At 51.5% G+C, this 139,869-nt stretch overlaps 11 protein-coding genes across 12 annotated transcripts; 7 read left to right on the top strand and 4 right to left on the bottom strand.

Moving 5' to 3' along the window:
• The first annotated feature begins 9,220 nt into the window (after positions 1-9,220).
• On the top strand, positions 9,221-15,961 carry LOC128267445 (orcokinin peptides type A-like). 2 transcript variants are annotated; one of them, XM_053004276.1, is made up of 3 exons: positions 9,221-9,597; positions 14,907-15,233; positions 15,312-15,961. In XM_053004276.1, the coding sequence occupies exons 1-3, from the start codon at positions 9,462-9,464 to the stop codon at positions 15,509-15,511; spliced, it is 663 nt and encodes a 220-aa protein (XP_052860236.1). In that variant the 5' UTR covers positions 9,221-9,461; the 3' UTR covers positions 15,512-15,961. The 2 variants fall into 2 exon arrangements, with proteins under 2 accessions (XP_052860236.1, XP_052860237.1); XM_053004277.1 differs by having other exon boundaries at positions 14,901-15,233.
• Positions 15,962-16,148: 187 nt separating this feature from the next.
• LOC128278483 (mediator of RNA polymerase II transcription subunit 1) lies at positions 16,149-23,547 on the bottom strand. Its single transcript, XM_053017214.1, has 4 exons — positions 23,260-23,547; positions 23,050-23,183; positions 18,928-22,976; positions 16,149-18,861 (listed from the first exon to the last, which is right to left on the bottom strand). Exons 1-4 carry the CDS (start codon positions 23,545-23,547, stop codon positions 16,964-16,966), a joined length of 6,369 nt encoding a protein of 2,122 aa, XP_052873174.1. The 3' UTR covers positions 16,149-16,963.
• A 1,501-nt stretch (positions 23,548-25,048) lies between these two features.
• On the top strand, positions 25,049-27,660 carry LOC128278303 (N-acetylglucosamine-1-phosphotransferase subunits alpha/beta). The gene is made up of 4 exons (XM_053017003.1): positions 25,049-25,342; positions 25,420-26,711; positions 26,776-26,977; positions 27,043-27,660. The coding sequence occupies exons 1-4, from the start codon at positions 25,184-25,186 to the stop codon at positions 27,565-27,567; spliced, it is 2,178 nt and encodes a 725-aa protein (XP_052872963.1). The 5' UTR covers positions 25,049-25,183; the 3' UTR covers positions 27,568-27,660.
• A 72-nt stretch (positions 27,661-27,732) lies between these two features.
• LOC128278481 (uncharacterized) lies at positions 27,733-29,861 on the bottom strand. The gene is made up of 5 exons (XM_053017212.1): positions 29,492-29,861; positions 29,183-29,422; positions 28,948-29,122; positions 28,090-28,883; positions 27,733-27,962 (listed from the first exon to the last, which is right to left on the bottom strand). Exons 1-5 carry the CDS (start codon positions 29,859-29,861, stop codon positions 27,799-27,801), a joined length of 1,743 nt encoding a protein of 580 aa, XP_052873172.1. The 3' UTR covers positions 27,733-27,798.
• Positions 29,862-31,391: 1,530 nt separating this feature from the next.
• LOC128277605 (mitochondrial import receptor subunit TOM20 homolog) lies at positions 31,392-33,419 on the bottom strand. The gene is made up of 4 exons (XM_053016086.1): positions 33,171-33,419; positions 32,843-32,924; positions 32,372-32,492; positions 31,392-32,308 (listed from the first exon to the last, which is right to left on the bottom strand). Exons 1-4 carry the CDS (start codon positions 33,292-33,294, stop codon positions 32,183-32,185), a joined length of 453 nt encoding a protein of 150 aa, XP_052872046.1. The 5' UTR covers positions 33,295-33,419; the 3' UTR covers positions 31,392-32,182.
• Positions 33,420-33,904: 485 nt separating this feature from the next.
• Positions 33,905-39,442, top strand: LOC128278480 (RING finger protein 17). The gene is made up of 4 exons (XM_053017211.1): positions 33,905-34,929; positions 35,284-35,867; positions 35,919-36,663; positions 36,727-39,442. The coding sequence occupies exons 1-4, from the start codon at positions 33,905-33,907 to the stop codon at positions 39,434-39,436; spliced, it is 5,064 nt and encodes a 1,687-aa protein (XP_052873171.1). The 3' UTR covers positions 39,437-39,442.
• A 15,612-nt stretch (positions 39,443-55,054) lies between these two features.
• LOC128268090 (enhancer of split malpha protein-like) lies at positions 55,055-55,612 on the top strand. The gene has a single exon (XM_053005105.1). It carries the CDS (start codon positions 55,055-55,057, stop codon positions 55,610-55,612), a length of 558 nt encoding a protein of 185 aa, XP_052861065.1.
• An 8,121-nt stretch (positions 55,613-63,733) lies between these two features.
• On the top strand, positions 63,734-65,158 carry LOC128277593 (enhancer of split mbeta protein-like). Its single transcript, XM_053016073.1, has one exon. It carries the CDS (start codon positions 63,755-63,757, stop codon positions 64,565-64,567), a length of 813 nt encoding a protein of 270 aa, XP_052872033.1. The 5' UTR covers positions 63,734-63,754; the 3' UTR covers positions 64,568-65,158.
• A 4,730-nt stretch (positions 65,159-69,888) lies between these two features.
• Positions 69,889-82,967, top strand: LOC128269126 (hemicentin-1). The gene is made up of 17 exons (XM_053006498.1): positions 69,889-70,016; positions 70,132-70,579; positions 73,943-74,266; positions 74,335-74,502; positions 74,580-74,738; positions 74,801-74,877; positions 74,950-75,048; positions 75,112-75,271; positions 75,340-75,630; positions 75,694-76,511; positions 76,573-76,702; positions 76,767-77,021; positions 77,082-77,342; positions 77,412-77,552; positions 80,492-80,586; positions 81,421-82,245; positions 82,311-82,967. The coding sequence occupies exons 2-17, from the start codon at positions 70,516-70,518 to the stop codon at positions 82,965-82,967; spliced, it is 4,524 nt and encodes a 1,507-aa protein (XP_052862458.1). The 5' UTR covers positions 69,889-70,016; positions 70,132-70,515.
• Positions 82,968-88,599: 5,632 nt separating this feature from the next.
• LOC128278479 (UNC93-like protein) lies at positions 88,600-90,420 on the top strand. The gene is made up of 6 exons (XM_053017210.1): positions 88,600-89,152; positions 89,223-89,463; positions 89,542-89,701; positions 89,768-90,038; positions 90,109-90,271; positions 90,333-90,420. The coding sequence occupies exons 1-6, from the start codon at positions 88,600-88,602 to the stop codon at positions 90,418-90,420; spliced, it is 1,476 nt and encodes a 491-aa protein (XP_052873170.1).
• A 931-nt stretch (positions 90,421-91,351) lies between these two features.
• LOC128278478 (POU domain, class 6, transcription factor 2) lies at positions 91,352-138,111 on the bottom strand. Its single transcript, XM_053017209.1, has 9 exons — positions 137,917-138,111; positions 97,881-98,190; positions 97,010-97,805; positions 95,384-95,892; positions 94,167-94,347; positions 93,563-93,619; positions 92,450-92,533; positions 92,114-92,262; positions 91,352-92,046 (listed from the first exon to the last, which is right to left on the bottom strand). Exons 1-9 carry the CDS (start codon positions 138,109-138,111, stop codon positions 91,910-91,912), a joined length of 2,418 nt encoding a protein of 805 aa, XP_052873169.1. The 3' UTR covers positions 91,352-91,909.
• Positions 138,112-139,869: the final 1,758 nt, after the last annotated feature.

Raw genomic sequence — 139,869 nt, 5'->3', positions numbered from 1 at the left:
ATAGACCAACCGGGGTCAATCGCGGTGAAGCACCCTTTTGCGCAGACGACGACGTCCTCTGCCCCCTCTCCTCTGCCAGACACCCGGTCCGAGTTCCGGAGTCCTCGCGGCAGGATTTACCCTCTTCGAGCGCTCGGCAAAATCGCGACGAAAAAAAAGGGAAAATAGAGCACTCCGTCTGAGAGTTTCCTTTTCCGGCTATCATCGCGTCGCATCGAACCCCGGGAGTCGGGGTTATTTTGAAAAACCCGGCGATGAAAAACAGCGAACCCTGGACAAGAAGATGGCACCCGGCCGTTTCTGGAGCACGGCGCAACGGCCATCTCGTGATAGGTGAACCTGGCTTGGCGAAGTAAATAAAATAGCAAATAATTAATAAGCCGCACAAATTGGATTAAAATGCACCGATGTTACTTGTTATTCCTGCTGGTTTGGTCCGTGAATGTCAATCTATCAACGGTTTTTGGATCGTGGCCATTGCCTTTTAAAAAAAAAAAAAAAAAGCAAAATTAGCGACTGTAAATCCCGTAAATGTATAATGAAGCCGAAATTTAAAAATAAAATTCGAAAAAAGTTCGAATAAAATCAACATCGAACCGGGACCGGCACGTGGCCCGGTTTGTTTTGCGTAGTAACGCGCGCCAAGAGAGCCAAACATCCCAAAAGTCACGCTTTCCCGCTCCAGTTCCGAGATTTTATCGATCGCTGGCTGGCAAAACGTTCGCAGAGTTTGGTTTCCCCTTCTTGGGTTTTTGCAAACACATTTTTGCGAACCATTGCGCCATCCGGTCCGTGTCGTTGGTCCGTGCGTTCTGCAGACTTCGGCCAAGGCTTAAGCATGCCGGTTGCTTGCCAGGGGACAAGTACCCTAGAAACGGCGAACGGCTACCCTCGGCTTCTGTTCGCCGGGCATTCCGGGCTCTGTCGCGCCGGCCCATTATATTAGTGCAGACATTAACACGGGCCGGCCTCCGGCCTTGCTCGGATGGGATGCGGTGGTTGATGAAAAACTAAAAAAGTGGTGCCACCGGAAATGTATGCAAATTTTCGCGACTCGCAACCCAGACATGGTCGCGGCCGCCGTACCGCTGACTGATCGGTGTTGTGGTGCGAATAATCATAGCGAGACGGAAGGAATGCTTTTCACACCGATGGGCTCGACGGGCGAAGTTTGATGTCGAGTCTTTTTATCAGTCCAATTATCAATAAAACTATCACGGGTTGGCAGTTTTTCGGTTGTGGATCGCAATTCTTGGGCAAAGAATCAAACGAGGATCCATTCTAAGCTTCAATGCAATAACTTAAGTAACTCTGCTGTTAAGCTCTTATTTATGGTCAACTAGGTCTGGTGACTTACGGCGAGATAGATAAATAAATAAATACAAGGATAAGGATACAAGCTTATTCACACCACAGAAATAGAGACAATTCCCAAAAACTAAACCTCATAAGGCTAAAATTTTTACACACCGTTCGAAGCATAGACTGAGCCAGGTTTGTTGATCTAAACAACACTCAAGTACCTTCCTGGGAAATAACAAAAGTATTGGCATGTATATTGGCATCGTCGAAGTGCCAAGTTTTGATTTTTGACAGAACTCCGGCTCCCTAACGTGGCGAGAACGCAATTGCGAAATTCAATAACGAAATAGCCCTAGCCCTAGCCAGACGGATTCCCCTTGCACCAGACAGTCAGACCTTCAACTTGGCCCCCGGCACGGTGAGGTGAGGGATGAGAGGCCGGAACACGGGCGTGCGGTATCGCTGTCCCAATGTCTGCCAACCATCGGAGCAAATCGGAACATGGCGCATTGTTGGGCTGGGCGTCCGGGCGACCACCACCCACCCCGGGGGGGCAGAACAGTCTGGCCTAGGCCTATGTAATGCAAACCCGGACACACACACACACTCACGCGAGCAGTCGAGCACGGTGGCCCCCGTTGAAAAGCGAAAAGCAGGGAAAGGAAAATCATCGGCACACGGGTTCCCAGTGGAAATGATAGTCCATTGCATTGGAAAAGTCGGATGGGGCGCGGCAACGAGAGACCGAGCCGTATAGGCCGTACCTAGGACCGAAAGTGAATCTGTCTGGCAGCTGCAGCACCGTGCCGTGCCCGGTCTGCAGGCCAGGTGCGCTTTCTGGAGCACACGGCTCGTGTAAAACCTGGAAGCGGCCCGAACGGACGGGAATACTATCATTATGTGGCTCAGTATGTTTCGCGGGTAGTGGTGAAGGCTGTGGTAAGGACGAGCGCCATTTTGAAATTCGGATCGGATGCAGGCTCCCCGGAATAGTTTCGTGGTTTGGTGGCCCCATCGAAAAAAGGAACCATTTTCCAAAGGACTTCAATAGATGAGTCGTTTGCGTTGATGCTGGTAAAAGACCAAAAATGATGGAAAGTATAATTTTTCAAAGATGTTTAAAATACTCTTGTTAAATCTACGCCCTTCAAGCAAATGTCACACAGTCGCCGTTTCTAGTTAATGGGACAAAATGGGATAGATTTCATTGGAAGCGGCGGAAATTCATTCGACTAACACGATATTTGAAATTGAATTTCCACGGCAGACGCGTAGTTTGGCGACTGGACCACCAGACGCGCACTGGTGCTGGTTCCCCAACATTAACCCCACAGCATAGGCTTAATGCTACGCGGGCGCGGACGCAATAACTTCCCGATCCATCCGCCGGCAAGCGAGACTTGTTTTTTTTCTTTCCAGAACCCGCGCCGTAGTTTCCAGTCTTGCGGCACTAACGCCACCGAAAGGCCCCGGGCCCCGAGCGATGCGAAAGCTTTTACTTTTGCCCATGCTCTAATGGCCACCGAATATCACGGAGGCACACACATACACGCCGCGGGAAAACGCAATACTCACACAAAGACCGCGGCTAGTTCCCGTAGGAAAGCGAACCCCAACCAGAGCGCGACTTCTGGCGCACACGGCAAGAATCGAACACCACGCCAAATCGGACCGGAGCATTCCGAATGTGTCTCGAATGTTTCGAACCCCAACATTCGAATGTTCTGTGTCTCTTTTCTTACTTTTGCACAATGCTTTTTAGATCTTGTGTTTATTGCTGATCAATTTTGTGTTCTTGTTTTTTCAAGTACTTTATTTTTATATATTTTCTTATTTTATAGTAACAATCCTTTGCATAAATTTGTTTGCTTTTGCTTCCAGATCTTAAAATACGTTGCCATTCATCGACGTTCGTTTGCATGCTTGTTGTTCTGTGTTTTAGCATATTTTGGGATAATCATTGCGCCTTTGCCATCGGTTTGAATAAAATAGTACCTTCGCCTAATTGGCCTTTGCCCTGGAGGGCTACCAGCACGTTACGCGTGTCCCCCGTCCGATACACCATCGCGCCGGGACATAATTTATGCTTCGGTCCGGCCCCGCGAACCCGGGGGTTCGGGCGGGCGGTGGGGACTCCAATTATGTGCAGTCAAAGCGCCAGAACCGCTTCGTCGGTTTCGTCGTTCGCCACCCGCTCAGCTTCTCGGCGTGTGTGTGTGTCTACTACGCCCCGGGGAGGCAGACGGCTCACTTCCACCTTCCGCCTTTCGTGGTGGCGTGGCGCAACCCCAGCCATTGACCAGCGCGCAGCGCAGCGCAGTGGGCCGCAGACACGGCCGACGGGAAATTGCACCGCCCGGCGACAGCCCGGCGAAACGTGGTTTCCCGTGCCACAAAAGTCTCGCCTCGCGGAAACAGGGAAAACGAGGACATCAACGAGGACCACGCGCGTCGTGCCCTGTGCCGAGTGCGCCGAGAGTGGGTCGCGCCAGTACATACGCTTCCGCAACATAAACAGCATAGCCCGCGCCCTATGTACTAGCGTTCGCCGACCTTGCAATCGCCGACGACGCGTCTGCGCAGTCCGGACCGTCTAGGAGTCTGGGTCGGGGTACCGGTAGCCCAGATTCACTGCCGGCGCACCGCAACCGAGCCGGACCCGGGGGTCCGGAGGACAGTGACGTCTCCCCTGGTGTGGATGGGGAGGAACGGAAATTGAAGGAAAGGCCGGATAGGCGGACGGGCGGACGGGTTGTTGCACTACTTTTATCCATCCCGGGCGTGCACTGCAAATGACTGGCACACACACACACACACACACACGCACAGTCGACATCGGGGTAACACAGGAAGCAGACCGACGCTTCCTGTTCCCGGGAAGTCTGCCGAGAAGCGGGTCCTTCCTAGTGGCGGTGGAAGGTGCAGGAATTATTTACCGTTCGGTGGGTTTCGGTGGCTTGAAATAACTGCCACCCGGCGACGGCTAAAGTGGAGCGCGCGTCCTGGCGCGTCCTGCGTTGTTTATGCTGCCTCCTGGCCGGATCGACGTGGCCGGGCCAGGTCGGGCGGTAGAAGACACTTTATCGACCCTCGGGACTCTCGTGGGGAGGGTTCTGCCCTCTGTCTGGAGGATGTGTCTGGAGTGTGTGTCGGCAACCCCCCCCCCCCCCCCCCTCTCCCCTCCCACACATACACACACGCACACATTGGCGGAGTTTAAAATAAGCCCGCACCAAGCGGCGGCTCATCCGTCGCGCCATCCGTTGCCATGGTGATTGGTCGCAGTTGGCCAGGGGCTCGGTACTGAAATATGTCAGACCGGCCGACGGGATGTAGCCGTCAAAGCCATCGATGTTGCCAGCGACAGGGCAGCCGGACAGGACCTTTTTGGGCCCCGTGCCAGACACTGTTGGCCCGCGAGGTTTTTGTTTTTCCCCGGCCCCGGAAAACCTTCTGCCCGGGAAGACTGGGGCCGTCTGTGTGTAGAGACGCCTGCTGGGTGCAGGCGACACCGGCGGGGGGCTGGGCGAACAGTAAATAGTCGTCGTTACGGTGCGGCGACTGAAAAACAACCCCTCGTGACACGTTAATTCTTCCGGGTGGACCATTTCCTGGGAGGGAAAGTGCTGTTGTTTGGCGTTTGCTTTTCGACGGCGTTTCTTCGGGTAATTTTTGGAAGTTGGAGTTTGCGAATTATTACCCCGAAGGCGTCCGGCGTCGCACATCTTCCATTGTTTGGTGCTGGGTAGTTGAAAGTGGCGAGGAATTCTCGGTTCCCGGCCATGCTTTGAAATTTGAACAAAATCACGGAACGTTGGTCGTATTTCGCTTTCTTTTCGACGGAAATTTGGCGACGCGCGTACCGAAAGTACTGCAGCACAGAGGACCGGAACCGGAAGTGGGTTGCGGTTCGTCTGGGACGTTCTGCACGCGACTTCTGGGCTGACTTCCCCGGGGTCTGGGTCTGGGTTTGGGTGGCAGCCTCGTCTATGTGTGCACGACACATGGCCGGTCGGTGCGATGATTATATAGCACAAGGTTTACGATCTGGTCCTGCAGCGGTAGTCCGCGTCGTCGCACGAAAAGTGTCCCCAGATCAGGCCCCGGTCAGCAGTGGCGGGTTATTCAAGGTTGCCGACACCGGTACGTCACTACCGGAAGTCCGGATTGGTGATGGATGAGCTTATGGAAGATATTAATGCGCACTCGATAAACTGTAACTGAAGAGAGACAATATGTACATAGTAATTAGTAACAACTGTTACCGGCGAAATGTGAAAGTTTGTCGCTGAATTCTCTATTATAAGTTTAATTAAATTAATTGCATAAATGTTTTTTGTATTACGATAATATTGCCAACATTTACCAAATAGTTTCATTTTACCTATTCGAAAGATAACCAAATCGGTCTTCTGAACGCAACGCTTTCTTGTAAAAGAAAGAAATCGAGCCGGAGCTAACGGACTATTTGAGGATTCAAATTTTCTCGAATTTTTTTCGAGCAAATGCCAAGGGAATATTTCCGCGATATATTTCAACGCGAGCAGTGAAATATATCTGAGCACCACCTGCGTGCAAGTTCTGTCGAAATGTTTCATCGCTTCTATACGGTGCGAGTGCGACAAGGAGAGCTACAAAATCAGAGCGAAAGGTCCGATGCAACGTGCGTTAAGGATTTTGAGGACAATTTAAATTACAGATACTTTGAGTTACTTGAGGCTCTAGCGTTAGAAGTTTTCAGAATAAATAGCATTAAATTTGCTCAACTCGTCCATAAGATTGATCTCCGCCTCCTCTTAATTATTGTAGTAATCTGTTACCAAGAAAATATTCCCAGAAATTATCCATTTCATCGTCATAGCACTGCTGCGTTAATTGAATGGGCTTAATCATAATTTTCCCCTTCGACAGCAATAAAACCCGGCAAGATGAAGTCAAAGTGTGACCAACGATTGATTTAGCGCCATTTTGTTTCTCAAACCACCCATTTATTACCATAGGAATCAATCCAATCGAATTCTGCGCCACATCCCGAGATGGAGCTCGTCAGGGCCAATGTCACCAACCCGGGAATAATTAACACTGCCCGAGAGACCACGCTGTTTAATGGGCTCCCTTAGTTGCGCGACTATTTGTGACACCCACTTTTCGGGAAGGAAATTAACTGATTTGTTTCCCTTTTTTGGCAGGCTTTCCTTGCCCGAAAGCCGAGGCAATCAATTTCCTTACGGTAGCCACTACGAAGCCATTAACCGCGTTGGAGCACATGTTCTTTCCTTGTTCAACGCACGGTGTATTTCGAAACGAGCGCCATTTCGGAGCGACAAATCATAATTTGGGTTCGAATACTTGTCGGGGAGTGATCGGAAGAAGCTGAAAGCAAAATGCCGGTGCAATGTTGGCGCCCAAAAATGTCGTCCCTAAAAAGGGCACCCGGGAAACGAAGCGCCGGCCCTCGAAGCACAAACAAAAATAGGTCCGAGGAATGTCGGGACGCTTAAGACGTAGAAAGCACCTGCCAAGGTTACGGTGTATACAATAAGATACAAGGAAGGAACAAGCGGACAGGTGACTTTCCTTCAGTGCGCACGGAAGGCGACGCGAAAACGTGTTGAAACCACCGTTCGGTGGGATTTTAAAATCAATTACAGTGGGACCTTGCGCAAATGATGGACCACCTAGATGGAGACCGACGCCAGCGCGTGTGTGAAATCGAATCCCAACACACCCTTGGAACCGGTGTCCAGTTTACGACCGAACCGTTGCATCCCTGTCGGCCTGACTACCGACCGGCCACCGAATGGTGTCCATTCTGGGGCCACCAATAATTAGCGCCACCCCCTGCCCTGCCCTGACCAACAAATGGGGCCGTAATCTACGAAACCGCAACCGATGTGCGCGACATTAGGCGACTTCTTGCCCGGGGTTTTATGGGTGCTTTTACATCGGCCACCAACACACGTCACGGAAGAGCGGGATTAATGGGTCGGCCCACAATAACCGGGCGGCGGACGGGACATTTTTAACGATCGCAAAAACATTCGCGCACCGGATGTTCCAGTACCGCGAGTGATTGGCCAATTGACACTTCACTTGCAGGGTGCCAGGGGAAGCCACTTGAGCCACCGGTGGAACACTTTCCCGTTGCCAGGCTTTATGACCCCGTTTCGATTTCCCGTACAGTACTTACGGTGCTCGAAGCCCCGAAGCCGGCTGGCTAATTGATAATTTAATGCACTGTGACAGGTTGGATAATTTCGCATCGGATGATGTTGGCTCCGGTGCCACGGGACACGGGAAACGCGGACTCTTTTCGGTGAAAAATTTACATACGTGGGCAGCCCGTACTGGATGGGTGTTTGTGGCCTTAATCCGTCCGTGTGTTATCGTTTCAAGGAGCGTAATATGAAGCGTCAACATCAAAGCGAAGTGCAGTGGCGGAGTGCATTAGAATCAACAACTCTGGACGTTCAGATGGAAAAGGCCTACGCAATCAGGCGAACACGATAATGGTTTTCATCCAAAAGCGGCCCAAGTTGCTTAAACAAATAACGAATGCTTAATCTAATTTAGTTTCCAATTGGTTGGAACTGCACTAAACGGTCTATTGGTCTACTGAATGATTTCTTTCTAATATGTAATACTAAAAGTTTCTCCTCAACAACAATCGACTCGAAAATAATTTTAAACCTCTGTGCTTGTGTCAGGCACTATAATAGGTACTTTTTTATGGTTGTCATTATTTTATTTCCAATCATCGGATCAATCTTCGCTCCAGCACTTTCGAATGCGCTCATCATCTGCCACTGCACTGATGTCACTGGCATAAAAACTGACGCTTCGACAAGGATACAGTTTCTCGACTTAACGAATACAACCCTTCCCTTCTTTCTGGTGCTCCCACTCTCAGTGTTTGGGTAATTTTAAAATGGAAATTCGTCTACCAAGCTTCACACGTCTCCTAATTGGATAAAGAAGGCAATTTTTCCGTGCCGTTCAAGAACAAAAAAAAACCTTCTCTCAACGTCCTGAGGCGGTGCATCGTATGCGCTTCATCAGTCAATTGCAGCCACTTGCTGTGCGATGCAATTTCGTTGCCAAACCAACCGACTGATCACGCAAACAAGGGTAACACTAATGATCCTGCGACCTCCTTGCGTCCTGTGTGGTTTTGTACATACACCAGACAACATGTCTGTGATAAGGGAAATACTTAATTGAAGTAATTGTTGCTTTCGACTCATCGACGGTAGTGAAGAGCCAAGTGTTTTATTCTTTTCAGACGAAAATCTATTGTTTAATCAAAGCATTGAATGTAACCTTTTTGAACGTTATCTCCTACTAATCATTCACAAGTAATAGTGTAACGTTACTAGAGAATAGTTCATCTCCGCTCTACTAAATTATTTGATTAAACCATTGCTGACGTCACGAACGCGCTTTATGTTCAATTTGCAGCCCGCAGACGGAAAATGCAAATTTTATGATCGTAAACACTCCGCGCGATTACCAAATTATGGCAGGTCCTGCAAAAAATTAAAACCCGAAATGATCCGAATGATGGAGTCCTCTTCAAAAAGTCCCCCAACGAAGCTTGATCACCATGGTGAGCTGCGGTGAGCTCAGCGCTCGTGAGAAGTGAGTTGCGCTTCGCTTACGATGTACAACCGACCGACCAACAGCCGATTATGGGACGACGACCACAATCGGGAGTCCCATCTGTTGCTTGCTGCTTCCGCTGGGAGATTGTGATGGCACGAAAAGGGCGTCGTGGGGTGGAACCCACAACGGAACGCACCAATTTGCCGACTACTCACGCGTGTGCAGCAACTGTTGCTGCTCACGTCTCACGGGCTGCTGCTGGATGTATATAAGCACCGGCCACGCACCGAGAAGCGCAACAATCGTACGCCAAGCAGCATCCGTTGAGCATCATCGACCGACAGCCGGCGGTAGACGAGACAGCGACAGTGTTGTTGGTTGAAGGATACTCTGCGTGATCGTTCGAAAACTTGTCCCAAGCGTTGGTCGCCTCGCCAAGCGTGAATTGTGTGTTTTGGTTCATCTCGACCCCCGCCCTCAGCGAAGTCCTTTCGGGGTTTCGAAAGGATTCCCAGTTTCCATCCGACAGCTCCGACAGTGTATTTGGTGTGGTCAGAATGGTCGTCAAGTTGCATCTCATCTGTGGCGTGTTCCTGTTCGCGTTCCTCAGCTGGGCCCACGGACAGCCGGTCAAGGATCAGGAGCTGGAGGAGGTGCTGTCGAAGCTACAGGACCTGAAGCGGCTAAACGATGGTAACAGATTATTACCATTATGCAATGTCTGTGTAGACTCCGTGCGTGTCTTAAAATCCTTCCGGAATTATTTGTAACTTTCTGTCTGTGTTTCTGTCAAGATAAGTGTTCGTGTACTGTGACCGTTTACTGGAACCGCGTGTTTGTGAACTGTTTTCTACGTGTGACCCGTTTTGTGTCCTGAAATGTTTATCTTTTCTTGTCCTTTTTACAAAATCGCCTGCGAGTCGTCTATACTATTTTATTAAAATGTTTTAAATTTGGGACAACCTGTGTGTGACCTTAGACCATTATTCCTACGGCATTACGCTGGAGTAATTGGCAACGGGTTGCTTGTCTCGTGCTTCTCCCCGAAGTAATTTCCGGAACTCCATCCACGGCCCATTGCGGTTGCATATACAGAGAAAAGGGCTCTTTTTTTAATCAAAATGGAACAATCATACATCAGCAACCTGTCCGCAACCGTGCCGGCCAGCTAGCACAGTTCCTCCTGCGGGGATACGCGACGCTGCCGTCCACAGCGTCGTAATCCATCATGGAGGCGCCTGGTGGCCGACGCCGACGGGGCACGCTGTCCGCTCAAGATGCAACACGTCGCAGTGCGTGCGACACAAATCCAAGCGATGGCCAGAGCGTGGATGTTTCATTAGAAAACAAACTGCTCGTACCAAACAACCTTACAAACAGCCAATGGGTTGATAACAGAGGTTGTTGATAGCGCACCCATTCGGTGGGTGCGCGGAATGCCGGTCTCTGCCGGTCTCTGCCGGTCACCGCCTTGCCGCCGGCCACCGAACGGTACATTTTAATTAAATTTGAAACAAATTCCTTGGCTTGCTCGCCATTAGGACGCTCATAACTGGGGCACGAGACCGATTCGTGCGAAGGACACGTGGAAATGATAAACACTTAACCGTAACGTGATGAAGCATTAGATATTTAAATTATTTTCATGCAACCACGCGGACGCTTTGCCGCCTCGTGAGAGCATAATTTCGTGGTGGCGCGGTACCGAGATAAACCCATTTGCCCACTACTTTTGCATGAACCGAACCGATGGCTACTAGTTTGTGCGGCACCTCGTACTAATGTTGTGGCGCCACAACGATAAAAAAATGCTTTTCAAAAACAACGAAAACGAAACGGGACCTAATATTTGTTTTCTGTACAGTAAACTTTAGCAAATTTACATGCAACCGTACGAAGGTGGTCATTTTAGTGAACGGCACCGCCAGGCAATGCTTACGGCCGGTTGGCATTTCAATTTTCCATTATTCTTTAATATTATTGCTAAATCTAATTCTGCTGGCACCCTTTTGCTTCGCACTTTAGTAAATTGGCGGTTACCGCACAGCATCGGTTCCGCCGTGTTCCACTTCCGTTGGGTAGGGGCCGGTGGACCGCCTCCAAGAAGGCAGCCCACCGGGGGCCTTAACGTAATTATGCAAAGGATACAATGAATTGTCTTCGCAGCCAGCAGCACGTGGACGCACCCGGCAGCCATCGGTACCGCGGGGCGCCGTTAAGATGCACAAGATAAAACGCGTCGGCCGGATGGAGGCGCCTGGTGGGGCTCAAAAATCATCCGGTTGCCTAATCACTCGGCGCGGTGCGTCCCCCGAACGCCATCAGTAGCATTGACATTCCATTCGCAATTTCCCGCTCCGGTTGCTAGCACTTCCGCTGGCGTGGATTCGATTCGGAAGCCCGTTTCCCATTGTTTGCTTTCGTCGGCGGCTCAACGGAAAAGATAACTGACTTTTTTCTCCCCGCCCGGTTCCGTTCTCTGTTTGACGCCAGCGCGAGAATCGAAGCTGTGTCTGGGCCGCCACCGTAACAAATCAAACAGCAAACGGTACCGTCATCGGTTGCGCGCTGGCCAAATGTTTGTCGAGCAATGTAATTGCTCCGCGCTCTGAGCATTCTGAAGCGAAAAGGACCGAAATGATACGCCCGAGATTTGCGGTCCAATGCTAAAATCTCACGCTACCCATTTTTGCATTGTTTTTGCCCTTGGGATTTTGCGGTTTGCATGTTTTTTTGGTCCTACAATTGAAAAAACCATTAAAGTGGTTCGCCAGAGTACTTGCTGGCGCTGGCGTAGAAGGTGAAGGTCCCGCGCGGAAGAATGCTGCGGGACGATGCTAAACGATGTCAGCACCACGTGCTCGGTCCGCCACTTCCGGTTGCGCCATGTTGCGTTGGCGTTCGCCAGCGTTCGATTTTTGCTCCGGCAGCCCCGGAATCGGAATGGCAAACTTAAAATTACATGAAAACATCATCAAGGCACGCAGCGGGATGTGCTGGTTAAGTCACACACACACACACACACACGATAGTGAGCCGCACAATGCGACAACAATCGTCCTGGCGCCTGGTCGTGTGGCTCTTCGGGTGTAACTGCCCTACCACAGCCGCACGGGCAGTAGCCTCGGGGCACTGTTTGCCGTTGAACTCGCTTGGAGAGCTCTGCATACGTGCCAGCAGAGGAGTGTTCTGAAGGCACCCCCCGCTCTCTCTCGAGTGGACACACTTTGGCGGTGAAAATGTGTGTCAATTCGCAGGACCGACCCAGTGGCAGGTTCATGCGTGTGTGCATGCGTTTGTCAGAACCTTCATCGGAAAGCCCATTGAGGAGCGTAAAAATCGCAAAACGAAAACACTCCTTCACCGGCCGTCGGCTAAAACTGCTCCGCCGATTGGGCAATATCCTTTTCGGTGCAAATCGAATTTCCACCGAGCGCTGCCACTCGCGATTGGGGCCACTATTGAGGCCAATTAGTGGCGCTTCTTCGTCACGAATTTCCATTAACACTGCGCGGTGCAGTTGCAACATTTTGCGCGATACACGATGGCCAATGAGCAAGTGCATCTATCGACGTTATCCTTTCGCGTAACTTCATCGCGGGCCCCGGGCTGAACGGGCCAACGGGTTTGTCAGGAAGTTTATCACAATTCACCGTTCACGCCGTAAAGATGAAGAAACTTTTCGATTCATAACTAAAAAAGTGGAAAGTTCCAACGGTGGAATTTATGTTTCTTTACCGGTCGCAATAAGAAGCAAGTTTGATACCTTGTTAGACGGAAGAGAGACTTGTTGGTCTCGGTAGAAAAGATGGAGATCAAGTTCGCTCCAAGCATAATGCCATTATGATCTTCAGTGTAATTCGGTTTCGTCAGCCCTCAGAGGAGGAGGGTGTATTTGTCGGAGCCGAAAAATGTGATTAATTTAGGCGCCCATCAACAACCGCGAGTAAAAAAAACATTTTATACATCAGGCTAATGCTTTTTCTGGCGAATTATTCAATGGCACAATGTTCCACAGCTCCATACAGCAGAGCACGAATATGTTGAATATTTGATGAGAATTTTTGCAATGTGATAGACTGTGAGACATATTCTCCATGATTGATTGTTGTCTGGCTGGTGAGACACACACATTATCTTCAAAATTTTAAATTTTAATTGATTAAAAACGACTCACCGTGCTCACAAGACCTTGAAACAGGAGAAGGCAAGGTTTTTGAGAGCAAGAAAACTTTATAAAAACCTACGATACTTTGGACCTCAGTCTACTGTGTTGGCAACTGTATGAAGTAACAGCTCGCTACGTCTATGGTCTTTTTCTTAATGCTATGATTGCTCAGATTAAACGTTCATCTTCTGTTCAGTTCAGTTAAACTCATCTATATTTTGGATGAATATTGATGATGAATTTCAATTAATATTTACCCTCAAAGTCGATGTAATTTTTTCACTAAACTTGATTTTCAAACTTTTGATATTTTTTACAATTATTAAGCAAAATCTCACAGAGTGGGCACAGTGGAACTATCCACCATTGACGATAAGCTGAGCAGAAGGGAGCCCAAATTTCGCACATCACGCAGCATGTTTACGATCGCGTAAAATAGACGAAACTTTTTTACTGCTAACGACCTAGGTGGGCCAGGCTCCACCGGTTTGTGTTTCCCATCAGCATCAGCGCCGTAGATCGTTTATGACTTTCGTGTACTTTGTCCCAGGATCTGTCGTCACCGTAGTAAAAAAGAGCTCAAATTACACCGCAGTAGCGGTGCATAGTGTGAAAAGAAACCCAACTGCCGGATCATCTCGAAAAGATGATGCGACGGCGGCCACATGATGCTCAATTATGCATCAGTTTGTTGGCTATTATTAGCCACCAAGTGGCCACCAAGGGAGAAAGAGAGCCCAGCGGCGAGCGCCTGTTAATTAGATCAAATCTTAATCAATCAGCAACCGTGAGAAGGTGTTAACTGTGTTGTTACCTGTCTGTGTCCGTCGTGTGTCCCCGTGTGATGTCTGTGTCCCCCGTGTCCGGCGGAAGCTGAAAGTCCACGTCCAGTCCACGTCATCGTTGTGACTCGTCCATTGTGAACCGTGCGTAATGGGATAATAATTTTGAGACCAAATTAATTTCGGACGGACGGTGGCTAATGGCGAAAATATTGTTGCTTCCTTTCTGGCCGCACGCCGGTTAGAGTACCTGTACTATAACCGTATCCTGCTGAACCAGGCCGTGGCCGGAGCGTACGATGGGTCGTTCTCCGGAATGCCGCGCATGGGCGGTGGCGGTTCGTTCGGTCGCAACCAGCGTTCCCTGGACTCGATCGGCGGCGGCAACCTCCTGAAACGCTCTCTGGACTCGATCGGTGGCGGGAATTTGCTGAAGAAATAAGATGACGGCGGCAACGAATGGGCGGAAGGAGAGTCTCGAGCGGACGCCTGCAACGTGCGGTAGGACAGTGCCTAGGGCCGTAAGCTGATCGAAGATCCGTGTGGGAATTATTGGCGAATGTGTGGGACGGAGTTTGTGGAAAAAACGCACAAAATGTTCAACGGCATTTCATACTTATTGTAACCTAACGTACAACCAACAGCTTCTCCATTGTAGGTACCTTAGCTTCGTGGATCGTTCATCCTTTCCCTGCTAAACATTATTTACCTCTGTGCGCGGTGTCTTGTGAAGCTAGGACCGCGAACTTGCGTGTGCAATCGGGCTCTTATATTCGGTTAAACATCTATTAGCATGGTGGCGTCTTGTCAGCCGTGCCAGCGACGCCCGCAAAGTCCCACAATGAGCACGGAGAAACGGAAGCCAACGGAAAAAAACGTATATCACAAACAATGTACAATAAAGTAAAACCTGAAAGCAAAAGTCTCGGCAGAGCAAAATGTAAAGCAAAGCAACAACCTTCCATTCCGAGGTGTTTCAATCCGAACATGCTGACTGGCAGGCCCGTCCGTGTGTACTAACTTTTCGTTAACCTCCATTCGGCAAGCGACAGGTTCGACCACGAAGCCCAATGAAGAGAAGGTGAGCGCGGTGGCTAGTCTGGAACAGCGGGCGGGTCAGCGGACAGTGGCGCCTTCGGTGGTAACCGGCTACAAGACGAAGCGCTCGCTCAACAACTCGGACCGCCGGACGCTACTCTACAACTACTATTCGCGCGGACTGGCCCCGATGTACGACAAGAGAAACTTTGATGAGATTGACCGCTTCGCACGCTTCAACGGCAAGCGCAACCTGGACTACGAACCGTCGTACGTGGGTGACCACGGCTACAACGGGCGGCTGAGCAAGCGCAACTTTGACGAGATCGATCGGTATAACGGTGAGTGTTCCCTAGCCCCCTAACCTGCTTCATCATTAGGTCCTATTCTCACCGTTTATCCAATCGTCTGCTCGGCAGGATTTAATTACCGTCTGAACGGTGACGAGGTGGCTACGATTGGCAAGCGGAACTTTGACGAGATCGACCGGTTCGGACGGTTCGCGTTCAACAAGCGCTACTTCCCGGAGGTGAACGAGCTGAGCGCGGCCGGCGGCGGCAACAGCCTCAAGCACGATCTCTCGGACGATATGGCCGTGATCAACGAGTACTCGCAGTAAGTGACCCTCTGCCGCCACGGTAGGCCGCACGTCACAGCGCAATCAATTGCCAGCAGCAGCACTATCCAACAAAAACACTACCCGAAGCACGGCGCGCGTACCACAGTGGTGGGAAGGAACAGGAACGGATCGGACTGGACTGGCGGGTTGACCGACCACGCTGACGATGACTGGGGAGCTTTCCGTGTACGTGTGTGTAGTACGTGTGTTTCAGATTAAAGACTTCTTGTGTGTGTGTGTGTATGTAACATTACAGCGTTAGTCTCTGACTTAAACTTAAACTTAGAAAACCCCAAAACCCAGATACCCAGCGACCCAGGAGTGATACGCGAGGGACACGGAACGTGGAGTAGAGGAGGTAGAGTTGGGCGGCGAATTTGCACTATAGCACAAAGGCAGAGAAAATGCAACTTTATTGAAATCAAAACGAATATTGAATAAACCAAATTGCCAACACGATGTTTCTGAAGCTCGAAGATCGATCGGATTGTGCGCCATTTTGTTTTCTCTCGGTTTGCTCAGCTCGTACTACGGGTTTAATTTTGACCTTTCTAGTTGAATTTGGCACCCGGCGCCGTTCTTTCCATTTTTTGTGTTTTGTCCCAAAGTAAGACCAACTGGTTTCGACTGATTTCAGTGTGCCCAGTGTGCTGTTCTTCAATCCACTGCGCGCCGTCAACTTTATTTGTAACTTGTCACGTTTCGCCCCATTTGCCTAAACTGTTCACGCACTATCGGTACTAAAAACTATGTCCTACTTTTCGGCCACTCCAACAAACAAACGGCACGCGGCAGCAACGGAGGCTCTTTAACATCCGGTACGAGCAAGAAGCAAAAACCACTGGACACTGGACCAGCGACCAAAATAGCGGGAAGCCCTCACACTAAAAAAAAACGCACGAACCAAATAAGGGGAAAGAAAACAGCGAGCGAAGAAATAATTCAAACCAAAACGGAACGTTTCCACAGTTCCGCTCTTGTAACGTGTGTATTTCGTGGAAACAGTAAAGAAATAAAAAATTAATAATGACCTATTCTCGGGGAGGCGGAGGCCTTCAGGACCGTTCAGCGTCCCTTTTAGCGGAAATATTTACAAATATCTCGTTCCGTCCCATCGAACTGCACCAGTTTTAAGGGGTTTGGTGAATGATCGAGACCTCCGCGCTGCCGCTATGCCGTGACACGCCACGCCGGAAGTCCCACTATGAACTGTACTGTATTTTTTTTTCGCCGTGTTCGGGAAGGGATGCACGAAACCATTAATTTGTCGCACACGATCATTGGATCACACACTAGCGTGTGTGTGTTGGTGTGTGTGTGTGTCATGTTGTCTACCAGGTTAACTACCGGGGTTACCCTCGTCTCTCGGGCCTAACACACCGCAGTGACCACCGCCGCCACCGTTTCAAGCGATCATCCACGTTGCGATCCTCGCTCGGTGCTGTCTGTCTGTCATTTGCTGCCAATGCCGATCAGTGCCTCGTCCATGAGGTCATCATCGATACCAAGGCCGCCACCACCTCCACCGGCATGCGTCGAGGAGGAGTTTGAGTGGGGTGACGCGAACGGTGGTAACGGAGACGGTGCCGGGGACTTTATGTGCACCGAGACGGACGCGGGCGAGGGATGACTTTTCAGTGCCGGTGATGTCCCGCCGCTTCCACCACCACCACCGCCGCTGGCGGCCACACCAAATGCGTGGTTAGCGTGGTGGTGATTCGACAGGTGATTCAGGTGATTCACAGCCCCAACGCCACTTTTCAGGGCGGCCATCAGTTGCTGGGTGGTGCTGGCGCCATCGAGCGAGATGGCTGCCACCGGCGAGTGACCTCCTCCCGGGCCGATCATCATCATCGCCGACGGGATACCGTCAGCCGCGCCGCCACCATCCTGCGATGAGTGCGAGTGGTTCGAGATGGTGCTGCTGGGGCGCGACGGTGGGCGCATCAGGGTGCCAAGCAGATCGCCGGTTCCATCGTTCGAAGCACCGCCCGAGACGGGCGACGGAAACGGCGGTAGCACCACCATCGAGCCGGGCGCCGTCGTGGTTGTGGGGGTGCCGGGTGCCGACCCCGACCGTACACCGGCCAGCATTCCGGGCGAGGCACGGTCGGCCGGGAACATGCTTCCGTCGGAGCTGTTCGATTTGTGGCTCATCGAGCAGAGCGGCCCGCTGCCGGCGTTCGTTAGCACGCCGCTGCCGATGCTATTGCTTGCCGCCGTGTCATTACCAAACATTTTCTGCACAATGTTTGGCAAAAGGGGATGGAGCGGAGACACACTGCCGCCGCCAACGCCATCGGCAGTGCCAGATTTGGCGGGCGCTTTCGATGCGCCCAGTAAATCGGACAGTAGCCGGGCGCTCGCAACGGTTGCAGCGGGCGGTTGGCAACCATTTCCGCCGTCGTTACTGCCACCGGAAGGTGACGGTGAAAAGTTCCGCAACGGACCACCACAAGTACCGGCGCTACCCGGAGAAGGTACCAGCGGTTGCTGCTGTTGCTGCTGCTGCTGCTGCTTCTGCTTCTGCCGGTTTCCCGACGACGCCACCGTGTCCTTCGTCCCCTTGGTGCTCGCTCGCTCATCGTTGGCTCCATCGGACTGTGTGGCGTTTGCTCGGGCGGACAGTTTCGGTATCTGGAACTTGGTGTCGAGTGATTTGGCGAACCCATCGAGACTGCCCATCGAACCGGTGCCGCTCGTTTGGTAACCGAGCATTTTCATGATCGATATCGGGTTCACCAGCGCACCGGGCGCAGCACCGTGGCCGGCGGACGCAGCGAGAGACCCGAGCGAGGAAGCGAGCGCGGTCGAGGATTTGCTCGAACCCAGCCGACCGACGGAGGTTTTCTCTTTCACCGTCGATGAGTACGACGATGAAGGGTTGCCCGGGTTGGAGGACGACTTTGGGGAGCTAACCTTCGACGAGGCCTTCAGCGCACCGGAAGTGCCAGTGAGCGAACCGAAAGAGTTGGACTTTTGAAACGGTGCCTTCGCCGAGGAGCTGGCGTAGTGAGGGCTGCTGCCGTGTCCGCCTTTCGTGGACGCTGAGAAGGCCCCGCTGAAGGAGGTGGTGCTGCTGTGGTTCTGCTGCAACGATTGTTGTTGCTGTTTCGACGAAATTGGACCACTGGAAACGCCGGGTTTGAGTCCGGATTTACTACTGCTGGTGGCGCTGCTTTTGCTGGAACCAGCCGAGCTCGAGCTTTTCGAGCCCTTCTTGTTCTGGATCGTCAGCTTGATGCCGTCCGAGCTCGGCTTCACCATGTACTCGGAGGACGCTTTTCCCGCCGACTGCCCAGCGGACGCCAGCGATGCGCCACCGTGGGTCATGGATGTTGATTGTGAGGCTAAAAGCGGAGTGAGCGAAACCATTTTATGCTATGACTTCAGCGGTTGAACAACCCGAAACTCACCAGAACTAATCCCAAGAGAGGCACAGTTGGTAAGAGAGGCCGACGAGGATGACGCCGCCGCGGAGAGGAGTCCACTTGCCTTCGAGCCGTCCTTCAGGGTGATTGCTCCACCGCCGGGACCACTGAGTGCTCCGAAGCTTCCAATATTGACGCTCGTGCTTCCGCCGGTGCCCGTGCCACCTCCGCCACCCGCCAGTGACGACGTTGGTTGCGTCTGCTGTGTAATGGTCATCTCGGGCAACACGAGCACGGCCGCTCCGTCGTCGTCGGCGGACTGGGCCGACTTTAGCTTGTCGATCACGGCGCTCAACGTGCCACCACCCGTGTGTTGTTGCTGCTGCTGTTGCTGTTGCTGCTGTTGTTGGTACAGTTTGCTACGATGTTTGGCCGCCTGTATTGCTTGCAGCATAGTGGCCGCTGCAATCGATCCCGTACCGAGCCCGAGACTCGCGGCTAGCCCTCCGCCGCCGGGTGCATTCGTGGGACTTCCGGTCAGATCGATGGTCGGAGTTGTGGCCGGTGAACCACCGCCCAGGATGCCGCCGTCTGCACCGGGGCTGGCCATCGAGATCGAAAGATCGAGTTGCTTCAACTGCTTCAACGCGGCACTTTTCGATCGCCCCGAAGCTGCCCCACTAGCCGTGTTGGTGGTGGCCCCAAACGATGAAGAGCTGGCCAGGGAAGAAAACTGAAGCGCTGCCGTCGTTTTCTTTTCCTTCTCCCGTTCCTTGGATGAACTACTGGAGCCCGCGAGACCCGAAGCGATCGGATCGCCACTGGACGACGATTTCGACGAACCCGGTGAGCTTCCGGTGGCGGCGGCCGATTTGAGGGCCGACATACTCGGTTTACCGCCGCCACCACCACCAACGGCCCCTAGGCTGCCGCTACCGATCCCACCGGTGGGTTGATGTTTCGGGGACGACGTGCCGTGCTTGGGACTGTTAAACCCCAAACTGTTGCTGCCACCGTGCTTGGGGCTACTGTGGTGCACGGGACTGGACGAGTGCTTCGGGCTGGATTTATTCGAGCCCCCTCCGCCGCCGCCGCCGCCGTTACCTCGATGGCTGGGCGACGATTCTCCGCTCTTGAAGGGTATCTTATTCGGTGGCCCCATCGCCAATCCCGCCGTATCGTCCGCCTTGCGTTTCTTTTTCTTTTCCGGCTTTTTGTTACCCTCGGTAGCGCTACCGCCGTGCTCCAAGTCGCCACTCTTCCGATGGCCGACGGTGGCGGCCGAAGCTTTTTTAGCCGAAGCTGACGATGGCGTTGAAGAGCTGCCAGTTGACGACGTTCCCGGTATCGGTGTGATCGTAAGGGGGGAAGCCGCCGTGCCGAGCGGCATAAGCATGTCCAGTCCATCCGTTGTCCCAAGGGTGGGTCGTTTGTCGCCGCCACTGTCGCCAGCTTGCGAAGAAGGTGAAACCACTTTTCCGACCGGTCCGGCGGAAGAAACGGGTTTACTGGAAGGGCCCGTGGCAAGTTTGGGCAACCCACCACTAGTGACCGCCACCGCCGGTGTAGCGGTGGTCGTTCCGTCGGCAAAAAAACTGCTCATTTCGGCCTCGACCAAATCGACCGTTTCTTCGACATCCGACGAACTGCTTGAACTGCTCGAACTCGAGCTACTGCTGCTACTCGACGAGCTGCTACTCGTGCTGCTGGTGCTCCGTTTCCTCTTTCCTCGGCGGCCATCGGCAGCAGTGCCACGCAGCCCCAGAAGTAGCTGGTCAGCACTGGCCGTCGCAGCCGTTGGGTCGAGGCTGGAAAAGTCGAGACTTTCAAGCAGGAGCGTGCCCGCTGAACGGCGGCCCTTCTCATCGTCCAGGTTGGCGAGGCCGGAAGAGAAGCTAGAGGACAGGGTGCCGGCGCTCGGAGGAGGATCACTGTTGTTGTTCAGGTTTTTTGACGGTTGAGGTTCGTTTGTTCGTTCACCCAAAGAGCTGCCCGAATCGACCCCGTTCGCATTGGCCGATTCGTCGTGTAGCAGCAGCGGGACCGCCTGCCGGCCGGCGTCCTCCTCCGTTCCGCCGTACCGTGCCGGACGCTGCTGCTGCTGATCCTGAAAGGCGGCGGCGACGGCCGCGGCCACCGCCGCCACGGTTGCAACACCACCAGCCACAATGCCGCCTAGTTGGCTGCCGGTGGTGGTCGTACCGATGGACGACGAGGTGGCCGTGACCTCGCCACCATCATCACCAGCACCACCATCGTCACGGTTGCTATCGCTCTTTGGGCTCTTACAAAAATCCTCGTTCATTCGTCGTTTCTTCGCCATAGCCCCGGCCAACATTTCCGGAGGTTCTCGCGGTCCACCACCCGGGCCGCGACCATTTCGGACCGCTGCCAGCATGTCACCGAACCCGTCCATTGCACCGCTGGGAAGGCAAGACCCGGCACCGAACCCATTCGCGGCACCATTCACCATCATGGCCGCGGACGGTCGTTGCTGCTGGTGAAGATGGGACAGCCCGATCGTGCCGTTCGACGTACCACCACCATTCATTCCGTTTGCTGCCGTCGTACCATTGCTTGCACTCTCTACCGACGGTGGACCCAGTGAAAGGCTTGGAAATCCGTTGCTCTCGTCCGATGCCGTTGGTCCGCCTCCGCCGCCGGATTCGGGTCCACCGGAGGAAGAAGGACCACCGGTGGCAGACTGTCCGGCGCCGCCACCCGGTCCCACGGCCGGCTTGATTTTGAACTTTTGCTCATTACGCTCCTCCCAGTGACGGACGAGCGCTCGCAGCGTGACCGGAATCGACATACAACGCTGTAGGACGGCCGAAATGTGGGTAGCCGTCTGCTGCTGCTGTTCCTCACTTTCCGCTTCCTCCAGTCCGCCGCCACAGTAGACGCGCACCGCGATCGCGGCAATGTTCTGCAGATCAAACTCGACCGTCGCCAGCGAATCATCGAACGGGTGCATTACCGACACGGTGATGTAGTCGCACGAAAGTGCCGTCACTTCGAACACCAAAGCACCGACGGTGGTGGACTCCGCTCCGGTTCCCAAGGCCACTGTTGACGGGGTCGTGCGGATGCAGCTGGCAAGAAGCTGATTGAAGACGGCCGCTCGGCGCAGATAGACGAGAAGCTTCGGGACGTGCTGTGGTTCGGTGAACGGGATGCTTCCCACCATCACCCCTCGTAAGGCAGGATTGTCGGTGAGAAAGTAACAGTGACACTGATCGGGCAGCACTAGCGGGAGACCACGGGACAGATCGGTCACGGCACCACCGGAGGCGTGCTGCGCGATCAAGGCCATCAACGTTGAAGTACTGCTGCTGCTGCCGCCGTTGACTGTCGAATCACCGTCCGGTGGACGATCTTCACGTCCAACGACGGCACGAATCGCGGCCATCATCGACCCGTCCACGGGCATCGGCTTACTGAGACGCAGCACGAACGTGGCCGGCAGTGAGGTAGAGTTATGTTTTTCGATCGCACTGTACGTGGTCGATGGGCTCTGCAGTCCGCCGGCCCCGGGTCCGACCACCAGCAGCGGTTGGATCTGCAACTTGTTCGCGCTGGACGCTTCTAGCACGACGGTCACACTGCACCCGATCTTTTCACGGACAATCAGTTCAGCCGTAAGGCCATTCATCGTGCGCGTCCCAAGATCGAGCAACTCGTACGGAGCCACAAAGTACGTGAGGCGCATCGGATGGCCGCCGCGCCGTTTCTGCACCACACCCAGGGGCGACTGCAGCAACAGCGAGCGCACCTCCGGGTAGCGTTGCATCGAGAGCGTGTACAGCTTGTGCAGATCCGTTTCGAGTGCTTGCAGCGCCACGAACGCGTTCACCTTGATCTTCTTCTCCGCGTTCAGCTGATAGATCGAGGCCAGTCCCTCGAGCTGGGTTGTAAAGTCGGCAAAGTCGCCCCGCTGCAGACAGGCAACGAGCTCGCTGCAGCTTTGCTGCTTCATCTTGCACTCGTGGTGCACCTTTACGTCCTGCACCGTGCCGGCCGGGTCGAGGAGGATCTCGAGGTAGAACATATCCGACGAGATGAACAACCCGGACGTGTCTTCGCTCAGCTTGAGCCTGCAAAGGAGGAGGCGACGGATTCGTTCGGAATCAGTTCACTCGAGAGGACTTATCCACCTTAAGGACTTACCCCAGCTGTCGGGTCAGACAGTCGAGGCGCTCGACCAGCCCCTGCCGGGTGGTCACTTTGATACAATACTGCATGCTGTCGAGCGTTTTCTGTAGGTTCGATTTTTCCACCGCATCGAGTGCGTAACGTTTTTCCTGCGTAACGAAGAGGGAGCAAAAGTAGGCGGGTGAGCTGGTGGAACGGAGCGGAACGGTCCCGGGGATAACTTACCAAGAGCGACATCCGGACGGATTTTGACATCTCCGGAAACGATTTGTATTGGGCCGATTTCGCCTTCGTCCGGAGCCGCTCCATCAGTAGTTCCATCTGCCATGTTTCGTGTTTATCGCCACCGAGCAGCACTTTGCTCGGGGCACCGGCGGCGGGCCCGCCAGTGATGATAGGTTTGATGTCCGGTTTGCCAATGCCTTTTCCGCCACCACCGAGGGAACCGTTGGCCAGGAGTAAGGCCGGAAGACTGCCGCCTATCGCTGCCGTAGTGCCTCCGGAGGACGCCATTGTGAACCTGTTCTGTTTGCGGTAGTCGCCGTGTGGCCGTACTCGTCGTTGCTATTGTTGGCTCCTGCTGCTGTGAGCAGGCTTCCCGTTCCCTGTTCCCTGCCACCCCCGGTCACTAACGCACACACGCACGCACGGTCGCAGGGTGCGTGTTTCTTTTGAAAGCTATACCGCCGCCCGAAGGCTGTCGTTCCTCGCACCTTTGGTCACTCCTCGCCGTCGTCGTGTTGTACAGCAACAGTCTACTTTGGTTGGACACATTTTCACGTGCACAGAAACACACGCGCACACTCTGTAGAGTGAAGTGTGTGCAGCAATCTAGTAGCCACCTTAACAGAACCGAACCGACCGAACCGATTAATTGATCCGATGCTCTGCTGGTGCTGCTGCTCCGCCGTTCGGTTAAAGGGGGTCGCGAAGGACGGTGGGCAGCGAAAATGGTATGCAAGTAATTTTCTCCCCCTTTTTCGCTTTTCCTTTGGGGTCAGACACTTTACTTACACACACACACACGCCCGCGCACACATCTCATCTCACCGCCGACCACGACCGCACGTTCGGTCGGAACTTAGCGACGGTTCTCAGGGCCAGCGACACCTCGGACTGAACGGTGAATTCCTCTGGCTGACCGATTTCCCCACATTACTTCATTCACCCGACACCGTTAGACGGCCGTCCGTCGGTGACAACCGCTTTCGCTCACGCACGATATCACCGCGCACGCACGCACACACACGCCCAGCAACCACTTTGCTCGCTTGAATAAGGGAAATTTCGCGAGACACCCTTTGGCCACCACTTTTCCACGCCACGACAATGGTGCGGTGATTCGCCACGATTTTCAGCAACGGTTGCTGTGCGACAGGGCAATCGATCACCTTCTTGCTGCGCTGCTCGCTGGGATCTCGTTGGGAGCTCTGGCAACAACGCACGCTCCGCGCACGATTCCGATCGGAGACAAGTCGGACAACGTTTTCACATTCGCGGAGCAAAAATCTGGCACAACCAGACCAGACGGCTTATGCTGCTGCTGGTATGGTGCAGAAAAATGAAAGAGAAATTGGCTGCTACGCGGCGCGACAAACAAGCAGAGTTCGCTCTCGTTCATGACACTTTTTGCTTTGCGCCCCGGTGAAAATGGTGCATCGATCGTTGGTCGATTTCGCTTATCGCCGGTATGTTGGCAGTGCCGATGTTTGTGTTCGAATTCGAATTTCGAATTTCGAAGCCAATTCGAATTTCTAAATCTAAATGTTCAATTTTATTCCAAATTTTATTCCAAATCTTCAATTTTATTCTTTCTTTTCTTTTTTTTCTTTTTATTCTTCAATTTTATCCAAGATTTCTTACTTTCTTTTCCGACTCCTGTAAGAAACCTGGTGAAAAAGCTCTCTGTGTATCCGTTTGTTGACAGCAAAGTCACTCACAGGATCCGTGAGTGACTTCGTCGCATCTGCAGCTGTTTTGTTTACATTTAACCCGGCAGCTCGTTTGGCAGACGATAACGGAACGCGATCGGAACGCGGGCATCGCGGACAATATCAAGCGGCGATACGACACCGTTCTTGCTAATCACGATGATCGGTCGTGGCCGTCAACGGCAGCAAACGGTATTTGGCAACAGTTACCACACAACATGGACTGCGCGCGAGTACCACGTGGAGTGAAACGGTTTGCCCGCTGGTCTTGCGCTTCTGGGCTGCGGACAGGAAAATTTCGGGTCCGCGTTTGCTGCATCGTGACCGTCTTGGCCCTGCTCTCCGTGTCCTATGTTATCTTACATTTACTTGTAACGGTAAGTGAGCGGGTTGGTTATTTTTGGTGTGCCTCTTCCGTTGGAACAGTCGCCAATCGATTGCACTCTCGTTACAGCATACGTCCAGAAAAGGCTGCCAGAATTGCTACGAAGTGATAGATGTAGTGTACACATGGGTGAACGGAAGTGATCCACAATTTCTCGACCAACTCGCCCGTTTCTCAGCGACGCACGATAAAGCACGGTACGATGATAAGAACGAACTGCGCTATTCGCTTCGTTCGCTGGAAAAGTATGCCCCGTGGGTGCGCAACGTGTACGTTGTGACGAACGGGCAGATTCCTGGTTGGCTCAACCTGGAGAACCCCCGTGTGCGGCTCGTAACGCATGCCGACATCGCTGACGAGGAGACGCTGCTGCCAACGTTTTCGAGTGCTAGTATTGAGTCGTTCATCCACCGGATACCGGGACTGTCGAGTCAGTTCCTCTATCTGAACGATGACATTTTCCTCGGAGCACCCCTTTACCCGGACGATCTGCAGACGCTGGCCGACGGCGTAAAGGTTTTTACCGCCTGGATCGTACCGGACTGTGCGCCTGACTGTCCATGGATGTTCGTCGGCGATGGTTCCTGCGACCACGACTGTTACTTGGAGGCGTGCCAATTCGACGGCGGAGACTGTGATCACCCCGATTATGAAGGTGCCGCCGGTCAGCATCATCATATGCACGACGAGACGAACTATAGTGATGTGTCCGCACCGGAACCGATCGAACCGCAGGAAGACGATCAACAGGACGCAGATGAAGACATGATGTTTATCGATGTGCCGAAGATGTTTCCGAAGATTGGTGGCGGTGCCAATGGAAGATCGGAAAATATACGCTACATTTACGAAGTTTTCCGGAAGCGAGGCAACGGGACCGCTTCTTCCACCCGGCAGCTTGTCGAGCGGTTCAATCGGGAAAAGATGAAAAGCTCCAAACTGCTCAACGCGAAGAGCCGCTCACGGAAGCGCCAGCGAATACCGGTAGTTCGGGGGGCCTCAAACGGAACGGAAAGTCACGATGCGCGGTTCGCAAACTCAGTACCGGTTCCGGACAACGTGAGCATCAACTCACAGGATATCTTCGCGCACTCGCTCATACACACCAATCGGGTGTTTAATCGGGCCTACGGGTTTCACAACCGTAAGGTTCTGGCTCACGTTGGCTTTCTGCTCGATATCAACATCATCGGCCGGATGATGGAACGGTTTCGGGACGAGTTCCGCATCACCAAGCAACACCGGTTCCGTGCCGAAACTGATATGCAGTACGCCTTCAGCTACTACCACTTTCTAATGAGCGAATCAAGAAACAAAACGGTGGGCGAGATATTCGATGATTTCGATACCGATTCTTCTGGGTAAGTGCTGACACGTGTGGTTCTGAAGGATTTTGAGCACATTTTTCGTCTCCATAATTCACAGAACTTGGTCCGATCGTGAAATTCGCACACTACTGGCGAAGGTCTACAATCTGCCCCTCGACTGGTCAGCCGTCCGTTTTTTCGAAGAAGTTGTCACAAACTGTTCACTGCAGCAGAATAACTTTCTTCCCATCGAGCACCAGCAGGAGCAGCACAAGGTTTACCCGACGTTGGTGTACGAGCGATACGAGGATTCAACGATCGTAAGGAAGACTCCCGAACCACATACGCTCCAGTACAGTGTTTTATGCCAAGATTCTTCTTACAGCCTACCGTCACTCGGTCGTTGGTGATGGCTTGCCGGGAGCTGGCCGACATGATGCGAGCCAACTTTGGCAAGGTGCCACGGTACCGCTTCCATGTCAGCCCCAAAACGGGTATCTACAGCAACTTCAAAATGCTCACCTCCAACATCACACAGGTTGTTGATGCGCTCGATGAGCTGCGCAAGTCACCAAAAAAATTTAACTGCATCAACGACAACTTGAGCGACGGACGGCCGGAAGACAACCAGCTCGTTGCAGCTCTTCTGGAGGACTTCTACCTGAGTCTGTTTCCTGCCCGCAGCAGTTTCGAGCTGGAGAGTGTTTACCGGAATCGGTTCCAGTACTACGACGACTACCGGTCGTGGCTGCGACGAAAGGTTCTGTTCCGGAATGCAGTCTATCTCGTGTGCGGTGTAGTGTTTCTCGTGTGTGTCCGCATGCTTTGCTTTCGGCACAAGGGAAAGTTTGCCCGTACATTGTTGCTCCTCGGGACGACAAGATCGAACGATTATACCAATATTTCGTAACGAAGTAAGGCACAACAAAAAATGCTCAAACGGTGAACACTCACTGACTTTTATTTAACCGTCAAAAACAAGCGGAAAGGCCAAAAAACTGTAAAACTAGGAAAGAATGCAATAAAGTAACAACACGATCAACAAACAACAAATAATAAAACCAACATCCAACGTTTTCGGTGGTTTCAAATGACTCTGCTTCGCTGGGACTCTGGTGCTGGTTCAGAGTTGATCCCTTGTTTACGAGTGATGGGAGCCATTGGAGACATTCGTCATGCTAGACGAGACAGTGTAGGCCGGTCCACGGTGGCGACGATTAATCCGGCGGTAGATAAAGAATCCGATCACTGCAAGCACGATCGTAACGCTGATGGCGATCGCCAATATCGCCCCGACGCTCATAGCTGTGTGTAAAGACGATGATCAGTTAACAGAAAATTCAATTATTACGATAGTTGGTAAGCGCTGATAAGGATGGTACGTGAACCAAAACCAAAATGGAACGAGTTCGATGTAAAGCCATTACCTCACCTTCCTCAATGATGTCGATCGGGATTTCGTACTCTCGATTTTTCACCTTTAGCAGACACTTCCATCGGCCAAAGTCCTGCTCCTTCAGCTCGGCAATCTCCAGGCCACAGTCGCCTTCCCGCAGACCCGCTCCATGGTACCGGAAGCGTGACGCATTCGACGGATTCATCATGTCCGATAGACCGTGTACTTCACCGGCCGGATCCTGAAAGCGGCATAGTCCAATCGGCAACTCGAGGATCGTTTTGCACAGCAATCGCTGCTGCTGATCGCCACTGCTTGCCGTGATCGATGGCCCCGTCACGGACCGAGCCGGCTGCTGGTAAACCTTCACGTCGTAGTACGTCAAGTGGTCTTCAGCGCCGTGTTCATCGTTGATACCGCATGCCCACATACCGCTGGTAATGTTCGTCACCTCGAACCGGCAGTGGCCGAGGGAACGGAGATAGTCAAACTTCTGCGGCGTGTAATCGCCAATGCTCGGCCCGGAAAGGTAGCAGTATTGCAAGGCGTACGGTACTTCGCACGTCAGCTGCGTACGGGTTGTGTCCGACGAGCGAGGGTCATGGAATATCTCGATGCTAGTGGCCGTTATCTGTTGCTGACGGGCAACAGGTTGCGGTTTTCGTGTCCGGATATAAACGGAACCCGATTTGGTTGGGCGAGTTGCTCTCAAATCGAACACACATCCGGTGTGATCGTTGAGATTGAGATGTTGATAGATGCGCCACAACCCGATGTCTCCTGGTGCGAGTGGTTTTTTGATCTCCAGCGAACACATTCCAGCGTTCGTTCTGTGGGAATGGTTTTGTGTGAAAGTTGGGGAAAGAGTAATTCCATCTTGGGCCGATCACTCACTTGGTATCGTAGGAAGAGTAGCGATCGGCAAGAGTGCCATCCATCAGCATCAGCTGTCGATTGTCCGTTTCCGAGTGAGCACGACATAGCGACAACGCGCCGGAAGCGTATCGACAGCTCAGCACCACGTGGCTATCCGTTTCTTCAAGCGTTGTCTGCACTCTACTATCGTCCTCTGTGAAGGAGACAAAAAGGATTCGTGAGCCAGCCTAGCATGATGATCCTTCGAACGAACCTTTCACGTGGACGTTAATTTTTGTTATCCGTTCCGTCATGTCTCCCCAGAACAGTGAATGGCACCAGAAAACGCTGTGTTTGTCGTTGATTTCCACGTATTTGGAACACGATTCGTAGATATTCTGCTCCGCGTCGATGATTCGGCAATGGCGCGGATTGCCTCCATCCGGACAGCTGACCGTAACGGACGGTGAGGTGCCAGTTGCAGTGATGTTCAACTGTTCAACAAATCTTATCGCTGCAAAGGAGACACCCAAATATAACCCCCGCTCGTTTGGCACTGTTACACTGCGCGGTGCATACTCACACTGAACGGTGATCTTCAGTGAGCCGTGTTCGTCTTTTCCATCTTGGTTCGTCCCGTACAGTTCCCAGGTGGTCTCGAGAGATTTTTGCAAATTTTTCACGCGCACCCCGCACCGCTCCTCGTCATACCGTTCCACCGTCGTTAGATCACCGATCGTGTGGATCTGATCGCTATCCAGACTGTAGTGCTGCCCGTTGATGGTCACTGAACAGTGAATCCAACGAGTGGCTGGGATAGCATCAAGAAAAGTCAAAAATCCGGCCCCTTCCATGATGGTCAGTTGCGATGCAGGAAACACAGACGTCCCGATCGCCAGATCGAGGACCACCCCAGCGAGGAGGCTGTACAAGATCGTCCGTTCACCAGCCATCCTTGCGTTGCAAAATTGACCACTTTATTCGATAGTTCCAAAGACTCCACTGCTCCAGTTTTCTGTAGATTAGCACCAACAAAGACTCTAGATAAGCGAACGAAGCGGCGTACTGCCAGCGAATGAGATATCGACCGCGACTATGCTACAGATTTTGCCCTCGGCTAATGTGGGCGTATATGCGCTGGGCCAACGACGAACACCGACAGCGCAGTAAAAAGTTCGTTATTTTTGTACCGGGACCGTTCCGAAATTTCCGCAAGTGTGTCAGAAGGATCGGTCACCTATTTCTCGCACACGCTACCTACCGACCTGGACCATGTCTCACGAGGAACTGAATGGCGTGCAATAAGTTGGACCACCGAAACGGTTGCAATGTGCTGTCCATTAATACATTACCGCGTCGCCGCTGCCTCCGTGGTCTGGAAATATTTGAGCAATATGGGGATGACCTAGAGATGTGGCGGGAGTTACAATGTGTTAACCCTTCAACCGGCACGATCGAGGAACGTGATTGGACCGCCATGTTTTAAGTTTGAAATTTTGAAATTAAATTGGCACTTTTTTCAAAATTATAAATGCGCCGATCGTGTGTGGTTGTGATACAAACTAATTTTACTTCGAACATGGTGATCATTTCCGTGTTCATTTTTTTTACAAATTAAGATGTGAGAAGTTTCTGCCGGAAGGCGGATACCTTAGCGGAGGTAGCAAGTGACTGCTCCCAAAGGGTTAGGGCAAACAGCGAGTGGCGCGCGGATAAGCCGTACAGATTGATATACGATTATTCCATTGTAGATGGTCTATCAACAATCGATCCGATAACGGTCATCGTAAGATAAAGCCAAGAAGCATTTGAATCTAAAATGAAAAGAGCCCGACCGCTCACTGGAGGAAGAAAGTAAACCCATGAATGTTGATAATGTCGCATGTTATCAGGAGTGTTTAAAAAGGACAATTCATGACAGATAAATCGCTCTCACGACAAGCTGAAATGCAGTCGCAGTAAAACGTTGTAGCCACATCGGTGCAGTTTGTGTTATTCTTTCCAATGACTACCGTCGCAGAACCCATCCGGCATAAAACGAAAGAATTGTTTAGTGACCTGTGTTTATAAATAGTATCCTCGGCGATGAATATCACAAGCTGTTTTGTCCAAATTTCAAATCGCTCCGAGAACACACATCTGTTCCAATTATTTATCCCTGCAGCGCTCGCCACCGCTACCGTATTGTTCCCGGTGCGGAACTTCCAGGTCTGACCTGTTGGATCGTACCGATCGTGCTCTCCCCAAACTGGCGAGAGCTGAAATGACAATTGCCCTGAAAAGACAAAATTGATCGTTTGGATCAGTGCCAAAAGGGAATTTTAAAGGCTGTTAAACCCTCCGGTCTCGGACGCTCCATGCCATGCCGTTATGAGGAAAGGCACCACATATTAATGCGCGCAATTGGCATGCAGAGGCCAAATAAACAATATTTTCGGTGCATTTAAAAATAAAGTATACGCACATCGCCTCATTTTCGCACTAACATCATGATTTTCATGAAATAACACTGGATATCGTTTATTCTCCGAAAAGCTATTTTCTATTCATATAGATTGTTGGTTGGGTTTCGTCCCTAAAGCGTCCCGTGCTTGCGGTCTGTGTGATGGTTCATCAAGGAATTCCGTTTCAGTTTCTTCTTTCATTTGCTTTTTATTTAATTTGTGTGATTCGATTTAGTAAAGGTTCGCGGTCGTTCCTTCTCCTGTATTAGTTCACACATAAACACACGACAGCGCTCCTTTCAGGTTGTCCCGGATGGGCACTCTTTCTCTCGCTAGTACGCCCTCGTTTGTTGGTGTTTTGGTTTTTGCACAGCAAAGGATAGGGCATTCTACTTGAGAAGAGAAACCCGAAAGTTCCCGGAAAAGATCAAACCGGCAAACACAATCCTTGTCCTTCCAGCAATAAAAGGGTTGTGTGTGTGTGTGTGTTACGGTCATTTCAGTTGGTTTGGAATTACTAAACGGATTTGGCTTCACTACGAATGGGACGAGTTTTTGTGCAACTGCAGTAGCGAGCTGGCCACACGCGAACGAAGGATGGTCTAACCTCCTGACGGAAGTGCACGAACGAATGACGCTTCCTGCTGTGTCGCCCGGGGGAATCACCGGTATCGATTTGGTGAATTCCGGAATCGGCCGTATCATTGCTTTTGTGTATTCTCTCGCTCCGTGCTGCAAATGCAATCAACTTCACCAGAGGTAGAACCTCACAAGACGACGATGACGACGGCGACCGACGAACCCCTCTCTCTCTCTCTCTACGCTACCTTCTACTCCAAATCGTCATTCATGTCCTGCAGCTTAATTTTGTCATTTTCACTCGCCTGGTTGCCATACTGTCGCATACGTGTGATCAGCAGGGCGAACACCTGGGCTGGCAGCGTTTGCTGGAGGATCTACAAAGGAAGCAGAAGGACGTCAGGATCACTTGCCCTGGCCCAGTGTTCGTTCGTTCCTACCTGTAACAGCTGTGTCGGTTGACCGCACACGATCACCGCATTGGCCAAATGCTCCACACCATTCTCGATGTCACCGGCCGCGATAAGCGACTCGCCGGTTTGTATCTCCTGAAGGAAGAATCTAGCAATGGGGACGGAGAAAGAGAATAGAAAATGTCAATTTCGCGTTTCGCAATCAAGAGGGACCTTTTCCTCGCGCGTCACTGCTTGCATCGATTTCCATGTGCTTTCGTTCGTTGTGTTGTCATTTTTTCTTTTGCTGCGCGTCTCGCAGCTTGCGATTACATAAACGTTGTGCTCATCACTCCAAAACCGTGCGCTCGGTGGCTCGGGAGCCGAAGTAGGGAGAGGTGTGCAAAAGTAACCGCAAGCAGCAATGGAAAATGACAACAAGGGCCGGGGCAGGGCGGAGGGACGGAAAATCGATACAACATCGTGGGAAAACACTTCCCGCTCGTGCCGGTTCCTTACCTTTGCACTTCCTCGTGATCTGTCAGATTCGGAATTGTTGTCCTTGGACCAGCCGATGCGGCCGACTTCTTGTTCTTCCGTCCTGCGAACGAAACAAGGGAAAAAAGGAGGCGACTTATTAGAACTTGAACCACAGCCACACAAAACCGACTTGTGCGCGAACGTAACCGCGAAAGAGAGATCTAGTAAACACAGGCAACCATGGACGAACGGTGAAACGTGGTGTTACTGAACACCAATGGGGAGCGCCCACCCCCCGGAAAGCCCGTGAAAGTCCGAACGCTCCGTTGGCCGCGTTGTCGCCGCGGCGCGGTGGCGCGATACTTACTTTCGCGCAATTTTTTCTTGAAGCTCGGATCCTTTCGCCGCTTGTGATCGAAGTATATGCAATAGCCGAGGAACAGTGTACCGGCCACTCCGGCCGCAATGCCAATCGTTTTGCTGATCTCCATGCCTGGGTCTGGCTGGTTACCGGAGCGAATGCGGACCGCACACGGGAAGGTAAAGCAAAAAACAAATGTCCGTGTTCCTCGCCAAGGTCCGACCAGAACACGCAACACGCACGGAGAACCGTTCGAACTGCACACACACACACACTGGCACACACGTACGCACTTCACTGAGTTGCTTCGATTTTTGACACACACGCGTGAGTGACTGCTCGAAAACGTACCTTCGCTCGGCGGTGGTGTATCCATAAGGGCAAGTTGGTCATATTCTTTTCACTGACTCACATGAAAGTTTTCCACAGAAAATAAAAAGCCAACAATTTTTATTTAATTTGCTGTTGGATTTATTGGTGGCCTAGATTCATGTGGGCATCATCTTTGAGTAGCGCGCGAGCTCGAGTTCGAACTCCTTCGCCAAGCAGGCAAAATCGGCCACTTTTGTACTGTCAAAGTTTTGACAACTAACCCGGTGGTCGTTCGAAAGCGAGTGTTGGAAAAACAAAGTATTTCGATGCCGGTGGAACGAACGAATCGCCGCGAACCCGTTTGCCGCGAAAGCAAAGTGTTGAGGCTAACCTAAACGATCGTTTAACACACTTTTACGTTTTTAACAATGGCAAACATTAACATTGAGAATTTGATTAAAACGGACCGATTTTTGACCTGGCTCCAGGTACCGTCCTGTGCGCGTTGTTCGTTGCCGTTCTCGAACAATGGACCGGAAGACCTGGTTCAGCGGCTTCCGTTGCTGCTCAGCTGCCACCACATGCTGTGTGGTCCGTGTGTGCGCGAATTCTGCAACTGTGACACTATACGCTGCGAACAGTGTCTCCATGAGACAGTGGTGAAGGATTGTGATAATCCTGCCTCGGTCCTGAACCCTAGCTACTATCTACTCGGTAGCATCCAGCAAGCACAGTACGAACTGGAGAATCTCGAATCTTACCGTGATGCACGACGGAACTCCGAGCGTCAGGAAATCACCGCGGAAACGGTGTCGCCCGGCGAGACGCTACTCGTTTCCCAGCTGGACAGCGCAAAAAAAGTTCAGGCGCTGTTAGAAGATGCATACCATTCGTACGAACGTTCCAAAAACCAACTAGAAAAGTTCGACCGCGAGCAGCGGAGCAACGTTGGCTCGGTGATCGGGAAAGTCAATGACTACTTTCTGCAACTGCACAACACATTGCAACAGGTACAGGACCAACAGTTGCAGAGAATTCGCAACAAGTATGCCGAGATTCGGCGCCAGCAGGAGGACGATCAGTTGCAGCTCGGGGAGGTGCACGGTCAACTCACCAAGTTCCTGAAAATGATAAAATGGTTCAATGACAAAGATAAGAAACAAAAAACTAGCCCACCCTGGTTGAACTTTGTCCAGGATGTGAAAACGTATCTTGAAAACGAACCGATTCAGCTTCGGGGTAACTCCCTCCGGCAGCAGCAGCATCCATTCCGCTTTAGCGGCGGTGAGGCGACCTTGGCGTCTGTGTCACGTCTGGATCACGGTCGGCTGGTGTCAGAAACGTTAACGGTCAAAGAGCTGGCAAAGTTAGTACCATTTACTACCCAGTCGAAATCAAAAGCGAAACAGAAGCGAAATACCGATAGCTCTTCGGAGAGAAAGGAAACGCTGAAGTTAGCGAGCGAAGCGAAGGGCAACGTCCCAAGTACCTCCCGGCATGTTGAATCTGTTCCGTCGACATCTTCTAAGAAGAAGCTTAGCCGTACCGATAGCGACCGAAGCGAATCCTCGAAACGGTCAGAGACAATTAAATCAGCATTTCACGGCAACGTCCCAAATACCTCCCGGCATGCTGATTCCGGTTCGTCGGCATCTTCTAAGAAAAAGATTAGCCGTACCGATAGCGACCGAAGCGAATCCTCGAAACAGTCAGAGACATTTAAACCACCGTTTCAGATTAGCGGCCCCAGTTCCGTAGTAGCGTCAAATGCTACAGAAACCACTCTGCACATTCCGTCCGATTCTAGCACCGACCTCAGTTCCACCGTCCGACCACAGGAGGACGGAACGAGCAACCCTGAACAGACCCATAAGACGTTTCTGGACCACCAAGGTATCCGTGTGCTCGTGACGCACATCGTGTCGCCGCAGCAGCTGTACGTGCAGGATGAAAGGTTTGCGAAAACTGCACCCGCCCTGGCAGAATTGTGTAATTCTGAGGCCCAGAAGTATCACACTGAGCTTGAGGGCCCGTTTACGATCGCGGAGGGTTCGCTGTATCTCGTGCGGCCCGTCGTCGAGTCATCGTTTTCCTGGCCTGCCAAGTGGTACCGGGCGCGAGTGACTCGCAAATATCCACCGCAGCAGTATCTCGTCCAGTACATCGACTTCGGGCATCTGGAAATGGTGCGAGAGGATCAAATTCGGCCGATATCACCTGAACTCAATGGGTTTGTGATCGGTGCGCAGAAGGTTTCCCTGTACGATGTGACACCCAAGGTGCGTGCGTCCGGAACCAACGACGAATGGGCGGAGGAGTGCCGTCAGCTGATGGTCGATTTCATCGCCAATCGACAGGTGGTGATGGTCGTGCTGACAAAGGAAGGGAACGGTACGCGCACGGTAGATCTGCTGCATCCCCCAAAAGGTTTTCGTGTTCCAGTTCAATCACTGCGCGAAGCGCTGCACTATTTCGATCTGTGCCAGACGGTACCCGGTGATCGGCAACAGCCCAAAGCTGCACAACGCCTGAAACGCTGGCTGCAGATGCATAGGAGCAAACATAGGAACAATACAACGTCGCCACGCAAGATCGTCCAACACGACAGCTTTCCGTGCACGATCCGGCACAGTACGACACCGGACAATTTCCAGGTTATGCCCACCAAGTGGGGTGTGGACATTCTGGAACCGATACAACAGGAGCTCGATCAAGGCGCCTCGGAGCGTGCCAAAGTGTACGCTCCTTACGTAGGACAGGTTTGTGCCTTCACCGACCAACGGGAAACACAAGGCGGTGGCACAGGGCACTGGATGCGGGGTCGGGTGACGCACGTTGGCGTTCGCCAGTGTGAGCTGTTGGCGATAGACAGCGGCAAACTGTATGCCAACATCGCTTGGGATAACATCCGGTTGATGGCCGCAGAATCCTTAACGCTATGGGTCGCTCCCGTGGTCGTCAACTGTCAACTGGCGTACATTCGCCCGAAGCCGACCAACAACGACAAAGACGGTGCAGGGGACAGCTGCCAATGGTCTCGCGAAGCGGTACAGGAGTTTAATCAGATCCTCGCAAGTCGCACGATGCAGTTCGAGGTGACGATCGAGACAAAGCCCGAGGATAACGTTCCCTACAGCGTACTGCTTTACCTGCTCAACCGGAAGACGCGCGACACGTGTGTCAATGGGTTCGTAACAATAGACACTGTTGTAGCGTTTTTTGTTTGACCGATCACATCTTATCGTTTTAGTCTGCTCGTTCAGAATGGGTACGCCGAGTGTGTCAGCCCGCGCAGTGATCTGATCGCCGATCGTGTCAAAGAGGTGATCGCCGAACCGGAAAGCATACAGCGGAAAAAGATGTCGGGGCGAAAGGCAGGTGGCTTAAAGCCATCGCAGACCGTTTTGCTCAGCGATCCCCGAGTTCCAGTTAAACTTCTGCGTGTCCAGTCACCGGCCGAATTTTACGTCCAGCGCAAGTCCTGCAAAGCCGGCATGGAGCAGCTACACCACGAGATCCAAGAGTACATGGACGATCGCATCGAAGAAGAGGAAGCAGATGCGGAACAGGAACAGCGTGCGATCGGTGACGTTTGCGTAGCGTTCGCACGTGCGCCCGGGAGCGCCTCCTGCGAGTGGTACCGTGCGCAGGTCACGGCCATTCTCGAAGGTGACAACAGCCAGTACGAGATGTTTCTGATCGACCAGGCTGTCAGCGTGCAGGTTCATCGAGCGAACATGGCACGCCTTCCACAACGCTTCGCCCAAATCCAGCCGGCTGCAATCCGATGCAAGCTGGCCAACGTGAAGCCGGTCGGTGGCAGCGATCGGTGGCACCAATCGTCGATCGATAACTTCAAAAGTGTCGCTTGCTCGTTTCCCGCCCATGCCGTGTTGCTCGAGCGCAACCACGAGACCACCCGGGAACTCCCGGTGGTGCTCTGGGGCGTCCGAGTGGAGGAAACGGGTGCTCTGACTCCACGGCGTACCGTTTACACCAACGTCAATCGGTCGCTAGTGGATAGCGGGTATGCGCATCGGATCGCACCAACTGAGCCGCCCGGTGGCAGCGATCCCCCCGTCAGCCCACCAACTGTCGACGATGAAGTGCAAACGTTCGAGAAGGCGGTCACCAGTCAGTTTGAAACGGAGTACAGACAATTGCAGCAGTTTTTTCGAGCCATCGACGACGCCACCAGCCAAACGGCGTCGTCTGCAAAACTTGTAAAGTCAACGGCGAGCCGGGACGACGAGGCGTGGGAAGAAACGATGCGTTCACTGATCGACCGGCAGGTGATGGAGATCGCCGATTGGCCCGACGCACTGCCAGTCGAAAAGTCCATCTTTGTCGGTACACCGACGCACGTGGGAACGGATGGAACGATCTACTTGCAAGACGAGTCCTACCACTCGGTGGTCACGCAGATGAAAAACGAAATCCAGCAGTACGTAACCACAACGACCGAGATGGGCGATGGGCGTATCAAAAGCCGACTGCTTGCCGTCGGGGATGTTTGTCTCGCGCGCTTCTACTTGGACCAAAACTACTACCGTGCCCGGGTGACGGCGATTGGGAAGGGCAAGACTTACAGTGTGCAGTTCGTTGACTATGGCAACATAGAACAGTGCACGATCGATGATCTGCGCTGCGACACGATCTGCTGCCGGATGCCGGTTCTAGTGAATGGCTTCCGTCTGCATGACCTGGAGCCACGCGAAAGTGTACCCGGTGGTCAGTGGCCCGATGCGGCACTGGATACCCTGCACTCGCTGATCGTGACGAAACGGTGCACGGTGCGTGTCATTGGCAAACGGTTACGGGGCGATCCTGATCCTCGTTGCACACTGCACATCGTCGATGGCAATGTGGACGTTGCCGAGGTTCTCTGCGGCTTGCAACTGTTTGTCCGAGGCGAAGACAAGAAGCAGAAGAAGAAGCGTGACAGTAATTTAATCGTACAGTTCACTAATGCACCCTCCGATGCGCCGTGCCGCAGCATCATGGACATAATGAATGAAATAGTGTGCGACGACGAAGGCATCGAAGGGACAGATGACCCTTATGCGCACGACGATGGTTACGATGACAACGCGAGTAACAGTGACAGGGCGACTCATTCCTCGGGCAGTTCCGTGTGCGATCCTATCGATCTGCTATCAGCTGCGCGCGACTTCGGCGAACCGCCGATGGTCGATACTCCTCTTCCTTCGCCGGAATCGTTTAACTCGCACGAGTTCGAAACCTCGTCCTTGCGGTCGTCGGTGGAGCGCCTGTTGGGAGAGTCGCACCTTCGGAAGTTGGGTGGATGTGGCTCTTTCGCCGGGTTTCCGATACTTCAGTTCGATCAGTATCAGCGAGGGTTCTACGCCGTGTACACCAACTACACCGATCCGCTGACCCTTCACGTGTATCCCCAAATCGAGGGTCACACGATTCGAATGGGTCAAATGGCGCAGGCCATCCAGACGTATGTCATGTCGAACAATAAGTTCCACAAGTGGCAAGCGTCGCTGCTCGAACCGCAAGCCCCCTGCCTGGCCCGGTTTGCGGAGGACGGGCAATTCTATCGGGCCGTGATCGAGGGGTGCGACCACGAGACGCGTGAAGCTCGCGTCCTGTTCGTCGACTACCTGAATCGTGCTACGGTTCCGATCGATACGGGCATCCGCAAGTGTCCGACGGCGATCCAGAGCATTCCGCTGCACAATGTTACCGTGCGATTGGCGGGCGTTCGGCCCAACCCACGCAACCGAGAGGACGACGTGGCGTGCCAGCTGGCTACGCGTCTGCAGAAATCGTTCTACGTTCGCCTGCTGCACCAAACCTACCAGAGGGCAGAGGGCGGCCTACCGATACCGCTGGTGGAGCTGTACACCAGCGAGGACTACCGCACGCTCGTTTACCAACCGCTGATGGACGAGAAGTTCTTCCTGACAGATCCCCTCGGTTCAACCAAATGATGCGTTAATGGATCGCCATAATTTTCTCTACTCTATATGAAGCACAACTGAAAGTTGGTTTACCCTCAATAGTTCTCTGAGTTTGATTACGAATCTAAATATATCCAATAAATGTTGAATTGAATTTCTTGCGGAAAGAATTGAGCCGCCAAATGGTCGAATAATAAACAGCTTTTGTTTTTGGAAACAGACGATCTCACTTAACTTCGTCGTCGTCATTTTGTTCACTTATCGTGTTCCATCGTGGGATTTGCCATCATTCTGGCGTGTGCTAAAAGTGGAACCATTCTTAAAATAACGCAACACCGCCATTAATAAACACATGCGTCCTGTACGGCGGCGGCGTTAGCTTTGCTGATAAGCTGCATATGCTTGTTGACACACATTCCTGCGGAGTGTGGTTACATTGCGGTCTTGCCCATTTCACTTGCTGTGGCAAGTGCGCTGCTTGCCACGACGGAAGTTTCACCGCCTTTTTATCGGCCACAGTAAAACGCATAAACGCAGGCCTTTAAAAGTTGGGCAAATGGCAAAGAAAGAGTCGTAAGCAAACAAACGTTCCCGTTTACCGGTCCGAAAGGTGTGGTTGGTTTGTGTCCCCAATCTTTCGTACCGATGACTTTTGTGGCGGGGCCCGGAACAGCAAGGAACCGTAGAAAAGGGGCGGTGGTCGATAAATGGTCAATAAGAATGAAACGGAAGTGGTGGTTTAATTAGCCTAGCTTCTCGTTTAACACTTTGTGACTCCTTCCAGAACATCCTCTGAGGGGTGCAAATGACAAGCGGAGGCAATTACATATTTGTTTGTTCCCTTTTAGGGGAGGCGATCCACTTCCAAGGCGATCTGACGGTGGCCATACAACATATCGCAACATAAGTGCACGAGGTTGTGGCTCACTAAAAAGGAATTAAATAAATCACCTGAAATTCCGGTCCGGACTTCCACTTTCTGCTGCTGTTCCTGATGATGAAAGGTGATGATGATCGCCTTTTGAACACCATCAATTCCCGGTGACGACCACCGCATCGGGTGGTAACCGGTGGGGTCAATCGCGCGCCACCCCAACAGAGACGGTGGCGGCTCCATTTATTATATCCAAACACACACACACACAGACAAGCGTATTGAATGAAATCCGTGACTGTCGCGCGCGCGCGCGCGAGATCTCTATCGGGAGAGCGGTGGGTGGGATGAGGTGGCCACATTGTTAAGTCCAGCCGCACCGCAACCCGCCCACGGTAGGTCGCGGGAAGTCAATTGCCTCGTGCTACGGTGCGCGCTCGTGCCGAACGCGAGAATTGTCCAACTAACCGAACCGATTCCCAGCGTGATCGAGCCAAAGCATGCCAAACACGCTTTTCGTCTGTCTCTTTCTCTCTCCGCGTCTTTGTGGCGGCCAAGTGGAAGGCCCGAAGGCTCCGCTTCCAGCGGTCCATGTGCCGACGGGAACGTGCGAAACACCCAGAGGACCGCGCGACCGCGAGACGTGATAAATTTTGAATACCAAAGCACTCTTCGATCAGACTGGGCGCAGGGCGACAGAGAAAGAGCGAGCGCACGAGAGGGCCTCGGAAGCTCGCTCTGGTCGTGAAAGGGGTTTCTCCCGACCCCCGAGGGCCGCGGATGCGAGTTGTCAGTTGGTTTTAAATATCAAAACATAAAATAATTATGAAGTTCAGGCATGCGCCCGGCATGCGATGACCGGCCTATGAGTGAGCAGGAAGCATAAAGAGACGATCGACGCGCCGCATCAGCATAACAACATAGAAGCCTCAGCATAGCAACGCTCCCTTACTGCTCTCTCCCTCACACACGCGGTGGCTCTCGTTAACTCGCGAACGTGCGTCCGCGGTCTCACTCGCACAGCCGTCCTGCGTTTGTGGCTTTCTTCTTCGCTCTGCATTCTGCGCAGCGTACGTGCGCAAGTAGAGCGAGATACGTGGGAACCGTTGCGCTCCGAAAGACATTTTCCCACGAGTCGGTCGCGCCGGTCCGGACCAACGGTACCAATAGCAGCAGCAACAGCAACGGCAACCGGTTGGGCCCGTGCTGCACGGGTTTTACATGCGTTTCAGCGGGGCGGCGGGCGGGGGAACAAAAAGGAAACGAAGCAACATAAGAAAACCGGGGGGGAGAAAAAAAAAGTAAAACACTACGACGCGCCGCCGCCGCCATAACACATTCGGCCATCGGACGCAAACAGAACAGATGGCACGGCCGGGCTTCTGTCTTGCTCACGCTCACTGCACACGAGCCGAGTAGGGGTTGGGATAGGGGGAACAAAAAAACTTGGCCAAGGCTCGCTTTGCTCTTATCCTTCGCCGTTCGCTGTCTCGCTCTTGGCCGAGCGAGAAGGAGTTGGAGTTGCGTGAAATGTGGCAGTCATGTCTGCTGCTGCTGCGCGCATGCGCGACCGATCAGGGTGCGAGGGGTGCAGGGGCGCCTGCAAGCTCTGCCCTCCCCGTGCTTCCTGTGTCCGTGTGTTCGGGCTAGGGTTGAGGTTTGTGAGGAGTTAGGAGCGGTTCTCGCCGCTGCGCGCGTATCACGTGTTGAGCTCGAGCCAATTTAGCTTAATAAAACTATAATGTGTTGTCCCGGGGGCGGAGTGGCGGCGCAGGGTGGCCGCGCACAAGCCGAGCCAATCTTTGCTTTTCCCACAACACTTCGCGCGGCCGTTCCTTCTCTGTCTTTCGCGCGGGGCTTGTTAGGCTGGCGCGCGGCACTTTGGGGCTTAACGCCGAACGAGTTTCGACGCGAGTGACTTCGCCGTTGCCGCCATCGGTAGCACGATTAATGGATTTCTTTTAGCTCTCCCCTCCGTATGTATGTATGCCCTCTCGCTCTGTCTCGTGTCCAGTGCTCCGGCGTAATGGAGCCCGTGGCGCATACTCTGGCTTATCGCGAGCGAGCGAAAAAGAACGGAACGTGCAGAACGGTTTCATGCGGCCGACACAACATAAAAAGTGGCCACATGCGCGCAATTGTGTGAGAGGGCGATAAGAAAAAAAAGCGGGTAGAACCGGGGCGCCCCACAGAAAAGGAAGCATAAAAAATACACACGCGGGAGCCGCATAAAATGCGTCGTCCGGCGCTCACGGAGCGGACGGGATAAGGCGCGCCAAAAAAAAACGGCCCACCCCGGACCATTTGTGTCCGGTTAGGCGGATTGATGCTCCCCGTTCGGTGGACATTGGTTTTTTGTTGTTGTTATTGTCGTTATGCTCCCCTTTTCAGCCCAGCCGGTGGCCACCGAGCGTCATAACGACGTGTTGCGACATGAACGTGCGTGAACCGACGGCGGAGAACCGACCGATTATGTGGCCGCAACCCGCAACTCTTGTCCACGGGGCACGGGACCGTCGGTGGTGCTATCGCCGGCTGCCGGTTGTGATTTATATTCCGATAAAATACCGCAACGATAAGGGACCGGAGCCGAGTTTGTCAATCGGTTCGCTTGTGTGTCGCGCAGGAATTAGGGAAGGACTTCAATTAATTATTGTGCGCGATTTCACGTGCTTTAAGGGACAGAAGCATTCAGATAAAAAATGACAGGAAAACTATTAGAGAAACTATTATTGCGAGAATTAAATTAAAAAAATGGGTTATATAAACATAGTTTTTTGATAGATTGGTGCGGATCGAGTGATTTTCTTCTTGGTTTTTAATTTTTTATTTAAGTCGTCATAATTTTTAATATATAAATGTAAATAAAATAACTATGATAAAAAACACCGTAAAAAAAAACTATGATAATTAAGGATTTTGGAAGCCACCATTCAACTGATTAAATAATTACACATACTCAAACTTACACACAGATTTACAAATACAAATTCCTCCGGAAGATCCGATCTGATCCTAGTTAACGATCAAGAATAAGTAACAACAATCAACCTTAAAGTAATAGAATGCACGAGTTATCCGAAACACAGCCCTCAGTAATATTTTGACAAAATCTGTATATTGTATGAAGTGCCTTTATCGGTGTGCTTTAGACTAACGTCAGGAACACAATTAATGAAAAATTGATTTCAAAATCAACGCCATAATCCAATCAAATAGTGCTGAGGCTGTGGCCTTCCTTTTTTCCTATAATAATAATTATTATTATTAAGTCACAACGTTGCGATTGAGCATTCATCTAAGAATGTGTGTTTTGCGCCCAACAGAACACCCAAATGACGCGTCACCTCGACAAACACATCCCAAAATGGAGCCATTTAGCCGGGACAGTGGGTTTATTGGTTAAAAAATTGTATTCAATTATCTTGCCTCTTTTTCCGATGCTTTCGTTGACACCGAGAACGGATCCTTCGCGAGAACCAAAGGACGACAAATAATTATACACAATTCTGGTTCTGGTTGACAAGCGAAGGGGGCCCACTACACGACCCTCCTACGCCCGGGCCGCAATCTGGGTTTTGTGGGTCGAGTAAAAAGCTACAATAAATTAGGTACAGCATTCGGGCATTAACGGACCGTTGCGCTTCCCTGCTCCTTCGGCGGGCATTCCAACAGGATTTCCCGCAGCCTACGCGCCAAGGACCTCCACTCCAACTAGAATGTGGCACTTCAGGGGGCGAAAATTCGAAGCACTTGACACAGCATTTGCTAGCCCGCCGAGCCGAGACCCTAGAGCGACCTCTGCGCTCCTGCAGAGGTATGTTTCCCAAACACATAAATTACCGTGCTTCGGTTCCGACGACGGAGTCAAAATGTGTCGGGACCTTCTCGCCGTTCTCTTTTGTGGGACCAGAATTTGGTCCCTCGCTCTACCAGGCAATTATCAGTGTGCAGGGGTAATGTGTGTGTGCTTCATTATCTAGAGATGTTTTACTCTCCCAGCAGCAGAACCGAAGGATCACCGAACAAAATAGATCTCAAAAGGATCAGGCAACGATCGACGATGACTATTTCGTTGCCACATTTGTTTATTTGATTGGAACGAATTGTCGACTTGGTTCTGAAGGGGTTCCCCATTAACGCTTATCCGGGGGTTCGTTCCGTTCCGAGTCAACTTTTGGGACTAAACTTGAGTTTTTAAAACTTGATCGTCTTTCGGGGCTCAAGTAACCAATTAATTGCGGCGATCGGGCAGGATTAATATGGCGACCAGAGTGTGTGACCTGCTATTCAATAAAAAGGAATCAATAAAAATGTGGCAAGGTGAAGTAAATATCGGGCGCTCCTTTGGAAGACTTGAGACGTTAATTTACTGCCTGATTCGGATGGCCCAATTAAATGGAAACGGTGCTAAAATGAGACCAAAATGGCCCCGTTCCCAGGGTGCAACAAATTTGCATGCCACTCGCCTTTAAACCCACACACACGTAGACACCCAGGCGCGAAAAAGAAACAAACCGAAGGAAGGAACCCTCATTAAAATTAGAATAATAATTTGCACCCAAAAAGGCGGAACTGCCCGCCGCCGTCATCATCAACGACTTGGCTACCAGTTTTAATCACAACGAAGACCCCGGCGCTGAAGATGATGAAATTCTGGGTGCGCTCCGACCACCACCCCCCCTCGTCGTGTTCTCGACACGTCACCCAAAAGGCTGCTGCATTTGCATCAATTTTGATGATGGCCACTTTGTTTTCGTTCGTCCTTATCGCCGACCCGGCTTGGGAAAGGATTCGTCGAAAATTATTTGCCACATGCCAGGTGCATCGATTTTCCTCTCTCGCTCTCTCTCTCTCCGGCTCCTCTTCTGGGGCAGCCGCAGCCTTGGGGTCCCCGTGGGCGCTTTGCCATTTCGTTCCTTCGTGCGCCGTTCCTTTTTCGGCCACCGCGACGGCGAGGCGCGAGAAAAGATTCCCCAGCCAGGCACCGGAATGGCACCATCTCGGAGAAGAAAAAAAAAAACAAGACCCGAGCCGCGGAATCTTTCCGGAGCGTGGGAAACTGCGCCAGCGCACGGTTCTCACAAAATAAATAATAACAGTGATAACGAAATACGGAAAATAAAATACGCAAAAAAGCGCCCGATCCCGGAGCACCTGCTCCTGCTCGGCGCGGTGGAAAAATCGAAATCGAAATTGCGCCACTCTGGGGCGGGCGAATCGCGAAACACGGCAAGGATAAGAAGCACGAAACAAAAAATATAAACCGGACCGCCAACACCTTGATGCTACTTATGTTGCGCACCGACCGTGGCCTGCGCCCGCGGAGGTGTTGCGCTGCGAAGAAGATGATGCGCCCCGCGCCACCCGCGCTCGGGCAAGCGTAAAAAGGAACCGATTCGGTTTCGGATTCGCTGCGTATATTGGTTTCTGCGGTAAGGTGCCGCTGCTGATGATGATCAATGGCTGCACGAGCTGTGGCTTATCCGGGAAAAGGGGGAAAAAAGGCACCGGAAAGAGACGAACCCCGACGAAATGAGGCTCAACTCAATCCGATGCGATCGACCGATCTACCGATCGAGGCGGATTATGATGTCTATACTGTCGACGGATCGCTCGAACAGGGGGGGAAAAGGACGTGGAGAAGTGAAAACCCACCCAGGGTGACTTGAAAGATTTTGTTGCCTTAATCTCAGAAGAATTAGAAAAGGTCTCATGCGAAGGAATTTAAGCAAACAGGATAACTGGAAAAACTCCCGTCTAAAGTGCAACAACAAATAAGGAAACATTTATATAAATAATTTTATTGAAGTAACATTGTAATAATTGTGGCACGTCCTTGAATTTAGTGCTTTATACGGTTCTGTCCGTCCTAATAATAATAAAAAATAATAACAATACATAATAACCTCACTATTGAGGTAATTTAGCCATTTAAAAAAATAATCTAAAAAATAAACAAATTAAATGCGGCTTGATGAAACAATTTCTTCGTTATATTCTGGAAAAATAAGTTAAAAATAATTAAATAAAAGAAAGACTTAGTGAACGGAGTGACTACCTTTTGCTGCCTTTTTTAAATCATTTTACTACTTCAATGAAAGCGGCGCCTACATTAACCAGCCCACTGTCGCTTTCGCTGCCACCGGAACTGGGACCCCAAAATATACACACACACTGCGTCAAAACTGGGCTACATAAAATGATAGTAAAAAAAACCCTTTCTTTGCACTGATTTAATCCCCTTTTCGGCGACAATCTGCGGTGGCTCTCTGTGTCGGGCAGCGAACGGGTTTCTGTTTATCGATAATTATGGCTTCTCGGTGGGTAGTTGGTGGCGTTGGATTAACACCTGTCCCTGTGGATTGACCCTTCCCGAGCGTTGCTTTCACAGGCCGAAAAAAGGCCCTACTTTCTCATGAGCGGCCTAAGACTTTTTTTTTAATCGAAAAAGGACCTGTTTCGAATTATGATTCGAAAACAAAACTAATCGGATCGATCCTCCGATCGGATCGCTTCACATTTCGATTCTCTTCGGCTCGACGGTTTTTGATGTAACAATTTCACCGTAAACCACCGACGACTCCCAGCTTGCGGCATCGTTCTGGGGTCCCTTTTAACGTTTCGGTTGTCCGATATTATTTTTTATCTATTTATCTTCACCTTGCCGCGTTAGGGTCCTTTTGTGGGTCGATTGATTAGTCTGGAGGATTTCAGTAAACTTTCGGCTTTGACCATCTTTTCTTCCTTTCTTTAGCCATCCCGTTTGTTTGCTGTTGACGCAATCGGTGAGTTTATCTTCGAGATGGGAGTCGTATTTTTTGTCGTTCCTACGGCGGCCATTCGGTCATCCTTTTGACCACCACCGTCTTGGGACCAGCACACTAGGCGAGGGCTCGGAATCGGAGTCGTTCTCGCTTCAATTCACCAACGTGCAAACGTGTTTAGTTGCGTTACGCGTTGATTTGCTGCGGAACACAACACCCGCGTTCTCATCGTTGCTCAATGAGCTTAAATTAGGCCCTTTCAGGGGGTCGTTACTGAGGTGGTGGAAGATTGAAATGAAAAGAAACAATAGGGCAACAAAAAGAAACGGTTTGAAGACAACACAAAACCCCCGAGAGAGAGAGAGAAAGAGCGGTCAAGGAAGGGAGTTAAGAATTTCCAATTTTCCTTTCAATCGCGCTAAAGAATGGAAAAATGCCAACCTCAAAAGAGAACCTCACTGTGGCAAGGATACAGTCACAGAAACATTTCGAAACAAACCTCTCCCGGACACAAAGCCTGGACTGGAACCGAGTTGTGTGTGTGTCTGGTTTTTGTTAGTTCGTGCTTCGTGGGACCAAATTACAAAAACCCGGAGGTTGAGCTGAGAAATTACACTCTCTAAAGAGGGCTCAATCGAGGGCCGAAACTGCGCAGACCAGCCGCAGGGCCAGGGCATCCTGAAAAAGGATCTCCCGCACGGGTTCCGTGTCGGACAACAGGCCACGGACTGGACAGGATCGAACACGTCGAGTCATAATTTTCTAAAGAACGTGTTTTTTTCTTGGTTTGAAAGCATTTTTTCTCCGTTCGGCTGCCGCTGCCGTTGCTGCTGCCTACCTTCTGCGGTAATCACCTACACGCTACTCTGGTGAGTCCTTGCCTTTCTTGCGCCCTATTGACCCATGGGACCCGACAAGATTGACTTCTAATTCGGCGTAACGTGAAAAGGGATCAGTAAGTACCACAGCGTTTCGTGGGAGAGAGAATCGAACAAAACGAAAAAAAAAACAGGGAAAAAGGGAAAAAGGATCGACTCGAGAAAAGATACGAAAATTACCAAACTACAACAAAGGAGTAGGATCCTATTGAAAGGGAACTATATGAAAGGGAAGAAAACGAAACAAAACACCCAAATCGAAGCGAACCGAAAAAAACAGCAGCAGCAAAGGCAAGGAGCAAGTAACAAAAAACGGTGAAAAAAGGGAGAATGAAACACACAAAGAAAAAGCCAGAGAACGGAACGACATCAGAAACATAAAATCACAATCAGTGATCACCACACCAGCGGCGATCAGCACCATTTTTAGTACGTGCCACAGAAGCACAGAAGCACATAAGAAACGGCCAACGGTCGGCCAAGAAAGAAGGTCGAAAGGAGTCCGAAAAGGATGCCCGAAAACGGGCATCTCGCTTCGGGGCGATAAGATTGAAGGCAGTTGAGCCGAAGAAACCCGTCCCGTCCCGTCCGCGTTTCCTCCGCAACCGGTTTCCAATTGGTGGTGCTTCCTACATGGCCACCACCACCGGCCCTTCCCCTGTCACCGGGCCGTGCACTCACTGTTTTCAATTTGAACACGTGCAGCCCGTTAAAACGTGAACGAGAAAATAAAACACACCCAACACAGGGAGGTGTCCGGCGAAAGGGAGGTCCCCGGTTGGAGGGTTGCTGCTTCGTGCTTGATCAGAATCAGATTCGTGCGGTGCTGGTGGTGGCGGCGGCAGTGGGACGATGATGCGTTTCAAGTTTATGCATGTCCCGGGCGTAAGTCGAGATCCTTGAGCGGGTTGCCCGTTGGCGACAGCGACATCGAAGATCGACGAACGGGCGACACAGATGAAAGAAAACAGATCACCCGCCACAGGGTGCATCAGTTGGAGGCTCCGAGCCCTTTGAATCGCATTTTTTGTAACTTTAATCAGATGGAGATCAGTAATAATGATGATACAATTCTAGTAAAAAGGGGTTAAGAGGTCTGCTAAATTCTAGCAAGTTGGTTTGAAGTCTAAATATCTACTATAAGCGAAACGGACGATGATCAAGAACAATTATTAAATCAAAAATAACATAACAAACAAATAAAATCAAATGAAAAGAATGTAAAAAAAAATTTATAAGACAAGTTAAAATGTGAATCAAACTGAAAACTTAAAACACGATCTCTGCAACGAAGTGATCGTGTTTCGTTCGTCATATGCTGATTCTGTACATTTATTGGCCGCCCTGAGGAAACTCCCAAACCTCTCAATCTCATTGCGAGAATTAGCAATTTAAATTTAGTTCACTGAAGGTGGCATTAAAGACCCTAAAGCATTCACTTACGGGCACGGGCGCCATAAATGAACAGGTCCTAAACCGATCCGCAGCCGCAGCCGGAAACACCCTGTGCGGAACGCTCCTTGCACCGAGCGGGGAGGGACAGGGAACATTACCATCACCACCACGGAACGGACCACCACCACCGTCCATCGGGCGGTGATCGTCTCCGATCCTCCACTCCTCAAGGTCCGCCGTCACGCTGCTGCCGCTCCTTATTGGCCCTCCTTATTCTGTTTCCTTTCGCCAGGGGCCTCGGCGTGCACGTGTTCAATGAAAGTGTGGGAAAATGGTTCGTGAAACCATCCTCGCCGGGGTCCCGCCGCCCCGGGGGCTCGGGTCACTTATATTTTATTATTTATCCTTCCTTTTTGCGTCTCCTTATGATCTGCCCTGCCCGAATGATGAGCGCTCCGTTTGCTGGTGGTTTTCGTCCCGAAACGATCACGTTGCGTTGCCGGGCAGGGAGCGGGGTCATAAAAAAAAACAACAACAAGAACCCGTAGAACCCACAGCGGCCCGGTGATTGAGCACGATTAACGGACGGCGACTCGGCGAAGGAGGAAGAGATCTCGTCTCGAATTACCCCATACTGACAAATATGTGAAGAAGGATAACGGCGGCCAACGGTCCCGGTCCCGGCGGAGCGATGGGCCAACAACGATCAACACTGGGACCTCAAGGAAGAGAAGGAAGCAAAAAAAAAGGGACCAAGGGACCCTCGGCCGTGATAGATGAGGACGTGACTGACTGGGTCGCGTTGAGTGGCTGAGTGTGACGGGCGAGGCAATCGGAATCCTTGACCGACCCAACGGCGGACTGCGAGGGCGATAGCGAAAGAGAGAGCGAACCAGGAAAAGGATCATAAAGCGGGCGCAACACTTGTTTCTGGGTCCTGGGAAAGTTGCCCGAATTAGTGACGGTGTAAAGTTTACTCAGGGGGAAAACCGGTCCCGGGGTCCCGGGGTCCTTTCCGGGTCCGCATAGACCGGGACGCATAGAGTTCTCGGCTTACAGACAGGGTCGGGCCTACCCTCCTCCGCAGGCCCCGAGCCCCGCCGGCACCGGCTGAACCTGCCGACGCGAGGGAGAAAGATTAGAATATCCGAGACGGCGACGGATTGAGCCAAGTGAAGGCGCGCTGGGCGCGAAGGACTCTGAAGAAGGCGGACCCCCGGGTCCGGGGCACCATTAAATTGTCAACTTGTTTTTATGATCGCCGTTGGGACCTGCCCCGAGGGCCTTCCCCGACACACGGTCGGGCCTTATCGTCGGTCGGGCTCGTCCTCTGTTTGTAAACCGATTTTCCCGCCCGACCCCGACGCCGACAGCTATTTGTCCCCTCGTTGGTGTTTAATTTCACCCGACAAATGAAGCATAAGATCGCCTGTGAAGGACACATGTGAGGGATGGGTGTATGGTTTATGTTGGCGTTGGCGGGACGAGTGTTTCACTTGACACGGACAGCGTTACGGTGGGATCGGAACACAGCCGGGCATGACACAGAACCAATCGATGTGTGTTTTTTGTCATTTTCGGACGGCTGTGACGGTTAGAAAGCCCAACCCTGGTCGCGATCACGTCTCGCGATCACTCAGCAAGGGGTCCTAACGGGTGGTTAATCGGTGCAAGTGGCATGCCGAGCAGCCGAGCCCCCGGACAGCCGATCGCTGCTGCTCACGCATCGCACACGCTTTCTTTAGCGTGAGGTTTGTGATAATTTATCGCTTTCTGGCGTTGTCACGTACCACCGAACGATCGTGACACGGCATCAACTCATTACGCATATGCCGTCTGCGGAGCTGCTGGCTCACTTGTCCTTGTCCATTTACCACGGGGTGCCTTATCGGGACGGGGCGTCTGGGTGAAATTCGATACCAGGCGCACCTCCTGCGTGAATGGCGTTTTCAACCCAAGCCGTTGGTGGTGATGTTTCGTTCGAGACTCGAAAATAATTGCCTTCGCTCCGTTTTCCAGACCTCGACTCGACCAGTTTTCCCAGTTGGCCGATAGAAAAGTGTTTCGCCGTGCGTTTCACTGGCGCACATAAAAAGTTGGTTCTGGACCTTTGGTGCTCTTGTGATCAAGTGTTTTGTACAAGTTTTGTTTGTAACGATCCTCATAAACAAGCCAAAGAAGTTCTGGTTTTGGGAACGGTGCCCACCGATTTGAACTGATTTATTGACATTTGTTTGGTCTGAAAGTAATAACTTATCTGCCGGAGTCTTTCAGCTTTTTCTTTTGGTTTAAGTAAATATTGTTCGATTTTTCCCGACCCTGGAATGAAAGTTTTCCGTGTTATTGATTCCGAACAGTCTACTATTTGATGTACTGTTTGATACTATTTGTAGAATAATATTCAATCCAGGCAGGTCTAGAATTTGTAGATTTTATAATTTTGTAGATTCTATAATTTGATACTATTTGTAGAATAATATTCAATCCAGGTCTGTTGGGGCAAATAAAATAGACTAAAATAAAAAAGAATGAAATAAAATTAAAAAAATTAAAGCAAGAAAATTTATTTTATTCGTCTCCTCCGTGGTCTAGAGTATTTTGAGCGTTGAGGGGTAGTCTTATAAGTCATTACTGTTACGGTCAAGAGATTACATGAAACATGATTCCCGTTTTCCCGTTTGTCTGATGTCAATTTTGCAATTGGTGCGAAGTTAATTGGTTACTTAAATTGCAACATTTATTTAGCGTCGCGAGAATGATCAACGGGAAGGAAAACACCTAATATTGCGAGAGACAAACCGAGCAAGTTTCATTAGGTTAGGTTACCTCATGGGAGCGCCCTTTAAACCGTAAGACTTACAGAATCCTTAAAGTGGCTTATAGCAGAGGTGAAAGTCATAGGCTATTTCGAATTTACTAAACCGACGTACCATTCATTGTGTAGGTCTAAACAGGTTTCTAAGGGTGCGTGACCTTACCACGTCCTGCCAGTATCGGGGTTTCATTAGCCCGGAGGGATCCGTCTAGAAAAGAATCGATCGAGGAGCGCAGGTGAATCGATCCGACCAAGCAGCGTTGGGTGAATAATAAACAAATGATGAATCCATCAAATTTGTAGCATAAAAACATGCTCAAGCCGATCATCAATTGTGTTTTAAAAAAATTTAACAAAATTAATAAATGGATTTAATAAAAACTGTACAAATTGTTCCACGCCCAGCTTCATCGTAGCGACTGCATGCGTTCTTGCGCCACGTTCCCGTCACCTAATAATTGGTAATATTCTCCCATCCCCTCACCAGGGGCATCACACGCCGAGATTGGTCCCCTTCCTTATTCCGCACCCCACACGAACAACAACAACCCAAGCCGGACCCAAGCTAAACAACCGAACCAACGCCCGGAGAACCTGTTGCGGCGAACGGAATGCGCACCGTTGCGTGGCACACATTTTTTCCTGCCACGAACGCTGGAAAAAGGGAGTTTATTTATTTATGCTCGCACGGTCACGTGACGGGCCGGCGAACACGTGACTGTCACGCCGTGTCGGGATTTCTCGATTTGTGTGTGACCGCGCCACGCCGAAAGCGAAGGAGCGAAGGATAATGATACGCTTTTCGTCCGTCGATTCAATCAACCTGTACCGAGGTTTCCCACGCTGAGGAGACAAAAAAGTAGGACACTTGTCGCCCAGGACACCTACGAGATTCGAATACCAACCGAGGGGGGCGAGAGGACTAATCGTCCTGAGTGATTGTTTGCGTTCTTCTGCTCCGTCCTTATTCTAAGGCTCGAAATAAAAAAATGAACTACCAAAGGCGCACCCAAAATCGGTTACAATGTTCGGAGCGGAGTCTTTCCCCGAGCTAAACACTTGCTCCGGGAAGTCCTGGGAACACGCGGTAGTGCCCACAGCCATCCCACAAACGTATATTTATTGTTATTGTTGTTAAACAACAAACGCACAACGCACTAAACCTCCGCCCTTACTCTCTCTCTCTTGGTCTTTCGGAGGGCAATTGAGCTGCGCACGTGAACGATAATCGATTGCATCAGCAGCCCGGAGGAGGAGGCCAAAACGAGGAGCGAAGGATAATTTCTTAGCCCAGGCCGTGAGAACGTAGCAAAGGTGCTACAGATAAGCGGCACCCGAGACGACAGGGACAGATTGTAACACATTGCGTCGGCCGGCCCAAACCGGTAGCCCGGTGCGATGGGAAATCTTAAGTTCCCGAAAACGGTTCTCACCAACTACCGCGCCCCGGTACGGAAATTAACCTCCCCGGGGCGCACAAGGATCGGTGCGGGAAAGAAGGAAGGACACCACACGGCAACACGGGCAACACGCATGATCGAATGATCGTTTTGTGCCAAAAAGTGCCTCTAATTGATCATGAATGAAGCCCACGCTCACACTGACTCACCGCTGTCGCTTCTGACGCGAACGGAACGAGTGGAGAAAAGGGGCCCCAGAAAAGGGACTCAAGAAACAAAGCGAAAGAAAGAAGCGATACGGGACGGTAAAGAAAAAAAAAACCTCCGAAACGTCCTCCTCCAAAGTGCACGTGTTCGAGCACGTCCTACGCAGGCTTAACACGCATCCTTTGCGCCACGGCACCGAAAACGGAGTAGTTTCCCAGGCTCCGAATAGTGATTTCGGTCATTCCATCGCTCTGCTTCCCGCGCTGTTTTGCACAACAACACACACACCCAAACCAAAACCGTGTGATCCTTATTTTACCATCATCGCCAGTGCGCGATCCTTATCCGCGAGCCGCAAGGCTCAAGGCTCGAAAGGACCAACCTCAGCTGAACAGCGAAGCAGCAGTGGCAGCGGCAACATAACAACAACGAAAGAAAAAACGGAAAAAATCCGGTGCCCAAAAGACAACAACATAACCTAAAAATATAATCACCCTCGCTGGCCATCTGCTGCTGCTGCTGCCAGTCGGCCGTACGGAAATTCTGTGGGAAACTGTTAAAGATTTGAGTTCCCACGATTTCACGAAAATCGAAACGGTCCAAACGGAGAGTACAAAAAAAAACCACGCACCAGGCCAGCCTCCGAGAGTCCTGGCCCGCCCGCCTGTCTCCTGCACCGCCCCCACCGCCAACCTGCCCCGGGGCCGAACTCATCTGTGCTGCTCGAGTGTATGTTTATTATTGAATTACTCGCGCAGGTCCTTCTGGCCTGGCCTCGCCGGTGTCCTTTTCTCGCGCCCGCTCGTCCGCACCGGAACGAGACAAGGACAAGGCCAGCGGGACGACGAGGGACACAAAAAAAAGCAAACTGATACGCTTCACAGTTGGGTCAGGGATTTTTTCCCGGTTCTCCGTTCGCCCGACTTTCGTTCCCACCGAAGCACCGAGCGAAGAAGGAATCGCCGAAAGGAACACCTGCTCGAAATACTGTGTCCTGATTCGTCCGTTCGGTGGCCCGCGCAAGTGTGCGTGCCCGCTGTGAGTGTGGGTTGCGTGCGGGCGGGTTCGGTGCACAAGTGACGGTCGGGGAGGGTTGGAACCGGCACCCTTGGGTATAAAAGCAGGCGGCCGAGTGAAATCCTGCATCAAACGCACTCGAGCAGCTTCACAGTAAGCCACAGAGAGACAGAGAGACAGCAGCGAAACAGTTCGAATCTTGCAGCAAGTTTTCACGACGAAACACACGCCGCAATCCGTGCCCGAGTGACAGTTCGAAAAGTGATCAAAACAACAACAACACAGCAACAGCAACATGCATTCGCACAACAACGCCAGCCAGATCGCCAACATGGTCGCCTGCAGCAGCAACAACAGCATCAACGAGAATCGCTACAACACCGAGAAGCTGGCCAAGGCGTCGGCCGTCTACAAGCTGAAGAAGATCCTGAAGCCGCTCGTGACGCTGCTGAAGAGCAAGAGCAAACACGGATCGGCGGCGGCCAAGGCCAAGCGCGCCCTGCCCCGGATCACCAGCTACATCGACGAGTTCGACTGTGACTACGACAACTCGGCCAACGAGCGGCTCGAGCAGCAACTGATCAGTGAGCTCGAGCAGTGCCACCAGCCAGCGGCCGCCATCCTGGTGTACGAGGACCAGCAGCTTCAGGTGGTGCCGATCGAACCGGAGGACGAACAGTACGTGCCGGTGCACTTTGCTCGCACCGAGGCCGGCACCTTCTTCTGGACGACGATGCCAGCGGCCGCCAGCGTTGGCCGCGCCGTCGACGAGGACCTCATCCAGCCGGCCCACTGCTACACCGAGGAACAGTACGCCCAGCCATCCTACGCCGACCGGTGGGCCCAGGCCTAAGCCCTTCAACGTCCTGAGCCCCCCCACCCGGGGGCAACAACAACAATCCATGATCTCTTCCAATCTCGATGACGATGGTTCAGCTTTAACTAGGATTAGGACAGGGCAGCAGCTCTTGTGATAGTAGCGTAGTAGAGTGAGCGCGCAGTACACGTGGTCTTCCCAACTTCTTTCAATCGATTGTGATCAAACCGGAACAACAGTGTCTTCCAACTTTGTGTGTCCCAGCAAAATCTGATAAGCTTACGATACGATACGATACGATACGAATATAAACATCGCTACAGGCGAAAAACAAAACAAACAACAACTTGGTCTTCTTGTTTCTGCTTCTTCGTCTTCTGCTGGGTGGGGTATTCGGGTTGGGTTGGCGCAACAAGTGTCTTGGTCGTGCTGATCCGAAAAAACAGGTTGTTTACGGCTCTTCGGCTTTTCCGGTTTCTCAGTTCAACAGGTTGCCCGGTCGCAAGTGTTTCACACTTCGCAAAATTCGGTAATAAGGATAACGATTACTTTCACTGATCCGAAGCACATTCCAACCAGTCAACCAGCTTCCTATTCCAATTGGAACGGAATCCTTTTTCCTATAAGAACTGCGCTCGGGCGCATTCTCACCAACACGGCTCCGCGTGGTCCTTGGTTCCTGGAATTCTTTTCTGGGTGTCCGGGACGCGCCCTCACTAGCGTCACTTTCATCGCCGTTTCTCGCATTCCTTTGCACTTTTCGTGTTTTCGTAGCCCAACAGGGCCGCCAGGGGGCTTTTGTAACATTGCTGGCGGCATTTGTGATCTTGCGTGCGTGAAACACTAAACCGCCGGCCAAGCCAAGAAGTACCGGGAACTTATCCGGGCTGGGCTGCTATGGGTGAATGAATCCTTCCAGGAAAAAGGAACCAAGACGCGCTCGCTGGTGGATGGATATCGGAGGGCCGCCTCTGGAGGACGCTGCCGCTGGAGAAGCATCTAATGGACCTATCCAGTGGTAGCAAAGTAGCAGGTTGCATCGGCCGGCTCGGCTCGACCGTGGAACGAATTGATGATTTGTCACCATTCCGCTGAAATGTGAACCCAAATGTGCGTCCCTTGCGTCCTTCTAGGGTCTTTGCAGACGATGGGAAAATATTAAATCAACAGCCGTAGTCAATTAGTGGCTGTTGCGCTGTTGTGAGGTTGTGAGAGGCACTTTTGGTATACACTTTCAATCGATTTGCAGACGCTTAATTGTTCTCTTTCTCCATTTCACACTCCATTACTGTTTTATTAATTGGTTTTAATTATGCTTAGGCGCTCTTAAGCGCGAACTCTGAAGGAAGTCTCATATAACAGTATTCAAATAGGGCTTAAACCCAAAGACTCCAAGTTGTCTGATGTTAGAAATTATATGCAGAACAGTTTTTTTATAACTTACTTTAACTATGCACAATTTGCACTCATCGCTGCAGCATCTTAAAATTTATACCAGAAAGCTGACAACGTTTTAAGTATTTTTCTCAAATCTTGGAGGTACGGGTTGGAGCGTATTTATTGAATTTACCACAATCTAACTGAACAACATTATATTTGGAATTTAGTTGCGGCATTTCCTTCACCAGTGGATACCCTTATACCGGGTTAGCTCGTTGGTCAGATGCTGATGGTGTATTGGGTGTATCACATGAAGGTCTTGTCGAGATTTTGTTTGCTATTGCACGTTAGGTAAATTTTTCTTCTTTAGGACATTCAAAGCAGGAATCAAGAAAACGATCTTTACTTGAACAATCCATTTCCACAGATTGGGAACCTAACATTCTCATAAGTACGGCGTTCTTCTGCGATAGCAATCTGTCCATTTTGTATTCTAAATTTTACCGATCATTGGGTCAAGAGTGGACTCGTGGGTTGGCTCCTAAAGATTGGTCCTTTAATTTTTCATATAAGATAAGTTGTAGTGTAATAAATGTTAAAATTGATCACGGTCGCCATGTAATAAACGTGATGTCGCCGGTCAGGTGTAAGCGTTCAATGACTGGACACATCTTTACAATTCAAGCTATCTTCGACTCCCTTCGACTGTCCCTTCGACTGTCTGCTTATTCCTCATAGGTTCCTGTATAGGTAATTATAACTAGCATTCCAGTCATCGAAATTGCCCAACTATTTCGATTGCACAAACCCATTAATTGATTGCTGAGTGCATCTTTTGTTTAACCGTTTAGCAGATATGCTCAGTGGCACAGTACCGCTATGGCTTCGACTCTAAACACCGTGTAACGGTCAATGGCCTACACAACTGGCAGCCATGAGATTATGCAAATACTGCAATATATATTATTAAATATATAAAAACTAGATTATTTTGAATCAACTGTTGCACAAAGGACCCCTGGCGCTGGCTGACCGCAATTGACGGACCCCTGCCTGCCTTGAAGAACCTCCACCACCGACCACCGACCACCAATTACCTGACGCATTACGCAAAAAAAAGGATAAGCAAGCCTCTGCGCAAACAAAGTGCGCTCTAATTTGCGTGTTTCCCCTTGCTGGCTCGTCGTCGTAATGGCGGTCGATGGCGGGCGGGCGGACTAATCGCTTTGCCACCCAATCTCTCCCCCCTCCCGACCGAAACCGACCACGTGCTCGGGAGCGCGCGCCACTGGAAACGCGCCACTTCCGGCGCGCTGTCTAATGGCCATTTAACTGTAAGCAACTTTTTACGTGCCTTCGTATTTCGTTTCGTTTTTGGTCAAAGGATTGGTTACCCCACCCGGTTACCATCGCAACCCTCTCTGCCGCGCGCCGCGATGGTGGTCTATCAGTGAACCAATTAAAAGTGGCTCAAGCGAGAGAGAGAGAGAGAGAGAAAGATGAAGTGAACATACGCCACGCAACGCGCAGCACCCTTCGAAGAAGGAGCCTCTGTTTGCGCTCGGTCTCGCTCGCACTCGCGGCTTACGGTCTCGCTCGCACCGACAGTTGGTGCGAGACCGTGAGACCGGACCAATTCTCCGGACGGCCGGCGACAACGGGACGACCACGTGCGTGTGTGTGTGTGCGCACCGCGTGAGCGAAATCACTTTTGCCGGCCCCCGAACGCACCTGCTGCCGATTCCCACGGATTCGGTTTCGCCGCGCACGGGACGGGACGAGACGACGGAACGTCATCATCATCGCGCATCGCGCGTCCCACGGTCCGCCGCCGCGAGTTGGCGCTGCTTTTCCACGTAATTTTCATTCCCATTTTTTTCGTCCTCTCTCTCTCTCTCTGTGTGTTTGTTCCGCACAGCACACTTTGTTTGTGGCTGGCTGCGTGTTTTGTTTAGCTCTCGGCGCGCCCCATGCTGTGTGGGGCGGCGGTGGCCGCTGTTGTTGTTGTTGGCCAGCGCGGCGCATGTTCGAACACGTTCCGTGCCGCGTTTTTTTTAATGGCCGCCATGATACCGGTCCCCACGGGTGCTGCGGGGCTGGGTGACTGATCTCCGGGCGTGCTCCGTGCCAGAAACAAGGGGCGCAGTGGCAGTGGCAGAGTGTGTCTCCCGCGCTCTCCCGCGGGATCGTGAATCATAATAAACACGCGCGCCGCGGACTTATGCTGGGCGCATGTGAGTCGCCGCCGCCACAGCATTGACTCGTTTCATTGATGAATTGATGCGGTTCACGCGCGCCGCCGGCGAGGAGCCGCGATCGCGCGCGGTCAGAAGAAAGTCGCAGGGAACGAGGAGAGCGAGAGAGAGAGAGAGCGAATGGATCGGGGCAGAGTCACATTTGCACGCGCGCATGTTCGCGAACGCGCGGCGCCAGGATACAAATATTTAAATTGTCCCGTTTTGCGTGTCCGTTCGCCGCCGGTTTTGTCCTCAGATTTATGTCCGCTGCTCCTGTAACGGAATTCGCTTCTTCGTGTGCGCGATTTTTTCTGATTACAATTAGAGTGGCAATTATTTTAATTAAAATTGTTCGACAAGAACCATCAACGGTTTTGGCGCTCGCTAGCGACATAAAAAGTGGCCGCAATCCTTTTTCTGACGCAGTAAGATTGAGCAACTTTTGCTGGTTAATGGCGATGCGTCCCCGAGCCATAATTGAAACGTGTTCGCTGTCGGGGCCATCAATTATCGAAGAAATTGTCCACCGAGAATGAAACAACCCAAACCAATGGCCCATTAGAATTCCTTCGAGCATTCGGTCATCTACGGGTATTATTTAAGACACCATTTGGGCATTTTGCTTGTATTTCGCCAACAGTTTTCCACAAAGATACGTTCGTCCTCCATGCAGCTGGTGCACCTGGTCGGAAAACCATCCAGCTTAGCACTAGGGCGCACTAGGGAAAGAAAAGTCGAGGCTCTCTATCTCGTGCCACGAACCCCTATGCGCCCGGTCTTGTGCGCTGCGACACACTTTCGTGCCGACGACGGTGGCTCCTTAACCATTCCCTATTCTTACGCATGCGGTCTTGACTTTTTCGGAGAGGTGCGCAAGCTGCTGCTGCCGCGCGCGCGCTCAAACTATCGGAAGGGTCATTCCGTTTCCCGAACCGGGAGGTTAACGGAAATCCTCACGCGTCAACAACCCTCGTGCGCAAGGAAAACTCCTTGCGCACCGTTGCGCTGGAATGCACGCACAGCGCGCGCGCTCGCGCACGCCTGGGAATGGGGGTTATCAGCCGAGAACCGAGGGTCCGAGGTCTGGGAAACAACACCGGGGGTCAGGAAATTAGGATGCAGCCCGTTCAAGGGGAACTCCTAGCTGCGCGTAATGCGTAATTCTTCCCTCCGAACCGAACACCTTGACACACGAGTTCGTCCCTATATATTTTGGATGCGCATATTGTGGAAGAATGCCCCTTGAAGACTTCGTACCTTGAAGCAGCTTGAGACCTATGTCCCGTTTCCTTGCAACGGGCCCTTGGAACGAACGAAAATTGAATCCTAATGTTTCATTAGCAGAGCAGAATTTCACAAAAAATTCGTTGAATTCGCAAGGCAATGAATCCATTCCAAGTGTATTAGAAGATTCGTGACGTAGATGAACCATCGCTGGACCACTGGACCTAATGATTCATTTTTTTGTGTACCATTCACAACTCGGTACTGGGTATGAGAAATGGGATACATACGACAATATTGTGCAAAAACGATGGCCATAGCTTGATGAAGTAGCTCAAACGGTGGCCAAACAATGGCTAACGGCCTTGAAGGTTCTACTGAGTATCTGGTGGGACTTGGAAAGAATGATTTATTATGAGTTGCTTCCGTGTGGCTAAACACTAAATTCAGATCTCTACTGTCAACAACTGCACCGTTTGAAGCTAGCGATCGATCAGAAACGGCCAGAATTGGTCAACAGAAAAGGTGTTATGTTTAATCAGGACAACGAAATTTCACGCACCTCTTTAGTGACTCGCCAGAAAGTCCGGGAGCTTGGTTGGGAAGTTTTAATGCATCCACCGTAAAGTGCGTACCTTGCACAAAGCGATCACTACCTTTTTCGCGCATTGCAAAACTTCCTTCGTGATAAGAAATTAGAGAAGATTGTGAAAGTAGATTGCAAGAGTTTTTCGCCAATGACGTCCAAGACTTCTAATAAAAAAGCATTATGAGGCAACTTTAAAATTTTAAACAAATTTTCCAACAAAACGATGCATATTTGACCGAAATCGGACAATTAAAAGCATCTTAAATAATGTTTTGAAGTACACACAAAAATAATGGATTTCTTTTTAGACTACCTAATATATTGCTAGAGTTTTTCGTCAATAACGACCAAGACTTCTTCAAAAAGGCAATCAATATTCCAACAAATTCCAATTTTCCATTTTCCGTTTTGGATTATCGGAAACATCTTAAAAAAAGTTTTGGAATTCACATTATGGATCACTTTTCTCCCAACCATATGAGAAACTTTTGGTTCGTTTCTATCCGTTCTATTGAGTCGTCCATTCTGAGTAAATTTTAAGTTGTTGAAATAAGAAATTTAAAATGATAGTCAATGACCATACCAGATTCTAAACCGTTTTCCGCCAGATCATCAGATAAGCAATATTCGGGCATGACTAGTACTCAGTTGGGTGAGCGCTTGGGAACGCCATTTGTCGTTGGCGTAACGATCCAATCCTTTGGTTCGTCCTAAGATCATCCGTCTGCGCTGCATGGTTTCATCATCTAGAGTTCGTTATTTAAAGTGGACAACTGCTGTATTGGGGATGTGATAAAGATTTACGTCGTGAAATCATCAAAGTTCTTAGCCGCTTGGAATGACAAAATTACTCATCAAATGACGAAAAGATACGAGTACGACACTGGTCTAAAGGAATGCCCTCAATCGAGGTGAATTGAAGAAAAAGAAGAAGTAGAAAAACCGTCCAGAAACGTATTGAAATGCGGCGATACTTGAGGGACGACAGTGAGAAAGGTGCATCGGAACCTTAAATCCTTCACTCGGAACAAAAGCCGGATTGGTCGCCGGATCACCACCCGTTTGGCTGTGATGGCACGTGTCAATCCTGCCAGGCGTGGCCCAAAACCGCGCTTCGAAAGCGAAACATTGCGCCACACCACCCAACACTCTCCGGTCCGCAAGGCCCCCGGGGGGGCGGCTTATCCACGCGGCACGTGCGCGCGGTCCGCGGTCGTTGCATCGCATACCGACCGACCGAGACGTAAAAAACGCAATCCCAACCTACCGATTCGAAGCCGCCCCAAATAACACCCCCACAGCGCGGCCACCCACCAGCGGGCGGTTTGGTGCGTGGCGTGCGTGAAACGCGTGCCACCCCAACCGATCGTGACGATCTCGTGCCGTGCCCGGCACGAGTCACACTGGCACGGGATCGATAGAGAGCGAGAGAGAGAGGTGAGGTGGCCGCCGGTCAACTCCACCCCCCGGGAGTAGGGCTGCCATAAACCACCCAAACGCCCGCCCGTTTGGTGTAGTGACCTCTGACGCTCACCTTCACGCTTCCGCCGGGCTTCCGGCAGCGAGCAGAAGCGGATAAAGTACGGCCACCACCGGAACTCGCTCGTGGCAAACTCGTGGACCGATCCCGAGAAGCCGGGAATCCGTTTTCCCCGTCTCCGATCGGACGAACGGACGGATAAGCGGAATCGACCGGAGGTATTGCCGGGGGGGAAGCGGGGTAACACGCGCGCGCGGAGCGCACGAGCATCACTTTGGCCGCATGCGCGCGCCAGCATGCGCCATTATTATTCCGGGGCCCCGGGATCGAAGCCTTTTTCGCGCTCCCACGGTCGGCCACACCAGTGACGGCTTCGGGGGCAGGGGGAAAGAAAGCAGCCCGGAGAAAGAAGGCGAAGACGAAGACGCTGACGACGGCGACGGCGATGGCCACAACACAAACACGCGCGAGGCGGCGGCGGCCCCCGGTAGCCGGAATCCGGGGCCCGTGCGCGGCCTCCGGTCCGTGAGCGTGAGTGAGAGCCGTCTCACCGGCGAGTGAGTGAGAGCGAGTCGCGTCCGCGATCGTTGCCCGACCGCCCGCGGTTCGGACCCTTCTGACGGGCAGCACGGGCCCAACCCCTCGGCCCCCTTCGCACCCGGCGCACCCTGCACACCCGGCATCACGGTTCTCCGGAGTGAGACCCGTGCGAACGAACGAGCGTAGAATGGGAGAGGGAGCAAAACATAAAAGCGACAGATGGTTACGATCATATATACACATTTGCAGGTGGTGCGTCCGCTGTGTGGGAACGACGGTCGGAGCGAGTTTCCCACGGATCCGAAACCCGGGTCCCGGCCGGGGCCTGGGCCGGCCATCTCACTCGCTCGGCCGGCGAGCGCACTCTTCTCGCCGCGGCCGGGCTTGCAGCCGGCGGCGACGGCGGCGGATAGGGTCGGGTTGGGTCGAGGCTCGGCCACCCCTATATAAGCGACCGGCAGTGGGAAATGACGGTATCATTCTACGAAGCACCGTCGAGCAGTGAGCAACGTCTCACGCGCGCAGCACACACACGATCTGCAACTCGACTTTTCTCTCGACAAATCCTCGGTGTGTCCAGTGTGCGGGGTGTGCGCAACATATTATTGTTCGGTGAAAGAGCGCGAAGCTTTACCAGAGTGACTCTGTGTGTGACGCAAAACGGTGTCTCTGGGGCGCCGACAGTGCAAGTGCAAGGAGTGCATAAACAGAAACAAAAACACACAGCAATGGATTACGCAAATCTGGTGGCCCACGAGTCGGCGGCGGGTGGCATCGGCAGCAAGCTGTCCTCGCTGGAGCCCGTGTCCCGCACCTACCAGTACCGGAAGGTGATGAAGCCGATGTTGGAGCGGAAACGGCGGGCCCGCATCAACCGGTGCCTGGACGAGCTGAAGGAGCTGATGGTGTCGGCGCTCCAGTCGGAGGGCGAGAACGTGGCCAAGCTGGAAAAGGCCGACATCCTGGAGCTGACGGTGCGCCACCTGCACAAGTTGCGCCGCCAGCAGCGGCTTGCCGCAAACCCCGTCATCGACGCGGACCGCTTCCGGGCCGGATTCACACACGCCGCCAACGAGGTGTCCCGCTGTCTGGCCTCAACGCCCGGCGTTGACATCAAACTCGGAACGAAGCTGATGACGCACCTTGGCCACCGACTGAACGATCTCGACAAGGTGTCCCCCCTTACGGTCCACATTGGCGGGACCGGAGCTGACTCGTCGGACTCTGTGGGTGCCGGTGGCGATGGCCATCAGAACGCCTCCGCCCCATCGTCGTCGTCTTCGTCGAGCTCACCTCCGTGTTCACCGTGCTATTCGACCGGCCGTTCGTCACCGATGGTCGGCTACCCGATGCCGCTGACCCCACAGTCGTACCGCAGCGAGGAGTCCACCACGCTTCTGATGGCCCCGTCGGCGAGTCCTTCGCCGAACCCGAGCGAATGCGAGGACCATCCGATGTCGGCCTCGGTTGCCGCGTCCGAGGCTGAGGGACTGCTCAAGCTCCAACAGTCCGCCGTCGAATCCGTCTGGCGGCCGTGGTAGGCAGGCTCCATCGCCCTCCGCCCGGGAACAAAAGGACACCAAATTCTTTCAAATCCAATAGATCTCATTTTACGAAAGAGAGAAAGACAGAGGGAGAGGCGCAGGATTTTCTGGAGAAACAGAACAAGAGAGCAACAGAGACAGGAAGGGACAGGAAGGGAGAGAAGGTTTGCAGCTTTAATAGTGTTAATGTTTCGTGTTAGTCCTTAAGTGCACCGCCGCCGCCGACGCCGACGTTAACGTTTTTACGCCCAGTGACTCCAGTTGGTCTAGGAGGTCGGAGTACAAGAATTCGGGCGGCCGGGCAGTGTTGAGACTGTTTTGTTTTGAAGGACCAAGGAACGAAGAGAGGAGGATCATTGTGATATACTAAGTAGTTACAGTAAGGCGAGAAGAGTTGTTAAGAAATCTGCATTTAGAAACGGGAAACGTAGGTTTTCAGAAGCAGAAGCGGCTGGAGAAGCCCAAATATTCAGTTCAAAGCCAGTTCGGCAAGCCAGTGGCGTTGTAGGTGAAGTTGTTAGCAAAAGAGGAGGTGCCACTCCTTGTGATTTCATATTGTTCAATACACAACAGACACACGAATCAAAAGAGAGAAGCGAAAGAGAGTGGAAAACTATGAAAAAATATAGCTCAAAATCGCTATTACAAAACATAAACATCTCGTTGTTCGAATTATTCATCGCTTTTTGGGGAAGGGTTTGGGAAAAAAAGATGGAAGAACCTGGTGACAGGTTGTTACTAGAACCACTCCGCCCGAGTCTGGATCAAGAATTGATTGCGCCTTCAGATAAAGTCGAAAGTCGACCGATTCGGTTGACAGTTGCATCAGACGTCCTTTCGCCGAAAATCACATCAAAATAGCGCCAACGTCGAGCAAATTGATATCTCTTTTCCTTCTTCTTTGTCGTACACATATTCGCATGCGCATTGCGTCTTCATTGCGACGGTTACCCGGCTTCCGGTTTTCCGGCTTTCCGCTTTGAGCATCTTCATCACCGAGCCCGAACCCGAAGGAAACGGGGCAAAAAAAACCGCGATTAACGGTCAAATGATGATACTTAACACCGGGCGCGGCGGTGCGGTGTGAGTGCGATGGCACCACCGACTGTCTCGCTCACCTCAGGATGATTCAGGATGAATCATCACCGTTCGCGCCGGTTCCCACGGATCCTGTTGCGCCAAATCGCAACGGTCGCATTCTTCTGCGCTCTTTTACGGTCTAGACGGCCGTTCAAAAAAGCCGTTCCTGCGAAAGGAGAAAGTCCTGGAGGAGAGAGAGAAAAGCGAACCGCAACCAACGGTCCTGCGGGGCGAAAACGGTTTCGTTTGAAAAGCTCAAGCTTTTCGCCGCGCGAAAGCTTTCTCTTCTTGAAGCATTCGCAAAGCTTTACAGCAGCTCGCGCTTCTTACAGCTCAAACTCACCACACTCACCAAACTCACCACAGAGGTTCCAGAAAAAAGGCGCGCGCTTCCCTTGTTTTTCCGTCTTCCGTTTTGTTTTGCCTTTCGGTTGTCGCGGCGCCTGTGACCGAAGGGGGAGTTCCACTGCCCACCGGAGTGTCACGGTTCCGGTTGGCAGGATCCGGTCCGTCCCCGCGAGCGATCCAAATCTTCCCACGCGATAATAAACGCCGTTTGTGTTGCGTTCCCTTTCGTTTTTGTCTTGGTTAAATAATTTCGGAAAATAGATGAATAACTCCGACTGTGTGTTCCGGAGTGTCACGTTTTAATGAGCAAGATTTCTGTTTACTCCGATCACGCTGCTGATGGGCGATTCCGTGTCAATGGCCCGCAATCCAGGACGAATTCCCCGGCCGCGTTACTGACCCGCGGTCACTGTGCGGCGCGGGTCGAGGGCAGCGTGTCCTGTGGACCATTGAACTCCTGACCGACTCCAGACACCGTCGACCATTAGAAAGGACGAGACGCCCGACGGTTATGGCGTTATGGCCTTGCTCCTGCCAGGACGGGGACCAGCTGTCTGCGGACACCTGTAAATACACACGCACACACACACAGCTCGCTCGCTCAGTTTTCTCACCGAACCGTGACGCTCGGTCATTTTCTCACGCTCACCACCGCCGTTCCCGTTCGCTCTCGCTCTCCCGTGTTCTGGTCTCGCTCTCGGCGCCTGTGGGGGGCCTCGACTCGATGGGGTCGTTTGCTGCGTTTTCAGTTTATTTTCAACAGTCGACAAATACAAAAGTAATACACCTTCTGTTCTCCGCGTGACAGGGCCCCTTTGCTCTGGCTGGTCTTACCCTGTCCTCTGGTCCGCCCATCGCTTGTATTCCGTGTCTATTGCTGTGCGTGGTCCGATAGCGCCTTTTCCGAGTGAAAATCGAACGAAAATCCGTCGCAAAGCATGGATTATGCGTGCGTGTGTGTGTGCGTGTATGTGTCACAAAATCCCGTGCCAGTGCCGTGCCGGGAATCCGTGTCAGAGAATGGCGTACAACCACAACCCGTTCCTGTTCCTGGATCCAGCCCGCGTGAAAATTGGATTATTCATTAGCTCCCGAGCTCGGCAGGAAAATAGTTACACCAAACCCGGATCGGGTCGGAAAATGCGGTGCGGTCGGTCCGTCCGTCCGTCCGAGGGCCTGCGGTTGCGGTGTGTGTGAATTTTTGATGCTCGTAAAATCAATACCGAGCACGAAGATCTGGAGATAGCGCGAGTGGAAAATTGATTTTATCTCAGCCTCGCTCGCAGGACCCGCTCAGCGCCGCTCGGTTGGCCAGCCCCCCACGCCCAGCCCACCAGGGCCGTGGGGCAAGGACTCGGTCCTCGGAGCGCCAACTCGCAGAGAGCGAACGTGAGAAAAGCGTGCCAAGTGCGAGAGAAACTCCGGGCCAATTTCTGGGCATTCTGTGGGGAAAAGTCGACGCAAATTTTCTCTCACCGCGCCGCGTGTGCCTCCAGTGGTACCCCCCCCCCCCCCCCCGCCACGCGTTGGGTAATCTCGTGTCGCTGGGCTGCGGAAATCGGGAAATTGGAAAGCCCGGGAGCCCGGGGACCCCGTCCGGATGTGTGTGTGTGTGTCTGTGGAAAGTGGAATGGAAATTCGATGTGGAAACGGAAAGCGGAACCGGGCGGATGTTTGGGAAATTGAAGTGCCCTTTGTGTTTCTTCTGGTGAGGTCGGCAGCGGCGAAGGGGGCGACGGCGGATTACTTCTTGGCCGTTGGGGAGAGCAACTCCGCGCTGTGTCACAGCGTTTGGGCGAGAGATCGCGTGCGAGAGATGGACACGGAGGGAGTAATTAAGAATTCGAAAGAACTCTTGCGCCAAACGAGCGGAGAGATGCTGAGCAAACCGTGCTGAGGACCCTCCGTGGAAAGGCCTCTGCCGTGCGGAAAATGGCCGATCAACAACACACCGCACAATACGGGAACGGGGAGCGGACGGCGATTCAACAAATACCGAATCGCAACCTCATCAACCGATCGGGCCCCTCTTCTTGATCAGGCGCCCAGTGTGCTGAAGAGGCAGGACGGACGGGGTGGCAACGGCGGCGAAGGCCGTGGCGACATACCTTAAAAATAGAATTTCGGTTTTTCGCGCAACCGACCCCGACACCGGTGGGATCCGCGGGCCTCCGCGGCCCGACAGAGAGAGTGAGAGAGAGAAAGCGCTGGGGCACGAGTGAGCGAGATAGATTGGACCGCGGATTCCTTTTTTTTTATATTTAGACCGTCCGAGGTCCGTCTGCGATCCGATTTTCTCCCCTGACACTGGATCCGGTCAGGATTATCGGTCCGGAAGGGACCGATCGGACCCAGGTCGTCGGTGTCCGGGATCATGGGGCGCCTTCCAAGTCATGGCTGAACGGCCCACCGCCTTTCGGGTGCCTTTTTCTTCCACACACACACACGCGCGGAGACAGATTTGTCGCTTCATTTGTCAGAAATGTTTGACAAATTTAGCTCCACGGTGGTTCACGGATCTTCGCGTGAAGTGCGTGACGGGAGGATATATTTTTGCCTTGGATGGTTCTGGTTTCTTTCGCTTTTTTCTTCTCTGTTTTTCGGTTGGTTGGCCGCCGGTGGGTCGTGCGTGACGATGACATTTTCGTGTGCACCGAACGACACCACAGAGAGAGGCGCGCGAGGTGCGTGTCTCGAGTCGAGTGTGTCAAACGCACGGCGACGACGACGACGTTGATGATGGGCAAGATGTCAAAAAAGTTGAGAAAAAAAAAACAAATAGAGGGGGTGGGGGGCCCTTCGTTGTTCTGCCGCCACGTGCTGAGCATTCTTTGCGTGGCTTTGCGTAAGCGCACCCAATCGGTCCGCGTAGAGTCCGCGTAGCAGTTCAGCAATCCTGCGGGAAGTTGGTGTCCTATCGAACGGGAGAGACCCACCGCCAGAGGGATAGAGAGGGCTAATTTTTCGGTGAGAGCTATCCAATGTCCTGCTGAGGACCCCACTTCGGTCTCGGTCGGTCACTGTCTCTCAGGCGAGAGCGAGCGAGAGACAGATTGGAATTGGAATGCGAGCGTGCGGTTGTTGATCGAAGTGGTGCTTTGTCCACTCGCACACACACACAGACACACACACACACACAAACAAACAAACAGACGCTGTCCAAAGGGAAGCCCCACGAGTGCCAAACCGCACCGCCAGCGACCGGACCGCAAAGTAGGCGAAGTTCGGGCCCTTCGTCGGAGTTGTCGACACCGTGACAGAGTGACCCGTGCCCGGACGGAAGTGTTTGTGGTGCCGATCCGAGCCATCCCTCCGGAAGTGTGTGTGTGTCTGCGGTGTGTTGTGACAGGTGTGCTGTGCCAAGAGGGTCCCCAGCATCAAGCGAACCTAGAAGAAGCTCCAAAGCCCCAGTGTTTCCAGTGTTCCGTCGTCGTGGTGCACGCGCGCTCTACCAAACGAATAGTTCGAATCCGCAACAGACGCAACCCCCCGTGGGCCAGACGCGGCGGGGGGGATTTTCCCGGGAGGAGGATGGAACCCCGTTTTCCCGGCGACGGCGGGCGGGCGTGCGTCGCTTCGAATTGAGTGAAAACGTCGACGTCGAGTCCGGTTTTAATCGAAGAGAGAACGAAAGAGTGAGAGCGAGCGAGAAAGTGTCCGCTCGTGAGCGTGAGCCGTGAGCGGTGTCTGAGAATCGAGTGTTGAGTTTTCCAAGTTCAATTTTCCCTATTCTTGGGCCGTCCCGTGTTGTTGTTGCTTCCGATTGCCCGATTTCGAACTCCGCGCCGTTCGCTTCCTTCCGTCGCGTGTGCCGTGTCGCGGAGAGAGGCGACCCGCGAGAGTAAGCAGTGAGAAAAACCAGCAAACAGTGAGCCCCACTCGTTGGCCGTGGAAAACTGTGCATCGCAATGCAAATGGGGGGCCCCGTGTCTCGGTCGTCGTCGGACGGTGTCCTTGTTCCGATGGATTTATTTCGTTCGATTCGCTTCACTCGGAAAATCTCGCTCCCCGCTCGAAGGTCCCGTCCGCGCGGCTAGTTGGCCAATAATGGCTGGCTGACTTCATCTTCATCGCGCTGACTCGCCGACATCGGGCGACGTGATAATTATTTATTTTCTTGTCTTCCTGTGCAGGCACTTTGGGTAGGCCGGTCTCTGTCTGCTGTTGTGTGCTGCTTTTCGGCTGCTTATTTTTAGGAATGACAACCCACTACGACCACTACGGCCAGCAGTACTACAACTATCGCTCCGACCACCACCACCATCGCGATCACCAGTGGGCGCCGCTGCTCCCATTGCCATTTCGCCGCCCCATCAGCAGCAGCCACAACGAGCGTGAACAGTGAACAGTTGTGTGTGAAGTGCAGAAAGTAGTGCTCCCCCGAAAGATTAGTAGTGTCCAGTGTCACCCCCCATCACACCACCCCCCGGTCGTCACACACACACAGCCACACGGTTCGCGGCATAGATGTATTTGTTTGTTATAGATTAAAGTTTGGCATCTGATAGTTACTAGATATGAATAGTATTGTTATACTGAGTTTATGGATACTGCTGCACATTAGCAACACATCGTGTCAAGGTAAGCGCCATCTTTGGGGACTATTCGTAGCGTTACTTTCGGGCATTCCTCACCGTAATTCCAGCCACTCTCCGCTGCTGGTTTCTCTGGTGTTGCGCGTGTCGGACGGAATGATGGTGCAAGCTTGTAAATCTGCTTCTGTGGGTCATAATTTGAGTCACCATTGGGTTTGGACGAGGTTTTCACAGGCATTGAGCAAGATTTGGGGCCAAATTTTACGTCTACTGTACCCGTCGTCTGATTTAAGCGCAATCGAAAAAAGATTTGAAGCTTGCGCTGCTCGACGATTTTGGAACTTTTTTGTCAAATGTTTTATTGATATTTAACAGAGGAACTGATGAGCTTTCCAACAAAATTTGGAGACATTTCCTCACTTGAACTCAATTGTTGTAGATCAAGATACTCCAAAAACCATACACAATTTGAGGAAATTCTTCGGGAACAGTGTTTGGGTTCTTTGGATAACATGCAACATAAACATGGCTAAACTTGAAATAGTTATGCCGATCTCTAGTATCTTCATCGGAAACATGCGATACTAATTTACGTTCAATTTCTCAAATAGATGTTTTCGATAACCTTAAATGACCCACGTACTAGGCAAAGGTTTGCACCAAAACTTAGTTAAGAAATGTAAACACTGTCATTTGATTTTTCACGAACTGTTTCGTGCTGCTTTAAACTCTTCTTGTGTATAAAAGGCAAGTTACGTCCCAATCCGTTCATCGAGCAAGCATTGATTATTGCCAAATGTTGTCGGCGGCCGTACCTATCTCGCAGTAGAATCCATCAACAGATGGTGCGTTACCACGCTTGGGCGGGAGCAAAAAAAAAAACGTTGCCAATCCACAAATAAATAAAGCGAACGCATTACGAATTCCACGAAGCATTGAATTATCGGCTCAGATCTTCGTCGAACATCGCGGTCGTCCCAAACACAGACATCGGTGGCTGGCATCGTTGTCAATCCAAGTAAGCAACGAACGATGCTCAATATAAATGAGCGAATTTTCTCCTTCAACACACGAAGCGACGTTGGTTCATTCTTTCTTGCTTTGCCGATGGAATATTGGGAAAATTCGGGAAAATTTCTAACGAATTTGGCGAATGGCGTTGTGGCGTGGCGGAGATTTCCTTTGTGCCAAAGTTTCCTTCTACACGGACTTGTCGAACTGTGCTCTAGGCGCTGCGCTGAACAAGTTCGATCACATTTGCGCTCCTATTGTTACGCCCCATTGTGAAGCGCACTGTGATTGTCTCGAAGTCGCTGCCGACGGGCGATGCTTTTGTCGATCAAATTGTGCCGATTATGGGCAAATTTTATTATCCCCGTAACACGATCCGTTCGGCCAATTGGGTGTACCCAATTTTCCTCACATTTTCCGAATTTCCCATTCATGTATACAGCAGAGCTTTCTGGCATTTTTCAACGGGTTCCAGTGAAATGAATTATTCGCAGTGGGCATAAAGGGGCGATTCACGAAGAAACATACAAAAAACCGGGCACCGCCAGGGTTTGAAACGGTGGTGGGTTTGACTGGTGAGTTTCCAACAACAGGACGGCACGATGACGGACACGGCCCCCGTTTAAAGGTGGGCGCCGAATGGAAAACAACATCCTTGTTAAGTGAGGTTGAGAGTCCAATTTGGACGAGAACTGTGAAAATGTAGAGCAAACTTGTTAAGCCCCCGTTTCCATGTTCCGCCGTCGACGTGCGTCGGGTCACCCATTGCAATCCGGCTGGCGCTTGCGGTCGTGCTATTCAGCCAGAGCCCTACAATGTTACCGCCGCCGCTCCGTGCTCCCGTGGAAAACCCTTCCCGGAATGAGGTGCGCGTGTGTTGTGGGAAAAGCCGCACGGCCGCAGTTGCACCGGGCGCGGGCGGACTTTCACCTTACATTCGTCCGGTTCGACCGGAGGAAAGGGCAGGAGGACCTCTCGAGGCCCCCAGGATGGTAGTTAATTATTTGAACAACGGATCCCCGGCCGGCCGGCGGGCTGCGGCGCGTGAAAAACACACACCCACACAACACGGAACATCACGGAACGGGAGCACCGAAAGCCAGGGGGTGGGTGTTCTGTGGGGTGGATGAAAATTGTGTGGGAGCCGGTGCAATTGAGTGCGCCCGGGAAAAGTGTGGCCGGAAAGCCGAACAAAAGGTAGCACGACACACCGGGCTCGGTGAAGCATAAAGTCGACCTCTCGGTCTTATGCTCGGTCTAATGCTAATGCTGCGAACCGGTGGGAACCGGGGTGGGATGCGTCTTCCGGGGGCACGTGGGTGCCCGCGGCTCCCAGCATTGTTCGCCATGCCGTTCGCCGTTTTTTTTTCTTCTATGCTGAGCCGTGCGTTTTGGAGTCACTTCCTTAGAGGCGCGATCGAAGAAGCAGAAGGAAGCATAACCAGCGGCCTCTGGTGTGGGGGGTTCGATTGGCTTTTGGAGGCGTGTAGGCATCTCATTGTGGGGCGCTCATTAGGGGTGCGTCGCCGGAAAAACTCCGACACACATTCCACGCCCCACACGTTTCCACGGCCCAGCTTTCGCTTTCACGTCCACCTGTCAGGGCGGCCGTAACACATTTCCCCACATACACGCACCAACTTCCGGCGTGTGACGTTGGGAAAGTTGGGCATCCGTTTTTTTTTTTTCGAAAGAATTCCCGTCAGCCCCAAATAAGCCCCCCCGGGCGGTCGGGTCGGTACGCCATTAGAGTGCGCTTGTTCCTGCGAATCCTGGGAAACTCTCCCACACCTCGCTCCGAGGGAGTTCCGGGAGCTCACTTTACATATCCACTCCGCCGCGGGACATGTCAAGGTGCGAGCTAGGGAATGAAAAAACCGGGCCGGTGACGTGAGAACAACGAAGTGTGCACTTGACAGGTCCTGGCTCGAAACTCGGGCTGGCTTGATATCCTCCCGCACCCCGTTATGGCCCGGACCCGCCTAAGTGGAAGAAGAATGAGCCTTAATCACGTTCGCGTTCGTGTCCTGTCGGGCGGGTCGGGTTCCACTCAGCGACCGCCGGGACAGGTGATGAAAGTGCACCTCGCGCCTCGCTCCCTTAGACGACACGAGACTGGCTGGCTGGCTGGCAACAAATTATAATACCCGTCGGCCCAACCCCCGAAGGACCTCCAACCAGCCAGGCCGATTGGGTTGAGGGTATTAGTATGCGAGTTGGCAGCCAGCCGTGGACTAAGTGGACGGCGTCGACCGTCGGCGCCCAGGTCAAGTAGTCCCCCCAAAAACCCTGGTCTGTCTGATTGCGTCAGCCAAATCGATTGAAGTGTGTCAATTAGGGATTTCCGATTCGCTCGCACTCACCTCTCTCTCTCTCACACTCTCTCTCCGTCTCTCAGATGAAACAATATCCGTGCTGAGGGGCGAAAAGGTGGAGCTGGCGTGCCCGATCGACATCGCGACCTGCGGCGAGCTGCATTCCCTCAAATGGTTCAAGGGCACCGAGCGGATAGCGGTCGTGTCCGGTGATGGCGAGGTGGCCAAGGTGGAGGGCAGCCACCACGACCGGCTGTCGCTGGCGCACCTCGCCCAGACCAGCCGCCTGATCTTCCGCAGTGTCGAGATCGCGGACGAAGATACATATCTGTGCGAGACGACGTTCCTCGAGCCGTCGGAGCTGTGCGAGAACTCGGGCGCATATAGTGTAGCGTTAAACGTTTATGGTAAGTCCGTCCCTTAGATCCGCCACCGGAAGTAGACCGGAAGTTAACCTCTGATTCCCTGGTTTCAGCGGTGCCATCGGTCATTACGCTGCAGGATGGCAATAGAAATAGTATTAAAAACGGGTCGCACATCGGGCCGATGCGCGAAGGCCAGGACCTGCAGGTGGTGTGCGAGGTGTACGGTGCCCGCCCGGAACCGGTGATAAGTTGGCATCGATCGGGGCGCGTAGTTCGCGGTAAGTATCTCCGCCCGGGGTGGTGATAATGATGACCAGAACTAGGGTTAACCAGGACGACTTCGGCTCTTCCGTAGACACGCTGGTGGTTGAGGAGCACAACGGACTGTACACGGTGAAGTCGACCCTATCGCTGACGCTGTCGCGGCAGGAGCTGGGCGCCACCTACAACTGTCGCGTGGAGATGAAGGAACTCCACCTGACGGTGGACAATCAGTTCCACATCGATTTGCAAGGTAGCTCCCGCAACTTGCACTCCTAAACCTTGGATCTAATGACGCGTTTCTGTTCGTTACAGTGCGCCCCACGAAGATCAACTTATCCGGCGTGGAACATCACACGGTTCAGGGGACGAAGGTTTTGCTTCAGTGTCAGGTAGGTTCCCAAGGTCCTTCAAGGTGGCCAGCACTAGGAACGGAACCCTCTCTCTCTCTTTCTGTGTCGCAGGTCAGCGGAGCAAGACCAGCAGCCAACATGACCTGGTACAACTCATCCAAACTGATTACCGAGGAGTCCAGTGAGATGACTTCAATTAATACCAAAACAGTGAGTACCCGTCGCAAGTCGACTTCTCCCACTCGGAACCCAACATTCTCTGCGCTTTTACAGTATCTGCAAAACGATGGAACCTTCGAGACGATCAGCCAGATGATCTTCACGGCGACCCGGTTCGAGAACGGTGCGTCGATGCGCTGCGAAGCGGACAACATAGTGATGCGGGAGGACCTGGACCGGCCGCTCCATGACACGCTAACGCTCGAGGTGATGTGTAAGTAGCCCACGATCTTCGTCCTCCTCCCCTGTCACTAATCCCCCGTGCCCCTGATCCGGGTGTAGATCCGCCGGTGGTGTCGGTCAAGCCGGACAACATCACCGTGAACGAGACGCAGGACTTTCTGATCTTCTGCGACTACGAGGCGAACCCGGCGTCGCTCGAGAGCGTCAAGTGGTACCGGAACCAGCAGGAGATCAAGGTGAGCGGCGCCCGGTACGAGGGCGGCAACCCGGAGCAGACGGCGCTGCTGGTAAAGAACTCGACGCGCCACGACATCGGCGCCTACACGTGCGAGCTGTCCAACTCGATCGGCTTCGACGTGTCCGATAACGAAGTGTTCGTTGATGTGATCTGTATGTCCTCATGGTCTTTGTGCTGGATCCTTTTTGGCGCTAATTCTCGACTTCCCATTGCAGATAAGCCGACGGTGATGCTGACGATGGACCCGGACACACCGGTGATCGAGAACGACCAGGCGAACATCACACTCCTCTGCAACATCGTGGACGGGAATCCGATGCTGCTGACGCGGGTCCGCTGGTTCCTCGATGGCGAGTTCCTCAAGGAGCTGCCCGAGTGCGAGGAGGCGACACTCGGGACGGACGAGAACCTGTGCGAGGTGGACCCGAGCAAGATGCTGCTACAGAATGTGGGCCGCGAGTTCATCGGGAACTACTCGTGCGAAGGCTTCAATCTGGCCGGCTGGGGTGACGTCAGCGAGGACAGCTCGCTGGACGTGTACTACGAGCCGGGCAATGCGTCGATGGTCCACTTCCCGACGGTGGCCGTCAAGCGGCGTAGTGTGACGTTTAACTGTTCGATAGAGGACCGGGGTAATCCGGCCGCTAGCCGGTACAGGTGGTTGCGAGGAGGAAAACCGGTGCTGGACGTGGTAACCCCGTCGTGGACGGTCGATCCGGTTGGGCTCGATTCGCGGACGACGTTCTCGTGCTACGCGTACAACGAGGGCGGCGAGGGACTGGCCGCGGAAGAGAGCCTCGAGGTGCACGCACCGCCTGCCTTCATCCAGAAGCTGCAGCCCTACACGGGAGCCCTCTTTTCCACCACCAACGTGTCGCTTTCGTGCCGGGTGGAGTGTATCCCGTCGTGTACGATCGCTTGGTTCAAGGATGGCATCGGGATCGAGGCGAGCGACGAGCGGTACTACATCACCGGAATGTACCTTCCGGCGGAGCCGGCCACCGGGGACTTCGAGAGCGCATACTCCGTGCTGGTAAGGTCCAGTCGCTGCCTCCTGTTGTCCTCTGGCTCACTCTCCGCTCTCTCTTCGGCAGCATTTCAACATGTCCGCCTGGCCGAACGGCATCCTGGACCGGATCAAGGACAGCTCGAACTATTCGTGCGTGTCGACGAACAACTCCGCCGGGCCCGGTGTCCGCAGTACCACCTACTTCGGTGTAGAGTGTAAGAGCGCAGGACTTTCGTCTCCGCAGGACTCGACCTAGCTAACGACCTCTTTCTTTTGTAGATCCCCCCGAGAACACGACCCTCTCGAGTGCGACCATCTCGGTCGAGGAAGGCCGGGTGCCACCGAAGATCGTGTGCTCGTCGCGCGCCTACCCGGAGCCGGCGTTCTACTGGACTCGGAACGGGCGGACAATCGCCAAGGGCAGTGCGCTGATCGTGGAGGACGTGCTGGGTCGGAACGATGCGGGTCACTACACGTGTACCGCGTTCAACAAGCACGGCAATCACTCGACCGATGCCTACATCGACATACACTGTAAGTTGGACCCGCGTTGGGGAACTGGAGCCTAGAACTCATCGATTTCCGGCCCCACAGATAAGCCCACGTGCCAGATCGTGCGGAAGGAGATCGAGGAAGGGGAGGTGCTGATCTGCGTGGCGACCGGTAGCCCGCGGGAGTCCGAGTTCGAGTGGAGCGTCAAGTACGCGAACGAGACCGTGCAGAGCCAGCACGTCAAGAGCGACGCGTACGAGAGTGTCCTGACGCTGGACGACGACGTGTCCTCGATGCGGACCTACGTGTGTGTGGCAAGCAATAATGTTGGCGTTGGTACGCCGTGTGAGATCGAGGTTGCTGGTAAGCAGACCACGTGGACCTGGACCTGGCCCGACGACACTACTAAGCACTCCCTCTCTCTCTCTCTAGGCTACGTGGCCTGGTGGCTCAAGGGTGACGTGCTCACCCCGTACATCCTGATCGGGGCCGTGGCGGCCCTCCTGCTGGCCGTCATCCTCGTGTGCATCATTATCATCTGCATCTGCCGAAGAAAGCGCCGGCAGGAGAAGTGTAAGTACCTCCGCGAAGTAGCAAATGACTTCCCAATCAAATAAGAACACAATAGAAGAACAGCAACAAACAAGTAACACGAACAAGAACAAAAAAAAGTAAAAAAGAAACCAAAACCAACACAGAGAGAGAGAGAGAGAACACGCAAACGCGCGACACCGAAAACCCGGTGAAAAAGGTAGTACCCAGGCTTTGTTACCTGTTTTGTTTTCGTTTCCAGTTGTGTTATGTTGGCAGTTTTCCGGAGATAGCTTACAAAAAAAAACACCGTATGTCTCTCTCACGCAACCGTGTGTGTGTGTGTGTCGATGTGTGTCGAAGAACACTCCCCGCTATGGGTTTGTTGCTATGCTGAGGACCGTACTGAGGACGTAAACGCAAGGCATAGCAACACACTTCGGAAGCGCCTACTGCGCTGGAGTGAATTAGACTTTACAACTTTATTTTATTTATTCTCTATCACTCACTCACTCTGTCTCACTCTCCCATGTGGACCAAGACTTTCTCCGTCTGTCCGTTGAATCTTTGACCACACTCACGGCGGCGTGCTTCCTTCTCTTTGATCGTGCTCTCTGTTAACCCCTTTCTTTGTCGGTGTTTTAGTGCAAAGGAGCGTCCTTTTCAAATACTTCTACTACTACTATTACTAGTACTACTACTTAGCTGTTTTACTTTCGTCGCGTTGCCGCTGTTTCTATGTTTCGGTTCTGTGCGCTTTTCGGTTTGTAACAACCTGTTTGCAACATTTTTAACTCGTTCAAACTCGCAACATCGCCGCTTCGCTTCGCTGCGTTGCGCGCCATTTTTGCCTCTCTGTCCACCTGTTCCTCTTTTCCCAATAATACCCTTGCCCTGTTGTTTGTGGTTTGTTCAGTTCAGTGTTTGTCTTTACGAATTCCGCTCTTCTTGACCATCGTGTTTCCTGTTTTTACACTTTCTACTTTCTTAACTAAAACCCCCATTTTGAACTCGTTCTCGTACTACGCGTGCGCCCACTCACTCACTCGCGTAGCTTCTATGCACATGGAAGAGATCGAAGACGCAGAGTTCTCGTTCATGAAAGACCGCAGGTAAGAGCCGCGCCTGGCGTTTCATGTTTTTTCACCCTTCTCATCCTATCACTAGTCGGTGTTGTAGTGGTTTTGCTGGTTGATGTTTTTAGTAGTACTTAGTAGCCCCCCTGCTCTTTAGGTGATCCGATTGGGTGGTGGTGGTGTGTGTGTTTTTAGGTAGTAGAGCGCGAATCCTTCGCGAGTAGAGCTGAGTAACTGGAGGAAGACGGTGGCCGGGAGTTCTAACAAAGTACACCTCAAGCCAGACAAACTAACATCCTCGACATCCCGACATCCTCGCTTTAATTGAGTGCTTATTTTGGTTGCTTATAATTTTATTTGAGTTCTTTCTTTAGTTACATTTATTGTTTGCCTCTTAAATTATCAATCCTTGCTGCTGCTGGTGCGGGTCGAATGTGGAGTATTACCTGAAATACCTAAACAAAACCCCGCTGAAAAGCCCTCCAAATCTAATCGTAGCCTTTAGCATGTAACAACGGTGCCAAGGTTTATCCTAATGACGGATCGGAAAACTTAAATTAATTATCGATCCGTTTACTATAGAACGAGGGGACCATTGGGACCTAGCCAAACGGTTCCTACGTAGGTCACCCCAGGAACACTAATCCTAATGTTGGTGGTCCGAGTGTAGCTTGAATAATTAATGGGCCCTCACGAGGGGCCCGTGTGGCAATGGAAAATCGGTGTCTAAACGGCAAAATTATGCAAATGAGGTCCCGGTCCTGGTGTTGGTTGGGATCCGGACTTTGGGGGGAGTTAGTTTAGCTATTAACCGCGCTTTTTCCCGCGTCACGTCGGGTGTTTTTGGATTTTCCCCGCTCAATCGACCCGCTCGGCTGGTCCCATATTCTCTCTCGTGCAGGTGCGCCCGACCACGGAAGGCGTCGGTGGCGGACGCTTCCGAGAACATCCGGCACTACGATCAATCGCTCCGGTGGCGCATTCGGCGGTTTTTCGAAAAACGCAACAGCATCGATCTGTTGCGCATCTCCACGGCCAACGGTACGCAGTTTCGCTCGCCTGCTTTCCACTCCCATAATTCCTAATTTCCCTGATTTTCCCCGAATCTCCTGTTCCGTTGTTTCCGTGTTCTGTGTTGCTTTTTTGTACTAAACTCGTGTTTCTGTGTGTGTTTCGTTTCTTTTCTTTTCTTTTTCGCTTGTTTTCTTTTCTATTTCCATTCTCATCCGTGTGCGTGTGTGTGGCTTCCGGCATTGTGGCGCGTTTGTTTTGCATTTCTGTTTGCTTTTTTTGTCCGAAAAATGCTTATTTACTGGTTCAGTTATTACCTATGTTAAAAAGCCACAAACTTTACCCACCGACGACGACGACAACGAACCATCGCCCCCCTCGCCACCACCACCACCCACCGCGACAGGAACAGTGGGCGGTGCTGCGGCTGCTGCAACGGCTACCGCGGCCACGGCCGACGGCGGTGGGCCCCTCGGAACCGCGGCACGGGGCGATGGTGGAGATGAACGCATACCGGAAGTTGGTACGGCGGCGCTAGCTCGCCCGACCACGGGAGGTATGGTACGGCACGGCACACCACCAAACCGAAACGCGGCGGAAGCGGATGTGGTGCCAAGGAGTGCGCCCGTGGCCTGGTGGATCGGTTTTTCCTCGGGAAAATCGATTCTCCGTGCCGAGGACCGTGCACCACGCACGCTTCCGCTCACTCACTCACTCACGCACTCACTCACCACACCACACACATGCGTGGAGGAGCCACTTCCACGATGGAGGAAGCACCTCACCACCCCCGCCGCGCAGGATGATGTTCCCGAATTTTTTCCCCGCGAACCGAAGATGACTGGACGAATGTTACTAAACTCGGCCCGGTTTGGGTTTCTTCTTCTTTCTCAGTTACTGGAGAATCATCGACTGCTGGCGGATCCCAGATAGAACCAGGCGAATATGAAAACCTTCCGTTCCATGGACTGCAAACTCCTCCGAAGAAGGTAAGCGAATGGAGAACGAATTTGCTGCTCAAGTCCGCCGGCCACGAGGCCGATAGAGTGGTTTCCGCGGTGCACGTTCCGTGTTGGAGATGGGTCTATCGATGGTCGAATGAGTTGTTACTTTTGAACCGGAAGGGTCCGTATTTCGGTCCGTCAGAAGGTTCTGGGGAGCCTTGAGGACTTCAAGACTCACCCCTTCAGACACCCAGTTTGTGTTTTTGTTAAATGTTTCGATATTTTCTTGAGGAAACCATCCATACTCAGGGAACAATAAATCAACACACGCAATTCAGTTTTGAAAATAAATTTAACTCAAAAATTATGTAATGAGTTAGTCTTCGGACTTATTGTTTGGAGTTTATTTTTGGAATAATAAAGCAACTGCCTAGGACCTAGATTTTGTTGTAGTTTTACGGCGTTCGAAGGCCATACTCCATCTAACTGTGGCCAAGATTCATAAAAAAACATTAAATTGAGTCTTTCAAATAAAGTGATCTAAAGTAAAACAGGACTTATGCTGGTTTTTTAAAGACTGGTCTTATCAACACTTTTAATCATTGAAATGATTTAAAAATGTAACAAATAATAAAGAAATATTTTGCATAATTTAAATGTCAAATTTAGTAACTGTCAAATGTGACGGTACTTGAATTCGGCCGCTTTGTTTCAACAATCAAAGTAAGCCTTCTTCGACCGTTGATAGACCCTCCAATTGGACATTCGCACTTCGGATTTGATGCGTTCATTGGCCTGACCCTTACATTATCGGCCCCTAACGATGCTGTGTGTCCCCACTAACCTCGCATGCCCGTGTGTGTGTCCCCTCCCTCCCAGGCCATGCTGTGCAAAACTAATCTCGCGCCATCGCTGAAACACCATAACAAATCGCTCACGCCGTCCTGCTTCCCGACGCACCCGTACAACTACATCAACTACCAGAAGGACCAGAGCCTGTGCGGGCCCCCGGCCCCACCGCACCCACACGCCCTGCACGGACCCCCCGGCCCGGACGAGTCCGGTTGCGGTGGTTTCCGGTTCGACGATTCCAAGTCGGCGGCCGAACAGCGGCAGGCGGCCGGTGCAGCCCAGCTGGCGGCCACCCTCGACACCAGCGATACCCTGTCCTCGCACAGCTTCGTCGTAACCGGTGGTGGTGGTGGTGTCCCGGCCCCGTCGGCAGGTCGCACGACCAAACGCAACCACGCCGCGACGGAGAAGAAACTGATCGATCTGGAAACGGTGACGCCGCTGTACGAAAATCTGACCGATTCGATCCAGATCCACGAGTCGACCGTTCCGGGGCCGGCCGGTTCCGGTTCGCTGACGCTGCACCAGGAGCGCTACCGGGTGAGCCTGAAGAAGCCGGGCCGCAAGTCGCAGGGCCGCTCGAACAGTGCGGTCTCGAACAGCTACTACGACTGCATCAAGCCGATCCCGGCGCCCCGGCACCGGAAGTACGCGTCGACCAACTCGCTCGTCTCGAAGGCGACCACGCTGCACCACCACCACCACCACCACCGAGGGGCGGGTAGCGCCAGCACGACCCGGTTGGATCCGATCTACATGAACCTGCCGCTCGGCCTGTCGGAATCGTCGACCCTTCGACTGCACCACCCGGACCCGGACGACGCCGGGGACCTATCGCAGGCCATCGAAGACGTGAGTAGTGCACCCCGCTAACTGGCCTGCTTCCTTGTACTAACCCTCGCGCCCTTCCCCGCCAGTACCACTCGGGTGCACCCGGTAATCACTATCTGGAGATCACGCAGCGGCAGACGCGCATCGTCATCCCGAAGGAGCTGTTCCCGGTCGATAGCCGCGAGCAGCAGGCCAAGATTAACCAGCTGCTGCTCGTGCGCAAAGGTGGCGGTGGCGGTGGCGGTGGCGGTGGCTCTTCGACCACCACCGGCAGCTCGTCGACGACCGCGTCGAGCAGCGCGACCAACAGCTCCGGCCGGCGTCACATCAAGCTGCCTTTACAGAAACATCATAGCTTTAACTTCCAGCCATCGCAGACGGTCGAGGCGACGGTGCGCGACCTCAAGATCAAGTCGCACTCGATCAACTCGAAAACGCTGCGCGACTACCGGGGCCCCGCGCAACACTACCGCAACACTAGCGGCGCGATAATGGCGGCCCATCAGCAGCAGGACGGCAGCGAGGGCGAGTACTACGACCAGCAGCAGCAGCAGAAACATCCGCCGCGCCGTGGGGCGCCTCCACCGCCACCCCCACCCGCAGCAGCACACTTTCCGTACGACACTAGCTCCGTAGCCTTTAAACCCATTACTCCCGTGCCAACGAGTACTTCAGCAATAATAACTACTACTAACAGAAAGTCGGTTAATATGTGTAACAATGACAAGTTTGCAATCAAATAAACCAAGGAACTCACTCACTCACTCCTCACTGACTAAACCACGTCCCTGACTGACCCCTGTGTGTGTGTGTGTGTTTGTGCTGCCTTGTACTAAAACACCCACCACCGACCGACGAGGATCCTGATTCTGATCCCGATCAGATCAGAAAGGTAAGTCTGAGCTTGCTACTGTGTGGCCGATTAACACGCAACCTACCGGAGGCTTTTTCGGTGGTTCTTCGGTGTCCTCGCAAACGCGCAGAATTGCAGAATAAAAATTGTTTTCCACCACAAAACCCACGACACGAGGCCGGAATCGCAGAGGACACAGCACGCGTTGTTTCACTAAATTCTCGATGCTCTCGATTGCTCTCTTTTCCCCTTTTTAGGCGAACGATACGATCAAAGCCAAAAGCAATACATACATTTATTAGGAACCGACAAGCTCCTCTTAAGAAAATCAAACCTCCGAGCAGAGTAGAGAAAGAAACGAGGCGGACGCAGACCAGAGACAGACCCAGAGACAGAGTCCCTTCGCTCTTGTTTACTTACTGTATCCGAAAACAAACAAACGAAACGAAAGCAATTCTAGGTGAAGATAGAGATAGAGAGAGAGAAGGGAAAGAAAGAGTTAGGATCAATTTTATTGCACACGGCGCACGTTGGCGTTGTTGTTGTTGTGGCTATATCGTTATAAGTCGGTCAAGGGCGTTAAGACTTCGAATTTGCAGCCAACTTACCAGCTCTGCAATCTACTGTAATACCACGTGTGTGTGTGTGTGTGTGCGCGTATCGTAAGACAATTACCAAAGAGGGACCGATAACGATAGGCAAAGCGACAGACCGACAGAGAGAGAGAGAGAGAGAGAGAGAAAGGAAAGGAATAAAATGGACAATTTTTATTTTGCAATACGCAGCACGCAATGGGACACGTGTGAGTTGGTGTATGTGTTTTTAATTTGTGACTAGTATCTCGTGGCGTGGGCGAGTGAGTAAGATACGGTAAGTACGGTTCCTTGGTGTCCTTGGCCCCTCCACACACACACACACGTACCGTACCACTAGCCAAAGTACTAACCCGCGCGAAATGCCGCTCTCAATGTTTGCACAAACTTTACGCGTCAACGAGGTGACTCCGCCAATGTTCGCAACGAAACTACTCAACAACCTTCCAATGCCCTTCCTTCTTCTGCAGCCCCTTCTGCAGGACGGGATCGTGTATCCCGAGGACGTGATATACGCCGATCTGGAGGACAACAATTACGGTCCGATTAACTATAAGGCGGCATCGATCTACAACATGATGAAGTTTAAGCGCAACAACGAATAGAGAGAGAGAGAGAGATAGAGAGAGAGAGAGAGGTACTGGAGCTGAAGCTTCGGGATCGCATATACTAAACACTACTTTTACACTACACCGCTGATGCTAGCCTGAAAATGTAATGTCTATTGTTTTGTTACACTCATTTTTGTTACACACACGCGCGTTTTCGTCGGAACACCGGAATAAAACGAATGGCACCCCGCGCACCACGTGGTGCGGGATGTCTGTATGTATCGCTTTGTAAATGTAGCACTTACCTTCCTTTCGAACACGCATTGCATACCTTCAGGCGCCTGAGTTGATACTCCGGTTCTGAACAATTCCAGGTCCGGGGTCGGTAGTTCTGCTGCGTTACAACACAACCTGTCAACCATCCTCAGCTCTGAGGACAATTCTCTGATACTTACCATATGGCCAGTCGCGCCGAACGATAATTCAATTGCTCCTAATGACTTCTAATGCACTGGCCCTCGGCGGCGGCTGCAGCCACGTTCTGCCACTTATCGTTCCCCGAGGCCGACCGTTGGCGACCCTCCCTCCTTGGCCGTGGTTCTCCCACGGGGCACTTGTTCAATTATGTTGCCACTCCGGAGTGAAGTGTGTTGCGGAGTGTTGTAGGACACAACAGATACGATCAATCTCTCAGTCCCGAGGGAACGCTGCACCGGTTGTGATAGGTTGTGTACGGCGTAGTAATGGAGCTGTTCTGGAGGACTGCTCCGGAGGGTGATGCTGGGTGACAATATGGCAGCCTCCGCGCCGCGTGGTGTGTTTGTGAATTAATTGTAACGGTTTTGGCGAAAGTGGGACTCGGGGCTCTGGGAAATCCGTTAATCTCCCGTACCAACCAACTCCCATTAGAGGTGTCCATTACGAAAAATGAGATTATTTTATTATCTACCGCATTTAAGGCGAATCAACATCAGCGTGGATTAGCGTGCCACGAACTCGAACCTTCCGTGAGTGGTTCCGTGTTTTGCATATCTTCTTGGTAGTTCTAATTCGGTTGAGAAGTTCGATACGTGTTTACAACTTTGCTACTTCTTTTAGGGTTGTTCGAACGCAACTAGACTTCGACTGAGCTGTTTAAACGATCGTGTGTTGCTTATCAATCGATCTACTAAAACTACTCTGTTCGGATGCTTTTTAAAAGTACGTGTTCTATTCGAGTGATAGCCCCTTCGCGAGGAAATTGAATTCGCTGCTGCAAAGAGGCACCAAAAATTGTTCAATGTTTGCTAGTCCTTGGTGTATCGGGTGTTCCGTGGTCCGACGAATCGGACCCGGTGTACCAGAAGTATCCAATGACTGGCGGGTGTTTGTGGTGCCGCTCGAGACGGCAGCGCCTTTTTATAGGCCGGCCATTCTTGCTTTCTTGCGCCGCTTTTCGCGCAGAACAAATCGCACCCTCCTGGGCACGGGGCCGCACTGGGGTTCGGTTGACATTTTGGCTGGCCTGGTGTTGCTTAACACGGCTCGGTGACTTTCCATCAGCCGACCGGTGGTTCCCCCGAGGGTTCCGGGCGAAAAGAGCAGTTTCTTATTATGATGATGATGCACCATATGGACATTTTTTTCCTGTTCCAGGCGGGGTTAGAAGAAGAATCACGGTTTCGAGATACTCGCGGGAAGTAGGGCGTCCTTGGTGACATCACTGAAAGTGACCACTGAGTGTGTCGGGAGCGAGAGCAAACGGTGAATCTATTGGGCACCGGAAACGTCTCAATAATGGGCTGGGCCCCTCGCTCGATGGACAATTTATTAACTCCGACAACCGATTGAAGATGGGCTCGGTGGCCGGCCTATATCCCGATAAATCTGTCGACTGAAACCCTTTACCGTGCTGGGGCTTTTAAGCAGTGGTAACTCCAACCACCCGGAACCAAGTGCAGGGTTTGAATAATTCATTTTTTCTCGCTATAAATTTGCGTCCAGAACGCCCATAGTTTTCGGAATCATTTCAGGAAATCTGTTTTAAAGAATTATTCTAAAAGGACATTCATGGATTTAACCGAAGAGGTGGATGCATCGGTCCTAAAGCTACCTGCTGAATATAGGAATCCTCGGATTGTTCCACGGTACCAATAATAAATCCCAAACCACCAACGTCTGCTGCTCATAATTCGCGCCCCAAAATGAGCCTCTAATGACTTCAACCTCGCTCCTGGAGATTAGCTTCGCCGGCAATCCGTAAGCCACCGAGCCGAGCGTGACAAACGACCACGACAACGCGACTATGTTGGCAAATTTGCGGCATCGCCGGCACGATTGCTTATCATCCCGAAATAATTGGAAAGAGATTGACTTCGACTCCGGATTAATGGTCCATCTGCACCTACTTGATGGCGCCGCACGAAACAAGGGCAACCAAAACAAAACGCAAAAGTTCTTCCTTCCTCGAGAAAGAAAGGAAGGAAACCCACGACACACGCGCGGTTATGGATAATATTTTGATCCTACGCACCACGCACCACCGCAATCATAAATCGGAGGGCCCCCCAGTCGGTCAAAGTAGTGCCATTAATCTTCAACTCGCCAGCCCCGGTTGACGTGGCGCACTCCTGCGGTACAGTTAATGTAGAATTATTCACGGCCATCTCGGGCCGCACGCCGGAAAACCGGCAAACCGGCCGAGTCGGTGCAATGGACAAGGGAAGTGTTTTGCGCTGCACGTGACCTCGTCATCGGTGACGGCGGCGGTGACAGTTCCGGAGGTCTCGGGATTGAGGTTAGTTTGCACCCTCCTAACGGCACTTTGTGGCGGAAGTCCCGGAAGAAAGGATGCTCGCACTCGCTCGGAAAAGGATCCTCTCGCGAGCACAGCATCCGCAGCATCAGAGCTCCGCCCATTTTCTCTCCTTTAATGTTTGCCCTCTGCAAACTCCGTTTTCTCTTTCTCGCCTGTAGGGCCGCCCTTCGTAGGGACGGCAGAGGTTTCTTTCGGTTCGGGTGCTGGCGAAGCATAAATTTATGTTGCTTTGCGGTACTGAAATATTCACTTCTTTATTTATCGGTTAACACGGGCAGACTGTGACTACTTTAATGAAAGTACTGTCCGTCGTTACCTACTACTTTCTCCCATCTTTCAGGTAATTCCCGGATTTCGTGACGATAGAACTCCTCATCTTTAGAAGAGATCCAGTTAGAGTTCCATATCGCAATCTTTTGTCGATCGTTGTCATGTTAAAAAATCAGTTTATTATGTCTTTTAGCCCACGCTGGTCGTTTTATGGTCGTGAAGGCTTGCTTCAAACGCATTAGATGGCGTTGCTTATCAATAATTTCATTAGGTTTTGAAAACCCTTGGCGATGGCAAACATGCACACTACGTGCGTGTAGATCTGCGGGTACATGCATTAGATGCGTAATGACAGTAGCTGTTAAACACATATTTCATCAAAAAAAGTTTGGCATTTAGTGAGTAATGCCATCTTTTGTAAAGCAGCATCAGTTAATTCAAAGTGCCAATAGGTCGAAGCACTGTCAGGGCCCCAGTGGATGTCCTTCGCCGAGGAACCTGTTAAGTTAAACGACATGTTGGAATCAGTAATAAGTAATGCCGGAACAGATCAACCTGAAGTGCACTGCTATGATGCAACATACCTCACCTATTGCATCTACCACAATCCGCATGTTATTACTTCTAGAATTAGTGGACTCCTATGGCGGCATTCACACCTTTGGATGATCTCAAAATGCATTCCAAAGCTCACCGGCTGTGCGCCGGTCCCTTCTTAGAGCAATGATCCCGGTCCCGGGAGAACCGATCATTTCCATCATCATCATCGGGCGAGATTACGACTGACTCACGCTCACCGGCGTCTCACGACACGAATATATTCGTAGTCGGCGTCGTAGAGGTTAGTAAAAGTCCGGTTCGTCGCTGTGTGACCTTGTCCGGCCCGAACTCCGCGGTTTATCCCTCAATTCCGCCGGCGGCCGCCGGACAAGATCGAATTTGAAAGTGTAGAAACCAGTTTGATGTTGGGTGCGAGCGAACCGTTCGCGAGCTAATTACTGGAGCTTCGATTTAAATATTCCACGGACCCCCTCCTGATCGCGATTCGTCACAACTGCTGTGAGGTTCCACGAGAAGAACTGAACTGCCAACAGGAATAATTGATTTCCCCGTATGCAAATGTGCATTTAGATCCCGCGAGAACTTATGCACCAACCTCAGACCCGGAGTTGCATAACGAAGTTCTACCTACGAAGATCGGATTCGGAAAGCGTGTGTGCGCCCTCAGACCTCAGTTAGTGTACGACTGTGGTTCCGTCCAGGTGTTGGCAGGTTGGAAGTGCTGGATTTGGTGTTTGAAACTATACTGCGATGCGGGACGACCAACAGACGACCACCGATCGGGAGGCCCTGGAAGCGATCGAAAAGTTGGGCCCTCGGGAGAAGTGGCGTATCGTGAAGAACATCGCGGTGCTAGGGTTCGCTTTCATGATCCATTTCACGGCGTTTCACGGTACCTCGAATCTGCAGAGTTCGCTCCACACCGACGGGTCACTGGGCGCGTACACGCTGGCCTCGATCTACGGGTCGCTGATCGTATCGAACCTTTTCCTGCCGGTGCTCGTGATACGGTTCCTCGGCTGCAAGTGGACCGTCGTGGTGTCGTTCATCGCGTATATGCCATACATTGCGGCCCAGTTCTATCCGTCGTTCGCCACCCTCATCCCGAGCGGGCTGGCGGTCGGGTTCGGTGGCGGGCCGCTCTGGTGCGCCAAGTGCACCTACCTCTCGATCATCGCCGAAGCGTTCAGTGTCGCGACACGCCGCAAGGTGCGCACCGAGTATCTGATCGTCAAGTTTTTCAGCCTGTTCTTCGTGTTCTACCAGCTCGCGCAGGTCCTGGGCAATCTGATCTCCTTCACCGGTAACGATATATGCTCGGGCTCAGGGTCCCTTTCGGCATCTAGATCTGGCATTTCTTGCTTCTTTCGCAGTGCTCTCGTACGGTGCTACGGTGGATGGCAATGAGACCCGGAGCATTGTGCAGTCCCTGTCGGTGAACGTGTCGTCCACGTGCGGGGCTAACTACGAGGCTCCGAGCGAGAATGCCGCTCAGGGAGCGATCGATCTGCAGCGACCGGATGCCGGCCAACTGAACACGCTGACCGGAATTTTCCTGGCGTGCATGGTGGCGGCCAGTGTTTCGGTAGCCATCGGCGTTGATTCTCTCAAAAGGTAAGACCCCAACGAGCGTAATTGAATGTTCCGAAAATGGCTCATCTAATGGGGAATTTATCACCGATTACGATACAGATACAGCATGATCCGCGCCGGTCAGGCCGATCAGGTGTCCGGCACACGGATGCTAATCATCACGCTGCGGCAACTCGGCAACCGGTATCAGTTGCTGCTGCTACCGATCACTGCCTTCATCGGCGTCGAGCAGGCGTTCATTGCGGTCGACTTCACGAAGGTAATTTCAGTGCGGCCGCGGCATCCCTCCAATTCTCGTTCGCTAATTTGATTTAATTCGATCCAGTCATTCGTTGCCTGTGGGCTCGGCATCAGCTACATCGGCTACGCGATGATTTGCTTCGGACTGGCGAATGCGGTAGCCGCCGCCGTCACACCGTACATCACGAAGCAACTCGGTCGGCGGGCCCTTATCTTCCTAACGGCCATTTTCCACGCCGGACTCGTGACGTTTATGCTTCTCTGGCGCCCGACCGGCGAGTATTACAAGTACTCCATCATGGTCGTTGCCTCGTGCTGGGGACTTGCCGACGGTGTTTGGTTGATTCAAATCAACTGTACGTTCTGAGTCAGCGCCATCTATGTGTACTCGCTACATTGCTCTTTCTCTCTCTGTCTCGGGGGTAGCTTTGAGCGGAATCCTGTTCCCTGGCAACGAGGAGGCTGCGTTCAGCAACTTTCGCCTGTGGGAAGCTACGGGTTCGGTTATCATGTACGCAACCAGCCCGTTCTTGTCCACGTTTCAAAAGCTACTGTTCGTGCTCGGCATTATGACCGTCGGCACCGTTGGGTAAGGATCCTTTAACCGCTCATTTTGCATCTCTTATAAGCTGCCCTACCTCCGGTTACAGGTATGGAATCATCGAGTTGATGGAGTACCGCGTGAAGCGAGCCGTTACCGAAAAACGTTTCGAAGCCGTCAGTCAGCAGGTGGATTGAATCACGTTGTAGTTCTCGGAAATAAAAATAAGACACACGAATTATACAAAATATTGCGTCGCAAAATGTATTTTCCACCGTGTCCACTATCGCGCTTGCAATGGTCACTACTAAGGTGCTGCTGCTTCCTTACAGCTTAAACCCGCTCGTCTCGACGGTGATATGACGACCCCCGGCAATGACTTCCAGTGTCCTGCCTGCTGCCACTTGATGGCGTGGCGCAATGTTCTGTGAATTTTCGTGTTCCGTTTTTTGTGTTAGTTACTGGTTTCTGGGTGCGTTCCGGTCTAAGTTTGTAATCTTTGCTTTTTCTTGCATTATGATTTTGCCCGGGCTGGTGCGTCCTGTGACACTGATTCCCGTGTCTCTTTTTCGTTTGGCTTCTGAATTTATCTGGTGTGTGTGTGTGGGACACGTGTTTATCTCTTCCGTGTGACACATGTTTTTACAATTACACAGGTGCATAGGGGGGTTTTCTTGTCAAGCTATTTTGTGTTTGCCGGGTTCGATTTTTCCACGCGGTAGCTTTATGGCAAAGCAAAGAAAAAAGAACAGAACTGTCGAGGTAATATCGAGGCCTCTTTCCCCGGGGGTCCAAATGAAGACAGAGATTTACAAACAACCTGCCCGAAAGAGGAAGATTGAACCCTCGGTGAACATAAAACTAGATGGCAAAACGAGAGTTAACAGACCATGCTTAAAAGTAGGATAATTGAGTAGGTTCCGTTAGGTTCTTTTTGTGTGTTTACGCAGTTTTGTACAATTATTACATTCATGGCTAAGGATCTACTATTAGGTTCGTTTACCATACGGACATCGTGTTTTTGCTCAGTGTTGTAATGTTTTGTTTTCCTCTTTCTTGTTCCACTGTTACTTGTTTCTTGCTGATCAGGTGCGGGGCTATTTTGTTTCCGTGTACTCAGGCCGGCCAGGCTTGAAGTGTGTCCTGTGTGTTTGTATGTTTCCCAGGTGTCGGTGTGTCAGTGCTTGTCTTATCATAAAGATTAGGAACTTTGGTTTCACGAGTGTCCACATGCACACACCAAATGTGACGAGCAGTTTGACGTTTGCAATCAATGAAACAACCTTTCACCAATTCGTGGGAAAGCAATCGATTTTTCACATTTTCGGGGAACGGCGAAAATTGTACCGAATCGCAGTAGGAGAGAAAGAGATAGAAAGTGTACGTGTGTTTGTTTAACAAAAGTTCCGGGAAGGGTGACGAGACGAGAAACATTTGCAAACGCCGCCACCGTGGAGTAGAAAAGCGGGAATCCTTTGCCGGGGCCTTCGCTCGCGCCTTCAATACCAATACATAGCCTACGGGTGGGGGTCCTACACGCTACTCACGTACCTATACATACTCAATATCGGAATGGCACCTTATTTTAATATGGCTACTAGTGGGTCACGGGTTCCGGTTCCCGACCGTAATTCTTCGTAATTCTTTCGATCTCTTCCTAAAAAATTTCCGTGCGTTTAACGCCCTTTAAGTGTTCTCCATCTTGAAGCTTTTCGACATCATCCGTACGGTGTTCTTGAGCGCTTGCCGCTTGTTGCAGAACCAGATTCGGATCACTTCCCGCTCGTATCCGAGCTGGTGTGCTAGGCCGGTGATTTCGGTACCTAAAACGATCAGTAATGTAACTATGTGTTTTTATGTGTGTCCAAAACCCGCGGGAGGCCACCTTACCGGACGGGTGCGTGTTACGCTCGAAGTGCCCGTTGAGCAGTTCGAGTGCCTGCGGCGTGAACGAGGTCCTCCGTTTCCGCTTCTTCGACGGCTCGACGCCGATAAAGTCGGGCACGTGGTTCTGGCCCGTTTTGTACCTGGACGAGTGACTGATTGGGTTTAGTGCGAACGAAACGGGAGCAGCCACAGGACCGCAAAACCAAAACGGGAAGGAAGATAGTGTAATCGTGTGACGGGATGGCGTGTGGACAAGAAGAAAGATCGTGCATTAAACATACAACATACGCGAGTCTACCGAGATTGCCGTGCCGTGTGCGGCGGCGTCAGGCCTCTTACCTTTCTTCGGCCTCCTTCATCCAGCGCTCGAGGACGGGCTTTATTTTTTGTGCACTTTTGGGAGTAATGTCTAACTTTTCAAACCTGGTTTTCGCGTGGTGGTGGTGGATGATTCGGGGCATTGTGGAGTTTTGGGCGGCACATTTGGAAAGAAGAAAAGAACAGAACAATAATCAAACCAATCGCCGATCAGACAGATAGATTGAGAGAGAGAGAGAGAGAGAGAGAAAGAGAGCGAGAGAGCTCGTGATGGGAAAGGAGTTTTGAATTTTGATTGCAAAAATTGTAAATTAAAAGTGGAAGTAAATTTAGTGAAATCTTAGAACCAACGGCAAGCACTAGCCAATACGGTGGTGAAATACAAAACCAAACTTTAGGCAACGGTGTGAAAGGGAGGAGGAAGGAAGATCATGAATTTGCCAGGACATTGATTACGGCGCTTACGGCCGATTACGGGTCCGTACCGTAAACGTTAGCAACGAGATGGAACTAAGGTAAAGAGAGGGTCGATTGACGAACGAAGAAAACGCTTCTATTCCCGATCGCAAATCATAAGACACAACGCCCTGGCCAATTCAACGGGAAGGTTGGTTTGCGGTAGGTCACTCTGCGGGGTAAGTAAAGGCGTTAATCTAGTGGAGAAATAAAATGGAACCCAAAAAGTAATCCGTCTACCTAATGGTTATGTGGTGCAGGTTAACAGAGGCATGCGTTTTGTGGACACACCGAGAGTAAGGTTAAGCATAACTTTGGCTTAATGTTTGGGACCCATTTAGAACACACAAAACTAGATCGCCTTAGGTCGTACTGAAGAGGCATAAATAAAAAAGAAAGGATCCAAAACACGAAAAGTACCGTTCGCCGATTCTTTGTGAAGCAACCTTACCTTCGTACCTTGGTACTTTGTAATTGTTAGTGTCCCACACAGAGAGAGCATACTTCTAATACTTCTGAACTCTACTGGGTCTACATCACACACACACTCACATACACACGCACGCACGCGGGACAGGCGCAAAAATCGGGGGGACTTTCAAGCAAAGATGGAGCAAGCCGTCCGGAATGGGGGAGGATAAATTAAATTGCTAAATTCATTATCGGTTCAATACATACATTTGCTGCTGCTGCGACGAAAGCTGCGCTGCACAATACATCTGAGCGGCCAGGGCACTGTGGTTGTGTGCGTGCGTTCGGTTTAACGGTTACGGGTTTCAAAATTGTGGACAGTTCCAGTCGACGACACACATGGTCCCGGTTGCGCAAAACCCGCGAGAGTTTTGGTTCAAGGATTTCGAAACACAACACAACCGATAAACGAAAACATAAGAAACGGGGAAGAAAAATGTAGAAAATAAAGGTAAGGTAAGTAAGTTAACCCGGGAATCCTGGGAACCCCCAGGATTTTGGCCAATTTTGTGGCACAATTTCATCTCCAAGGCTCCAAGAATGTGTGCAACGAAACAATGTCCTGGCAAACGGGTCCTGGCCATCGTGATGAGGAAGGAATGGACGCAACATGATTGAACATGACGAAACAGGGAAATCATAACGGTGACTTTGACTCGCACAATAGAAGTTTAGTAATATTTTTTGCCACACGAAGTGGGCCGTAATTTAGTCCGCGTTAATTTTGAGCGTAACAAGAATGTCCTAATTTTGCACAAGGGCAGAAAAATAGTAGTAGATACACGAAAGCAAAGGAATGGGGAAAAATTACCTGCAGATCGCACTCTGGCTGTAGGCGGGACCCTCAGTCACGGACAGGGCCTGGCCGACTTGCGTTTGCGTCAGCCCGAGCGACAGGCGCCGCAACTTGAACGCTTTGGCGAACTCCTTGATGTCGTCCAGATCGATACCGTCCACCACGTTGCAATTAGTTTGATTGATTGTTAATTCATCTGCGAAGATCGCGACGGGACGGGAGACAGAATGGGCGTATTGAGTAACTTCGGAACAGGGCACGGAACGGAGCGATAGATCATTTTTTGATTGAATTCCCAGCGCCGTCGGCGAGTGGGCCAGCGCAGGCCAGCTGGCCACTATGTGCGCACTATGCGCTCTTGTATGTGTAGTCGGCCCAACATAACAAGAGTCCAGAGAGGCCGAGAGAAAGAGTTAGAGAAAGAGACAGAGACACTCTTCCGGCAACTACCAACACACTTAATGGCCTTTTATAACCCGAGGGCGGTTGGTCCGTGTCCGTAGAGGGGTAACCGCTCTATAATGAACACAAGATCATGCTCGGCCTGCGCGTCGTTGCCTTGGCCACCGCGCACTGCGCGACTAATAAAGCACATTAAGGGAAATGTTTAGCGTAAATTAAGCGTTAATAAAGAATGTCAAATTAATTGACTCAGGAATTGAGGCAAAAGGCGAGCGAGCGAAAGAGACCGAGAGAGCCACACCAAGAAGCGGAACGGAATTCCCGTTTCCCGAGCGATGGCATCAAATTGTAAATTATTGAAATACACCAGCGGCCACGGCGGCGGTGGCGGCGGGGCCTGGCGACAGATACGGCGTTTTGTTTGTTTTTTTTCGGCCGGGAAAACATTAAACGAACACATTCGACCGACCATCATTACATCGCCACCATCCATCGCGGCCGATCGAGATTGATGATCGAAGACCGGGCCTGGGACCGTGGCCATGGGGCCATGATTGATTGAATTCCAACGGCCGACGCTAATTAACGGTCGTTGGGGACGATAAATTTAAATTATTACAATTCGCTTCCATTTTGTTTTTTTCGCGGCGGTGACATCATCGATCGAAATTCGATAATGTTCCTTGAGGTTTCGTCCACAAAAGAATGTGACATTTCAAACGTCACCAACTGTCAACGATGGGGCGCAATGAAATCGCTATGGAAAGTAGTAGTAGTAGTAGTAGTACGCTAAGGGCTAAAATCAGAAGAACTAAACCTTTTTGGCTTACTTGGGTGCTCCTCCAGAAACTCTTGGTTCGACGTTTCCTCGTCGTCGTCGTCGTCGCTGTGGGTCGAGTCGAGCCGCGCCGAACCGGCGGGACTTAGCTTCGGCGGTGAGGTGCTCGGCTCGCCACCGCCATGCTGGTGGTGATGGTGCTGGTGGTGGTGTGGCCGTTTCTGCAGGGATTGGCTGGTACTACCGCTGGCCGCTATCGACGGTTTGTCGAGGTGCTCCGGTAGCTCATCGCTTGGGCCACCGGACGCGCTTCGGACGTGGTGCTCTATCAGCTCGAGATCGCAGGATCCGGGCCGGGCCGAGGACGAGGACACGGTGCCCGGGCCACCGGAGGAATGGTGGTGGTGGTGGTGGTGCAGGGGTGACACGGATCCACGGAGGGACGATGTCTGCGGTGGTTGGTCCTTCGCCAGCGACAGGCCGGACGAGCCGGACGAGCTCGCCGGCGACGGTTTCGATTTACTGGCGATCAGCTCACCACCGCTCGTCTGCAGGCCAAGTCTGGGTAGGGCATGAGTACAACAGTAGTGTAAGTGTAACAGTACATTTGAGTTCGGATCGTCATAAGTTCGCTTGCTACTCTGTATTCAAATATACATTCCAATCATACTGCACTTTGATGCCAAATTTGAATAGACATTTTAGGCCAATCTGCTCAGTCAGGAAAACGGTTACTCTTTCGTGCAATTTATTGTTTTACAGGGCAAGGATTAGAACTTTGTAGACTGACTTTCGAATGCAGCAGCAAATGTAACAGGGAAGTGTCGAATTATCGAGCAGCTTTTATTGTATACTTACTGGCGTATACAATACATAACTTGCATATGGATTTAGAATTATATTCAAAATATGACGTAAAGATGGGTTGGCGTAAACTATAACTCCAACGGGTGTCCCAATAAACGTCATAAACCAATGTGTTCAAAAACCGGAACAATTCTGAAGTAAACAATCTACTTGGTGTAGTGAACAATCATCAATCAACAACAATAAATTTGATCCTCCTCATTATGGTTTTTTGTCAACATTATCTTGTTTTGATATCCGGCAAAGGATTTCATATCAAAACGAAACATGTTTTAGTCGGCAACTTATGTTTAAGGGCGTTTGAACATGTCCACTTTAGTGCCCGAAAAGTACGAAAAGCAGACATCATTGATTTTCTGATACCTGCTCAAGAAAACCTCTACAGAATCGTATCAAATGTTTGTCGAAGCTTACGGTGGTCATGCTCTTGGAAGATCGCCGTGCTATGAATGTTTAAAAAAATTAAACATTGCGATTTTGACTTCAAAAGCAAAGAGCGTCGGAGGAATCCATAAAAGTTAGGGGACGCTGAATTACAGAATTTTTAGACGAAAATGACACGCAACTTAAATGGATCAGTTAAATGTGTCCCCATACGCTATATCCCTACATTTGAAGGCCCTGGGAAAGATCCAAAAGATTGGAAACTTAACTGAACGAAAGACCGAAAAACGACATGTGACATTTCCCTTTCAATTGATTAAACATGTGATTTAATTGAAAAAAAATCGATTTTCCACTTCCAGACCTGGCAGATTGAAGTTAGCAATGTACCGTCCCCATTTTTTCTATCAGCGACCCAGACACGTACCTGCTGATTGCACTATCGGACGGTGACCGAGGGCTGGCGATCTGGACGTTCACCTGCAGATGCCCGTTCGGTGGCAGACTGGCCGGGGAGAGGGCCCGCTTCAGGGGGATCGGCTTCTCATACGACGACGACGAGCAGGAGGTGTAGCTGGCCGGCCGGCTAAGGATGGCCACCGGTGGCGAAGAAGCCGCGAGCGAGATCCGCTTCGGCGACTCACCGGCTCCGGTCGCGACGTGCAACACCTTCAACCGGAGTCCCGAATCCGGCGTAGCGCGACCAGCGGTCAACGTCCCCGGTGCGCTGGAAGAGGCTATCGAGCTATGAGCGGATGGCTGCTGCTGCTGTTGGTGATGGGTCGAAGGTTGCGCCGCTAGGCAACCCGCTAGCGAGGAGCCGCTGACGGCCGTGGCCGTGGACGAGGAGGCTGTGGACGTGCCTGGCCTTAGCTTCCCAACGTCCGCAACGTGGTGCAGGTGATGATGGTGATTGGCGTAGTGTAGGGCTTTGGGAGAGTGTTGCTGTTGTTGCTGGTGCTGCTGCAGTGAGTGGCCGGCGGAGCCCAACAGTTGCGTCGACAGTAATCCTGACCCGGCCACGGGGCTGGCGTCTCTCGGAGTGGCAAACAGGGCCGCTCCACTTGCTGCAGCGGCGGCGGCGGCCGCTTGGGCGGCCTGCGAGCTCAGCGAATCACTTAGGGTGCTGTTGAAGTTAAGCGACTGGAGTAACGCCTCGCTGCTCATACCCGATATCACCTGCTGGCCGACCGGTATCGTGAGGATCGTCTGGGTCGCAATCCCTAAACCAAGGAGAAATAAATTGACCCGTTAGTGACGTGCGGTCCCGCGACCCCTAACATCCCCGGTTCGCGTACCTTGGGAGGTCGGTATCAGCAGTTGGGCTCCCTGGATCCCTTGCAGGATCTGCCCCGAGGCCAGCAGCAGCTGGGGCATCTGGGGTGCCGCCGGAGCCAGCGGTGCCGGGGCTGGCCCGAGCCCCAGCACCGGGCTGTGGCTCTGGCTCGAAAGGCTTAGGTTGAGTGGTGAGTTCGCGAGGAGTGGCGAAGCGCTCGGCAGACCCAGACCCGGTGCCAGCACACTTGCCCCGGTCAGCTGGGCCAAACTCTGGAGCTTCTGCAGGTTGAGCATATCTTGCACTGTCGGAGAGAGGGACACAGAGTCAGACTTGCCGATCGGTGGCGTCCGGAGGGAAGTAAAAGTTTTGTTTTTCGTTACCTTCATTCGCGATTTTTTTGCTTCTTGCATCGCGAGTTTCGCGGCTGCCCCCCCTGTGTCTATGGTGTCTCCTTCTCCGGATTACAGCACCCGGGGGACCCCCACACTGTTATGCTGACGAACTGACCACCCTAACCCAGGGCGAAAGAGAGAAAGAGAGAGAGAGCGAGCGCGACGAGTCGAAGTCGATGTTGATTACGATCAACAATAAAGTCGAACGAGCAACCCAACCCTTCAACCGGTCAGCATATGTGCTTGGGTGTGTGTGTGGGTGTTTGTATGTGTGTCCGGTCCGGTCAGTGCGGAAGGCGACTTTGAGCGCGCGAAATTACGCGCGCTCCCGTGGCCCCCTCGGGGGGAAAATGCGGCCCAGAAAAGCGCGGAAAACTGAAAAAATCCAATTCTAACGATAGAGACATTTCGAACCGGCGCCCCACGGGGATCGCGCGCGGGTGGGACCGACGTGTCAGGGTGTGTGCCTGTGTGTGTGTGGGGGTGAGTGTTTGGCGCATTTCTTTTTTCACTGCTGCATTGTCTAATGAGGAGCGAGAGGAATAACCCGGTAGTGTGGGGCGAACATACTCTTTTCCTGGAACCTGCCATCGGGAAAATGGGTGTCCCTGAGCCAATGGATGGGTCCCGGGTGGCGGTTAGTGCGCTTCAAACAGCAGGAGTAATTTTTATAACTTAAAATTTAGGCAACTTGTAATGGTTTAGTTTCTATGCTCAGGGCAGAATATCTTAATATGAAACATTGTATTCTGTCATAATAAGGTGACAAGTTTTACGAAATTGTCCAGCATTTTGTGACTGTTTTTAGGGTTTAGAAAAGCATTTTCTAAAGAAAATGCTTTTAAGAAAACGGCGTTTATGCTCTTTAGGATGATCAATAAAGTGAGGATCAGGATCTACGGGGAATCCCAAATGACTTTTAAAAATTTTAAATACACTTTTTCAAATACGATTAATATTCATTTATTAGGAGAATTCAGAGGACTAACTGTGATCAATATGAGTGCGCCTTGTCCATTAGTTTAGGATCAATGCGCTTGCATTTTATACTTAGAAGCGATTCTCGTGTTTATTCAGTTCGAACTTTCGGCGGTGCATGGGAACTTGAAACAATTCATTGGTAGTAGTAATAGTAGTAGTAGTTCTGCCTATCCTAGAACAAAACAAAATTTACACTTTTGCATGACAGGAACATAAATTCCACCCATGGGACCATGGGACCACCTAAATTACTTTCAGATCCTGTTTTTGCAGTCGGACTGAGGAAGTCGATTGGCATTTGAAATGGCTCATTAGTAGGAGCTTGGTTGATGGGTTTTGAGTATGCAAATAATAGGTCCTTTCACGAGCCAGAACTGGTTATTTTAAAAATACGGCCCGGTTCGTTCCTCTAAGATAATAAGAACTGGTCAATTTAGTTTGCCAGCACCATTGCCATCGAAGAGCGATTGTTGCATACGTAATTGAAGGAGGCCATCCGAAATACTAAAATCGTTCTAAAATTTCATGAGAATGAAACGAATGGCGCTCAGCCAGTGAGACGACCCATCTCACTGTGCCAACAATTTTAACAATTTTATTACATCAACTTTTAATGTTAACGAAATTTACTCTTACGCCAAAAATAATCTATCACATTCGTGTTTGAAGTTGGGTGGCGCGCCCGTTGGTGTTAGAGCCTACGGCAGAGTACGGCCGACACCGGACCAGACTGACTCTCATTTGGTATTTAAATAGATTTTCCTCTTAATTCTGACCCGCGTCCGGCCCTGCACCGAAGGGTTCGAAAGGGAGCGAGCGATGAAAGGTCGCGCGAAAAGAGGCGAGTGGAGTGGTGGGCGAGCGGTCAGAACGCGATCCGCGAGGACGACGCGAGGACGCGAACCATCAAACCGGACACGGCCACGGAGCGTGCGGGTCGCGTGGGCCGTGGAATGGTTTGACATTCGATGGCTCGGCCATCAAGAAGGGTCCAGCGTGTGCGCGCCGCTATGTCCAGGATCGCCGTGCGGGCGGACAGGAAAAAAAAAACGTTGACAGGACACCACCACCCACCCACTCATGTAACGAATGGGTTGGGTGGGTGGGTATTTGACTTTTTCATTCCGGAGGCACCAGGATCGAGGTCGACTACGACGACGACGACCACGACGACGGCGATGTTTATAATGTGTGCAACGCTCTCTAATGCTTTATTACGTTGACGATTTTTTTACTCTCTCCCTCTTTCTCTCTCTCTTTCTGTCCCTTTCTTGTTGGTTATTGCCATTGCTCCCGGAGGGGGCGCAGTTTAAAAAAAGACATATTGAAAGAATGGGCATTTACGAGCTTAGGTGTGGAATGTGGCCCCCATGTAGTTGCATCGCAGAAGGACACCTCTGTGAGTGTTTCGCTCCATTTTTGGTTCGGTGTTTTGCGCGCGTCGGAGTGTTGCTGGCCACCTCGGGAAAATCGCACATCGCGCTCTCTCTCTCGCGGGCGGGTAGAAGGATCCATGGGTCCGGTCAGCCCGAGCACGGCACAGCATATTTTACAGCGCAAAAGGTGTGATTCGGACAAAATATTGCAGCTGTTATCAATTCGTGCGCTTTTTCTTTGGCCGCACCAGTGCTTAGACGTAACGGGCCACTGGAAACTGCATGCCGGAGGGGCTGGTGACGAACCGGACTCCACTACGGCTCCTGCTCCGGCTCCTGCTCCGGTTTTATTCGATTTGAAGCACCCGTTTTTTTTTCGGAGCCGTTATATGCTGTGCAGTGTGTAAGTTGATTTATATTTTCTAAAATCTCTGGCTCGTGAAATGTAACAACCCGGAGTCCCTGTTGGAAGCTGCCCCGGACAGGGTTTTATGGTACACATTAGAAAGAGAGCGAGCGAGTTCGTGTTTACCTTGACGAAGGCACGAGTGTGACTCATGAATATTCATATTAGATTAAGGGCCCAAAATATATCGCTAATGGAATTGGTCCCCATTATCAATATTTTGCTCCACCAAAAGGTGCTTCGATGTATTGGTTCCTGCTTTCGGACACTGCTCACACAGATTTACTTATTAATTTGTTTTTTTCTTTTTTTTTGTAAATAATTTTGCATTGCATTACCTACATTTAGGGGCACGTTTTCCCAGCCTCCAGAAGATGGGCATCGCGAAGCTCCATAGAAGAATCTCCGCATCATGTATCAAATTTACTGAATTTACCCCATTTTTTCGCCTCTGCCTCTTCGTGATTGGCGTAACAATAGAATGCCGACGGGCGTTGGATTGAGAATTGTGACACAATAGTGACACCGCATTCCCCCTTTTGGGCAGCCGATGCTTCGCTAGCCGCTTAGACAAAGGGTGCACTATCATGAATTTCTAAAAAATCGAATCGTATTTCCGCAACCGGAAAACGGGTTGAGGTCCCCAGCACCCGAACGGAATCCCTCCGCAATCTGGCCGAAGCATAAAAGTCATTCAACGAAATTGAAAAGAAAAAGAAGAGTATAACCCACTCGTGGCCGAAAGTAGCATTTATTATGCAAAGAATAAATTCCTGTACTTTTATTGAGCGGCGCGCGCCATCCCTTAGAATTCCGATGGCCGAAGAATTATGGCGCCCGCTCTCTCTCTGCTGTCGGCTCCCGAGTAAACATAAAAATGAGATTGGAGAAAAAAATGGTTCGGGAAATTTTATGTTCCCGCAGCCGGCCCAGTGTCTGGTGGACCGCTCGGGACTGCCTCACTCTGCCTAACACTGCCGCCACCGGGCCACCCGGTTAACAATTGCGCCTTTTCCGAACCAAATCGATCCGGTCTTTGCAGGGGTGTGCAGCATAAACTGGGCAAAAAATCAGGCTGCCAGCTTATTTACACACACAGACTGCAAGACCGGACAGAACTTTATTAAAATAAGTCATATGCAATAAGAAAAATGGTTCCGCACACCGAATGGTGGACACACACGTGGAAAGCGCGCACTCCCTTCCTTGGGCCTTCGGGTGGCCGAGTCGGGTGGTCGGGCTGGGGGACCGCTATGCTGGCCGTCCGGCGATAACCAATTCGCATTTCGCGCTGACCAATTGAGCCCTCCCATCCCGGCAGCACCGTGACTTAAGTGCATTTTATTCGACGATTGGCAAGGAATTTCCACCCACATCCCCTTTCTGGGAGGGTGGGAAAGAAAACGGTAAAACTAACAGTGGGTTTGGGTGAGTTTTTCGCCGTAAATAAAAACACCTCCGTTTTTCCTTTTTGCGAGTTTTTTCCCCGCGTTTCGTTCCGTTTTTTTGTTTGGTTCAGCTTCACTTCGGTATGTGAAGGCCCCACGGAGGAAGGGTCTCTCTCTCTCTCTCCTTTCAGTGTGAGGAGGTCGCTTCGATCGCTTCGAAAGTTGGGTGCCCCACAGAGTGGGTGGGCCACCACCCCCCTTGGCCTTTCCGCGGGTCCGGTCCATTCGCGGTCCAAAATGGCCCACCACCGCGCGAGTCATCTCGCAGAAGAGGAATAAAAATCCGACTTCCGTGTGGACTGCACAATCCCCGCGTGTCCCCGTGTGCATACACTCCTCCTCGTGTCTCTTTTTCACACACCCATATGTGTGTGTGTGTGTGTACTGGGAAGGACAAAAGAAAATCAACTAAAAGCACTCACGCCCGTTAGTCCCGGACTCGCCGTTAGTAGAAACCGAAATCGTCGAAACCCAATGGTCGCGAGGGAAATTATTCCAAACACACACACACACACGGGGACACACGGGGAACGCATCGCAGGCCCCCCGAAAGGACCCCGGTGAGGATTGTTGTGTCCCGTTTGCCTGCGGCCCGCGCGGTGCCGGGAACGGTTCGGAGCGAGTAAGTCAAAAAAGGACGAACAAAACAAAACGAAAAATCGGACCAGAACAGGACAGAGGGGGCTTGTCGAGGGAGTAGAGGCAAAAAACGGGGGGTCCTATTGCTCCCGAAATAATGCGCGACCACCAGAGGGCGCGCGTGCGAGTTTGTTGAAATACATTTGGAACTCCCGCCGCGCCGCCTAGTTATGTATTTTTCAACGAGACGATTGGACACTCTCGAGCCCACCCACGTGCGGGGGGCCCGAGAGTCCCTCCACCACCACCCGCAGCCAAACACCCAACAGCCGTTGCGAAAAGCGCGCGCGAGCGTTAGAGTCCGACTTTTTTTCCGAGGGCCTCGTCCCGATCGAGGATTGAATTTCGGAGCAATCCCCCCAGCAGTAGGCGACGTAAAGGATCAAAACCCGCGGCGTGTTAGAGTGAGACCGACCGAGCCATTTCGCCGCTTCGAGAGAGTGGGAGAGAGAGAGAGAGAGAGAGAGAGAGAGTGCGAGCGATAGCGAGCGGGCTACTAGATGCCTCCGACACCGCACCGCTTACTGCAATCGAATTTCGGTGGCTTTATTTTGTTGTTGGCCCCCTCCCAGACCACACACCAAAGTCACCAGCATCAGCTGCACACACACTCACACGCGCAGGTTAGTAGATAGTTTTGCTCTCTATTTTAACATATTTTTTGTTGATCACTTTTGACCGGCGGCACACATAAGTGCACTAATGCGAACGGAGGACGAAAAAAATAGAACGGCCACCCAACGCGGGTGGGAAATGTTCCCCAAACGATGGGGAAAAATTGGGAAAACTGCCAACGGTGCCCCGGTGCGATTTGGTGCCTTTTACTGGACGCGCCGTTCGCGATTGGAACGAACCAGCCCTCTCCTTGGTTGGCCTTGGGGCACTGGTACGGGATCCCCTTTCCAAGAGCCGCGACTAGGCGCAGGAGGCATCCTTGCCCACCCAAATCGCACACCCACACACACCCGGGGCAGTTGGGTGACGTTTTTTCTGCTTTTGGTCGCAGGTCTCCCTGACAGGACACTCTTCTCCACAGGCACAGGCGGCACAGGGGTCGCGGGGTGTACCTCCCTACTGTGTGCGTAGAATGTGCCGCTTCGCGTGGTCGTGGCGATCGCATTCCAGTTGCTCTCTCTCCGCCAGATGGCACCACCAGCCGATGGCCCAGTAGCGCCCCGGTGAAAAATCCAAACCCATGTTAGAGACTCCATTTTTCGTGGGTTTTTTTGCTTCGTTCGAATGATGCTGAATTTTTTTCCTTCATTTTCCATCTCCTTCTCTCTTTCTCTGTCTCTCTCTCGCTCGTGTGCGTGTTTGGTGCGAGTTGCGTACGAGACCGCTCGAAAGACCATTTGAATGTTTCTTTATTTTTGACCACTTTTTTTTGTAGTGGGTTGTGGGTGGCTCGGCACTAACTATCTTTTCCCGATCGAAGCCCTTATGTATCTTGCCCGGAGACACGGAGGAGTACCCACCCGGTTCTAACCCCAAACGACTGGAGATCGTCGGTGTTGTTGTTGTTGTAGTTCATTGAAGTTTCTTGTTCGGTTCTCTGGTTTGGGTTCCAGTGATGGACGGAAATGTTTTAAAATAAATTGAACGGAGGCACCGATTCGTGCGGTGGCCCCGAGGCCCAAGTAGAGCCGTGGCCACGACAGAGACGGAAGATGATGGCGACCCTCAGTTCGAATTTCGTGGCTCCCCTGAGAGTGCACATGGAAATCATGGGTTTTACTTCCGACCCGACAAGAGGACCACCATCACCAGCGCTGGCCGGTCGCTCAGGGGAACCGCGGTCGTAAGTATGATGGGTAGCTTAATGTTTACCCCCTTTTTCTGGTTGCCAGGAGGGGGGTGCAGTAACAGTTGGGTGGAAGTATTGGTCCGTCCGACTCCGTTCCGCAGTACGCAGCGCGAGGAATAAATACAGTTTGATTTAGCTGCCCACCAAGACCCCGCGGTGGGATGGATGGACCCATCGTCCACGTCCCGGGCGCCATTTGGAAGCATAAATTTGGACGCTGCGATAGGGAACGAACGGCACACTCGTCGCGGCGAAGCGCGGTGACTTTTCTATTGGTCCTTTTTTGAATGGAGGAATTTTTTCTCTGCCTTGTTTCAACTGGCTGCCGTGGTTGTTGTTATTTTTCGGCACAGAGGGACACGGGCTCCTTCCCGGACGGATCGCGGACCGACCGATGGAGATGGAGATTAATCTTCCCGCGTTCGCAGCGGAACGCGAATAACGGTGGCCAGCAGCAGCAGCTGGGGATTCGAACTTCGTTCGTTGGCGGTTTGGCTGTGGCATTTCTTTTTGCTTTTTCGCCCGCCCGCCCGCGTGTGTGTGTACTTCCGGGCGAGTATGTACTGGCCACCGTCATCGGCCCGCGAAACGGTTCCACGGTTATTCATTTTGAAACTCTTGTTTTTCTCGCCCAACGCCCCGAATCGGGCCGGGGCGAAGCCGGGCAGATTGTAAATGGCATTCGGCGACGCCGAAGTGGCCATCGCGGATGCGACCGAAGAGTGTTTTTTAGGCTCCCCACAACCCAGTCCACCATCTGCCGGGGACATTCCGGGCCCCCGGTGGGGTGGCTCACGCGCTGGACGCCAGGGGGAAGGAGTTTTGCATCACGTTTTGGATTTAATTTTAATTACTGACCATCGCGAGAGAATTTTTATTTTCGTGGACGATGCCACCGCGACACGGCGGGGGAGGTGGACACTCGCTTCCGCCCTCCGAGCGATCCCCTTTCCCCGACTGCGGGAGGGAGCGGCGTTCTGGGAGGAAGCATTTCCGGTGCGCCAAGCCGATCGAATCGGAGCGTTTTTTTCGGAGCGATTTTTTTTCGAAGGCCATACAGGGCCGATGGGGTGGGGTTGGCGCATTTCGCAGTGGGCAGCGCGTACGACGTCCTCTAGATAATAGAAACGAATTTCGACAAGAGAGCTCCGAGAGCGGTCCGCGGGTGGCCGGATGCTTCATTGTGCAGCATTTATGAGCATTTAGATTAGGATCGATATTTCGCCGTGGCCCATTCTTTTCGCGGCGTGGTCCTGTTCCGGTTTCCCGGAATTTTCCGTCCCGAGCCACCAAGCCCTGGGCTGGGAAAACGGGAAGATGAACCAAATGTGGCTGGACCACAAGGGTAAAAAAACGAGAAACTAAACCCCAAAGTGATAATAAGAGAAGCGGGGCCAACAGCGGCAGCCGTGCGGGACGGGGGCAATTGTGCAATCCCGCGGGCTCCCGAAACAGTGCCGCGAAAGTCCATTTTTCGTAGAGTGCCTGGCCGTTGGCTGTTAGATTTTGTGAAATGGATGATTTATGCGTCGCCAAATGAATGTAGTGTGCTGGTCAGCCCGCGAGCTGGCCGGCAGCTGCCTTGATAAATCGTAATTTTTAGAAAACAATTTCGCGTGACATCCATTTTCGGAATTGCGGTTCGGTTCGGCCAGCGAGCGGCACACGGTCGCAGCGTGAGAGGCAATTTAAAAATGCATCAATTTAGCAAACAGAGTAGCGGTAGTAGTTTGATGTGACGCCGGAAAGTGTGGAAAATAAATAACCTTTCCTGGCTGGCGGAACACCGTTTTAATGGGCGTGACACACATTAACTTTCGAGAGGGCACGGTGCAGGGCAAACGTTTTCCCGGAGCGATCTCTCATTTACGAACTGTGAGTCACATCAATTTTTTATTCGATAAACTTACGAAACGAATGATGACCATAGTCTCGGCTTTTCTCTGTATTATCTGATTATGGTTATGGCGAGTCAACCCAAAGTTTATGCGAAAGAAATTTTGTGACTTTAACAGCAGAGTGAACCTTACAAGAAATAACTTTCTCTTTTTTAACTGCGCATATCTTGAGCATTTTTAACTGTTATCTATTAAATTAAAACTATTTAATTTTACGATGCTTTGCAGTATGCAGTATGGCGCCCAGCGTGACCCTGGCTAACATGATTGCTGCTGTCCAAAAGATAGGATCACCGAATGTAGATAATAATATGAAACATATGACACAATGTCTTAAAGAAACCACACTCTCTCATAAAATATGAATCAACAAACCAATAACTCAAAACTGACCAGCAAATAATACATAAGCAATAGACCGACAAACGAACAAACGAGATTAAAGAAGCTCCATGCTCTAAATCTCTAACTGACGACATCTTGTGTGGGAGCTCTCTCCGAAACAAAACTCTCGTGTTTAAAAATCAAATCGTAACTCGTAATGGCACACGAAATAAGCCGCCAAACTTCCTTTTCAATCTGGCACATTCTGCTTCAGATTTTCGGAAAATGTCGAATGCAAAACTTGATCGATAAATCAAACACCCAACGAATTGAAACGAATCAAACTGATTTATGCAGCACGAAGAAACGCTGCAAGGAAGATGCTTTCCATGCACATGGATGCTGCACCGATTAATCGATTTACATGCGAAAGACGTCCGTTAGAACCCTGAGTTGATGCTTAATACGGCCCGAATAGATAAATAAATAAAGTTATGCTTTATAGATTGTTGCTTACGAATTTCGAAAGGACTTTGTAAATTGTGCAACAGTAAAAGTGAAAGTACGCTGTTTCGAATGATTTAATTTGTGGAAACAGCATCGAGCCATGGTCTGAAAGAAGTTTATACTGGCTGCATTATATGAGACCTTAGGTAAGGTCTTTTCATCCTCTATTTTATGGATCTACATTAAAACGATTTTTCATGTCTTGACGTGATCGTGGAAAATGGTTTCATCCATGAGTAATGCAATGAAGCAGTATCCAAATTGAAGCTTCCAACGTGAGTTAAACATATTTCTTGGTATAAAAGTCTTTCGATCCTCATTATCTATAGGCTCATTTGTGATTTTGCACTTTCAAAGTCAAGATTTCCACAAGTGATTGTAAATTTTGAAGTTGTCCTCGACAAAGAGAGAGAGAGATAGAGCGCAACCAAACGATTAAAAACACTCGTCAAGTGTCGTGTTCAATCACCACAGAGCATAGAGCTGCAAGCAGAACGCAAAATTACAAACGCTAACACAGACGCCAACCGGACGCTGTGCCGCGCCATTGTCAGGTAACGAGACACTAGAGAAGAGTTAAGTAAGCAATTCATTACTGGCCCGACCTCGCCGAGACCTCGCGCGGCGGGTGTCCTCTCGCGCTAGCGCGCGCCTATTCTTTTTCCCATTTTCCACCGTTTCCGATTTTCTTTTTCCGTTTGCCGTGCGCCAAAAAGTGCAGCCTCCGGATCACGGATCGCGCAAAAAAGGCGCTCGCGAAATCATAACTTTCTCCACCCGCCCCCCCGGGAAGCAGAACGGGACCACATAACGCTCGAGACACGTGGAACGGCGAAGGAGAAGAAAAAAACAGTCACACGTCCTTCGTTTCCCCACCTCGACACACACAGGCGCACGGGCGCGCGAGTACAGAAAGGGGTAGTGTGCGCGCCCGAGCCGTGGTTCCGAGTATGAGGCCGGCCGCGACGTGGATGACAAATCATAACGGAGAGGGCCCATTTCAACCCCCCCGCGTGTGTCATGAGATGAGCATACGTGGCACGCCCGCGTCTGTGTATTAGTGTATAGAGCAGGGCCTTGGAGCAACAGCGTGGTGTCCGTTTTTTGTTTTCGCTTCGCCATCCCCGTCGCAACCGTCGGATTTATGCTCCACCGAAGGGGAAGAAGTTGGCTGCACATACACGGCGCACACATGCATGCGTTGTTTGTTGTTTTTTTTGCTTATTTTGCTTCCTTGCTGGTTTGTCCCATTTCTTTTCCTCAATTTTTTCTGCCGATGTCTCTTTCTTTTTCGCCCCTGTCATGTACGGCACGGGGAGCATTTTTTCGCCGCCTGCTGATTACCACATGTTGTTGTTGGTCCGTGCCCGTTGCCCTACGTTTCACCGTGGTGTGTGTGCGCGCGTTTGTGTGCGAGGATTTTTCTCCTCCATTTTTATGTACGCGCGCGAAACATGTGCTCGAGTTTCCCGCTCGGCGCCGCGCGCGCGACGATGGGGACAACCCCCAAACAGGGAAAAAAAGATACTGCGAGAGAGAGAGAGTGAGCGGACGAGCGAGAGAGAGAGGGCGGCCGCCAGCGAGCGAGCGTGACGGGTAGCGGTGTAAATAAAAGTGCGATCCGCGAATGTTGCTGTTGCTGCGTACATAGCAGCGGAAAAGCAGGCTGCGAGAGAAATGTGGAGAGCAACAAAAAATCGAAATGCGAAATATGAAAATCCAACGGACGAATCAACGGCTCCCGGGTGGCCCCCGATGGAAAAGACTTCAATGCGCGGATCGACGACGAAGGCACATGGAAGTTAGGACTTTCGTGTTTTATTTTTTGTTCGGTTTCGGAAAGCTTTTCTAGTCCTGCCGGCCCCCCATACGGTTGGGGGATTTGGCGTTCAATTTTTCGCTCGGTCCGGGTTCAGGCTCCTTCGGCTTAGCGGTTCTGCGGGTTGGCCAGCGTCATAATTGCACCTGTAGGGATGCGCTCAATTTTTTGTTTTTTGTTTTTCTCGGTGGCTGGCGTTGATTAGCGCCCCCGAAGAAGCGGATCCAGCGAAAGGATTACGTGGCCGTTTCCGGTCGTGGCCGGTCGGCCATAAATTATGGGCTGGTCCGTCCGCGTGGGTTAGTTTGGTCATTTAATTTAAAAGTTGATTTTAGTAGTTTGAAGCGCACACAAAAAACCAACAACCAACGAAGGTTTCGAAAAAATCCAATCCAATTTTGGAAAACTAAACTTCATCAACCAACTTTAGGCCCCTAGCGAGAGCTGAAGCCATCAAGTGCAGTAAGAGCACGTTTATGATTAATATGCGCTATCTGTCGAAATATGTGAGGCTGAGTTATATGTAGCAGATGGGCATTGTATAAATAATTTGCCTTCATGAATATAAATAACCAAACTTGGGCTATTTGACAAAAAATCATATCTAAGGGGTAGTGAATATAAAACGAACCTCTTTCCCGAATGGCGACTATTTTCCCACATTAAGGTCTCAAACAAATGGCAAATTGACTAACTCAAGTATTAACAGCATTGTTCAGAGCAAATCGATTTTTCCGATTCCCAATCGCTCGATTATGCTCCACTAGCGTGCTGCTTTGCAACAGTGTTTCGAACGGAACAATCGTTTCGGAGCCGAAAATCAGTCACCGATCGTCAAAACATCGGCTCACTCATTCGTCCAAAAATCGTCCCCTGCAGGCCAGCTGCTGCCGCGTGCCAAACATCTTGGAATGTTGCCATCGTGACGATGCTCAATGTGTCCTCGCTCGCTCTCTCTTGACTCAATCACGTTGGTCTCATCGAATTGTAGATTTCCAAAAAGCTTCACCACCCGGTCCAGGGAACCGGCCTTCAACCCGGGGAGTTCGAAGCTCGGCAACGACGGTACCGAGCCTCGGTCTATCTCGTCGTTCGTCGGACGTCGGTCGGTGGTGTAGTGTATAGTTTTAGACGTTGATATTCTGGTACTGATTAGTATTGATTTTATATGAGCTCCTTTATTTATATGCACACCAGGTACCACCCCACCCCGCCGGAAACGGGGGTGTGGGGCGGAGGCCACCCGCCCCACAAGCAGCATGACCCCACAGCGAACACTACAAGCGGCCCATGCATTGTACTTATATATTATAATTTCAAATAACGAGAGAACTCCAACGAACTTCCTCCCTCCCACAGAGAGAGAGAGAGCCAAAGATTTAGAGTAAAAGAGAGAGAGACAGAGACTGAGAGAGGGCAAGAGCGAGTGAGCATAAGTGGGAATATTGAGGAAAAAGGTTAAGTTAATGCATGTACACCTTCGGTCCGATCCGAGACACATCGATAACCCGTCGTCGTCGTCGGCCGGAGAGCCAACGAATTCGAAGTCCCGGAGCCCCGGGACCGTGAAGAAAGAAGGAAAAAAGGTGGCCCGACCGGCCCAGGGCCAGGAGCCCCCACCGGTGTCAGGCTCCTCGATGGCTGCCGGTCGTCCCGTTCGAAATGCAGAAATATTTGCTCTCTAATTGTACACGTACACGTAACGCCACCACGCCACCCATTCACCATTTTATGGACTCATTTACCACCCACCGCCCACCGCCAGGATCCTCGGGCGATTCGCCTGCTTTCACCGTTGGCCAAGGTGTGTGTTTGTTGTTTATTCATTATTATGTGCCTCAAACTCCGCAACCCCGAACAGAGGGAGCCCCGCACTGGAGCGGTGGCCCCCATTTTCCGCAGGCTTTTTTGGGTGACGTTGGGGGTTTTCTAATTCTTACACATTTCTTCCGGCCCGGGACGGGACGGGGGCCGGGTGCATCGGTCGCATCGGGCTCGGCCGGAGTGTCTCAGCCTCGGCAAATTATGTACATTTATAATTGCGGACGCAGCAAGAGCCAGAGACCCCGTAGATGGGCAATGCTAATATCAATTTGATTCGATCCTCAGTGTGTGTGTGCGAGTGCTTATGTTCCTCTCCTTATCTTTGAGGCCGAACCCTCCCGAGCCGAGCGACGGATGCGCAATACTTAATTACGGCCCACCCGACACGAGAAAAGTGCATTTCATAATCAGAATAATAATAATCATTATGTCTATTGCATCTGCATTCGGTACCGTAGGATGGCCATTTTCTAATGATTTTTCGGTGCACGAACACTGTGGCTCAGCAGAATTGCGTAGTCAATCGGAATGGAAATTGGATTTTTCTAAGGGCCATACATTGTTATTATATTCTGAATCACGTAACAGTCTGAAAGTTGAAAGGAATAATTGTCAATTTTGAGTTGAGTTGCAGAAACATTCTGGAGTGGCTCGCAGTGTAGCTTCAGTTCATCGTCGGTCCACCAGATTACAAACCAATTTTGTGGTTCTTATATCAAAAGTGCCCTTGCTTATTTTTCAATTACTTTTGTTAGCTTTTTGACAACAAAATTAGATTATACAGGGTGTTCCATCACGATCCAAAGATTGAATGACAAATAACTCTGCCATTTTTTAGTCGATTTTAACATATCAGTTAAATTCTAAAACGTCAATGTATGCCATTTTAGTCATGAATCAATGTACGGTAAAACAGCGGACTGAAATTGTAGTGCTCTACATTGAAAATAATCATTCTATTGGGAGAACTTGCCCAACAACGGCCGCTTTTTGTGTGTCTAATGGAGCCGGTCATTTGATCGATATTGTATTCTGAGTAAATTATCAATAAACGGCATCCTATACCCTAAGAAAACCTTGTTCATTTGTCAATATCGACTGACAAATAGCGGAGTTATTCAACATTTAAATAACTGCATCGTGATGGAGCACCCTGTATTCACTAGGGATTTCGAACACTCTTTTTGCAAATATTTTACAGAGACAGAGAGAAAGAGAGAACAAAGCATAACATTAACAATTCGATAATCCATATTTAATGTAAAAAATTTTAAATAATGTTCACATAAACCTTTGATACTCATTACTTTTAACTAAGATAAATTTATATTGAAATAGTCGATTAGCATTAACCATACGACGCAAAGTCACAACCAAAAGAATGGCACATAGTTTAAACTTTCTGCTGCTTGCAAACTGTTTCAAAAGACAGCAAGTTTCTGCTTCCGGCACTTCCGGCAGTTTGCTCATTAAATAGGCTCAGCATTAAAAAGCAATCACCCGGCATGTCGCATGTGCGCCGCTTCAGGCTGGCGCCTGTGCAACATTTTAATTCAAAATAGTTGCATTAACCGCACACACCACATAGGACGGTTGTCCTTTTTTCTAATGAGAGAGTGAGAGAGAAACAGCAAGCCGAACATCGAACATCGAGACCCACCGAAAACACCCAAATAATAATGCACATTCCTTGCGCCTGACGTGCACTAGCCACCAAAGGCCAAAAACCGAAATCAACGAAACAAAAGAGAGGGCCACGCAGCGAGAGCGCGAGCGAGCCAGGCGAGGACTTGTGGCGAGTGCAACGCATCCTGCGATCCTGCGGTGCACTTCCGACGAGGACGGACCAGACACGGGGCTAAGAAGACGCACCGCATCGGCACCACCGATGCGTCGTCCTTGCGCCGTCGGAAAGGAGCTTTATGCTAATTTCAAAATACAACCCAATGCAGGCGGTTCGGGGTGTGGGTAGGAGTGGTGCTGGACGTGCCACACACCCACCGACCCCACTTCGATTTCCTCCACCAACCCAATCAACGACGACGACGACGACGGTGGATGATGCAAAAGATATATTTTGCATGAAAAACGAGCAGCAGTTCGATCGTTCCGCCACACACACACGTAGAGCACAGCACACATACACACGTACGCACACACGGTTTCATTAGCCCACTCTACCAGCCTGGGTTGGGTGGTGGGGTCAGGTCAGGCGCGCGCCGTCAGCAAAAAGGACGGCAGCCGGACACGACACAACGCCGGCCCCGATCCGAGGCCCCGAACCGAGGCCCCGAGGAGTGTCTTTACGGGCTACCGGGGGCTGTTGAGTGCTGGCCATCCGATGCGTATTGTGCGATTGTGTGTTGCTCCAACCACACACACACACGTACACCCATCGATGCACGCAAAGTCCTCTTCGACGACTACGACGGCCCGGAGCGCTCAGCACGTTCCGGAGAGTAACACGAGTTCAAGTCTTGTGCGAGGAGTTTTCCACTGGACTCTCCGGGGCGTTGAGGTCGGCTGGCCAGGAAGGGTGGTGGAGCAGAGAGGGCTGGAGTGGTTCCGGCAAGGCTTGCACACGAGGTCCTCCTCCAACGACGGCGACGACCAGAGATATAATATTGAACAAGTTTAATAAGCTTGTTTTCTAAACATAATTAATGCATTATAATTTATATCGTACTTCGGCTCCGTGTGCATGCAACGTTCGGCACACCCACACACACACACATACGTGCGAGGACGAGTGGTTGGGTTGCCGAGAATCCCACCGAGTCGGGTGGCTGCAGCCGTTGAAGCGAATCCTAGGAAGTGCCGGAAGAAAATTGAAAACTCACCGGGAAAACTGTCCATCGGGTCGGGGCACACGGGGCCGGGACGTGGGACGTGGCTTAAGGCGTGCCAAGGGTGGGTTAAAAGTGAAAAGCAAGAAAAGCATAAAGCGAACACCGAGTGCCATCAAGAGAGTGGCTCCGGAGAACCGAACCGGCTTCTCCGGGGCCGATGAATCGATGCACCACGAGGACTCGGATGGGCCGTTGTGGGGTGCCGAGGGGGCCTCACATGCACCCCTCCGAAACAGTAACATTCGAGCGGACGTCGGGGAACGCTGTTGCAGTCGCCATGAACCGATACCATGCGCCCGACGCCTGTCGGAACAGATGGGTAGAGCAACTTGTCGCTTTGACCGCTTTCGGTGTAAAGCAACTGCAACTGCAACGGGTCTGGGCGGGAGAGGAAGTTTATGTGTTTTCACACTTCTTGGCCGCCGTTTTGCCGCCTGCCACGTTTTGTGCTTGCTTTTGGATTGATGAAAAACAGTTTGTGCCCCGCAGCAGCAGCAGCCGAAGCCGTAGCCGAAGCCGGAGTGGCCGAACTGTCAAATGGCCTCCCTGTGGTCTGCTTTTTAAATGCCACTAACACGCACTTGATGCTTTAGATGGTAACTTTATTTGGGCAGAGTTGCGAAATGGCAACCCATGTTGATATGAAAGTACAGAAAATTATGTTTGTTTGTTAAATAATATTGTTTCTAACTAAAACTGGGCATTGACCAAAGTTATCATAAGTAAAAGCTAAAAGTCTACTCTTGAACGGGAAAAGAAAATTAAACAAATAAACTAATCATGGCGAAATTTTATTAAGCAGCACTAACAGCTGTGCCGAACCGAGTGCAGTGGTTTTGACAGTCGGCCTGTCAGTCGAATCAAGAAGCAGTCGATTCGGAAAATGCATACAGACTACATATGCTCGCCTACTAAGTGACTCATTTATGAGCTTACAATAAATCGGCGATCAGGACACAATAACTGGCAGAAAAGTAAATAATAATAAGAGAAGCTTGCTTTTAATTTTCTTATCAGCTTAAATTTCCAGTTAATCTTTTTTAGAACGTAAGCTTACGAATAAAGTATTCAATACTAAACTTAGTAAGTGATTCAATAAGAATCGGTATGTATAGAAGAACGAAATTGGATAGTAAAATAGTCTACTGAGAATTTCTCTAAAATCAATTAGTATTAAATTTAACATTGAATTACTTACTGAAGTGTGATATTTATTGTTTATTTTAATTGGAACGGATGGAGCCGTATTGGTCACCAATTTCATGTTTTAGACTCAAGTGGACGCACTGTCCAAGGTTCGGTCTGAGGTCCTTCGCATAGAAACCGATTAATCGGTACCGGGCGCTGACGGATGATCTCCGTGTGAGCCGCTTCCAAATACTTTCTCAGCAAATAGTTTCTTCACTTTTCTTCAAACTTTTATAAAAGAATTAAAAATAATTGAAAAAGATGTTGCCGAGAGAAAACACAGACACAATGAAAGGGATAAATGTAACAATAATTTAGTGCTTTTACACAGATAAAACAACGGCCGAACCCAGCTCACTGTAACAATGTAAGGTTCAAAGTTAATTAGATATTCTGCCGAACGTGGCATCTCTGCGGCGGTCTGGTGAATTAATTATTAAAGCGATTCATCGTAATCCTTTTCCCAGTGCCAGTTGCCAACCTACCCCGCAACTGACGCAACTGACGATGTGTGTGTGTGTGAGTTATCACACCCACTCGCCCGAGCGCACACATCCACAAGTGTCCGTCAGTTCGGCGTAAGGTTTCTTGCCGCAACATTGCAGCAACATACTGAGCGAGCCTCGCGGCCCGGTGCACCGGCGCCGTCGCCATGTGGAGCGGGAACTTACTTGATAATGAGAAAGGGGCCACCCTCCTGCCCGAACATCCCTCCACCCCGGAGGTGACGAAGCGGCTGAAGCGGCCGCCCGGCGATCCATAAAATAATTTTGTGTTTAATTTAAAAATCGTAAGTAGCGACCAGAGCACACCGGGAACCGATTCGGACACACACACACACATAGTGACACATACTGGCCATCGGTTGGACATTTGGGATATTCGACGGCAAATGAAATTATAGTCGCCGTACCGCACCACACCGCGCCGTGCTCCGGGGGCTCCGGAGGAGTTGGGTTAAGGTGCACACCGGAAGACTCATCGGAAACACAACTCCGGCTGGCCGGTGGGTGGTGGGTGGTTTTTAAATGCAACACCCCTTACACCCCCTCAAAGGGGGGAGGGGGTGGCTGCGGGAGGGCGACGAGCGGGCGTAGCATGCCACGAAAATACATAACACCCTCGAACGACGGCGAAAGGGGCGCCCGTGTCTCCTGCTGCTCTGGCTGCCACTGAAGAAGACGAAGGTGACTCGGCTGGACTCTCGCCCCCGTTGAAGGGGCTGCTCCCCGTGTCCCCAGAGGTGCCCACTACCGATAGCGAGCGAGCGGAAGTTCTCGAATCGAATCGAAAGGATAACCGATGAGGGATAGCCAGCCAGCCAGTCGGGCGACCAAACAACTCCGGAACGGAACGGCCCCACACGTACACGTGCGCTTGCCTGTCTGTGTGTGTGCGATTATGGGGGGGCTTCCTTTAGTCCTCGGCACGGGACTTGTCAGAGCCGGGACACACGAGTGTCTGGGCCCCCGGAGAAGGACTCGCTCCCGGCCCGGGGTGTGAGAGTGAGTGAGAGGCGGATAGCGACCACACTCAACCGGTACATAATACTGGGACGCCACCGACGACGCCGACGATGGCTCCGGTTCCGACTCCGTCCGATCCGAGAGATGGCCAGCTGGCAGGCAGGCAGGCAGGTAGTAGGTACAGGGACGGGAGGTAGCATTAATATTTCGAAATGAAGCTCATTTGCATTTAAATAAGGTGGCAGAGGTGGGCCGCCCGGCTCTGCAGGTCGTCCCGCAGTCCGGGAGCCGTCGCCCGGAGTAGTGTAGTGGCCGCATCGCATCGTACCGTTCCGTTTGGTCGGTCGGTCGGTCGGACGTCGGCCGAAGACCGGCACCACCGAGGACCTCCTCTCTAGGCTACGACGACGGGGTAGAGGTAGACTAATTACTGTAACAGAATGAAATTTAGGGTAAAAGATGGCCAAAGATGGCCGCCGGGGGCCCCGAGGGTGGGGTTTTTGCACCAACAGCAAACATAAACCATGCATCGATTCCCCTCCGATCCCCCGGACCCAGGACACCCCTTACACCCGGTTATATCATCGACTAATGTCTAATCGATTGGGAAAAGTTGGGAAACACGACGGGACTCGGTGGCTCGGGGCAAAGAAACCCGGCCACGGGACAGGACCCCGAGAAAGGAGTACCCAGTGGGACGCGCCATTGTGTGTGTGTGCGATGCAATAGTAAGGTATGCAATTTTCAATGCCATGCTGCCCGCTCAGCGCGACGACGACGACGACGATGATGATGATGATGCACTTATGCATTATGCACTTTCACCACACACACACACGTGCGAGCATAGGGGCACCTCAATGCAGTAATTTCTCTCTCTCTCTCTCGCTCTCTCGATCGGGACCTTTGTTACAACAAACCCAGCCGAGAGCTTCGACGGGGGCCTCCTCGAAGGACTTGGAATGTACACAAAAATGATCGCAGGACGAGTGACGTGGCGGCCGCCATACTAATTAAAAAGTTGTGTTCCCCCGGAAGGTCTCGATGTCCCGGGCGGGGAGGGGCAGGTGAGAGAGGCTTCATGGTGCCAGATGGCGTAAGCGGGTTGGTGATATCGATACGGGGAGTTTGTGTGTATGCGTGTGTATCGGGAACCCCCGGGGGGGGGTGGGCTGAACCACCCTGAGGAGCGGCGCAGCTGACGTGCCATGGCGTGAGGTGTCTTGCCCGGAGCCGAGGGGAGGCCGGCAAATTGCGGGTCAGCAGCAACTGCGGAATTGGCACTCCGGACGAGAGGTGGCATTCTTTGCCAAACGCGACACATGTGTGAGGTCTGCGGTCTGCGTCCCCGAAACCCTTCGGTGCGCCTTCGGGATAGCCAATGGGGAGGGGATGTCAATGGGGATTTCGGCGAAAGAAGGAGTTTGTCTGGACAGGCTTCCCAGACAGACCGGCCAGAGCTTTCATGGCCAATTTGGAAAGCGAAGGGAATAGAAAAACAGTCACACGGTGACAGATCAGTCGAATACGGAGAGTGATCAGTGACACAAATTGATTTTTTGTTCGAAAGCTCTTTAACTGCGACGGTCTTGTGATCTTGGTGGATTGTCGTGTAACGAAAACCTCTGCACTGCGAATAACACCGTGTATCCCAAGTCGTACTTGTAAAATTCTTAACCACACAATTTGTTGTAACAAATTTGTGATCTCGCTACATGTTTTACCAAGTTTAAAACAAAAAAAAAGTATTTTACCAGTTCCATATTTACTTTTATGTAACACCCATGATATTTATTTTTAAAATAATATCTTCTTATTTATCGTGAAGTTTAAAGGGATCAGCGACCATGTTGGAACATAACTCGTGAATGGGGCTATGTAAACATTAACATAATTTGCAAAGGGTAGCTCTATATGAAACTTATTGTCAAAATCAAATATTTCAAAATAGAATAGAGAATAGAATGGTGTCAAAATCATTTGTAAAAAAGGAAGCGGAAAAGAAACGTACAGAAGATGGCACTTTTTTGACATGTTGCATAACTTTTGGCGTTTTTGGGGCGCCTAAATGTATGTAGGCAATTTGACAGTCTCTCTACAAAACTACATTTTAATGGGTTTTTCGCTGTTCATAAAACATTATATTGATATCAAACTCAGCTGATTGTGCTACAAAAGTTGCAGAAGAAAGCTTCTCAGTTCCGCAGTCTGTCTCTGCCATCGAAGGGTTAACCATCGCTCCGGTCGCTCCGGTCGCTCCGCGCAATCCAATCGAGCATGGAAAGTAGGTGGTTTTACATTTGTCCCATCGATAAATCGTCCGCACTCTGACGTCGACGGCCCGGTCTCTCTCTCTCTCCCTCTCCCTTCTTCTCTCCCTCTCAAAGTCCATCATTCAAAGTCAGGACGCGAGGAGCTTCCTCCAAATTGGCCCCAAAAACATTGTAAAACGCACCCGCCAAACCGGCCCTCCTCGGTGCGGGAAGGGCGCAATCGAAAGATCAGTACCGAACACGAAACCGAACACGGAGCGATGCCCCTGGGCGCCCTCGTGCCACCCTACCACCCAACGGTTCGGTTCTTCGTTTCCGATTTTCGACATTTAAACAAATTCAAATGAGAACCAAATCACAGCTCCCGGGGTCCTCGGCGAGAAAGGGGAACGACGATCTCGAAGGAGAAGATGATGATGGCCTCCACCCCGGGCCGGCGGTGACCCGGCGGGGTGGTGCGCCCTCCAGCGGCAGGTAGGAAGCAGCAACAGCAACAAAAAAAAAGGAAATCAAACAAACTTTTATTCAATTCCCCATTCATTCTTCATTATGTTTGAGGAAGAATAATCAATTTTATTGAATTTTAAATGAACTAATTAAAATTTTAAAAGTTGCTGCCGTTGTTGTTGCCGATGCCGATGAGGTTGCCGGCCCCGTGAGCCCTCCCCGTGGCCGCGCGCTGAATGTGTTTAGTGCAGTGTCTTTATTTTCCACCTCTCTCTCGCTCGCTCTCACGATCGTTCACTCGCCCTCTCACTCTCTCGCTGGTGGGACCCCCCGGCCGGGGGGGGGGGTCTCTCGCGCTCCTTGCGTCCGTTTGTTTATGCAGAAAAGTATGTCCGTCCGGCGGGGCCGTCCGGAGGTTCACGGGTTCGGTTCGTCCTGGGCTTATCTTTCGAACGCTGCGCGCCAACTATAAATCGCTCCCACCATTAAGGCAGCTGGGCTACCAGGCAGGCTGTGGAGCGGCCGAACGGAACGGAATAACAACCCACCGCGGACAACCTTCGACTCCGGCACACAAGGCACAGGGCATCGCACGGGCCCAGCTCTGGCTCGGTTCGTGGAAGCATCGGGACATCATCGTTGCGCCTTCACTCATTCTGCATTCAGGAATCAATTTAAATTAAATCAACCATTGACAAACGGCAAGCGGTAACGGCAACGGGTGGTGGCCACGGCACGGCACGGCAACGTCATCATGACTTCACGATAATTCCTCATCTGTAAAGCGTATGCGACAATAAATTACCCACCGAGCTGGGCCAAGAGCATCTTCCCGGGTGTTCGCGCCGGTCCGGATGGCCCGCAGAATGGCCCTCTTCCAGGAGCTATTACGGGCCAAAGATTGGCTGTCTGTGCGCACGTGAGCGTGTGTGTGTGTGTCCATTTTGCCCGCTTTGGGCTCACGGCTGTATATAGTCCATTTATCCCGCTGGTCGGTCACACACTCCATCTTGAAGGTGGCGGGTGCGATGGGTATGTATAAAATTCAAGACATCTGATTTCCTTCCTGCATTGGCCAGCCAGCCCCCTGCATCCCCCCCATCGGGTGCTCCCCCCGTCAGTCATTGTTGGGGGTCCGCTCGATGAAGTGAGCAAAAGTTTAGCCAACACACAACCCACACCGTTTCGCTCATTCCGTGTCCGGACCGGAAGTCCTGGACTACTCGGCTGAGGCTCGGGCGATATCGGGCCTCTCGGTCCTCAGCCTCGCCCACCGGACTAGGTGGTGGACGCCCTCCCCGATGGTGGTCGGGCTATAAATTTATACGGAAAATCAAATTATACAAAGCGTAAGAAAAGGAAACGCTTTTCGGGAAGGATTAGTATTTCTCATTAATGCAAAACTATGGCTTAATTGGAAGCCATACAGGGTGCGCACACGCACACCGCTGGACCACTAGCTAGTTCGCAGGTACCGACCCGAGCCCCCAGGAGGGGGGACCCGCTCTGCTATGTATTATCGTCGTTATCATTATTTTCATTATTTCCTATGTAGTGTCCAGCGTTTAGAGGCGGCCGTGAACCCCACCCGCTGGACCACCTGGACCTTCTGCAGTGCCTAGCCGAAGGAGATTCGACACCACATCCTCCGGGCAGTAAGAAGGGCCCGAGTTCCAGGGCCCTCCCGGTTCGAAAAGTAGCTGCAAAGTTTTCCTGCCCCGAACCTCACCGAACTAGGATGCGAACTGGAAAGTGGTCAAACTTGACCGAGTGTGTGTGTGTGTGTGTTCATTCTTTCCCGGTTCCCCAGCCCGCCCCACATTCCCGACTGCGACGGCCCGTAGTTCATTCTAATTCCAGAATTCCCTACTTCCGACACGAACAGTCCGGACAAGTTCCACTCCAGCCGGGGGATCCTTGCTACGGTCCGTACCGGGTGGGACAGTGTCCAGCCCTCAACATTCTCCGGCTCATTCCCCATTCCACCGGGTGGTGGGGGCCCCGGGATCGCTCCGAGGGAACATTATCTAATTTCCAGATTTGCTTTCGCTCTACAATAATAATATGTAAATCTGTTTATGGGTGCTCCAACGCCACTGCCGTTGCCGACCCACCCCGGTTGGCAGGGGGCCCGGGTTGGGTCAGGCGGACCCGTCGTGCCCCGCTCGTGGATGCGATCTCCGCCTTCGGACCGGCGAACGAACGCAAAGCTTGCGGTCTTCGAGAAGAAGATGGTTCCTACCGCCCAGGAGCTCCGGCAGAAGAAGGTAGCCCGAGCAGCCCGACCAGGATGTCGGAGCGACCGAAAGGCGACCGAGGCCACCCCAGCAGCCAAGGGGCCGGAAGGGTTCGCTCGGTGCAGATTCTACGATGATAACGCCCCAGAAGAAGCAGGAAAGCGTAGAAGGCGCCAACGGCATCGGCAGAGTCGGGACTCGGTCGGAAGGTGGACGGACGGCCGATGGCGGATGGTGGATGCGAATGTTTAAACCTCGAGACAACGTAATTGTATCACTGATTAGTAATTTAAGGAGGAAACACACAGACGCGCACACATACAAGTCAAGCGCACCGTTTGACAGTTTTATTCGTTCGTCCGTAGAGCGTCGGAAGAAGGATATTCTAAATCTCGCTCGCTTGCTCGCTCTCACTCTCTGTCTCCCTCTCTTTTTGGCTCACCAAGCGAAACCAATTCGAATCCCATATCCTTTTGCGTTCGGACGCCGAGCCGAAAGATTTATGGCACCACGGAGCTTGGCCGACGGTGGCGGCAAAGTCTTAATTTTATCGTTTGGCCGCCGCCCGGTGCAATGTTAAACATCGTTTTATAATTATTTGCAACGGATTTTGCAATTTTTTTCTTGGCTTTCCTCACCACCACCACAGTTCACCACAATTCGACGACGGGCGAAGATGCAAATGTCAATCTCACCCCTCGGCAACCGGCAATTTTGAGGTGAATTTCAGCACCTCATTAGGCTCACTCTGCGTAGTCAACGATGTTGGGACGACGGCAGAGCGTCAAAGTTGTAGCATCAGAGCAAGCTTTGTTCTTAAGCGCTATAACATTGTTCGAAATCGTCACCAACCGATCGCTAACTGGCACAGTAAGAAAAGCTGTAACTTTTTAATTTGTAATTAATAATCTTCATCATTAACACTTTTTTCAACTAAACATTTCGTTGGAATTTGAGAAGTCCAGAAATTCATAATTCTCAAGCATATCATAAGCAAATAAATCTAAAAAGTAAAGCAAGAAAGCGAGTAAAACTTTTCCGGGGGTATTTGAAATCCCCTAATAAAATGAATCGCCCCGAAAATACAACAACAAAAAGGCTAGTTTTATCAGAACATTGAACCTACTAATTGCTTATTTATTAATTTATCTCTTTTGAATTAAGTCAAATGGTTGAGACTTAGAGTAAATAATGAAAACCTTAAAGCTATATTCGAAGAGATTACGAGAAAAACATAGAGATCAGAACATAGAATAAGGGAAAAAAACGTAAAAATGAAAAAAAAAAAAAAAAGTTCCCTCACAAACAGAAGAAATGGGTAGCGCTCTGGAACTGGTTGGGAACTGGGAACATTGTAAGCAAAATTTTTTAAATGCTTTTAGGCAACCATTTAGTTTCATTTTTCTACAAAATACGTACAAAACTACTTCCCCAGCTCAGCACAATTCAAAACACCAAAAATCGCGCCAAACTCAACGCCGCAACATTTGCGCGATACCAACAACAAAAAAAGGACGAACGCCACAACAAAAGAAATACCACGAAAAAATCACTTCTGTAACCGAGAAACCGGCAGGGCTGCGAACGGGAGATTAAAAATTATAGAACAGATCAATCAGCGATCACCTCGCGGGAAGCGAGCCGCGAATTAGCCGCGATCCCCACGAGCCCGCGAGTCCCCGAGCTGCTGGCTGGTGCAGGGAACTGTGTCAACCCGCTGGCCCCGTTCTACCTCCTCGCGGCGATGAACATAAAACCCGAAAACACACCGACTCTCCACACTGGCAGCATGATTGGAGCCACCCCTTAAACGGCCGTGTGTGTGAGGCGGAGAACGCGGATCGCGAATTGATCATCGACTCCGCGGGCCTGGGCTTGGGCCTGGGGTGTGCCGAACCGGGCGGGTTAATCGCAACAGGCACGTAAATCGCAAACCGATTTCAAGATCCCTCGTTCGGAGGCCCGTCCCGCCTTTGGCCCATTTTCGCCAACCCGTGGGGCCGGCCGCAACCGCGGCCCTTTCCTTTTTGTTTTTAATCACCGCACCCCCCCGAGGGGGGAATGGAAGGGTGGCACGAGCACCGCCGCACCACTCCGCGTCAGACCGCTCGACCACGTGGTGGTGGCTGTCGTATGTGTGCTAAATAATTAAAGCACCCACTTACATTCCTTTCGGCGTATACATTACACCCCGTTTGGGGGCACCCCGTCCGTCGCCATAGCCGCTCGGGTGTGTGGTGCAAATACGAAAGAAATAAAATCGAAATTATCATACGGCCCCGCCGCACGACCCCACCAACCCGCCGGCCGGCCGGCTGCCGGAGCATTGCATCTCTTGCAGCTGCAGGCCTCTTACGTCTCGAAGGCAGCCACGAAGGAGCGGTCTCAGCGGGTTTTTGCATGCTTCTTTCTTCCCCTCCACTCACCGTGGCCCGTAATAATTGTTTGCGTGAATGAAACGCAACAGCAGCAGCAACGGCAATGGTGGTGGCAGCATGGGCAGCATAAAAATGGCATTCGCGAAACAAAACGCGCTAAACGCGAAAACCCTTCATAGAACAGCGCGCGTTGGCGAGCGGGCCGGAGGGAGTGTAAGAATAAGGTAGGCAAAACGAAGCCCAAGGAACGGGCACAGAAATACAGAAACACAGAAACGGAGAACCCTTCGAAAACGCACACACCACACCATTTACAAACCCACCACGAACTGAACCCGCTGAACATATTAAATAATTAATTTTGCTAGAGAGCAATAAATAATTTGAAAAATTCGCCTGTCAAACGCCTCTCCGTCGGTCGGCCCGGCTCGACCGCGTGAGTGTCAGAATGCGTCCCCCCGGTGCACACACACACGCACGTAGAAATTGAGCTACACAGAGAGAGCGAGAGAAAAAAAATGGGGAACCGCAAAAAAGGCGCGCGAGCTCAAGACATTAAATCATCAAGCAGGGCCCGGGCCTGTCCTGGTGTGGCTGCGCGCGGTCTGTGGCCCCGCAGATGATGAAGCTTATTTAATTAATGCTTATAAAAAAGTTCACCTCTATAATAATTACTAATTATATTAGGCGGCCCTTCTCGGAACCACGGCGTTCCGCGCCGGGAGGCCAGCAACAGCCAACCTAAGAAGACCTCTCGCCAACCTCGCCGTCGGATGCGTTTCGCGTAGTTTTGTGAGCTTTTTCTGCATCGATTAAAACACACACACACACACGTTCTGAGAGGTTGATGCGCCGGGGTCCGAGGGGAGGCCCTTTGCTGCGCGGCGCAGCGAATGCATTAATTATCTTCCGCTTTAGTTTCGCGATTCCACCACATTCGGAAATTAATCCCGGCCCGTTTTATTGGCGAAAGAGGATATAGTAATTTGTTGCATGCTCTGGCGCGTCCTTCGGAGCGGTAAGGTGGCCAGCGAGGCCGAGAGAACGAGTGAGAGAGAGAGAGAGAGAAAGAGACTGTGAGGCATTTATTAATTTACTAGCGCGAAGTTTCTTGGCCGGTGTCCCGCGGGTTGATTTTGGGTGCCCGGGAATGGGCCCATTTTACGCCGAAAGGGTCGAATCGAGTGGTCCTCGGTATGGAAAAGTGCATTACGCCGTTGGAGTGGAACCCGTTGGAGTGGAAACCAAAAAGGTTGCTGAGCTTCGATCCGATCCTAGCATGAATCCGATGCCAGTAGCGAAGCATTACTATGAGTTTACGTCGTTTATCTGTTTTACTACTTACAGTGGGAGCAATCCAAAAATCCTTGAAGTACAAACAATTCTTCTTCTTCGGAAACAACCGCTGAGCGGTCTTATCCTGCACCAGAGACAATGTTAATCTCTGGATGCTTTCTGTAACAATTCGTTTTTTACGGGCGGGGTTGTTGGTCCCGCGCCAACCCCCCTGTCACGCCGGTATCGGGAATCGAAACCATGGCCGGCTGCGTGACAACCGATCCAGGGATTCGAACCCAGGCCAGCTGCGTGACAGCGAAGAGCACTACCGACTGCTCTATCAGCGGGGGTACAAACAATTAGTCGAAGTAAATAAATCCTTCCGACATCACCAACATTACCGCAGAGCCGTGGCTGCCAATATTCGGTTCTCGTTGTTTGAAAACTATTAAAAATAAAATACAGCTAAAGAAGGCGACAAATAACCATATTCGTCCACTATTATCGAAATGAAATCCGAAAATAATGATTATGGTATGTAAGAGCAATGAATAAGCCGTTATAAAAAGGGATCTATTATTATGATTATGTATCTGTCAAAGCGGACAGGGCCGTATTACATTTTTACAACAACTTTAAGTTTTGCACTCAAGATGACGAACTGCGGTTCAATCTGGCGTCTTTTTCATAAAAACCGATTAATCGGAGCATCGTAGACGAATGATCTCCGGACGAACCACACAACTAAGTACTGCCCATCCCCGAGTATAACTTATCTAGTCGCTGACATACTTTCTCAGTTATCTGTTTTACAACCTTGTATCTTACGTATGTCGGATACTGAATACTGTCGGAACGGATACTGAACTGAACTGAATAGAACTGAACAAACAAATCATTATTTGTCTTACAAAAAAACAATTTTAAAAATCTCCCAAGAGGCATATTTCGTATCAATCTTAAGAATTGCTTGTAGTTTTTTCAAATTGCTTTTATTTAAAATTGCTCCTCGGACTCTAGCGGCTTCGTAGGCAGTTTTGAAATGGTAATACAATATTTGCCCATTTATTCCTGCACCGAGTTCCAGCTCGTTACGGCGGCCGCGGCCCTGGTTACCTGGCTGGCTGGACACTCTGGAACGTGTGCGAACGTACCCCAATCTGCTGATGAAACGCAGTGTGTCCACCCAACATATATAAAAACATATCAATATTTGCGCGACCATCGCAAGGGCCGCAACGCATCGGCGCCGCGCCGCTTATGTGACGAATGTGATTTTTCTTTTCTCGCGCGTCGACAGAAAAAAAGTGAAACAAAGGAAAAAAGTCCCCGCTTTGTTTCAACTTCTTCAATTTGGTTTTATTTCAGACAATCATAAAACGAGTCCGTGCCCAATCGCGCACCCGGCACACACCCAGTCCGGGCACCCTTTACCGGGCCGAAGAAAAAAACGCTTAATTCATCCGTCAGCCATCGCGGCCGTTAAATGGGATTCCGGCAATGGGCTCGTCCCTCGCCGACAACAATCATCGCGTGCGTGTGCGTGTGTGTGTGTGTGTGCGGGCAGCTAATAAAAGTCGCGTCCAGATGGAACGTCAAAATTGCACAAAAATCGGCGTACGGATGCACCATCAGCGACAACGGCGACGTCAGGACGATGCGACTCTGCGTTTGCGACAATTAAACAAACCTTTCGCATACCAAACAGGCCACACACACACACATGTGCGCACGCGAATGCAAACAATTGAACCAAAAAGAATAAAATAAATGCGCGAGGACGAGCAAGGAAAAAGGACCAAGACGTGGCCGCCGAGTGTGGCGCATTGCGCGGACCAAAACCGGGGATCTCTCGAAGGAACGCACGGCGCATCGTGTGCGAAAATAGAAAATAATCAACACCCGTTCGGCGCACCGTTGGTGGAGTACATAGCGTCCTGGCCTGTGTCCTGTGGCAGGGCCAGGATGGGCCGGCACCCGGCGCCCAGCACATTATATGTTGTCCAGTTGCGCGGTTCGCGATTGCCTCCTTCACGGCCCCGATGGGAATCGCTGAATTTTTCGCGGGTGAAAATTGATTGATTGTGTGTGCGTGTGTGTGTGTGTGTGTAAATATACGACGGGCCGTGGCGAGGGCCGATTCCTTATCCCACTTGGGAGTGGGATTTTTGGGGACCCCCAAGAGATAAGAAAAATCAACACCAAAAATTATCGCCCGAAAACGCAACATCAACCCGGAGTCGGCGGAGAAGCAAAAAATGGTCACCCACAAAAGGTCATCCCGGGAAAAAGTTTGTCGGTGTGCCATGTCTGTGTGTATGCACCGGTCGGAAAACACACTCCGCAGTGGGAAAGTCCACCGGTCGAGGGCCGATGTGTTTAGACCAGGAGTCAAGCCAACACAGGAGTTGAGTTGGTCCCATTGCAGTTGCAAGTTCGTGAGCCGCGAGTGGTCAAAAAATGCATCCACTCTCTCTCTCTGTCTCTCTCTCGCTCGTGCAGCTGTTGCGAAGCGGATTGCATCGGTGGTCCTTGTAGGAAAAGGCACCAAAAGTTGAATTGTTGGAACAAACAAAAAACTGGCAGACCCACTGCATCGAGAGTGCATCGGGAGTTGTGGCCCATCGAAAGGATATTCACACGTGTGTGTGTGTGTGTGTGTGTTTGCAGGCCGCGTATAGCCAAACTTTCGCTGGACTGCGGCCCGCACGGTCAACCGAATTCCGTATCGAATCCTTCGCCCGTCGCGCAGGAAGATGAAAACCAAACCGAGCAAAAAAAAAAAATTCTCGCGGACATCGCGAAATTCGCGGACTTTAGTGGTCCCCCGCAAGTGCCTCGTGGCGCCGGGGTGGCGTAGGGGGGCCACTGTATCAGTTTGGGTTTTTCGGTGCGCTTTCCGTGCACTTCTCGCCGCGGTGCGCTGGGAATGTAAATTTGTATTTCAGCGTTTTAATTTTATTCCGGTTCCGTTTTCTCCCGAGGTGGCTCCTTCGGGGAGGTTGATTTTACCGTTTTCCACTTTCTTTTTCTGATTTTTTTTCCCCCGAACCGTGGCTGTTTGTTATCTTTGTTCGCATGTTTCGATACACACCCAAACTCGCCGTACGGGCCACTCTCGGTATGTACTGCCCGGGTGGAGATATTATATTTTTTCACATAGATTTCTATCGCTAGTCCAGCATTTTCCCTTCTTTTTCCCCATTTTTTTGTTTTATTGCGTTTGCTTTTCATGTGTCGCTGCTGGCTTATGGTTTTGTTTCGTTTTCGTGTGTGTGTGTGTGTGTGTTTTAGTTCGACTTTTCCCGAAAATCTACCCCTTGTTCTTGTTCGCACCAGCAGGACGATGGCCGGAGTTATTCCAGCCCAGCCGGACAGCGGGGTTTTAAACTCTTTTCTTTCTTTCATTTTCGCATTAACCATATTTGCATCGCGTCGCGAGGGCGTAATGCAAAGCGTGGGTGGGGTGGGGGGCGATTCCATCGGCGGCCACACAATGGGTTGACGTTATTTCGCGGCCCACTCCCGCGCGGCCGGCCGCCGGTCAGTGGACATTATTTTATGTGCCTCGACCATCTATTGCGCTGCTGCTGCTGGGTCCCCTCGAATCACTCCCTGGCTGTGCGAAGGACCATTTTTGCTTTGAAAATGGTCCATTGTCCTTGTCCGACTCCGGTTTGGGTAACGATTTATTTCGCGAGTAAAATTGATTTTTCTGGATGCATTCCGGCCCTAAGGATAGGGGAGTTTTTTCCGGTAAAATTTGGCACTTGGAAGGAAATGGAACGAAAAACACTCACAAGCAGAAGTTAACCAACAAATGATGAAAAAGTATGTTTGGCAATGAGAGCGCATAAAACTTAATTTAAAATTGTAAATTAATTGGTGTAAATAGAAAATTTGAACCACAACAAGTTAAGTGATCAAAGAATGAATAAGTGAACTAATCGTTAAATGCCACAAAACATAAAATTTCGGAAAACTAGGAAAAGTGTAAAACTAGTAAAGTAATTTTGGAAGTGAGAAAACGCAATTTTAAACTAAATTAAATGGAAAATAACGAAATGGAAAATAGAAAACAATAAACGAAAAATCGATGCCAGAAAAATATGGTTAAAAAAATTGAACAAATTTCGCGATCGCACTGCGTACACCGAAAAATGGGTAAGAGCTGCATTAAGTAAATTACACGCCCTGGCACCGAAACGGTGCAAAACAAGTAGGCCTCTCGCAGCGTTACCAACAGCAACCGGCCGCCAGGGAAACCAGGCTGGAAACAAGAGTCAATTTGTTCTCCTCAAACGGCCGCGGCCCCGACGGCGACCGTTCGCAGTAAATCGAAACGTTCCGGACCGGACCGGCCCGGTGCATGCAAACGCAGAGAGGGACACCCGAAAACCGGGGCCGACCCTCCCGAGAGCCGCTTGACCAGAGCCGGACCGGACTGACGGGCTGACCGAAGCCGAAAAAATCGTGCGAGACGCAACGAAATAAAAGAAACGCCGAAATGCCGTGCATCCTTCGCGCGCAGGACGCCCCGGCCTGGAACGGGCCCGGTCTCGCGGCATGGCAGTTGATGAAGAAAATGAGAGCAAAAAAAAAGCTAGCGGGGAAAACGGGAAAAAGGGAAAACAAATCAAACCTTCGGAGAACCGCGGTGGCCAGTGGCCGGGTGTGGCCGGTTCCCCGATCGATCGATCGGTACCCCACCCCCCCCCGCCTCGCCTCGAATAGCGGCCACAAAAAGAGGTGCAACTTCATTCTTTATCCAACCCCACCACCCGGGGCCCCTTATTGGGAAGGTCCAGGCAGGTCCAAGCAGGTCCTGTTTCACGCACCGAGACCGACCGAGACAGGGCCAATCAGAGCGGGCGCGGTGGTGGTGCCAACCGAGTTTTTTATCGTCCACTCTTCGCGCAAAAATCGTCCTTTTTCGCGCGCGCCCGCGATGATGTCCTGAGCACAGACACCCGACGTCCTCAGCATCGCGCGGAACCCGTCCTCCGAGCCGACCCGGGCCCCGTGGGGGGTGATTATCGTCTCCCTCGGTAAACGAGAGACCGATAGAGAGAGAGACAGAGAGAGAGAGAGAGCGCGTGGACACAATACATAAATTTCTAGTCGGCGGAAACAAATGAAACCTAAACATACACAGCGACCGGCCACCAGCCAGAGCACTCCGAAATGCGGCCATTTGCGGCCGAATGCGTGTTGACCGTCCCGGGTGGCGTTTGGGCTTTTTTTTCTTCCTTTCTGTCCCCCGGTGGGTGTCCCGCTCCACCCCTCCGCGGGGAGCAAACAACCCGGGTCGGGTGCATCGCCCAACACAGTCCACAACAGGAGCAAAGGAACCCGGAACGAAAACACACATCCTCGCGTTCGGGTCGGAAAAATGGAAAATAGGATATTTTGGTAATCAGTCGATTTTCCCGGTTTTTTTTTCCTGGTGCCGTGTGTGTCTTTTTCCACCCACCCGGTGGGTGGTCAGTTTTTATTTCCTCGCACTCGCTCTCTCGCTCTCGCCGGTCTTGATAGACGCGAGTGCGATTGGCCGCGGCTCTGTTGCCCGAAAAGGAAGTGCAATCGCGGGTGTCTCCATCGGTCACGGAGCGTGTGTGCGGTGCGTCCGGACTTCTCTGGAAGGCCCCACCCGGGCCCCCCGCCTGATCCGGGCCGGAAAAGTCAACTTCAAGCGCCCCGTTTTGGTCCCGTCCCGCGAGCGCTCCCGGCCAGTGTGTGTGTGTGTGCGCGTTATTTTCGTACATAAAAATTGGAAAAGCACACACAAGGACACTCCGCGGTGGTGACGGTGCCTAGTGTGGGCCGGTGGTAAGGAAATTGAGTTAAGGGATGCCAGCAAAAAACGGCAGGCACACACACACGCGGGGAGCGCAATTTTTTCGCGAAGGGTCACTTCGTAAATAAATTCGCATTTTCGCGTGTGTGCCCGCCTCTGTGTGTGTTTGGGGCGGGGGTTGGTACATGGTACATTCGCGAAGGAAAAGAAAAAACGGAGCGAAACGGCGCCAACGGACAAAAAAAAAACTCCGGGCTCCGATATGTTGCCGGACGCATCCTGCGCGAAAGGAGACACCGCGCGCGGGTTGTGCATTTTAAGAATCTGCGAAATTCGGTTAAGCCCCGCGTCCTTCGGAGAGGTTTCGGTCGCCGCAGTTTATGTTCTCTCGGTGGGCCGGCGGGTTGGTGATTTTAATGCCAGATAAGCATTTACTTTCGACCGTCGAAAGGCCGTTTTCCTTTTCACACTTGGGTCGCGCCCCGGGAACGCAATTAAATCTATCATTATAAATAATGTTTAGATGGGGACGCGACGATTACCAACCGACGAGTCCGGCTGTTGACAACTGGCCAACTGGGTAACCCGCCCGCCGGAGGACCTTTTTGGCATAAATTGCACAAGGGACGTTTGTTCATTTTTACTTTTCGCTGTTGCGGTGCTGAAAGTGGTCCCGTGGGTGCGTGGGTTTTGAAAAAAAATTATCGTCTAAATGGTGAAGTGCCAAGTCTGTAATTGTCTTCCGGGAGCATATTTTGTAATTATTGTTCAAGCACATTCCAATTTTCGTACAGAGGATAAATTATAAAATGAATAAAGGCATGTTTAAAGTTCATTTCGTAAGAAAGGCATTGCAACAGCAAAGGGAATTTTTTTTTCTAATGCCGGGACAACGGAGTCGATATTTTTTGTTAAATAATCATTTGACTACCCTTCCTTTGACTTTGAAGACAGTGTTGTTCTCTTTTAATTTTCATATAACGGGAAACTCTGCCTCTTCGAAAACATTAATATAAGTTATTGAATATACCTTGTAAAATTTACCAATTTACATGCCAATACAATAAAGAACATTTTTGGGTAAAGCTTGTTTTTTTTTTATGGTTGCCAGAATTGTTAACTTTATCGTCTTGAGACGATAGAGTTAACTACAATTAGAAGCTAAAGGCAGTCCACTGGCATTCAGCGTTTAGTTGTTCCGTGAACAGTCTCAACGCTTGTTGGAAGACAAATGAATGTACCGTATTTTAATTGTTCTTCAAAAAAGATAAAACTCAGCTTGACATGACGTGACGTATGAGAATAAAAATTGTATCAATCAGCTGGAGAACTGCTTTTTATAAGCTCCATAAAATGCACATTTCTACTCCTCTCAAACTGAGTGCAGGTTATTAATACGCTACACGCATCGAAACTGCAGAATTTTAATTGTAAAGCGATTCCACACAAAGCATTTGATGGGACTGTCATCGTGGACCTCTATTGGTTCTACTCGGGAAGGGGAGCGGGAGCATTCAATCCGCACAATGAATATTTACGACAGCCAGACCGGTGCAGATTGGTGGCCGAAATAATTCCCTCCACTCCCCAGTTGTTTGCAGTGATTAGCACAATGATGATGGCAGAACAAAAACACACTAAAAATCCTTAACTGAGGGAAGAATTGTCAATGGCAAAACTTTTCCCAATTACGCTGCCACTAAACAATGAGCGTCCCTTTCCCGTTGCTTTACCGAACGTTGCGACAGATTTTCTCGCTCGTATTTTTTGTGTTTTTCATTTACAATATGCTAATATAAATTATTCCATATTTTGCTCAACTCAACCCGACGACTGTCGGGATTGTCCGCTCGTCCAACGAGCCGAGCCCGAGGACGAGCGGACCGAAAATTATTCGGTCAACATTAGCCCGGGAATGCAGCTGCCGGGAAGCCCGGGTGTCTTGTTGTCCAAATCGATCGATCCGGGGCGGGTTGGTTTCGGGCTCCTGGGCACCAGGATGGCAAAGGACGGGGGCACGGAGGGCAGCCCGGGTTCTCATCCTCAGAAGTTCCAGTTGCCAGCGTCGGGGAACGCAACGATCAAGAGCCGAGAGCTTAATTATGAGTAAATTAGAAGAACACAGTATGTGCCAGTAATGTTTCTGACGTCGGAGCGGGGCTCCAGGGGGTGGACTGCAGCAACGGGCACACACACACATACACTCACCATGCAGGAGTTGACCAACGACGACAACGACGATGGCAACGCCGGAGACGACGATGGTGTTCCGAAAAGACATAAGATAGATAATATGCAGATAACTCGGCCGCTCGGCCATATTTCTTCTAGCCCCGCATATGCGCACACACACACACACACACGCACTTCTGGCACACAAACACACACACGCACAGCCACACGAATGCAGCTGGGAGGGAGTGTTTGGCCGCATCGATCGGTCACAGCCGACAAGGCGGATAAAATGATATGATTCGAAAGATTGCATAGGACACGGCCAGTTCTATGCCTGTGTGTGTGTGTGTCGGTGTGTGTGTGCGTGAGTGCATCTGTAATGTTGTTAAGCTTATTTAAATTTTAAATTAAAACTCAACGTCGTCGTCGTCGTCGCCGTTGTCGCCGTGTTGAAGCCCAGCCCCAACACCTTCGTGCCGAAATGCACAATGCACAAACAACGACATACGTGTAGAACGGGGCCGGCCAGCCGTCCGCCACCCCGTCCGGCACAAGGGGACGCGCCCTGACCCGGGTGCTCTAGGTTTTAGAACTAGTTTGTGATCTTATTATCGGTACCCAGACCCCGGCCCTGGCGCAAAATCACGGCAGGTCCGGCTCGAGCTGTGGGGTGGAGTTGTGAGTTTTCGGAAAAGTTTTCGCCGAAGAAACTTAATTAAAACCCCGGAGGATACGGTCGGGCCAGCCCGTATTTTGCTTATCAGTGGTGGGGCCCTTTTGTCGTCAATTATCAGTGGGCTCCACCACATATTACAATTTTATGCTCATTATATGAAAAATAGGAAAGTTAGTAAAGTTAAGAAAAACTTTCTTTTTCAAACAGGATTTTCGGACACATAAAACCGAAGTCCCGAACACTGTCTTACAGTGACCCCCTTTTCTGATTCCTTAACAATTTAAACCCACTGCATGTCTTCATGCGCCGATATTTGAATGCATCTCCCGGCCCGGTCACCCGGTTTTAGCTTGCAAAATGCAAAACAAACACTCAACAGGCCTCTCACCGGCTAAATTCTTTCCCATAATATCGGGCTGGGCTTGCCTGGGCTCGCAACGAAATCCTTCCAATTCGGGCTGACGGTGGCGCGAGTGGCGGAGCGAATGGCGGGCCCGCCAAAGAAGCATGCTTAGAATAGAAATCACACACGTGACACCCTTTTTCGCGACCAGCTGGGCCACATACCAAGGGGGGCGGCCCTGTGTGTGTGTGTGGCGGGCGAAAGGTGCGCCAATGGGGCCACCTCTCTCTCGAAACCGTGCCTGTTCCGTTCGGTGGCCCAGGCGTTGATGGGCCGATGATTGGGCCTATTTCGCAGGCCTACCGGATTCCTAGGCGAAGGACCTGTCCTCGACACCCGACTCGTTCGGCTCGGCCAGCAGCGGCAGCCAAGGATGAAAAGATCAGCCTGATCCACCGAATGGCGCGGAGAGAGGGCTCGGTCCCGGCCGCGACCGCGACAATGTATGTAATTCTAAAATAATTTAATGTGCCATTTAATTCATTACTCATTTTGCCCTTTTTTTACTTGCCATTACTTATTATTTATCGTCTCGCCGATCGCAGCCATTTTTCTGCAGCCTTTTTCTTATCTCTCTCCCTCTCTCTATCGATCTTTCTCTCCCTCTCTCTCAGGCCGTGTGTGGTTTAAGTATTTTTTTCTCGCTTTCAATTTGTATGCCACGATCCAAGCAACATGGCGAGACGGTGGTTATTAAACGTCGTCGTCGTCGTCGCCGCCGCCGTCGTCTGTTGGTTCCGTGGAGCCCGCGCCGTTCGCGCACGGTTTCATTACATTTCTGTCGTTGAATGTAATATGGCAACATATAAATTAGCAATCGCACGGACCACTCCAAGGGCCGCCGAGGAGGAGTTAGGATCGGGCCCGACAGACGCAGACACGTTACGCGCGGGATCAATTCAAACCACCGGGCCCGGGCGAAGCGGGCCACTCCCGGGGCAGGGTCGGCCTTCTCGGACCGTCGGAAGAAACATTTCTTCGGACCCCGGGATGGATGGAGAACACGGGCGAGCAAAGCGAAAGCGAAAAAGCATAAAAATTATTTAGTGGATGAATTAAAATTATACACACACTCACTTCTGTGCGCCCCGTGGCCAAATCCGCGCCGGGCGGTGGCGGACGGGTGGCGGGCGGGCTGACGCGGCCTGCAAGTTGTCAGGGTAGCCAGGGTGTGTTGTGTGTGTGCAGTTATAAAATTTATTGAAGAAACGTAGGCGTGTGTAATTTGTAATTAATTATTAATGAGATGCATATGACGTTTGAGGAACGGAGCCGCACGATCGCGTGCGAGCGAGAGAGAGAGAGAGAGGGCGGGCGAGAAAACGGCAACTAAAACACTGGAGTCCGGGGGCCGAACGAGGGTAGGGAACGGGGTGGGGCCCTCCGCGCGGCCAAACCCGCGTGTCCGCGCCCGCGGCTACAAACTTGCGTATTAAATTATATCTTTCGATGCTCTCGAAAGTGTGCTGCCGCGGCTCCGTCTCGCTCTTTCTTTAATTGTCTCCGTGGCCGCAACTGCAGCAACAACAACGACAAGGGGCAGCATACGCGAGGCATGAGTCAGTTCCCCGGCAAGCATGTGTATGTTGTTGAAGACCGAAGACCGTTTCATTATGCGCGACCACAACCCGGGCCCGGCCCGTGGGCCGCTCGAAGGCATATTAACTGTGGCTCCCTGGCTCTCTGTCTCGCTCTCTCTCGTTAGCCTGCCTCATCTGGCGTCCCTTTCGGGCCCGCGTGTGGAGGGCTCATTGTGGTGCTTATTGCGATTGATTAAAGTGGAATGAAAAACTAATTTGTCATTTGACACGGCACGTTGGGTTGTCGATCGATCGCAACCCGATCGTTGTCGGGCCACTCTGGTGGCTTGGTGGCTTCCCGGGACGTCCAGCGAGTGGGCGAACCGGCGCGCACACACAGTGTTCTTGGCCAGCAATGTCGAATTTAAGCATAGAATTGATGTTGAAACTTTTTTGCGGAGAGTTAAGGTTTTAAAAAAATGCCTTCTCTCGATTTTATTCTTAGTGCGTCCACAGGACACACATTATGCATTGATATTTTCGGTTAAATGATGTCATGTTAACAAACCTATATTTCGGGACAATAATTACTTTAATTTTTTTTAGAAGAGTCGAACACTTATAGCTACTAAAAGTGATTTAAATATTTTATGTGAATGTTCTCGCCCGCTGCTCATTAGCTAAAAAAACCATGATCATAAAGTAATATCCAAGCCATATTTATACGCCTTACGGCACCTTATTGCCTTGTGCAGAGTGCGGCGTTTGGGTCAGTAAATAATAATCAGCATCGAGGGGTCCGATCGAAGCCCCGACTATCGGGGTGCCTCTCGGCAAATGATCCATCTAAATTAGCAACATGCGCTTCCTGGGACTGTGCCCGGTGCCTAATGACGCTAAACTCCGAGTTCGAAACCGAGACCGAAAGCGAGCGGGTGAGCGAGAGAGAGAGCCAGCGAGTGGAACCAGTGGAAAGCGAAGAAGAAAAAGCCAATCCCTTTTTCAGTCTCGAAGGCCGACGGCCAACATGCAGCGGGAAAGGGGGTGCATGGGCGGTGCATATGTGCACGTTGCGCACGTTGGAAGGATACATAAATTCTTGACGAAGCTCACAGTCGCAGGGGCAGAGGCTCGCCGTGTGGTGTGCTCCAACCGGGCGAGTGGTGAATATTATCTATTATCTATGGGCGCCTCGCAGGCACCACCCACCCCGTTCTTCGGCCCATTTCTTCGTATTGATTCGCAGACAAAAGTTTTGCGATACACACACACACACACACCGGGCAGGCAGCGAATTGAGTGCTGCTGCTGCTGCTGCTGCGAAGATAGTTTATCTTTCAAAATTGCAAAGTATAGTATAACATTTGCTGTTTTAATTATAAATCAATTGCATTTCGTGCGCTTCACTTTACATGCACACAACAGGAGTCGAACCGGGCGCCGACAGACAGGCAGTGGCACAGCCTGGAAGTTGTTGCCAACGAGCCCTCGGTATGTACGGCTGGCAGCCTGACCATTCAAGGCTCTTCCGGGCATCCGGGTGTCCGGTACACACACAGACGGCCACAATGGCACGGCCCAACTCGAATTGTGCGAATTTTTCTTCCGTCATTTCCACACCGGGTCGGTGCATTGGTCGGTGTTGTTGTTGTTGAAGGACAACAAGGAACGGAAATTATTATTTACTTCGCACTCGGAACTAACTTTGTGTTGGCTTAGTTCATTTTTAATGCCCATATCTTTCCATCGCTCCCGGAAATGGCAATAGAAATAGAAAAACCTTGAAGCTTGAATTGTGTGCATCGCAACATTAGGCCGTTCTTGGGGTCAATTAAGTACGCCGTAAGGCCAGGCGATAATTTATTGAATTTTATTTATTGGTCAGCATTGGTCACTATAGGCCAACATACCCTAAACACAATAGATCGATCAAACGGGATCAACACCTACCTCTATCTTGTAGCCAATGACTCGATCGCCCTTCTCGGACGCCCCGTAGTGCGCGGCGATCGCGCTGGCGTACTCCAGCTCCTTGCGGACGGTGGCAAAGTCATGACCGGTGGCTCCTTCGCATGGCATGCTGATTCCTAACATTCCACAGTGGCTACTATTGTTGTTCTCGGGGTCCGTTCCACCGTCCTCCATATTCCTTCGTCTCAGCAACGCATCGTCGGAAGGTGATGGTGGTGCATCGCTGACCGTGCGCTGATAGAGAGACAGAGAGAGAGCAAAGTCAGAGATTAGCAGTGGCCGCAACATTCCTTCAGGGAGACAAAAAAACAATAGAACGTGTATTAATATCCGCTGACGTCGGTCCAACATAGACCGATCGAGGACTGACAAGACAACGGCGCGCCCACGGGCGCTGTCCTCGAAATTTTCACCCGATTTCCCGGGCGCGCCAAGGAATGTAAAGAACGCCGCGAAACACAACGCTGGCCAACACAAATGAGAACATAAACCCCAACGACGGCTACGGCGATGACGACGACGACGACGACGTTGTTGAGGGCCTCTCCTCAGCTCGAGAGCGTGCGACTCCAGTTTTAAAATTAAATCACATTAACAAGTAACCGGCCACCGTGGCCACCCGCCCGCACACACACACAGGCGTGGCACGCACGTAAGCAGCACGCGAAACAACAAAAAAAAGACAGCAGCCGCGCAACACGCGGTCAGCGCAGCGATTTGCGTGGGCCGTTGTCGTTGTCGTTGGAATGAATTAAGAATATGTGATTTTGCTGCCCGAGTTCGCCGTCGTCGGTCTCTCTCTCTCTCGCCCTGTGTCTCGATCGGTTCGTCTATCCTTTGCTCGCCACCCACCCCCCCCGCCCCCATTCGGGAGGTTTCTAAGACCACCGGGGGGAGGGGGAACCGGGCGGGTGACGTGACGGACGGACGGTGCATAAAGTAGCAAATTAAATTAGGACGAGTTGTCGGAGGCGACGAGCGACTCCGATGTAATGGCCCCGCGCGCGGCTGTTGAATATTGGCCGCCATAATACCGGCGCCCACCCCCAAACACGGGAAGGCCCTTCGATCGGTCGCCCCCCACCACCCAAAAGCAACCCTTTGCCCGGCTTCTGGGCCTTCTTGGGTCTGTCGTTGCCGTTGGTGTCCGGATCGGTGTGAGCGGACCCCGAAGCTGATTGAACCATAAATCAGCGCGCTAATCACATGGAAACAATGTCCGTGGGGTCGGCCTGGCCGCCCGGTGGCATTCCGAAAACCGGTAAAGATATCACCATCACCTTGACACACACACACGCACGCACAGCACCCGCGGGTGCTGGTGTGCGTGCTGGCCGGGCGTGTGCGTCAATTCGAATGCATTGCTTAATTACGCATCGCGCGTCGGAGCACCGCGCGTACGTCACCGTAATGAGCTTCGATGTAAGTGATTAACAGCGCTTCCGGTCCGGGTTCCCGTCGGGTTGGAGTCGCTGCCGCCGCTGGGGTTGGGCCTTCAACTTCATGCCTTCATTCCTGGTTGCATTTTAGTTTTTAATTTTCCGCCTCGAAAATCCGCGCACCCGAGAGGGGTGCCCGCCGACGGACTCTCGCCGTTCGGGCAAGTCCTTGACAGGGGACCCCGTCAGGAAAAGGGGTTCAAAGCGTCCTAGTCGCCGACGACGTTGTGCGGAAATGAGGGTTTAATGTTTGCCGGCGACTATTCGATTAATTATACTCGTTTTTCGGTCGGTCGACGATTTCGGGACGGGTTGGGTTCGACGCGGTGCGCGAGATGGCGTGTCGAAATTAGAATATTCGATGCAGTTCACTCGGGTCGCCCTCTTGCGCTGCTCGCTGTATTAATGGAGTTATGGCCGGCTGACGGCGGCGAAATATTGCCGGCGGCGGTAATGATTCCCCCTTCGTTTGGAATTATCGAAAAAAGCAACA

The sequence above is a fragment of the Anopheles cruzii genome, chromosome 2 (assembly GCF_943734635.1).
Source record: "Anopheles cruzii chromosome 2, idAnoCruzAS_RS32_06, whole genome shotgun sequence".
NCBI lineage: Eukaryota > Metazoa > Arthropoda > Insecta > Diptera > Culicidae > Anopheles > Anopheles cruzii.
This window is presented reverse-complemented; position numbering and strand designations above follow the sequence as displayed.

Bases quoted from the DNA above. Each gene is read 5' to 3' on its own strand.
- LOC128267445 (XM_053004277.1), top strand. From the start codon at position 9,462: ATGGTCGTCAAGTTGCATCTCATCTGTGGCGTGTTCCTGTTCGCGTTC. The intron at 9,598-14,900 runs GTAACAGATTAT...CCATTCGGCAAG, and splicing joins CCTGAAGCGGCTAAACGATG to CGACAGGTTCGACCACGAAG. The intron at 15,234-15,311 runs GTGAGTGTTCCC...TCTGCTCGGCAG, and splicing joins CGAGATCGATCGGTATAACG to GATTTAATTACCGTCTGAAC.
- LOC128278303 (XM_053017003.1), top strand. From the start codon at position 25,184: ATGGACTGCGCGCGAGTACCACGTGGAGTGAAACGGTTTGCCCGCTGG. The intron at 25,343-25,419 runs GTAAGTGAGCGG...CTCTCGTTACAG, and splicing joins TCTTACATTTACTTGTAACG to CATACGTCCAGAAAAGGCTG. The intron at 26,978-27,042 runs GTAAGGAAGACT...TTCTTCTTACAG, and splicing joins GATACGAGGATTCAACGATC to CCTACCGTCACTCGGTCGTT.
- LOC128269126 (XM_053006498.1), top strand. From the start codon at position 70,516: ATGAATAGTATTGTTATACTGAGTTTATGGATACTGCTGCACATTAGC. The intron at 74,267-74,334 runs GTAAGTCCGTCC...CCCTGGTTTCAG, and splicing joins TGTAGCGTTAAACGTTTATG to CGGTGCCATCGGTCATTACG. The intron at 74,503-74,579 runs GTAAGTATCTCC...GCTCTTCCGTAG, and splicing joins ATCGGGGCGCGTAGTTCGCG to ACACGCTGGTGGTTGAGGAG.
- LOC128278480 (XM_053017211.1), top strand. From the start codon at position 33,905: ATGGCAAACATTAACATTGAGAATTTGATTAAAACGGACCGATTTTTG. The intron at 34,930-35,283 runs GTTAGCGAGCGA...GTCCGATTCTAG, and splicing joins GAGAGAAAGGAAACGCTGAA to CACCGACCTCAGTTCCACCG. The intron at 35,868-35,918 runs GTACGCGCACGG...TTCGTGTTCCAG, and splicing joins GCTGACAAAGGAAGGGAACG to TTCAATCACTGCGCGAAGCG.
- LOC128278483 (XM_053017214.1), bottom strand. From the start codon at position 23,547: ATGGCGTCCTCCGGAGGCACTACGGCAGCGATAGGCGGCAGTCTTCCG. The intron at 22,977-23,049 runs GTAAGTCCTTAA...CCTCCTTTGCAG, and splicing joins TGTCTGACCCGACAGCTGGG to GCTCAAGCTGAGCGAAGACA. The intron at 18,862-18,927 runs GTGAGTTTCGGG...CTCCGCTTTTAG, and splicing joins CTCTCTTGGGATTAGTTCTG to CCTCACAATCAACATCCATG.
- LOC128278481 (XM_053017212.1), bottom strand. From the start codon at position 29,861: ATGGCTGGTGAACGGACGATCTTGTACAGCCTCCTCGCTGGGGTGGTC. The intron at 29,423-29,491 runs GTGAGTATGCAC...TCTCCTTTGCAG, and splicing joins ACTGAAGATCACCGTTCAGT to CGATAAGATTTGTTGAACAG. The intron at 27,963-28,089 runs GTGAGGTAATGG...CTTTACACACAG, and splicing joins GATCGACATCATTGAGGAAG to CTATGAGCGTCGGGGCGATA.
- LOC128278479 (XM_053017210.1), top strand. From the start codon at position 88,600: ATGCGGGACGACCAACAGACGACCACCGATCGGGAGGCCCTGGAAGCG. The intron at 89,464-89,541 runs GTAAGACCCCAA...ATTACGATACAG, and splicing joins GGCGTTGATTCTCTCAAAAG to ATACAGCATGATCCGCGCCG. The intron at 90,039-90,108 runs GTACGTTCTGAG...TCTCGGGGGTAG, and splicing joins TTGGTTGATTCAAATCAACT to CTTTGAGCGGAATCCTGTTC.
- LOC128268090 (XM_053005105.1), top strand. From the start codon at position 55,055: ATGCATTCGCACAACAACGCCAGCCAGATCGCCAACATGGTCGCCTGC.
- LOC128278478 (XM_053017209.1), bottom strand. From the start codon at position 138,111: ATGGAGGACGGTGGAACGGACCCCGAGAACAACAATAGTAGCCACTGT. The intron at 97,806-97,880 runs GTACGCGAACCG...TCCTTGGTTTAG, and splicing joins GCTGATACCGACCTCCCAAG to GGATTGCGACCCAGACGATC. The intron at 93,620-94,166 runs GTAATTTTTCCC...ACACAACCACAG, and splicing joins AGCCAGAGTGCGATCTGCAG to TGCCCTGGCCGCTCAGATGT.
- LOC128277593 (XM_053016073.1), top strand. From the start codon at position 63,755: ATGGATTACGCAAATCTGGTGGCCCACGAGTCGGCGGCGGGTGGCATC.
- LOC128277605 (XM_053016086.1), bottom strand. From the start codon at position 33,294: ATGGAGATCAGCAAAACGATTGGCATTGCGGCCGGAGTGGCCGGTACA. The intron at 32,925-33,170 runs GTAAGTATCGCG...TTTCGTTCGCAG, and splicing joins CAAGAAAAAATTGCGCGAAA to GACGGAAGAACAAGAAGTCG. The intron at 32,309-32,371 runs GTAGGAACGAAC...CTTCCTTTGTAG, and splicing joins AACCGACACAGCTGTTACAG to ATCCTCCAGCAAACGCTGCC.